This window comes from Rhinolophus hipposideros, assembly GCF_964194185.1.
Source record: "Rhinolophus hipposideros genome assembly, chromosome: 9".
NCBI classification, from domain to species: Eukaryota; Metazoa; Chordata; class Mammalia; order Chiroptera; family Rhinolophidae; genus Rhinolophus; species Rhinolophus hipposideros.
The window spans coordinates 9,592,661-9,714,329 of NC_138055.1; the positions used below are offsets into that span (position 1 = coordinate 9,592,661).

The 121,669-nt window shown below is 51.4% G+C and overlaps 5 protein-coding genes and 1 long non-coding RNA gene across 15 annotated transcripts; 4 read left to right on the forward strand and 2 right to left on the reverse strand.

The window, feature by feature from the left end:
• Nucleotides 1–1,206: 1,206 nt before the first annotated feature.
• TMPRSS6 (transmembrane serine protease 6) lies at nucleotides 1,207–38,615 on the forward strand. Of its 3 annotated transcripts, XM_081059941.1 has the most exons (19): nucleotides 1,249–1,460; nucleotides 6,923–7,119; nucleotides 8,477–8,561; nucleotides 11,485–11,618; nucleotides 12,838–12,905; nucleotides 13,489–13,673; nucleotides 13,931–13,972; nucleotides 17,999–18,203; nucleotides 20,807–20,943; nucleotides 22,399–22,511; nucleotides 22,818–22,927; nucleotides 30,903–31,048; nucleotides 31,452–31,550; nucleotides 31,951–32,064; nucleotides 33,360–33,476; nucleotides 33,810–33,978; nucleotides 35,095–35,366; nucleotides 37,163–37,299; nucleotides 37,828–38,615. In XM_081059941.1, exons 4-19 carry the CDS (start codon nucleotides 11,616–11,618, stop codon nucleotides 37,984–37,986), a joined length of 2,076 nt encoding a protein of 691 aa, XP_080916067.1. In that variant the 5' UTR covers nucleotides 1,249–1,460; nucleotides 6,923–7,119; nucleotides 8,477–8,561; nucleotides 11,485–11,615; the 3' UTR covers nucleotides 37,987–38,615. The 3 variants fall into 3 exon arrangements, with proteins under 3 accessions (XP_080916065.1, XP_080916067.1, XP_080916066.1); XM_081059939.1 differs by lacking the exon at nucleotides 8,477–8,561 and having other exon boundaries at nucleotides 1,207–1,460; XM_081059940.1 differs by lacking the exons at nucleotides 1,249–1,460; nucleotides 8,477–8,561 and adding an exon at nucleotides 1,484–1,612.
• A 2,787-nt stretch (nucleotides 38,616–41,402) lies between these two features.
• On the reverse strand, nucleotides 41,403–51,926 carry KCTD17 (potassium channel tetramerization domain containing 17). 6 transcript variants are annotated; one of them, XM_081060133.1, is made up of 9 exons: nucleotides 51,676–51,912; nucleotides 50,394–50,502; nucleotides 48,102–48,193; nucleotides 47,016–47,111; nucleotides 45,142–45,267; nucleotides 43,786–43,879; nucleotides 43,536–43,610; nucleotides 43,093–43,182; nucleotides 41,403–42,179 (listed from the first exon to the last, which is right to left on the reverse strand). In XM_081060133.1, exons 1-8 carry the CDS (start codon nucleotides 51,883–51,885, stop codon nucleotides 43,139–43,141), a joined length of 846 nt encoding a protein of 281 aa, XP_080916259.1. In that variant the 5' UTR covers nucleotides 51,886–51,912; the 3' UTR covers nucleotides 41,403–42,179; nucleotides 43,093–43,138. The 6 variants fall into 6 exon arrangements, with proteins under 6 accessions (XP_080916259.1, XP_080916261.1, XP_080916258.1 ...); XM_081060135.1 differs by lacking the exon at nucleotides 43,536–43,610 and having other exon boundaries at nucleotides 51,676–51,911; XM_081060132.1 differs by lacking the exons at nucleotides 43,093–43,182; nucleotides 43,536–43,610 and having other exon boundaries at nucleotides 51,676–51,911.
• A 28-nt stretch (nucleotides 51,927–51,954) lies between these two features.
• LOC308502377 lies at nucleotides 51,955–61,723 on the forward strand. The gene is made up of 3 exons (XR_013994028.1): nucleotides 51,955–52,132; nucleotides 58,623–58,725; nucleotides 59,985–61,723. It is a non-coding gene; the product is annotated as an uncharacterized lncRNA (long non-coding RNA).
• MPST (mercaptopyruvate sulfurtransferase) lies at nucleotides 57,606–68,785 on the reverse strand. 2 transcript variants are annotated; one of them, XM_081060137.1, is made up of 3 exons: nucleotides 68,356–68,467; nucleotides 64,357–64,981; nucleotides 57,606–61,251 (listed from the first exon to the last, which is right to left on the reverse strand). In XM_081060137.1, exons 1-3 carry the CDS (start codon nucleotides 68,389–68,391, stop codon nucleotides 60,953–60,955), a joined length of 960 nt encoding a protein of 319 aa, XP_080916263.1. In that variant the 5' UTR covers nucleotides 68,392–68,467; the 3' UTR covers nucleotides 57,606–60,952. The 2 variants fall into 2 exon arrangements, with proteins under 2 accessions (XP_080916263.1, XP_080916264.1); XM_081060138.1 differs by having other exon boundaries at nucleotides 59,041–61,251; nucleotides 68,454–68,785.
• On the forward strand, nucleotides 68,610–76,282 carry TST (thiosulfate sulfurtransferase). Of its 2 annotated transcripts, none has more exons than XM_081060139.1 (3): nucleotides 68,610–68,828; nucleotides 69,503–70,118; nucleotides 75,830–76,282. In XM_081060139.1, the coding sequence occupies exons 2-3, from the start codon at nucleotides 69,524–69,526 to the stop codon at nucleotides 76,126–76,128; spliced, it is 894 nt and encodes a 297-aa protein (XP_080916265.1). In that variant the 5' UTR covers nucleotides 68,610–68,828; nucleotides 69,503–69,523; the 3' UTR covers nucleotides 76,129–76,282. The 2 variants fall into 2 exon arrangements, with proteins under 2 accessions (XP_080916265.1, XP_080916266.1); XM_081060140.1 differs by having other exon boundaries at nucleotides 68,800–68,915.
• Nucleotides 76,283–85,660: 9,378 nt separating this feature from the next.
• CIMIP4 (ciliary microtubule inner protein 4) lies at nucleotides 85,661–95,471 on the forward strand (the record flags this gene model as incomplete). The annotated part of the gene is given in 6 exon segments (XM_081059552.1): nucleotides 85,661–85,701; nucleotides 85,703–85,828; nucleotides 85,830–86,277; nucleotides 87,864–88,008; nucleotides 94,996–95,106; nucleotides 95,309–95,471. Coding segments are annotated over 6 exon segments (966 nt in total). The 3' UTR covers nucleotides 95,404–95,471.
• Nucleotides 95,472–121,669: the final 26,198 nt, after the last annotated feature.

Genomic DNA, 121,669 nt, shown 5'->3' on the forward strand with positions numbered 1-121,669 from the left:
CTCAGAATCCCTAACCAGCCCACAGGGCTCCCTCCTGCCCTGACCCAGCCCTTTTCAGGTCTGGAGATGGCGCACACTGTACGTACAGAGCTCGTACCCAGCGCCTCTGTGCATGGACTCTTATTCCTGATGGACACCCCTCAGGACACGTGTGGACCCCACATGCCCCCAACACTTGCATACAGCAGGCCCCCGTACAAAGCATACACGGGAGTATGCACATGCGTGTGTGTGACACACGTGAGGTGATGTCACACAGGCAGCCTTCCTTACCTTCACTGGGAACTCCGTACACATGCTGACCTAGCGCAGTCACATGGCACACGCATACACCTCACACTCCACACGCACACGCACACACACATGTCACAGCACTCAGAGTCTCAGATGTGAAACTTCGGGCCTAATTGCGACAAACACCAATCAGCCTGTGCACAACCAGAAAACCCTGGTGCCTGCCCAACGCGTGCTTTGGAGCCTGAGGGGGTCAGACCCACCGTCTCCACCGCAGCTCTGCTCACTAGCACCGCAATTCACATTTGTGAATTTCCATGTTCTACTTGTTGCCACACTTGTGATTTCCAGGTTCTAGTAGTCACATGAAAGAATATGAAACCAAGCAGGTGAAATGAATTTTAGCAGTATATTTTCTTTGACGCAATCTAGCCAATATGTTACCATTTTAACATGTCACCGATGTAAAAACGTTCTTGCTAAGGTATTTGACATTCTTTGTTGGTGTCACCTGGTGTGTGTCTCAGCCACGCAGTGAGACGTCTCAATTCAGACAGACCCCGCCCCAGAGGCTCCACAAACACGTGGGGCCAGTGGCCATCAAAACGGGCTGCATAGCTCTATCAAATCACGTGGAAATCCAAATAATTTCCAGCTAAACAGAAAATAGCACTCTGCACTCCACTCTCTTCTCTCCTGTCCCCAGAGCACATAGCCCAGTCTCCTTTTCTCTCTCGGGCCCCTGGCTGCCCGGGTCTCACCTGTCCAGGTAAGGAGACCCGTGTGAGACCCTGCAGGTACCACACAGGCCCCTCGGCACAGCCCCCAGTCCTTGGCCCCCCACCTCATGCTCTGGAGGACCAGGGGCTGTAACTAGGCAGGAATGTCACCAGGCAACGGGCCTCGGGGGACAGCTCAGGTCTCCTGCACCTGCCCGCCAGCCTCCAGGGTGCCCACGGGGCAGGGTGGGGCGGGGCGGGCACTGCGCGTCTCTTGCCTCCAGACTGTTTACCTGAGCACAGTCACAGTGCTGTCCTGAAGTGAGCAGCAGGCCCATGGAGCCTGGGGCCACAGGCCACAGAGGACAAGGGCCAGACACTCTGGCCATGGCTCTGGGCCATTGATCCAACCCAGCTGGCCGGGTGGAGGTGGGGAGACCTTGTCCTGGACAAACAGAGGCCGTGAGGTCTGCGTGCAGGCCCGGCACCCACTTGCCACTCCCAAAGGTAAGTGGGGGCCTCCTGGACAGGGGAGCAGGGTCTATGAGTGACCTGGTAACAGTGTCCTCTGAGAGCTGGGCCTGGCTCCTTGGAACTTGAGCCGTGTGCCCTGCTCGGAGGCCAGGTCGGCAGGGCCGCCTCGGCCAGAAAGTAACCAGGTGAGCAGAAGGAGGGCCCATGGAGCTGGGGCTGGGGCAGGACAGGGCGGAGTGAGGCCAGGTGTATGGGTAGGTACGGGGCAGTGGAGGAGCTGTGGCTTCTGGGTGCTGGGAGGCCTGGGTTTAGGTGGGGCCTGTGGACTCTGGGGCAGGGACAAGGCAGGAGACAAGCCTGATTTGCTGGCCGAGTACCTCCCAGCACTCTGCAGGACTGGACGTGCTGCCCCCTCCGTACCCAGGACATGAGCTGGGTGGTGTGGTCTGCGAGACAGACCCAGAGCCCCACACTGCACGAAACAGGGGACCTTTAGCTCCCGGGTTCGGAGTTGAAAGCAGCTGGCAGTGTGTGCGTGGTGTGTATGTGCACAAGTGTTTCTGAAGGGGGAGTGTGGATCTATGAATCTGTGTCACAGATAGGTGTGTGTACCTCTGTAGGTTTTCATCTGTGTACGTCTGTGTGTGGGTTTGTGAGTGTGTTTGTGTGTGTAGAAGGGATGCTCACCCCTCCCCCACACCTGGGAACACACAGTCACAGTAGCTCATAGCAAGGATTCGCTGCAGGCCCGAAGGGCCTCACTGGAAGCTCCTAGAGCAGAGTTCCAGCTCTGCCTGCTCTGCCCTGCCCCGGCTGGGTGACCTTGAGTGAGCCATTTCATCTCCCTAGACCTCAGTTTCTCCAATCATTAGGTAGAGACAGCAAGGCAAACATCCCAGACTGATGGAGGCTGAGATGGAATGAGGTTTCCAGCGTTGCCCAGCACAGGGCTAGCATGGAGGAGGAGTTATAGCCTGGCCCCAGCGAGCTCAGCCTCCAGTGGGCAGATTGAGTCCCCTCCATTGGTCAGAAGAGCAGGAGGGAGTGAGGAACAGGTGCCAGGGTGGGGTCTAAGTGCTCAGATCAGAGGAGAAGCCTCAGGCCCCTATGGCAATGGGGGTAGACCCACTCCCTCCTTGCAGGGGACAGAGAAAATGCCCCCAAGGTGAACTACGCATCTATGGGCGTGGTCCAGGAGACTGCAGGGGGCAGTCGCCCCTCCTGGGGCTCTCTGAGAGCTTCCAGGAGGAGGTGAGAGCTGAGCTGAGGTGTGAGTGGGCCATCTAAAAGCTGGCCAGGTCAGGAGATGGACAGCCTAGGAAGAAAGAAGGGCGCGGTGGGAAAGCTAAGTGGTAAGCAAGAACTTTCAAGAACCAATCTGCGGGATGATCTTCACCCAGAGCTGGCAAAGAGCCCTTGATCCGTAACAGTTTTCTACCATCTCCATTATTAGACTTGCTAACTGCTAAGTCCAATGTCACTGGGGTACAACAGGAAGAAGAGGGCATGGGGAGAAAGGAGGCAGGAGAAGTTGGCCCCGCCACACATGCACACAGCTCCTTGGAGCTATGTGGGAAGGAGCTAGGATCCTAGCATTCATTCATTCAACAGTGAGGGAGTACCAGGTCTGCTCTCGGAGCAGGGTACACAGTGGTGAACAGAATAAAGCTCCTGCTCCTGAGCAGCTTACAACCAGTGAGGAGGTTGGACATGTAAGCATCTCATGCAATTGAGGTCTCAAGAAGTGCTGTGAAAAAAATGGAGAGAAAAAGGGGGTGGTCAGGGAAGGCCTTGCTGCAGAGGTGACATTCAAGCAAAGACTGGGAGGCAGTAAAGGAGCAGACCATGAAGCAAACTGAAGGAAAAGCAATTTGGGGAAGGGAACAGCAAATGCAAAAGACTATACTTGATATGTTGATAGTCTGGCAAGGAGCTGAGTGGGGGCTGCAGCAGAGAGAGGGAGAGGACAGAAAGATGCGAAAGGACCAAATTACCTAGGCCTTTGTGGACTGTGAGAAGGACTTTGGGCCCTGTTCTAGGTGGATGGGGGCCAGGCGAGGCTTGTGAGCAGGGCACATGGTGAAAAGACTACTCTGACGGTCGTGTAGGAAGGAATTCGGTACTGAGGGTGGCCAGATGACTGGCTCTTGCAGGGGTCAAGTTCGCAAATGACATTGACTTAGTTTAGATGATGGTGGGAGCCATGGTGGTACCAAGAAAGACTTGGGTTCTGGGGGCATTCGGAAAGTAGAGCCACAGACTTTTCTGATGGACGGGGCCCTAGAAACAATGGGGACACCCTTGTATAACAGTAAAAGACAGAGCAGTATGGTCATCTTCACACCTGTCAATTGTCACAGTTGTCCATCTCCTGCTGGGCTGTCCACCCCAAGAGGATGGGAATGGGGTCTCTTCTATTTGCCAATGTGCCCCCTGTGCCCAGCACACAGCCTGGCACAAAGCAGGTGTTCAACACAAATACGGTGGCCGGGTAACTGAATCTAAGATCCATGGCTCAAGCCTCACATGTCCTGCTTCCCAGAGGCAGCAAGACGCAGGAGAGAGCACTGCACTGAGAGTCTGGAGACCTAGGGTTCTATGCATTCATTCCTTCATCAGGCATTCATTCATGTGGCAAGCCCTGTGGTGGGTCCTACGGGAACCAGGGGTGATAAAGATACAGGCCTATTTTCTTGTGAGGAAGAGAAATGGAGGCCAAACCAGGAATATTGTTGGTCTGACCAAGGGCTGCCCAGGAGAGGAGGTGACTTACTACTTAGGGCCTGGGGACCCGTCACCAGGCAGGTGGTCTTGGAGCCCCCTTTAAGGGTCCCTGCAGTTAATCAAGCAGAGGGTGTGGCTGCACAAAGGTGGAGTCTTGTGGGCCTGCAGGGTGCTACGCATGATGGAAGTGAGGGCTACAGAAGGGGTGGGTAGCAGCCAGGTCAGGGAGGGTCTTGGTGCCATGGTGAGGAGTCAGAGGCGGTTGGTAGCCATTAGCGGATTCTGAGCGGTGAATGGGTGGAAGTGGGCAGGGGGGATGCACTGGGGATAATGTGGAGCTTGTGCCGAAGCAGGAGATGGGAACCCAGGTGGGAGGCAATGGGGACCCCAGGTGAACAGCACTCCCCATTTGGGCTGTGTCTAACTTGGGTTTCTACACAGTGGGTTTTCTGAAAATGGGCTCCTCTGTGATGCTCAAAGTCCTCACAGATGGATGTGAGGGACATTTATGAGGGAGGTGAAATCCACGGGGTGCAGGCCTAGTTGGGGGGAGGGAGAAAGGAGGGGAGAGGCCTTTTGAGTGGCCTGCCCTGGACTGCTCTTCTCGATGCCTCCTCTAATGGACTTATGACCTTCTCTGAGCCTCGGTTTCCCCCTTAGTACCCTGCTGATGTGAGAGGCAGTAGAGCATAGGAGTCAGGGCATTACTCTGCAGACAAACTGCTTGGGTTTGCAGCCTGGATCTGCTGCTAATCAACTGTGTGACTTTGGCTACGCTGCTCAACCTCTCTGTGCCTCAACTTTTTCACCTGTAAAATGGGGATGATAAATAAGAGAGCTTCCCTCCACAGGGTCTGTATAAGCTAACATGAGACAGTGCATATGCAAAGCACTGGAAATAGTTGAAATAAATGTCAACTATCGTCATTTCCAGTGCCCTTGAGTCCCCATGACTGTATGAGTCATCTCAAAATAGATCCTTGGTGAGCCAGGTTTAAGAGTAAAACAAGGGTGTGGCCACCTCTGGAGGAGGGAGGGGACTTGGGGCTGAGAGAGGGTGAGGGGCTGGGCCGTCACTGGGCTTTCCCCAATCTAGCCACCAGCTCAACTTTGAGAGGACAGCCAGTTTCTCACCAGGGGTGCTGTGGGCACTTTGGGCAGTGGGAGGGCTGTACCACCCCTTGAAGCGTATTTCCCGTCCTTGGCCTGATCCCACATGTCTGGATGTCCTCTGGATAGGGGCGTAGGGGAGTTCCATACCCAGTTGAAAATCACCAGCGGCCCCTCCCTTCCTTGCATCAGGTGGGGGCCACTCCAGATGGTTACCAAGGCCGGAAGCCAGAGCCCCTTGCCTGGGAACAATACCAAATGGAGTGGCAGGAAGTGAGGAAGCAGGAGGAAGGCAGGGAGCCCCTTGAATCCAGCTGAGATGACTTTGCACGTCACTGAAGGGCCCCATTTTGGGAAAATCCACTCTGTGAAAACCCAAGACACAGCCCAAAGGACCTCCCCACCCCCACACATCTGGGGATGCATTTCAAAGCCACAGTGGCATTTATGCACTTGGTAAGAGGAGACTACCTTCTCAGTGTTCTGGGATCCTTGCTCTGCTACTGGGTAGGTGGATGGAGGGCCTTCTCTGTACGGTGGAAAAACCTGCCTGAGAAGCCAGGTAACATTAAAAAGTTGGTTTGGAGGGGTCTGATGCTCGAGCTGCAGATCTGGGGCACTGAGAGATGGGTCAATCAGCTATTATGAAATCATGATTCGTTCATTAACAGCTCATTTCCAGGAAGCAGCCCAGAGGAATGGAAGTAGCCGAGTCAGACACTTGAACAAAACTCCCATGTATCTGCCGTGTGACCTCCAGCGAGTGGCTTAGCCTCTCAGGGCTTTTGTTTTTCTCATCTGTTACATGGGGCTGGTAGTGAGTGCCAGATATTCAAATCATACTGGAAAAATAAAGCTAGGAAAACCGTGGAGTGAGTTGTTGCTAAAACACCCTGGGCCTCAGTTTCCTCATCTGTACAATGGGTAAAGAACCTTGAAATGTGGTTGGAGATTTTAGAAGATAATATATGTAAAGTGTCCACACCTAGTGGGCCTGAGGAAGAATAACACACAGGGGCAATGGTCCCCACATCCCTGGGTGACCAGAGGACTAAATGAATGAGGCGTTAGCTTGTGTAGACACTAAATGAATATTAGTTTTTGCCTCATTCCTCTGCCCCTGCGAGACTTTTGGGCAGAAGGGGAGACGAGAAACAGCAGCCCTTGAAGGGCAGGCCCTGGTCTAGCACAGCACTGGCTCAGGGGCTTCTGGGGGAGGGCAGAGCGAATTGACTGCATCCGTATTTCCGGAAACTCTGCTATTGGGCACCAGGAGGAACAGAGAGCGTCCCTCAAATGAAGGGAAGCTGAAAGCAAGAGGAGCTGGTTTACAGAGATTGACACCCCCTGTTTTCGATTTCCATCTGTGGATACAGTCTCTGCGGTGGGGTTCGGGCACTGAAACCTCCATCTGTCCTCTGACCACAGACAGGCTGGTATGAGTGCCAAGGTAAGCGTTCCAGAGCCACACCAGCCCAGGTGTGCCGCTTGCCCTCCGTGAGCCAGCTCAGGGCCCACTTTCAATCACTGCTTACCACCTGGTGGTATGATACTCTTCTTCCAGAAGGCAGGCTGTCTTACTTCTGTGCACCGTTGGCATTCAGCAAAGGCTCCCTTGCAAATGCCAGGTTGTCTCCAACCCTGGTCTGTTTCCCTTCCAGGATGCCTGTGGCTGAGGCCCCGCAGGACGCTGGAGGGCCGGGTGACGGAGGTGATGGCGAGGAGGCCGAACCGGAGGGGATGTTCAAGGCCCCTAGGGACTCCAAGAGAAAAGTCCGAGGCTACCTGCGCCTGGCGCCCCTGTGGCTGGCCCTAGTCGTGCTGGCTTCAGGGGGCGTCCTGCTCTGGTATTTCCTAGGTAAACATGGGGTCCTGCCAGGGAGAGCCACCTAGGAAGGACTTGGGGTGATTGTGGGGGGCCACAGCAGGACAGACCAGGATTGCAGGCTCAGCAATGCCTAGCAACTCACCATGCGACCTTAGGCAAACACTTCCTTTCTCTCAGTCTCCCTTCCTGTCCTGTGAGAGGGGAGTGCTGCTGCACCTATCTTCTAGGTCCTGGGGCTCAGGCCAAGTGCTCCCCGCTGGGGAAGCAGTGTTCTTCCAGCACCCATATAAACAAACAAGCCAAAGGAGTATAAACATTGCTTCCGCTTGCCTGCAGCCCTCCAGGGGGATTGGAGCCAGCTGGCTCTGCAGGAGAAGGCCGACTAGTGCTGGTGGTTCTGGCACAATCAGTGCCTCTGCTCACTTTAGCCCCATCTGGGAGCTCTTCTAGGATGGAGACCACAGCTCCATCACCTCTGGGTTTCCAGGGTCCAGCATGAATGGGGATGAAGAGGAGGTAGGACACAGGACTCAGGCATCCAGGGGTATCCACGCACACAGAGGGCATTCATACCCCAGCCCGGAATTCAACACACAGTGAAAAGGGGCCTGGGGTTTCCAGAGCAGCTCAGGGCTTCTGTCTCTGGTCTCACAGCCCTTGATCAGTCCCCGCGAGCCCCAGAAGCAACTGACCCACGTTCGGGGTCCATTTGTCCATCGTTCTGGGCATTCATTCATTCATTCATTCAATAAACACGCTGGAGCACCTACTATGTCTTTCTCTAAACTCCATGCACATTGTAGAAGACTCATTCATTCACGACCGAGCACCTCCTCTACGCCACCTCTGTGTCAGGCTCTGCAGGTAGTCCTGCTTCACCATAAAGCATGGCACGTGCCAAGACAGAGAAAGCTGAGGGGTGGGGGAGCCTTAGCAGGAACAAGTGATCAGAAACTTTCCACGAAACATCTGCAAAAGTGAGATAGTCTTCTTGCTGGCTAAATCTCATGGTAGAATTTCAGGCCCATTGAAAGGAACCGGGGACCTACTTTGGAGCCGTCAGCAGGAGATCAGGCTCGGCTCAGCTCCAGAGGGGGCCGAGGTCGGGTAGTCTGGAACCAGCCTCCAGACAGATGCTGTTAGGAAGCCCATGTCTGACGCAGGTCCGCTGCCATGACTCAGAGTGGATGCTGACTCCGCTCAGAACTGAGCAGCCCTGGGGGTATGGAAGCTGTGTGCATTTCACCCCCAGCAGGAAGCTAGCGCCCCAGCTAGCATGGGGCCACCACGGCCTCCTTCAGCTGTGGGATAATTAGTCTTCAGGGTAAACCACAGAGCGTCAGCCTGGAGAGCCAGGAACTCACCTGCAAATTGTCTTTCTTTGCAGATGAGTCTAATTTCTCCTGGTTACGCTCCGGGAGTAAATCACCCCCCCAGGGTGTGAGTGCTCCATGGGGCTGAGGACCCAGAGGGTGAGTGCCCCCAAGCCTCAGCTGGGGGAAGCCAATCCCCGCCCCACGAAGGGATTAGGGTAGAGGAGGCACTTCAGATGTTTGAACCATTCCTCCCACCTGGCCAGGCTGTGCTCTAGGTACCAGGTACTGGGGGAGGAGATGAATCCGAGATGTGCCCTGCCCGGTCCGAAAGGGGAAATGGACAAGGCTCCGATGATGCTGGAGTCAGGATAAGTCCAAAGTGAGTGGCAGCATGACCCAGAAAGCGGCCCTGGAGAGGAGAGGGCGGTGACTGGCTTCCCGAGGCAAATGGGCCCTGGGCACAGGGGTCTATTCTTATAGTGGAGTCCTGATGCTGCCCAACTGCATTTCTCTGGCCCTTTCCCTCTCCTGCTTTCCTGGGTGACACTGTTATGCTTTCTTCTCAAACCTATTGCACCCCACCCATTTTGCCACCTGTTTCAATGAGAAAGTGGTACTACTCGGAAGAGAAGCCCCACAGACGGTGGCACCACACCCTCCCAGCTGCACCCATGAGCTCTGCCTTCCCAGCCTCCCCAAGGTGAACCATTGCTGCCTCATCTAAAGCCAGCTCTCCTGGGTCCCACAGGGTGGCCGGGCTCCAGCCACGCTCCTTCTCTCTTCCAGCGCCATTGTCTGTCAGGTGCGTTCTCAGTGCCCCCGCACCCAGTCCCTCTGGGGCCCCCATTTCTCTGCTCCCCTTTGCAGCAAACTCCTTGAAAGGGCTGTCTCGACATGCTGCTGCCCCCACTTGTGCACCTCTTGTGTCTCTGAAACCCTTTCCAAGCTGGATCCCTGCCCCTGCCCCTGCCCCAGCTCCAGGAGCGTTTGTCAAGGTCACCAGTCCTCACTCAGTGGCCACTTCTCATCCTCATGGCATTTGACCCATAAGCAGCTCTTGACCAGGTGCTGCACCCACTCTTCCTTGAAACCTTTTCCTCACTTGGCTTCCAGGCGCCCCCACTTCACAATGGCATCTCCTCTGTGTCCTTTGCTGGAGGAAGACCTCTCCTCTCTCCCTCGGCCCACTCCTCTCAGGGTCTCAGCCAGTACCCTTGGCTTTAAATGCCCTTTACAGCCTGATGACTCCCACTTTTGTACTTTTAACCTTGAGCTCCACTTGGTCACGGAGCCTTCGCCCACCCCTCCCAGGATGTCTAAGGGTCACCTCAGACCCCCCTGGTTCAACAAGCAATGCTCCATCATTCCCTCCAAACCTGAGCCCCGGCAGCCCAGCGGGACCATTTCATGCTTCCAATGGCTCCCCCTCATTCCTCTCTTTCTTTTACACCCCAGCCCCAATTTGCCAGCACACCTGGTCATCTCTAACTCCAGAATGTAGCCTGACTCCAACCTCTTCTCACCCTCTCCATCGCACAGCCTGGTCCCGGCTCCAACGCCTCTCGCCTGGACCATAGCAGGGGCCTCCCACAGATTTCCTTCCTTCTGCCCTTGCCTCCTTAGAACCTGTTTTCAATATAGCAGCAAACAAAATCATTTAACTTCTCTGCTTAAAACCCCCACTGCTCCCATCTCACTCAGGTAACACTAAAGTTCTCCCAGGGTCGTGAGGCCCTCCAGGACCTTATCCTTCGTCTCATCTCCTGCTTTCCCCTCACTCACTCTTTGCTGTTCCTCAGACACACCAGACAAGCTCCTGCCTCCGGTCAGGGCCTTTGCACCTGCTAGTCCCACTGCCTGGAGGGCTTTTGCTACAGATTCGTATCCACATGGCTCATGCCATCACCTTCTCTGGCCTCCAGGTTGTAGCCCACTCTCAGCCCTGATTTCCACAGCACTTACACCTCTGACACGTTGTGTAGAATGTTTGTTATTTATTGTCTGTCTTCCTTGCTAGACCATAAGAACTTAAGGGCAGAGTTATTCTTTTCCCTCATTGTTTTTATTCTTTATTGTTCATTGTTATACTGGTATATTTCCAAGTGCTCTAGGTCAATCCCTACACATAGTAGGTTCTCAATAAATATTTTTGAATGAATGAATAAAAGAATGAATAGGGGTACGAACTCAGGGCTATGACTCTAGTGCCTTCACATCAGTCAAAACAGTCTTTGCCAAACGGAAATCTGATGACATCATCCTCGATTTTAAACCTTTCATGGTTTCCTTTGTTCATCGGGGAAAGACCAAAATCCTGTCCTGCTGATGTTCCAGCCTCTTGCTGCCCCTCTTCCTATCTGATTGCTCCTGCCAAGCAGACTTTTAGCCCTGGTCCTCACCACAATCTCTCTGCCTCAGGGCCTTGTGCCCTTCCTTCTGCCCTTCAGGTATTTTCCTCCCTCTCCTCTTCCCAATGTATTCTCTAGTTGCTTATCTCAGCTGGAGGGCCACCTGGCCTGGGCCTGTTTCCTTTGTCTTGTCTCCTCAATAGGCCTGGTGCCTGTCCTGGAAAGCCCTCCTCATAGATGGGTCCTACTTTTTTAATGGTTACTGGAATAATACCTGTCTGACCCACCACTGTCAGTTCCTCATGGGGAGGCACATCTGCCTTGGTTTACTAGTGTACCCCACATAGTAGGTACTACCTGGACAGCCTGGTGAGCGGAAGGATGCCCACAGGTGCTTACCCATGAACTTGACCTTCTGGGCCACGTGGGTGTGCTGGCCTTCATGCCCTCCATGTCCTGGACCGATGACTATGTCAGCTTCTGATTGGAAGCCTCTGGGACACCATCCATCTGGGGGCCTCTCTCCTCCCTGGCACCTTGGGGCCAGTTTGTCACTAAAGACTTTGGATGATGAGGATGATAATGATTAAGATGAGGATGACGATGGCGTCTTGAAGGCCCACGATGCCCGGAAGCTGAGCGAAGGGTTTGGGTGGAGGAGAAGGTGTGGGGAGGACAGGAGCCTTCGCCGTCTGCTCCCTCGGTTAACCTGCTGGTTTCTTCCTGGCCAGGGTACAAGGTAGAGGTGACGGTCAGCCAGGTGTACTCAGGCAGTCTCCGTGTGCTCAATCGCCACTTCTCCCAGGACCTTGCCCACCGGGAGTCCAGTGCCTTCCGCAGTGAAACTGCCAAAGCCCAGAAGATGGTAGGGAAGGATTGCGGGGATGGGAGGGAAGGAACGTGGGATGAGAAGGGAGAGGGAGGGGCCCGATAATGTCAAGGCTGGTGGACAGTCCATCTGGAGGACAAAGTGGGGGCAGAGGCCTGCCCTAGGTACGATGGACGTGGCGTGGTATAGGGTGGGGGGGAAGTTAGTGGACTCTAGCATTCTATGCACTTGGGTTAAATCCTGGTTGTGCCACTTACTAGGAGCCTGCCCTGGGAAAGTTAGGGCAGTGCAAGGATCTGTCAGGGCCCCCCCCCCACATCCCCTTTCCTCCAGGGGAATGCTCACTACACTAGAACGGTCTCCCACGCCAGCACCTCTACCCTCAGGCCACAGGACCGCACCATATCCCGCAGAGCAGGCTGGAAGTGCTGGGGAGTTATCCCCAGGAGCACTGCTCAGCCACGAGAAACAGAGTGGGTGGATAAACACCCACAGACCCTTGGGGGGGGCAATTCTGAGGGTGTCCCCATCGGCTCCCAGAGCTGCCTGCCGGGCTGTGCCTCAGTGGCCCACAGCTCTACCCTGCTCCTTCACAGCCGTGTTGGCTGCCCTCCTCCAGTCTGCCTTTCTACTCCCTCCCCACCCCCACCCTGGTTCCCCGGAATCACTTCCACATAAACCATTTGCTCCCCATCCTTGACTCAGGGTCTGCTTCAGGGGGACCCACCCAAGGCTCTCCTCCCTCCTCTGTAAAGTGGGGTGATGATAACAGTGCCTGTCCATAGGGTTGTTGTGGGGTTGGAATGAGACAGTGTGGACATTATGTTGTTCCAAATGCTTTACGAAATACAACCCCGAGGTTCCATCCTGCCATCAGCACAATGGTTAACCATGTGCAACCAGCCTGCTGAGCTCCATGGCTGGTGGCTATGGGTCAGGTGGGGACTCAGGAGCCGAGTGGGGCTTCTCAGAGTTGAGGAGTGACTTTTGATGAGGAGGACAGAGGTCATGGGTGGTCTGATGGAGGCCAGAGCTGGTGGATGAGGTGGGGTTGGGGGACAGTGCCTGAGTGTAGGGGGAGGGGAAAAAGTGGACGGAATATGAGGCTTGTTTCCTGGTGAGGCCACTACCTCCAATGTGACTTTGGGCAAGACTCTACCCCGTAGGCTCCTCTGCCTGGAGAGGCAAAAGGCCTCTCAAGGTAGGAGGGGCTTGTGCAGAGTGTCACTGGGGGCTATCATTTCTGCACTTTTAGATCAAGGCACTCATCGCCAGCACCAGCCTGGGCACTTACTACAACTCCAGCTCTGTCTACTCCTTTGGGTGAGTCACCTGGCCCCCACAACCCACCCCTGCTAGAACCTCAGACTCAGGGAAGGGCGTGGGACACTGTCAGCTTCTGATGCCATGCCCACGTTTCTTTTTCTTAATGAGGAAACTGAGGCATGGAGAGGCAACTTGGCTTCCTGCGTGCGATCTCTCTTCACTGTGCCTTGTTTCCTCCTCTGTAGAGTGGGCACGGACGTGTGTTAGGGATTACCTAGACAGTGGCTGTGACGTGCTGATCGAGGGCCTGGCAGGGGTTAGGTGAAGACACAGAGGGGTGTTAGTGGAGGGTGGCCCAGCTGTCCCACTCAGGTCTGCTTCTGCCCCTTTTGACGTTGTCTGTGGCATACAATTAAACCTCTTGTGTCTCAGTTTCCTCACCTGTAAAATGGGCATGATGAGAGCACCCGCCTCAGAGGTAGTTAGGAGGCTTTCCTGTGAAGGTGGACAGCAATGCCTGGGAGGTAGTAAGCACTCAATATGCATGAGCCACAGTGGTTCTCCCACCACAGGAGCAGGGGGCTGGGTAGGGGAGACTGCAGGCTCCGTCCCCAGCCCCTCTCTCTTCTGCCTGCCTTAGGGAAGGCCCTCTCACCTGCTTCTTCTGGTTCATCCTCCAAATCCCTGAGCACCGCCAGCCAATGCTGAGCCCCGAGGTGGTGCGGGCATTGCTGGTGGAGGAGCTGCTGTCCACAGCCAACAGCTCGGCGCCTGTTCCCTACAGGGCCGAGTATGAGCTGGACCCTGAGGGCCTGGTCATCCTGGGTCAGTACTGGGAAGGGGCAATGTGGGATGGTCTGGCGAGGCCTGGAAATGCTGCCCACCAGGGCTGGGATGCTCTCAGGGTGGGCCCCCAGGGACCCAGGAGCCAAGACTGGGGGTGGCCCGGGGTGGCGGTGGTGTCAGCATTCAGGGTAAATATCAGACAGGCTGGCTCTGATAGTCTCTTCTATTTTTATTTTCCTTTCATTTCATTTTATGTATTTATTTTTTGTCTTCATTTGTTCATTTCCTTTTAACAGAAGCCAGCGTGAAAGACATAGTTGCACTGAATTCCACGCTGGGTACGCTACTTTTGTTTTTTCCTCTCTACTTTTGAGTTGGTGTTTTTCTTGGACTGGTCAAGTGTCAGGGAGCCACATGGATTCTCTGGTGGGTGCAGGGAGCACTTGCCTAGAGCCACCCAGGGGGTGCCATGGTGGGCTCCACAAGGGGTCCCAAGCCTTGTTGGGACCTGTGGGGGGAGGGGAGGAGGTGTTGTACATATGTGAACATGTGTATGTGTGTCTTGTGCATAAGTGTGGGTGTGTTGCCTGTATGGGGTGTGAGAGTATGACTCTAATTTTCTATCATTGGATTCAATTTGCCCACAAGCTACTGTTTGCACTGATGGTGGGAAATAATCTTGCCAGTTTGAGGTGTATCAGTTACTTTGAATTTAAAACATGGTCTTTGGGAGATATTTCTGTCACATTCAGGGGTACCCCGTCCACCTTTTCCTTCCCTTTCTCAGCCAGCCAGGCTAATCTGCCCTCTGCCCCCCACCCCATCCCTGTGCCATATTACTAGAATCACCTTGCTTTTTCCCAAGAGGCTCACATCTGCCTGCTAAGCCCTGGGAAGCAAGGCAGCATCAGGACCACTGTGCTGCAGAACGCCAGGGGTGCTTTCCACATCACCTGTGTGACTGGCAGCTCGGAGTTGTGCAGTGCACTACTTGTGCTACTGTACCCTGTGGTCCTGATCAGAAGCCCCTACATTCTCAGATTCTTCTTATACTACCGAGAGTTTCTACCCAGTGCTGAGGCTGGGCTGAGGACCTCAGCCTCCTCTCAGTGTGCGAGGCAGTTTAAATGCTGGTTATACCTTCGCTGACCTTCCTCTCCTCCCACCTGGCTGGTCAAATGCTTACTTCCTTGGTGGATGGATGTCATGGGGTCAAAGCACAATTTTCAAAGAGTTAAAATCATGATTCTCATACACAGACATAGTGAGCACATGTCAGAGATTTATTTAACTCTAATGAGAGAACCAGTAAGATAGTAAAGCTGGTCCAGAGAGGAACAAAAGAAACTGATTTATTTGTCAGTTATCATATCATATCTATCATCTATCTATCCATCCATCCATCCATCTTACACTGCATTGGTACATGAGTTGCCCTGACCCTTGGTCTGGGATAGGCCTTTCTTTTGCCCTTGCCTGTGCCTGATGTCCACTTGTCCCCAAGTTTCTGGCAGTTGCTTTGTAATTACCCTTATTTTGTTCCATGAATGTCTGAAAACCTTGCTCTCTAGAGCACAGTTTCTAATAGGGCAGGGGTGACAACTCAAATCCTTTAAATAGGCTTTTTGGGCACTTCCTCCATGCCAAGCCCCACCCTGGGGACATCAGATGACCACGTCCCCATCCCTGCCCTTGGAGGAACTCTGAGTCCCATGAAGGAGACAGACTCGTAAACAGATCTCCCAACACCAAGTACCGGTGCTAGAAAAGAGGACGTGAAGGCTGTGGAGAGAGAATGGTTCTGCCCCGGGACACGGGCTACATCCAAAGCAGAGGAAGGAACATGCCTTTAGAAGGAGGAAGGAGGTCTTCCTGACTTGAGTCCTGGAGGCCTTCACGGAGAAGGGGGCAGCAGACTCAGGCATGGGGGATTGGTAGGAGTCTGTCAGGTTGAAAAGGGGGAAATGCATTCTGGGCAGAAGGAAGGTCATGAGCAAGGCCAGGCGAGGAGAATGCACAGGCAGGTTCATTTACTTTTTCCCTGAGACCAGCGCTACCTGGCTTCCCAAAGTCGTTTCTGATTATCAACAGACACCAGCAATGCCTATCCATTTAATTAGACCCCCCCGTCCTCTGCCAAAAGTAATGATTAAAATGGCAAAAGCAAAGCATCAGCTTGGAGCAAGATTTAAAAAATACAAATACCTAGAAACAGCCAGACACCTTTCCGCAGCTGCTGGCCAAGGCAGATATCACAGGCTCTGTCGCTTCCCCTTGCAGATGTCAGAGGTCTCTTCCTGGGGGAGGTCAGCTCCCCACTGGAGTCAGGATGGCCAGGGGTCAGGAGGAGGGAGCTGAGCAACAAGCAGCAGTAGCAGAACAAAGCATGTTCACCGCCATTCCCTTCTTGGTCCACAGACCCAGCCAGAGAAGGAGGTGGGACAGGGATTATTGGCAGAAGTCAGTGGCTAAGCGACTGGCCCAGAATCCCACAGCTGCCGAGAGATGGTGCTGAGGCTAGACAGTAGAGTGTGGACTCCCCACACACCAGGCCGCCTACCTCATCGGAGCCTCACTCTCGCTTCCCTTCTGCTTCCTGGCAGAACACCCATCCTGCCTGCTTCCTTCTCTTATGATGAGGTTTAGATGAGATATTTAGTTCTATGGGAGAGATTTGTTTGTTCACTTCTGGTCCTTGGTTTTTAAATCAAACACATAGTAGGTGCCCAAGAACTATATTGAATGAGTGAATGAATGAATGAATGAATGAATGAATGAATGAATGGTGTAGGTGGTATTGCTGTGTAAGCTCTAGCCCTGCCCACAAAGCTTATGGATTGCATCTAGGAGAGGAGGCAAAGCCTCTGCCGTGAGGTTGCAGGTGGGTATGGTTGTGTGATAGAGGAGGTGTGAAGTAAGGGCAGCCAATGAGATGGGTACATCTGAGCCTCAAGTGGGGCCAGCTGAAGGGTGACAAGTCACAGGACTTTCACCCCAGCTTCATCTTTTCGTCTCTCCCACACCCACCTAAAGAAAAACAGCCATTACATATTGTGTTTCCCCCAAAATAAGACCTAGCCAATCAACTCTAATATGTCTTTTGGAGCAAAAATTAACATAAGATCAGTATTATATTATATGTTATATTATATCATATTATATTATATTATATTATATTATATTATATTATATTATATTATATTATATTATACATGGTCTTATATTATATAAAATATAATATTTTATATTTTAATGTTTGCTCCAAAAGACGCATTAGAGCTGATTGTCTGACTAGGTCTTATTTTCAGGGAAACAGTGTATATTGAGCACCTATTGTATGCAAGGCACTATGCTGAGCACTCAAACATGCATCATCCCTAAGCTTTGTGACAACCCTGCAAGGGTGGTTTCATTGTCCCGATTCTACAGAGGAGAAAACCAAGGCCCAGAAAAGAGTAGGTGAACTGTCTGTCCCAGGTCTGTAAAATGGGGACAACAATAGAAACTATCTCATGGAAGCATTAAATGAGATACTGAGTGTACAGCCTTGAGCTCAATTCCAGCATGTCTCAAACACTTGCTAAGTGCAGTTGGTTTCATTCTCCTTGTTGTATTATTAGCTAGAGCTCCCTTTTTCTACTTAGGGCTGTCCCCCAGTCCCCAGGAATGCATTCCCTTCTCTCCCCCTGAAATGAACCCTTCACTCTGCTCCGGGTGTGGCTCAGCTGGCTCACTGGTCTCCAGCGACCTCAGGGTTGTTCCCAGCAGCCAGAGGAATGTGACCCAAGCCTGCTCCTGCCCCTGCCCCAGGCCTGCCTAACCTCCCATGGTTCCACGGTCCCCATGGCCACAGGAGAAGGCAGGTCCCCTCCTGGGTGTGATCTCAGCTCTGCCTCCCTTCTGCAGGTTGCCCTCCTGCCTCTATGTCCCCTGCCCGCCTTGGCCTCCAGTGTGACCCACACTGTGACCCACTCCCCACCCCCGCTGGCACTTCTCTGCCCCACAGACCAGGCTTGGAGCCTTCACATCCTGAGCTATTACTGAGGGGCTTTGTATCTGTCCATACTGTTCTCAGCACTCCCAGGCAGTGGCTGGACTTTTCTCTGGCACTCGCTTGGCATGGAGAACTCAGTGAGTGCTAAGTGAACAAATGAATGAACCAATGAATGAATGCATGCATGAGGAGATGAGATGAAAAGCACAAGGAAACAGACAGATGGGACAAAGCACATCTGGGCTGACCCTCATCCAGCTGCTTTCCGTTCCCCACCCCTGCCTGGGTGAGGACCTGATGGGGCTGGCTCCCTCAGATCTATCCCCACAACTAATAGAGATCAGGGGGCATGTCCCTCTCCCCCCTCCAGGCTGCTACCGCTACAGCTATGTGGGCCAGGGCCAGGTGCTCCAGCTGAAGGGGCCCGACTACCTGGCCTCCAGCTGCCTGTGGCACCTGCAGGGCCCAAAGGATCTCATGCTCAAACTCCGCCTCGAGTGGATGCTGGCTGACTGCCGGGACCGGCTGGCCATGTACGACGTGGCCGGGCCCCTGGAGAGGAGACTCATCACCTCGTGAGTCCCTGGGAAAGTTGGGGGTGGAGGTGGGGGCTTTGGGAAAGGAATGGTGGCGTGGGGTCAAAGGTCACACAGCACTCTGAGACCAGGGGCTGTGTGAGGGGCCTGATGTCTGGGAGAGAGTGAGGTTAGCTGGAGGGAAACCGGGGGAGGGAAAGCTGGAAATGACTGTGGACTACGGGCAGTTCTGTCTCTTCCCTGAGCCTCAGTTTCCCCATTTGTAACAAAACAGTTGTATTAGATGACCCCTAAGGTCAGCTCTGGGAGGTACATGGCTTGTTAGAAGAATGCTTCAGAGTCAACTTCTAACCCTCACTCTGTTGCTTTCTAGCTGTGTGCCCTAAGGCAAGTCACTTTGCCTCTCACCACCTCAATTTCCTCACCTATAAAATGGGTACACAATCATGCTAACCTTGCAGGGTTATTGTGAGGATTTAAAACAGGCCCCTCTGTGCCGAGATCCTCACACACAGCAATGCCATTCAGTTGAGGCTGGGTCACAAAGGGCATTGAGTTCCTGAGCAGAGGAATAGGGCTTTAGGGCAAGGGATATGATGTGGAATGCAGAAGTGACCAAATCAGAGGGTAGGTAGTAGGGCATGGGGAGACCATGCAGGCGTTAGAAATGGCCTTGGTCTTCAGGTCCACAGGGTAGGGAAGGGGTATTGGGCCTACCAGACTCTGTGGGGGGTGGAGAAAGACACTGGGGACACCAGCCTGCTGCCCTCTCTGTTGTGCTTGGGCTGAGCCAGCTTCCAGGCAGGGATGGGGGTGGGGCCTTCATGTTCAGATCAAGGGCAGTCCTTGAGAGTGAGCTGGGGGAAGCTTCTCCCCAACCCCCTCCCCCAGGGCCTCTCTGAGTCTCCAGGTTCTGATGCTGCATGCCCTTTGCACACACCCCTGCTGCCGTGTCATGTGGTGACCTTAACCTGGGTGTGTGTGGGCTGGGTTCCTGGAGGGCTCTGGGAAGTGTAGAGAAGCCAGACACTATCTGATTACCGGGCCAAGGAGGGTGGAGACACTTATGGGCTTCCCCTGGGGCTTCTCTGAGTGCCCTCCCACCACACACCTCACTGATATTGGTGGGGGCCTGGCTGCTGGATCCCTACTCACTGTGGCCCCTGGCCAGGCAGCTCGCTCCACCTTGGACCCAAGGAGAAGGCCTCAAGTGACAGACAAGATTGCATTCCAGAGCTTGAGAGGGAGCTTTAGTGGTGGAGGGAAGACAAAGCAGACCCTTGCCCATCTCAATCTAACCTCCTAGGCATGACCTGGGGCCCTTTGGTTTGTTTCCATGTGTTCCTGGGAGACTGGAGACATTTTAGTTCCAACAAAGCTTTGCTGCCAAGTAAATAAAAGCAAAGAAACCCCCACCATTAAAAGCTGAAACCCCCATTAAAGGGGACCTCCAGGTGCCTTTTAACCCTACTATCTTATCTCCCACCTCCTGGGGAGATGGGCAGGTGAGGCTGAGGAGGGTGTGGTGTGGAGGGGGAGGTAAAAGCAGGAGGGAGAGGGATTGGGAAAGCAGTGCCATCTCCCTCCCTGGCCAGAGGCCACGGGAAACACCCCTTTCCAGGACACATCCGCCCCAGCACCCTCCTAGGGAACTGCCTTGGGATTACTCACTCCACTCTGGTTTTTGAGGCTGTGTTTGGATTCCATGTATGCACTTGCCGGGATGTCTGCCGTGCCCCCATCAGCTTCCACTCCCTCTGGTCAAGTCCATGGCCGATACATTGTAGGTCGGCAGTACCCCACTGCTGGCTGGTGGCATGCCCACGGTGGGAGGCAGGGTTATCAGCTTCCCGGGAATTGGTCTACTCATTAGCAAGGGCTCGGGGGATTCTGTCAGAGACAAGGGGCTGTGTGAGTTTTAGTGAGAGGTGAGGGGAGCACCCCTACTTGAGGTGGTTAGACCAGGGGCACCTCCTGGGAAGGGGCACGAGTTGCTGTCTCAGGCAGCGCCCAGGGTACTTCTATCTCTGCTGTGAACCTGTGGTGGAGCCTTGGCATGGTTCTCACCCTCAGTTTCCCCACTTAGAAACCAAGCAGTTGACTTCGACAATCTCCTAAGAGCCTTTGCAGGGCTGGCATTCCAGACCTCTCAGAGCTGAGAAGTCTAAGATACTGCTATTTATTTTGTGGATCCCAGGCACCAAGCTCTGGGTAGAATCCTGGGGTGCCAGACCACACTCCTGCCTTTTGTCTGTCTCTGCCCAGAAAAAGACCCGGAGTCAGTGTGTGTCCAGCCAGTGGTCCCCACAGATGCCAGTCAGGTCTCCCTGTGGGCAAGGCTGGGCACTCAGAGGTCACGGGGATTCTGAGGGAGTAGAGGGGGTTCTATGGGACTGGAGTCAGCTGGCATAGTCGAATTGTGAGTTTTAGAAGTCTTGGCAACCTCCTGAGATGCTGGTTTGACCCTCACAAAGCCTCTAGGCAGGTCCCTGGGCCAGAGAGGGTCAGAAATTTGTCTGTGAACACACAGCAGGCTGGCAGCACACCTGGACGTACAGATTTCCAGTTCATCCTCTTCTGTGCCTCCCAGATGCCCATCCTGGGCCCCCGCCCACCCTTGCGACCTTTCTCTGTCCCCCTAGGGTCTATGGCTGCAGCCGCCAGGAGCCTGTGGTGGAGGTCCTGGCATCAGGCTCCGTCATGGCAGTGGTCTGGAAGAAGGGCCTGTACAGCTACTACGACCCCTTCGTGCTCTCTGTGCAGTCCGTGGCCTTCCAGGGTGAGGGGGTCGGGAGTCCCTAGGGAGAGGAAGAGGGCGGTGGCAGAAACTGAGGGTGCTCCCCTGGGCCTGCCCTTCACCTTCTTGGCTCTAGTTATGGTGGGATGGGGGAGAGGGAAGGTTCTAGAAGCGCCTCTACACTCTACTGCACCACCCTTCCCCCAACACACACACATTCTTCCTTTATTCTCGGTCCATTTCCCTCATCTTCTCCTTCACTCTCCTACATTCCCCATCTCTCCTCTCCCTGGTTTTTCTCTCCCTCAATTCTCACTCTTCTCTCTCTTTCATCTCTCTCCTGCCTTCTTCGATTTTCTTTCCTGAGTTTATTGGTTTTCTTTCCTGAGTGTATCGTTTTATCCCTCCTCTCATTCTCTTCCTGACCGGGCTCTGTGTCTCCTCTCGGGGCCGCTCCCCACCCCTTTTCCCTCTGTATTGACCCGAGGCTGAGCCTGGAGGGTGCGGTCTGTGGTCAGCAGGCCTGAGAACCTGGGATTCACCCCAGACAATCTTCTCAAACTGAACGTGAACCCACAGATCTCTGTGGAGATGGGTAGGGCGCTCAGGGGAGGCTGATTACACAGCATTTCATGGGAAAGGCTCTCCCCAGGGTGTCCACTGACTCTTCCCCAGCCACCACTCTCCTCCTGCTCTAGAACCCTTCCACCACCCGCTCTCTCAGGAAGAGCACACACACCTTCACACCCACTGGTTGTCTTTGGGCCTGCTTCCAGAGCTCTGGGTAGGGAGGGTTGTAAATAGGCTGCTATACCTCTTCCCACTCAGTTTCCTTTCCTTCTCCTGGTGTCAACCCCCAAGGTCTCCTGGCAGTGGCCCAGGTCCACAGGTGAACCTGCTGGGGTACTAGCTGCCCTCTGGGGGGTCCCTGGGGCTAAGAACGTGACAGAGCTGGCTCAGTTCCATGGGAGTCTCTGACAGCTCTAGGGGGAAGGGAACAAGAGCTTTTAGGGACCTTGACTCCATGGGGAGGTGGCAGGGCAGCTGGGGACAGCTCCAAATCACTCGCCCTCTCACTTTGTGATTTCAGCTGAGTCACTCTGCTTCTCTGAACCTCATCTTTGAAAAGGGGACTGATTCTCCTGCCCCCAACCCCCATAACTAAGGCTGTCACAGTAGTGAAAACACCCAGTAAATGGTCCAGTGCTGTACAGCAAGTGTTAATAGCTAACATTTATTGAGCACTTACTACATGTCAGGCTGTTTGAGTTTAAGCTGCTGTTTAATCCACTCAACTTCCTATGAGGTGTGTAATATTATTGTCCCCATTTTACAGATGAGGTAGCTGAGGCCCAAGGTCACACAGTCACACTCAACCACTAGACTTTACTGTTTAGTGGAAGCAGGGTTGGTGGGGTTACACTGCCTCCCCGCTGCTGAGAGGTGCAGTGGGGCGGGGCTGAGGGACCCTATGTAACAGCTCTTCTCTGGGCCCAGCCTGCGAGGTGAACCTGACCCTGGAGAGCCAGCTGGAGCCACAGGGCGTCCTCAGCACACCGTACTTCCCCAGCTACTACTCACCCAGCACCCACTGCTCCTGGCACTTCACGGTGAGCCCTGCACCCTACCCGCCCACCTGCTCTCAGCCCAGAGCACCCTGTGGACCTCTGGGGACCCTGGCTGGTAGGAGTGCACTGGCCTGCCTCTGCTGAAGCACCCACAAGGCTTAGCCTAGCTTCAGATCCCTCCGGGAGGGGGAAGGTGGGTGTGGCCACAGCAATGCCTGTTTGTTGAGTGACTGACCAACTTCAGCCCTGTGTTGGCAGACCTCCTTCTCCCTTTGTTATCCTGGGAGGTGGGGTCCCCAGACCAGCCACAGCCCGCGGGCTACCTGGTGACCAGCTCCTCTGTCACAGGTGCCCTCCCTAGACTATGGTTTGGCCCTCTGGTTTGACGCCTATGCACTGCGGAGGCAGAAATACGACCTGCCGTGCACCCAGGGCCAGTGGACAATCCAGAACCGGAGGTACCCACCCTGGAACCCCTTCCTCTCCCCACAGGTACGCCCCCTGGAAGTCCAAGGCCTGGGCCTCAGAGGAGCAGCACGGGACGAGGGCAGAGGCAGAGCTGCTCATGGCCCCGCCCTTTGATCGTGTCCCTGTCAGCCTCCCATCCTGGCCCCAGCCTCCTTTCCTGCCCCCATGGGTTCAGACACTCATTTGCCATCAGACACTTTGGATGTTGATCCTAGTTAGAGTGAAATGGTTTCATTTCCTTGGGTGCTGTCACCCCATCTGGTCCCTAATTCTTACACGAGGTGATGCGGGAGCCACAGGACCCGGCAGTGCCTTTCCCTAAACCACCCAAGTAGAACTGGAGGCCCCGCTTCCTTTATCCTGCTCTCTGCTCTTGGTTAAAATCAGGTGGCCTCCTGGCTGGAAAACTGCACACAGCCAGGGCCGATGATGCTTCTGTTACCCGAATGCTTTTCTTGCCCTTAACCCCACCGGAGACAACGTTTCTGAGGAAGAAGTGAGTCCCTTGGGGAGGTGGACAGAACACAGTGGGGCCGTGGCTGCAGTTTGATCAGTAGGTCAATGCCCACTGGGGCGGGCAACCTGGGGCTGCTGGTGGTCCCGACAACTGCAAAGGAGTGGGCTGGGCAGGGAGGCAGGGCGATGGAGATGGTGTGGATGTGCTGTCCCTTGCCTGGGGAGAGGATACTTACAAAGGGGGGCAGTGCTCCATGTCTAAGTGCTGAGCAGGAACTCTGGTAGAGAAAGAGAGAAGATGGTGGAGATTCAGGCACAGATGGGTGGAGATTCAGGTTGGAGGGGAGGGTCGAGAGGGGTGGGGGTGGCATGGAGGAGGAGCCCCCCAAGGCTCCACTGTTGGGGGCAGCAGCTTGGGGAGAGGAGAGGGATTTTGAAGTAGCCTTGCCAAGCCAGAGAGACCCCACCCCACCTGGGGTCCAAGGATGGAGAAGAGAAGATTCTATATCTAATAACAGATTGGGTCTCTGCCCTCCCTTCCAATGCTGGGGTCTAAGAGGCTGGGATTCTAATATGCAAGGTCTGACTTCTTGGCTTCACACATTTGAGTATCCAAAATTCCAGTAAACTAGAGCTGGAAGATTCTAGAACTCTGGAATGCTTGGATTCTGGAGTTGGTGTTCACATTCACTGACCCTTGTAGGTTGATCCTATTTGAAAACATCAGACAGACAAAGGTGACAGGGATTGACAACGCTCATTGACCCATCATCATCCTGTCTAGGTTTTTTGCAATTTATCAGGGACTGTGATTCAAATGAAAAAGAAGAAATGCCAGTGGCCCAACATGCTATTGCAGGGTGTGGTGGGGTGGTAACATCAGATGCTGGCCCTGTGCTGTTTGAGGAGCAGATGTCATTTTGTCCCACCAGCCCCAGCATGCTTGTGGGTGGCATTTTGGGCATGTCTGCCTTGATCCTTTATGGAGTTCCCTTGGGGATCCCTCTCCCCCTGCCTGGGGCCTGACCAGACTGAGGAAAGTTGGGCTCAGCTTCAGGAGCCCCCCAAGTGATCCTGAGAGTGGCCCATGATTCACAGCTCTTTGAGTGATGATCACGTGTTTTCCTACCATCCTTTCCACCGCAGAGCTGAATCTGATATCTGGGAAAGGGGCTAGGGAGGAGTGAGAAGGGCCCTGGGTCTGCTGTTCCTGCCCTTACCCCTGGCCCCCCACCCCACGCATGGCTTTTCCACCAGCCAGGAGCCGGGCCCTGGCACCAGACACACGCACAGCGGCACCCAGCCTGGTGCTCAGCACTGGCATTCACTTCATTGGCCCAATGGCCTGTGACATCCACAGTGTCATTATTCCATTTCCCAGAGAAGGGGCCTGAGGCTCCGTGGGATTCGGGGTGTCTGACGGGTCCACAGTCAGGGCCTCTCTCATACCCACCACCAGGAACAGTAGGACACATGACCGCCCACGCTGTGCTCCCTACTGAGAGCCTTCTTCTCCCCTCCCTTATGCAGCCAGGAGGGGCGGGCAAGGGGATGGGAACTGGGTGCTAGGGACTTCTCGAGGACCACAGATGGGGCAGTCTTAATCCAAAGGAATGACACTGCGATGGTGGAATTTCAGGCACTATGACAGATTCTAATGAGGTTGGCAGGTGGGTGGGTGGGTTACCCCTCCCAATGTCTCAAAGCATCACTGAGCTATAGAAAGTGTGAGCTGAACTGGCCCTCGAGCCCAACCCTCACCCATTGTACAGGTGGGGAGACTGAGGCCTAGAGAGGATTAAGGACTTGGCCTCTTGTCCTTGTCTTTTTGCCTGAAATGGCAGCCAGGTGGTGGGTGGGTAGGGGAGGGTAAGGCCTGATGGCCCCAGCACCCTCACCCCTCTCTTCTCTCCTCCCTCGCCTCCTCCAGCCTCATGGGGGTGAAGACTTGCCAGGGAGTCTGGCCATCTGGCTTCTGCATATAACTTTGAGGACACCATCTTCCTCATCTGTAAAATAAGGGGCTTAGGCCAGCCCAAGTTCCCAACTTTTAATTATTTACCCATCAGAGAAATGTCACCCTATATATTGTGTTTATTAGTTCCTAGTGAAATGTCATTGTGGAAAGAGCTTAGGTGTGGAAACCAGACAGAACAGTGTTCAAATCCTGGCTCCTCTTCTTCCCACTTGGCAAGGACTCACCTCTCCCAGCCTCAGATAACTCATCTGGAAAATGGGCATGAAATAGACCCAGGGAAGACTAAATGAGATAATGGATGGAGGACACTGCCTTCTGCAGGCCTGGAGAAAGTGCAGCTCCAGAAGGCGGCAACTATGGATGAATAACTGGCTCTCGATACTTGGTGCCAGGCAGGCACCAAGCTAAGGGGTTTGAGGTGCCATTTCCTTCATCCTCAACAAGCTAGTGAGGAAGCAGGCCCCCGTACTGCCTTCATGGACCACTGAGGAACCTGAGGCACAGAGAGGAGGAGTCATTTGCAGGAAGTCACCCAACGCGTAACTGGAGGAGCCAGAGTTGAGTAAGGCATGTGAGTGTAATACGTGTGCCTGCGTGCATACATCCATGCACGTATGTGTGCACACGTAAGTGCTCACACTCGTGAAGATTCTTCCCATAGAACCTCTGAGCAGCTGTGCCAGCTGTTCACTCTCTTGGCCAAGGCATTCCCGACCAATCTATTGGCACTCTGGTTAGAGGACTGACAGTTTGCTGTGTCTCTCATCAGCTCAGAGCCCAGTCTGGAAAGTCCCTTTCTATCTTCTGAATCTTTTATTAAGGGTCCAGGGTCTCTAGATGGAGACTCCTGTCCCTCTGCCCGTAGGCTCCTGCCCGAGTCTGAGTGTGCAGGGGAAGGCAGAGGCGTACCTCCAAACTAGAAGCACTGGACAGACTGTTTCCTCTAGTTACGATCTTTTTTGATAATGATCATTTTATGTAGATGCCGGGAAATTCTTTGAATGAGCATTTGTTGGAAAATCTGCTTGTGTGGGTGGCAAAGACATGAGAGGCCTGGGGAAGGGTGTAGATTTCCAGGCACAGGGTTTGTACGGAGGGGGAGTCACAGTCTCTGGGCCCAGAGTGACAAGGAGCAACAGAAGGTGGGTCAGGGACAGGGTGTCTTACCCCTTAGGTGCCAGCCTAGTGAGGAGAAGAGGCTGGTCTGGGCTCCCTTCACTGGCTGGGCAACCTTGGGCACGCCACCTCACTCCTCTGAGCCCTTTCTGCCTCCCCCCACCTCCCTGCTTTCTACCCAGCTTCTCCCGGTGCCCACTTGACCCTGGCTGAGGCCTTATGCCCTTTGAGTTGCCAGGAGGCAGGGGAGAGACTTGGCTTTGTGAGATTCAGCACCAGCTGCTTGGTTTCGCAGAACCCACTCTGGCTGGGCGTCACCGCAGCAAGGCTTCCCCCTTTCTGGGAACCTGCCTCTCGCCAGCTTCCTCTCCTGTGATGTCACGTTTCTTGTGATCTACCCAACTATTTCCACCTACCTCTCGCCAATGGGGACAGAACCACTGGCTTTTTCGGCCTGCTGGAGCACCCTTTGGCCTGGCCTGGCCCGGCTGCGGGGTGGCCCTTCTGCTCCCCTGAGCCCCGGAATGGCCAGCGCTGCTTGCACCTACCAAGGCTCACTAGGCATTGCTGAGTGTCTGACCCTGATAACGTCAGCAGCTTGCTTTCAAAGAAGTCATTTTCTCATATATTCCTTAAAACATTCTACAAGGGGGGTAACATCACCCCTATTTTACAGATGTGAAACCCGAAGTTTACTAAGGTTGAGCCACATGCCCAGGATCACACAGCTGCTTCATGTGGCAAAGCTGGGCCTCAAGTTCAGCTCTGCAGCTCCAGGTCCAGCTTCTGGCCACCATGTCAGATGCTTCTGTCCTCCCTTCTTTAGTGTTTGCCTTCTCTGACCCTTCTTCCCATTTAACCTGTCCTTAGGGAAGGGAATGCATGCATGCATGTATCCATCCATCCATCTGCCGGCCTTCCTTCCTTCCTTTCATCCACCACCTTTGCATGTATTCGTCTGTCATCCATCCACCTATGCTTTCATCCATCCATCCATCCATCCATCCATCCATCCATCCATCCATCCATCCATCCATCCATGCGTTCTTCCTTCTATCCATCCATCCATCCATCCACCCACTCTTCCTTTCTTCCATCTGCCCATCCGTCCATCCACCCACCGACCCTTCTTCTATCCATCCACCCCGCCAGCCACCCATCCAGTCTCTCTTGAATTTCTCCCTGTGTGGTGCTGCTGATATGCAAGGTTGACAGGTCCATCGGAGGCAAGAAGGAAAAATCTCTAAATCTAGAGAGGTGAGAAAGCTAGGCAGACCACAGTGCAAAAATGTGCCTTCAGCACTTGGTAGCTGAGATGAGATGGGCTCCACAGCCTTCAGACTTCTGGTGCTTCTTGGAGAGGGCTTGTGGGGGGAGGAGGTGGAGAGCTAGAGGATGTGTACCCTCTCCCAGAGGCTCTGCAGCAGGAACCAGGAACACAGATGTACAAAGCAGCCAGGCTTGTGTGTAGTTCCATGAGGCAAGCTGCTTGGGAGACAGTGGGACAGGCAGAGACCTGGTTTAGCAGGGCCACATGTGCCTTGCCTAATTCAGGTGGCCTCAAATACCAGCCAATGTTTCGGGGGCTTATTTTTCAGGAGAAGCAAGAATCTAAATGATTATGTGAAATTAGCTGGCCACTAAATTTGAAAAAATATTTAACACTTCATAGACTAAACAGACCATCTTTCAGTTGAGTCACAACCTGCCTCACTAGATTGCAGCTTCTGCCTTGAATTCTTGTCTGGCTCCTACTAACCAAGAAACATGTCCCAGAAATTCTGCTACCCCACCCCTGGCCCAAGCCTCCAAGGTGAGAACCAAATGCTGCCCAGACTGGGCAGGTTCCTGGGATACTGGGCTGAGCCATAGGCTGATTCTGGAATTCTCTCTCGGACGCCAGTAACGAAGACATCCTGTCCTCGTTAGGCGCTGGTGCCTTTCAGCCCCTGGCCAAGGCTTTGGGTGACCATGTAGGTCTCAAATTCTTCTAGATTGAAATGTTCCACTCCCCTCCAACCCGGCTCTGGTTCCTTCCCGTTTTTTTATAATTTTCAGGGACTGTGTGGAGATAGCACCCCTTTTCCCTGAACCTTAAGATGTTTAGAGATGCACTTGACACTTCATTTCCCCCTGCCAGTATTTTCCAGCCCCTAGCTGCCCCCAACACAGTTCTCTGGGGATAATAATCCATGAAACATTTGTTTATTCACTTTAAAACCGAACAAATGACAAAACTCCCTTGTTTTCTCAGTTTTAAAAGGACCAGGCTTGCTCGGGAGTGCCCCCTGGTGGTGTCTCTGGCAGCCTGGGCTGTGGGAGTTGGTGGAGAGTAGCGGTTCTCAAAATTTTCCACCTCAGGACTCCTTGACATTTTGTAAAATTATTGAGCACCCAACAGAGTTTTTATATAGGTTATATAATCTATATTTAAGTATTAGAAATGAAAGCTGAGAAAACTTAAAAATATTTATCAATGTGTTTAAAATAATAAGCCCATAACGTTTTAACATAAACAACACATTTTATTTAAAAATTACATTTTCCAAAACCAAAAACATGTAGTGAGACAAATGTTATAATTTAAATTTTTTTGCAACTTTCTTTAGTAGCTGGATTAATAGACCATAACTGGATACCCACATTTGCTTCTGCATTCATTTGGTTACTGTTTCATATATCATGTAGTTTCTGGAAAATTCCACTGCATCCTTGTGAGAGAGTGAGAGTTAAAAAGGCAAATGATAGCTGAGTATTATTATGAGCATAATTTTTACTTTGGACCCCCAGGGATCCCAGACTGCACTTTGGAAACTATTTGTTGATATGGGGGCAAGAATACGGTCACTGCAGCCAGACAGTGCAGCCAGAAATAAGGAGGCTATTTAGGCCAGGTTTGTGGGGGGACGTGGGGAACATGAGGGCTCAGCCCCCCTGAAGCTCATGTTGCAGTGAGAGTCAACGTTGCCCACCTCCCCCTGAGCAGGCGGAGTGGTCTTCCTGGATCCTCAGCAGAATGGATTCCGGCCCTGGGTGGACTTGCTTCAAGAACCTTGAAATCCTTGTACAAAGAGGCCTTTCCAAGCTGCTGCCAATGAAGGAGGGTTGGCTGAGAAGGTCCAACTGAGCCCAGCCCCCAGCCCCACACCTTGAGGTGTTGACATAGCCCCAAAGCTCATCCTCAGTTTTCACTGATTAACTCACTGATTAATTAATGGAACTAAGTGCTTAACATGTTTTAAAATTTCTGAGGAAGTACCTGGCCCCTGGGAATCAGGCGACCTGCTCTGTGGGATATTCCCAGCATGGAGCATTCCCACCTGCTCTCTTCACTTCCTCCAACCCTATCTGCTGGGCATTTTTGCCTCTCTCTCTGGAGATCTTTCAAACCATATTCTGTAAAGGTGCTCGTGTTTGCTCTGTGAGCGTACGCCCTTCCCTGTGGGGGCAACGTGTGAGCTTGGGGGGCTGACCCATTTGTTCGGTGAGGGTGTCCCACCTGGGAGGGCAGGGAACCCCATACTGCTCTTTGTGGAGGGTCCTGCCGCTCTGGGGTTGTGGCTGCGCCTGCTCCATGAAAGCTTGCCCATTTGCTCTGTGAGGCAAGATCCACCCAGATTCCCTGTGGGACGAGTGCCCTGTGCCCCCCACCCTGGAGATGGGAGGATGCCTACCTGTTTTCTGGGGAGAATTCTGTCTCTCTGCGGAGGTCCCACCACCTACTCTGTGGGGAAAAAAAGCATCTTCTTGGGAGGGAGGGGGTCCAGCAAGGTTTTAGGGGTGTTACCAAGGCTGGGGGGTGGTCTCACCACATGTGTCCATGCATGGAGAAAGAGCTGCCCATCAGCACTACGCTACACGTCCTGGAGCAGAACTGGTGCCCCCTTCATGCCCACAGGTCATAGGGAGACCACCAAGGCTGTAGAGGGAGGGACTGAGTGGGGGCACTGCTGCCTTCTCACTGGACACAAAGAGGACGTCCTCGCCCGTCTACAGAGAGCAGACAAGTCTTCTGCCTCTGCTGATACATGGAAGCCTTTTTGTCAGATCTCAGGTCAACAGAAATCAAATGTCCCTTATTTCATAGTGGAGGAAAGTAGGCTTGGAGAAGGGCACTGACTTGCTAGGTGAGGGGCCTAGAATCCAGACTGAATTTTATCCTTCAGGCAGTGGGGAGCCATTGAACGTTTGTCAGCAGGGCAGTGACATGGCCAGGCTGCTTTCTAGAAGATGACCTGGGGGTGAGCGGTCACCCAAGGGCGACCACAAGACAGAGGAGGAGGGGGTGGAGATGCGGGGGGTGGCTTCCCCTTCCTCCCCGGCTGACCTGTCCTTGCCCTGTCTGCACGGGGCCCAGGCAGTCCTTCCCTCGGACAGGCCCAGGTGGCCCTGAGTCTGTCTCTGGTCACCCCCAGGCTGTGTGGCCTGCGCACCCTGCAGCCCTATGCCGAGAGGATTCCCGTCGTGGCCACCGCCGGCATCACCATCAACTTCACCTCCCAGACCTCTCTCACTGGGCCCGGCGTGCAGGTGCACTACAGCTTGTACAACCAGTCAGACCGTGAGTATGGGCTGGCTGGCAGCAAGGCGGGCACCCCCGCCCCACAGCTTCCCCGGACTCTTTGCCATCCCTGGAAGCACCAAGAGGCTGGACAAAGGGTGTGTGTGTGTGTGTGTGTGTGTGTGTGTGTGTGTGTGTATGCCCACGTGAACACGTATGAGCATGCGCACAAATGTATGCAGCTTTGTGTGTCTATATGTGCAAGGCAGTCACGTGTTCACTAAGTGCACACACTCACACGTATCCGCATGTATGCTGCGTGCATGTGCCTAGACACGGATGTCCACAGGTACCATGTGCACAAGTGTGTGTTCATGTGGGTACGTACATGTGTGGCACACAGGTGCTGCATCTACAGGTGTTTTCGTGATGACACGTCCTAATGGTGCCCTCCCTCCCCCAGCCTGCCCTGGAGAATTTCTCTGCTCTGTGAATGGACTCTGTGTGCCGAACTGTGATGGGGTCAGGGATTGCCCCAACGGCCTGGATGAGAGAAACTGTGGTGAGCAGCCTGCCCGTCCCAGGCCTCCTCTCTCCTCACCTTCTCTGTGCTGAGCTGAGCCTGCCCTTTTGAGTAGAGACCCCCACCACGTGCAATTTCCAGCTGTCAGCATTCAGGAAGTGAGGATGTCTCTCAGTGCTGAGGTGGCGAGATGGAAGCACTGAGTGGGAAGTGGCTTTAAGTTCTGGCTGAGCCAACTGACTTTGGACAAGTCACTTCATTTCTGTTTCCACTAATGAAATAGGGTATCTCCCTGGGCTGCTGGGAAGCTCAGGTGTAAAGTAGCTGAGAAAGAGATTTGTGATTTTGACATGCAATACACGTTCTACAGGCATCTCGAAGTCCCAGCCGGGTTCCTCTGACTCCCTCCCACCTGCCCCTTTTCTGTGTCCCCACACAGTTTGCAGAGCCACATTCCAGTGCCAAGAGGACAGCACATGCATCTCACTGTCCAGGGTCTGTGATGGGCAGCCTGACTGTGTCAACGGAAGTGACGAAGAGCAGTGCCAGGAAGGTAGGCTGGGGCGTGACCAGGGAAACCAGAGGGAAACCAAAGAATGGGTCTCAGCCACACAGCTTGGCCCTTCTGTATGCTTCTTTGGCAAAGGTTTCTGCCCACTTGTCCAAATACTTACCAATTCATCTGTGCGTATGTCTGTATGTCCATGTGTCTGTCCAGCCAGCAAGCCATCTCCTGGCGTCTCCAACCAGAACTTGATTGTTTCATCGCTCATTCATCCATCCATTGGCCTGGCTAACCATCTATCTCCCTATCCACTAAGCTGTCAATCTACCCATTTATTGGATTACCCAACTACTTTTCTGTGTGTCCATTGTTCCATCCCCCATCCATCCATGAATGCTCGTATGCATGCATCATCCATTGATCTCTCTAACTACCTTTTTATCCATGATCTTTACATCCACTCAGTTATCCATCCTTCTAGTTGTTTGTCAGTCTCCCTACTGGACCATCAACCCACCCATTTGTCAGTCTTCTCAATCTCCTGTGTCCATTTTTTAACAATCCATCCATTCATCCATCCATCCATCCATCCATCCATCCATCCAACTGACCAACCAACCAACACTTGCAGACTACCGAGTGATAGGCAAGGCAGAGGGAGGAGGTGGGAGTAAAAGACACCAGAAATGTGGTCCCAGCCCTTCGGCAATGATCTGTTAGTAGGAAGACATGAGGGTGACTCTGTCTGCCCAATGCCTTCTGGACATTATGTTCAGTAGCACGTGAAGACTGGAGAGGGGGGAGGAGATTAGGCAAGGAAAGCTTCCTAAAGGAGGCAGGCTTGGAACTGGGCCTTGAAGAGAGGTAACATTCAAATAGGCAGGAAGAAAGCAGACCAGGCGAAGACCAGGTGTTGGATGAGAAAGTTCTTCACAGTGAAGACAATGAGGAGCAGGTGGGTGGCTTGGTATGGCCAGGACCTGAAGGACTGCCCGGCTACGAGGGGAGCCTTAGTCTGCTGAAGAGGCAGAGCTCTGCTCTTGTGAGCCTCGCCTGAAAGTGGAGGCAGGACCCTACGGTCAGGAGCCCCTGTCTGAGAGGGGAGACATAGCCTTGCTCTCAACAGAATAGCCTGAGGTGGGTGGGGGAGTGGGTCGAAGAGACCCCCTGCCTTTAGGAGACACTGAAGGAGCCTCAGGGCACCCTTCATTATGATCAAGAGACCCTTTACCAGTTTCCTCCTGGCCTCTTCCAGGCGCCATCTTCCCTGGGCCTTGCTTTGGAGGCTCCCTCGGGCTCAGGGACCCACCCTCTGTGCCCTGCCCCCACCCCCTCTATCCCAGGGGTGCCCTGTGGGACATTCACCTTCCAGTGTGAGGATCGCAGCTGTGTAAAGAAGCCCAACCCGCAGTGCGACGGGCAGCCTGACTGTAGGGATGGCTCCGACGAGCAGCACTGTGGTGAGCCTGCCCTGCCCGGCTGCGGGGGTCTCCCCCAGGGTGGGGTGGGCAGAAGACGCTGTCCACGCACGGGGCCCTAGCACGCGGGAGGGAAGGAGGTGGTGTGCACCCGGGGAGCTGGAGGGAAAGCTCACCGTTTGTTCACGTGTCTATCCTACCTTTGCTCCCTCCTCTCGGTCCTACCTACCTACCTACCTCTTTCCCTCCCTCTGTCCTCGTTCTTTCCCTCCACGTCTTTCCTTTTCTCTCCCCCATCCCTCCCCCGTGTCTCACTGACCTCTCTCCTGCCGCTCTACCTCTGTCCATCTTTGCCCTCGCCCACCCCCACCCCAGACTGTGGCCTCCAGGGCCCCTCCGGCCGCATTGTGGGCGGGGCCATGTCCTCGGAGGGGGAGTGGCCATGGCAGGCCAGCCTCCAGGTTCGAGGCCGGCACATCTGTGGGGGGGCCCTCATCGCTGACCGCTGGGTGATAACAGCTGCCCACTGCTTCCAGGAGGACAGGTGAGGGGGAGGGTGCGGGGACCGAGACCACGAGGGATGGGGTAGGGAAGGCCGTGATAGGGCGGGATGGTGCCTGAGCTCTCAGCAGACAGAGGGAAGGGTGGTGAAGAGCCCCCTAAACTGGTTGTTCCCACACTGGGGTTGTCCTGACTTTACCATGAACAACAGACTCTGTGGCCCTGGACAGGTTGTTCAGCCTCTCTGTGCTCTGCGTTTGGTATCTTGTTTTAAGTTGGGTCAGTGATTCATTCACTCATTCATCCATCCAGCAATATCCGTTGTGCTCCTGCTTTGTGCCAGGGGCTGTGCTAGACATGGGTACAGCAGAGAGCAGACTGCCTGGATTGGTCACAGGCCATGACCCCCTCCTCCCGGTGTGCCTCCAAGAGGGGACATCCCACCCAGCCTACGACATCTTCCCCATCTGCACGGTGGTGGGCTTACAATGCCCCTCTCCACCCCTAGACTCTTCTCCCCACACCCCGTCCTCTGCCCTGGGTCTCTATAGTCCCCAGCCAAGGGCCTGGAGCCACCAGGGCACTCTGTCCTTATCACATCCAGAACCAGACATCACGTCCTCTCAGTGCTGGAGACGAATCCTCAACCATCACCCCTCGGTCACCCTGCCTGCCCAGAGCCAAGCTCCCTTTTGCATTCTCTGCCCAGATAGCCGGGGCTATTTCTGAGTGTGGTCTGACCACCTCGCTCTCTTTCACTCCACCCCGGCTCTCCTCTGCCCACAAGGTAAAGAAAGACCTGAAGGCTGACCTGATATCCAGGGGTCTTCGAGGTCTATTCTCTGGCGATTCCTCCACATTCAACTCCCACCCCCTCCTGGTGAGGACTAACGAGTCTCAGCGAGTTCACAGCAGCCTAGTCAATAAAGTGTGCAGATAAAAAGGAGAAAAATACCTGCCATTGCCTGGCACTGTGCTCCTTTTTTACAGTCTTACTGAATTAAGAACACGGGAGTAGCAGATGCCATTCCCATTTCACAGATAAGGAGACTGAGGCTCAGAGAGGCACACACATATCTAGGAATGCTTGTAGCTGGCTACCCTAAGGGTCTGGAATGGGCGAGGCTGCCGCTGCATAGCACACCCTCCTCATCCCCAGCATGGCCTCCCCGGCGCTGTGGACCGTGTTTCTGGGCAAGGTGTGGCAGAGCTCGCGCTGGCCGGGCGAGGTGTCTTTCAAGGTGAGCCGCCTGTTCCTGCACCCATACCACGAGGACGACAGCCATGACTATGACGTGGCCCTGCTGCAGCTGGACCACCCGGTCCTGCGCTCGCCCGCCATTCGCCCCGTCTGCCTGCCTGCGCGCTCCCACCTCTTTGAGCCGGGCCTGCACTGCTGGATTACAGGCTGGGGCGCCCTGCGTGAGGGTGGTGAGCAGGCCTGCGGGGAGGGCAGATGGGGGCGGTGGGCCTCCCCCAACATCTAGTCTGGAGGGGACAGGGCAAGGGGCTCCAGGGCTCCACTCCTGAGGCCTGCTGGTCCTGGGATAAAGTTGGGTTGAATTTCACAGAAGGAAACAATCTTTTACCACCCGTGGGCCCCTGTCCTCCTAGCTCTTCCCTTCCCCTCCTATGGGCATTTAAGGAGAACTGAAGTCATGGAAAGTTATCTTGGGGGATACGTGTGGGGTAAAGGGGCAGGTCAGGGACCCCACAGCCCACAGGCAAGCTCCAACCCTCTGCTCCTTGGATGTAGGGGGCAGGGGGATAGAGATATGTGTGTGTGTGGTGGGGTTGGCAGGAGACACTCTTGATTAAGGTTGGATTTTAGAGGGACATGATTTCACTTAATCTACCTAATAACCTTAGGGGTGGCCATTATGGTCCCATTTTATGGATTGGGAAATGGAGGTTGAGACATTTAGCCGTTGCTCAAAGTTACATAGCCAGAGGGAGTTGGAGCAGAGACTAGAACCCAGGATTGCCTGACCTGAGCCCTTGCTGTTCTTGCTACTGCCTCTCAGAAATGGGGATTCTCCCCTTCCTACCTAAACTGACCAGAGCTGGCCATACCTAGAGGCTACCTCTCAGTTCTGTGAATACAGGCCTGGGTTGGCAGAACTACGGCCATGCCCTGCACCCTTTGTGGTGGTGGTGGCTTTAAAAATGCATACAGTGATTTACAATCTGGAAGCAGGCAGGACTGTAGAGCTCATTTAAAGGTGGGGAAACTGAGGCTCAGATGAAGTGATTGACTTGTCCAAGAGGATGACGGAAAAGAGTGGGAAAGCAAAGATTGGTTCACTCACTCATTCATTCATTCGTTCAATGACACATGTTGAGCACCTACTATGTTCCAGCCATCGAGTTGGGCTAAGGGGATACAAAGACGAAAAGAGATTCTTCTTCAGGGAGACAGACAGTGCTAAGAACTGCTAAGACCTGGAAGGACAGGTGCAGGCAGCCTAGAGGAGACGCCTACCTAGGCGGGGTCAGGGAGGCTTCCAGGGGAGGGGCAGGCTAAGCTGAGGCTTGGAGGATGAGTGGGCAGTGTCCTGAAGAAAGAAGAAAGGCGTCCCCCATAAGGGTCAAGTGGCCACCCAGGGAGCTCTGAGAACACCCAGCATCAGAGGAAAGCCCAGGGCAGATGGATCTGGGTGATGATTGGCAGGAAAGATAGGCAGGGCCTCTTGGGCCACTGTTAGGATCGTACGTGAGCCAGGGGTTCACCTCTGACCTGTGCTTTAGAACCACCTGGGTTGGTTCTTTAAGAAAAATACCAATGCCCAGGCAAACAGACCATCTTCAGGTGGGACCAGGCACAGTGTATACTGAAGCTCCCAAGGGGTTCTACACTCATCCCTTGTGGGGAAACACTGGGCTGGACAGTGGGGAGATGCTGATGAGTTTTACGGGGAGAGTGAGGGGTCAGAGGTAGCCCTGGAAAATTCCCCTGGGGCAGTCACAGAGCAAAGGGAAAGCAGCCAAGAGGCCTCAAGCAGGAGGAAGGAGGGGAGGAGACTCTAGTACAGATATGCTTTGGGTGGCGCTGTGTCCCATGGACTGCTCAGACGAGTTGCCAGAACAGTGACCATGAAGTGGAGCGGCAGGGGCTGGGCAGGGTAGGAGAGATGAAGGGTCTCCTGAGAAGCGAGGGAATAATAGAAGAGCGGGGGCTCCTGCGTACCTCAGATCTTTTCACCTCTGCCCTTGACCCTACGTGGCAGGTCCCACCAGCAATGGTCTGCAGAAGGTGGACGTGCAGCTGATCCCGCAGGACCTGTGCAGTGAGGCCTATCACTACCAGGTGACACCCCGTATGCTGTGTGCCGGCTACCACAAGGGCAAGAAGGATGCCTGCCAGGTGACTTCCGTGGGGCTGGGCGAGAGGGAGAGGGTGACACTGATATCCCCCAGGGCCTGGCCTTTCGCTCACATTAGCTTGCTGCAGCCCCACAGGCTCCCACAAGGTGGGGGTGGCTGTGCCCACTTTACAGATGATGCAACTGAGGCTCGAGGTGGTTGAGAGACTTGCCCCCAGTTGCAGGCCACCAATCAGAAGAGACCCATGGCGGTCTGAGGCTCAAACCCAGTTCTTTTCCTTGTTCCTTGCCCACCGCGAAGCGCTTTGCTCGGGGTGACACAGTAGAAAGGACTAGAAGAAGCCCGCAGAACGAGGCAGAGGTGGATGGAGCATGGGGACACACATCCTCAGTCCCAGGACAGCCAGGACCCGCTGGAGGCCCGGCCAAGCTGCAGGGGAAGCAGAGGCTTCCAAAGGCGATGTGACTTGCTTGCTGTCACTCAGAAAGCCCCCAACAGTCAGAAGCCTCGCCTGGAGGGGGAGTCCCCTTACCCTGATGCGGCCTTGTCCCTCCTCTCCCCTTTTCAGGGTGACTCCGGCGGTCCACTGGTGTGCAGGGAGCCCAGTGGCCGCTGGTTCCTGGCGGGCCTGGTCAGCTGGGGCCTGGGCTGCGGCCGGCCCAACTACTTTGGCGTCTACACCCGCATCACCGGTGTGATTGGCTGGATCCAGCAGGTGCTGACCTGAGGCGTTCCCACCAGCGGAGTAGGGCCCACCTCCCAGACTCAGTGCTCAGGGCAGCCACCAGGGGAAGAAGGATTCTGGGGCGGGAGGGCCCTTTGGAAGCAGGAGGTGGCGTCCCCTCCCCCAGCCTGCTCCCTGACACCGCCCGGAGAGGCACAAGGCGGGAGTAGGGCCCTTAGCTGGTGGTCCAGACTTCCCTGGAGGACCCGGATGGTCACCAGGCCCAGCTGGTGGGTTCATACCCAGCCTGTCACCTCCTCATTCCCTCTCCTCTTTCCCTTTCCTCCACTGCTGACTTTGGGGGGAAATGGTTCAGCAGCAAAAATGCACTTCCAGGTCCCAGCAGGAGTGTCTGAGTCCCTCACGCCCACCCCTAATGCAGTATGGGCTGTCCGGGCAGCACCCTCTCCAGAGGTCCGATTCCAGCCTGTGAAGCCCCCAGCCTAACTTGAAGGGGGTGGGGGTGGGGTGCTCAGAACACTGGAGATAGCCAAGTGGGCCAGCTGCCACCATGAGCCAAAGGGTGGGGTGCTCGGGGGTCCAGGGTCCTCACCTCACCCCTACCTGCCCCCCAGGCTTCTCTCCCCTGGAGGTGAGTTCAGCTACCCTGTGGAATAAAGCCGTCTGATCCAAGACCCTGCTCTGGGGATTGAATGGGGCCCTGGGCACCAACCCTAGTCCCAGGAGCAACCCCAGGAAGGCGGTAGTTTGGTGACCCTCAGGTCAGAGTGAGGGAGGGGACAAGTGATGGGCTCCTTCTGGAACCCTGAGAGGAAACGGGGGCTCAGAAAGGCTCACAAACACCCCCATGAACACAGCAGGGGTTCGGACAGGAGCCTCATGCAGAAGTCCTGTCTCCTGGCTCCAGTGACCACTTCCCCCACCAGCGTGACACTCACCCCCTTTGCCCTCTTGGAGTCATTCATTTGGCAAGCATCTCCCAGGTTCCTTCTGTGTGCCAGGTACTGTGCTGAGGCCACAGACACGCACAGAATTTGGTTCCTGATCTCAGGGGTTAGGGATGACAATCCAGTGTGAAGAGGCTTTGGGATAGCCTCTAACTTGGGAAGTCAGAGGAGGCTGCCTGGAGGAGGTGCGACTTGAGTTGGGCTTCCAAGGTAGCCAAGGTCATTCCAACTAGGGGCACAGCATGTGCCAAGGTATAGAGTTCCAAAAGAACGTGGCATATTAGGGAACAGTAAGCTGTTTTTAGTTAAAGAGAGGTTGAGTGGGGGAGGATTAAAGAGGAATTGGAGAAGGACAAACTGAGCTCAGATGACAAAGAGCTTGGAGTTGAGCTAAGGACTTGACCTCGGTGCCCTGGGGAGCCATGGAAGGCTCTATAGCAGGGGAGTGACACACAAGGAGATGCACATTCTTTTCTTTTGTTAAAGATTTTATTGGGGAAGGGAACAGGACTTTATTGGGGAACGGTGTGTACTTCCAGGACTTTTTTTGCAAGTCAAGTTGTCCTTTCAGTCTTAGTTGTGGAGGGTGCTGTTCAGCTTCAAGTTGTTGTCCTTTCAGTCTTAGTTGTGGAGGGCGCAGCTCAGTTCCAAGTCCAGTTGCCGTTGCTAGTTGCAGGGGGCACAGCCCACCATCCCTTGCGGGAGTCGAACCGGCAACCTTGTGTTGAGAGGATGCGCTCCAACCAACTGAGCCATCAGGGAGCTCAGCGGCAGCTCAGCTCAAGGTGCCATGTTCAATTTTAGTTTCAGGGGGCACAGCCCACCATCCCTTGTGGGACTGAAGGAGTTGAACTGGCAACCTTGTGGTTGAGAGCCCACGGGCCCATGTGGGAATTGAACCTGCAGCCTTTGGAGTTAGGAGCACGGAGCTCCAACCACCTGAGCCACCAGGCCTGCCCTAGATGCACATTTTCAAACCACCACCGGCACCAGTGTGGAGGGACTGGGAAGCAGAGGCTGGTGAGGAGGTCACTGCCCAACTCCAGGCAGGAGCATGGGGCCTGCACTGAGAAGAGCAGTGGGGATGGACGTGGGATGGAAGGACCCTCATTATCCACCAAGTGCCTCAGTGGATGGGGTAGGGTGAGGGAGGAGTCACCCAGGACCACTCCCAGGGGTCTGGCCTGAGCAGCTGGCCAGTGGAGGACCTACTGCCTGAGCTGGAGCACCTCGGGAGGGAAAGGCTGTGGGAAGATGTCGTGAACTTGGGGTGCCTGTCATGAACTTGGAGGGAGGTGTCCAGGAGGCAGGTGGCGCTTGAGAGGATTGGAGGGGTTTCAGAGCCACCACCTATGGAAGGCGACAGAGGAGACTGAGGAGGTTGGGGAGACAGACACCGCAGAGGGGCCCAGAGTAGGAGGCTGGAGGGGAGGGGAACTGACAGGGGTGGAGTCTTAGCACCCAAAGCCTGAGTCGGGAGCCATGGGGCCAGGCCCCGGGTCACTGGTGCAGTGGTGGAGGTGACAAAGAGGGAAGTCAAGTGTGGACAAGCCTTTCCTGAAGCCTAACTGAGAGGGAAGGAAAGGGAAGCCTCAGAGACCTAGACTTGAGGGAGTTTTAAAGATGGAGCTGCTACATGTGGCAGCGGGACACAAAAAGTGAGGTCAGCTTCAGCAAGCAGAGTAACCCAAGGGGAAGTAGTGAGGCCCCCAGACTGCTGAGTGGGTGGGGGAGCCTCGCCTGGCCCTGGGGAGGGCCTCTGCCTAGGGGACCACTGCTTTGCAGGGGGTGTCCCCCAGCAGTGCTAAACTAAGCAAGGTGGACAGTCAGCAGGACTAGGGAGGGGAAGGAACTGGCCAGGTGGGGTGGGGACAGAGTCCTGGCTGGGTAGGAAAGAGAAGCCCGGGTCCAGGACACTCTGACAGAAGGCGGCGTGGGTACCTGGGTGTTCTTATTTCCTGGGACCTGGGGCAGAGGGTGGAGAAACAGGGAGGGGTGGAGGTGACCAAAGGTGTCACGGCAGGAAGCAGAGATGTCCTGGGGGTTAGGATGGAACAGTAGGGGCCTCGGGCAGCACACGATGAAGCCAGCAAGCAGAGAACAGTCTGAACAGTGGGCTGAGTCTGGGAAGCGGGATGGCAGAGAGCCGGGCTTGGGAGGCCCCGGCTGCCCGGAGGCAGGAAGAGACTTGCATGACTCTAAGAGCTGGGCCTTGGACGTCAACCGGTCCAACCCCTCACTTTATAGACGACACTGAGGCCCAGAGAGGGGTAGGCACTTGCCCAAATTCCCCCAGCAAGGCAAAACTGGTTATCTTCAGTGTCTGGCCACTGGGCAGAGGATCCAGCCATCACGCCTGCCCCCTACACACTTAGGAGAGTGACAACAGGGCAGAGTCCCCGGGCTTTAGGAAAAGGCCCCGTTACCTTTGGGTCGTCTACCCTACCTTGAGTTTAGCCCCTATCCTCAAAAGTGACCCAGAGAAAGAGAGGGAGACGGCCAGCCTGGCTGTTTCTTCAGGTTTTATTACACGGTGGGGTCATGGGGTCGGACACAGCTGAGAAGTCCAGCCAGGAAGTCATAAACGCAGGAGGTCCCCTGGGCAGAGGAGGTGTCCCCCTCTCCCTCATCACCAGTTCCTGAGTAGTCCCACTGTCCCTGCTGGGCCCCTGCCTGCCTCCTTCTGGCCAGGGCACTCTGCCCCAGCAGTCCAGGTGAAGGCCCAGTACCCCCCCTCCTTCCGACAGAGCCAACCCCACCCCCTTCACCCCCCACCCATACCCGAATCTCATCTGGAGCTAAGCAGGTCCCTCCCCCTTGAGGGAAGGGTGAAGGGGGGTGTGCCCAGGGTGTGGCGCTTACACTCCTCGAGGGAGGGCTTTCTGAGACCCTGCTCCTCTAAGATGGAGCCTCACAACAACCCTGTGAGGTAGGTGAGGGAGACTAAGGCTCAAGGAGGTGATGTGACGGGGTCAGGAGGGATTGTATCCGCCATGCAGCTAGGGGTCTTGGGGGAGGGGACATAGGGGCCGGGAAGACACAGCTGGACAGAGCCACACTTTGGCCACAGGCAGGTGGCTCTGCCCAGGGGTCCCAGGGCCCACCCCGGAGGCAGAGGCAGGTCACAGCCCCGCAGGTGTAGACAGAGGTGGCAGCGGGAAGAGAGCTTCCTCCACCTTGAGGTGGGGGCCCACCCCGTGGTACAAAAATAAAGGACTTCAGATCGGAACCCCAAGTCCCTGGAGGTGATCTGGGGCCTCACATCCGGGTGCCTCTGGCTTGTAACAGCTAGAAAACAAGAGGGGAAGGGGCAGGGGGACGGGGTGGGGTGGTCAAAACACCGGGAGGGGGATGAGGGGGTCGGGGCCAGTGAGGAGGGGGTGATGTGGGGCCAGGAGAGGGTAGAGAGGAGATTGAAATGGAGGAAGGGAAGGGTGGGGGAGACAGGGAGAGAGAAAGAGGTAGGTGAGTCACAGGGTCCCTTCTGGGAGGAGGGAGAGGGGCTGAGGCCCAGAGAAGGTGGACTCAGAACCCAGGAGGAAGGGGAGCAGGAAGGAGACCCAGCTTGCCTGTCACAGAGCCCATTGCCCCATCCTGGGTTGGGTGGTGGCTGCCTAGTAGGCCAGATTCTGTCAAGACTCTGGCCTGGAGATAGGGGTGGGGGTCAAGGCCAAGAGAGGCAGGTCAGAGACAGCAGCTATCTGTTCCCATTTTAGAGGCAACTAACATTTTAGAAAGGGACAGTGACTTGCCCAAGGTCACACAGCAGGCAGACAAGATGGAGTGGGTTGTAGGCACTCAGCCAGGGCTTTTCCTGCACCACCCCCATCCTTAGCCGGCTCCGGCCCACTGTTATAGACCAAGGGAATCCAAGTATGGCCTGTCCTTTCCACCCCACAGAAACAGGGAACCCAGTGCCATGAGGCTGTGATGCAGGAACTCCTATGTGTCGGGGTGAGGCCAAGGTATCTGGCTCATCTCCCTCCCCTCCTTCCCAGCCCAGCTCTGGTGCTGACGGGCAGGTAGGAGTTTCCGCCCCCCAACTTTCTTCTCCTCTCAGAGCCTCACACCCAAGGCCAAGATAGGCTGAGAAACTGGTGAGGGGAGAAAATCGGCCGAAACTTTGGTCCAAGTCCAAGGAACAAGAGATGAGTACCCTCCTGGCTTCCGCCCCTCCCTCCAGCTCTGCCAAGCTACAAACCAGGGATGGCAGCTCTGGGGGCGAGCGAGGGGCCGAGGAGAGGCCCTCATTGTAAGCGCAGCCTCAGGTCTGAGGGGTGCAGACAGGAACCTGCAAGGAGGAAACGTGAGGAGGAGGCGAGGAGGTGAGGTGCCGGGGTGGGGTGGCCCAGCCTCAGAGGTGCCCGGCGGGGCCGGTGGGCCCCGAGGAGGTGCAGGGACACCCCGCCTCCCCAGGCCGGGAGGCAGGAGCTGCCAGAAGGGGTGCAGGAGGCGGCAGGCAGGATGCTCTGAGATGCAGGGCCGGGGCGCCCGGGTGGAGGGCACGGGGGACTGGGAGCAGGGTGGCCCCGGGATGGAGGTGTGAGCAGGCAGAGAGAAAGCCCGGACAGGGGCAGAGAGGGAAGAGGCAGGGTGCAGATGAGATCCAGGAGGAAGAAGAGGTGCATGAAGATGAGGCAGGACCTCCAGCGGGAAGCGGAGGAGGAGCAGGCGGTGGTGGGAGGGAGAAAAGGTTAGCGGGATCCTGAGATGACTGGGCTGCAAAGAGAAAGTGAGAGAAGGGATGGTTATGCAGGTGAGGCGCCAGGCAGGCGGCGGAGCTGACCCTGGCGGCCCGCCCCCCAGCAGCCCCCGGCCCCCCGGGGTCTGCGGCTGGCTCCAGCAGGGGCTCCGGCTTGCATGAGCAATCATTCTCCTTGGGGGTTGGCTGCACCTTTCTCCTGTGTATCTGCCTCCACCTGCACCTGTTCCACCTCCACCTCCTCCTGCTCCTGCTGCTGCTCCTCCTCCAGCTGCTCCTCCGTGCTCTGTGAACCAGCGGCGGACCCAGGGAAGAAAGAGTGGAGAACTAACGAGGGGGCCTGCGGGCGGCTGTCCCCACGGGCCCCAGCTCCGGGCGGGCGGGCGGCCTAGATGAAGAGGGGCCTAGCAGAGGGAAGGGCTACCGCCAGTGTCCCTTGGCAAGCCTGGGATGGGCCTGGAGAAACCAGCAGGGTGGGCCCTGCTGGGATGTTCACAGGGCAGGCTGGGTGAGGGGGGGAAGGGGACCGGGCTGGGTATGCGGCTGGGTCCCTGGAGGGGTACCTGGGAAGGCCTCAGTTTAGGAGGGCTGATGAGAGTCGGAATGAGGTCAGGGGAGATGCCACTCCTGAGGCTTTGGCCCACAGAGGCAGAAGCAGCAGGTTTACTCTCCACCCTTCCAAGGCAGTGCCAGGCACTGGCCCCGATGGGGGTGGGTGGGCAGGGGAAGTCACAGGACGTAGAGACAGACAGACAGGAAGCCAGAGATTATATGTTTCCAATGCACAGGGATAGGCCCCAGAAGAAATGGTCTCCCTTCTTCCCAGCCTGGCTTGCTGCCTGTTCCACTGGCCCTAGAGAAGGCCCTTGAGGTTTCCAAACAGCTCTGGGTCCAGGGTGGACCTCTGCTCAGGCCCCTCCCCACTGCCAGCTGAAGCTGCCTCACAGGCCAGGGTGGAAACCCAGGGCTGGACCCCACAGGGCTCCTGACCCCTCTCCTGTGGAGTGCCGGAGAAGGGGGCCTGGGAAAGGCGCGGGATTACCACATCTGACTTCCCCGCCCCAGCCCAGGCCCACTAGGGACATTTGCCCGCCCCTGGGAATAAAATGGCAATTTGGATCCCAGAAGTTCCAAGTCCGACGGCACCAGAGAGGACATGGTACATCCTGCTCACTTCTCAGAGAACACAAGAGGGGACGGGACTTGTCCAGGGTCACACAGAGCAGGCACGCCATGCCCAGACTCCTACTCCAGAGCACCCCCTCGTACCACGCTGCTCCGTGGCCACCATGTGACTACCATTCAAGTGGCATCTAAGTCACTGTTGCTGCTCTCTCGGGATGGTCCTATCTCACTGCTCCCCCAGCCTGGGCCTGAGTAACTGGCATGAGCAGACAGGACCTTGGGTGGCATGGGATGGATGGCATTGGCTGTGACCAGGAGTTATGCGTGTGCAGCAGGAGGGAGAGAGAAGCAGGGATGGCTAGGCGGATGGCAGGGAGGAAAGGGAGGAAAAGGGAGGAGGCTGAGTGAGGTTGGGGGGCTCACCTTGGTTTTGCGGCTCGAGTCGGAGCTCAGCCCGTGTGGGGAGCTGTGGAGCTCCTTAGACACCACACACAGGAACTCCGCCTGGTCCTCGCTGCCGTAGTTGTAGGAGGAGCCAATATTCACCAGCTGGAGGGAAGGTGCACGGGGAGAAAGATGATAGGTCGGGGTTGGGGGACAGTGGGGAGGGAAGAGGTAGACATCAGTACTTGTCAAGATACCAGCTTGTGTCCTGATCTGGCTCATCGCTGGGTTTCTAGAGGATACCACTCGGGGGCTGAAAGTCAGTCTCCTCCCCTTCCCCTACCGACACCTCTGGGGTTATTTCCAGAGCAGCTTCCACACCTGCCTTGGCTGGGCCTGTTCCCTGGAAGGCGGCAGTATCACTACTGCTCTTCTTAACCCTCATCCCCACCCCAGCCCAGATCTAGCAGGCCACTTCCTAAAAGCAGGAGGCCTGTAATGGGCAGGCTGTCACCTTCTGTCCCAGAGGTGCTTGAAGCAACCCTAGAACCAGGTTGGCATGGTGGAGCCCCAGAGAATATTCTGTTCATTCTTAAAAGCAGAAGTAGAACAGGTCACCCACTTCTCAGGTCAGAGGGCAAATGACCAGTGGCCCCTGACCTACTGGCTCGGCTTCAGAGAATCCATGCAATTGCCAGACTCTCGGGTAGGCTCTCAAAGGTGGCCCCACCTACGTTCTGAGGTCCCTAGAATAACCACACCCACAAGAGGCCCCCTGTGGTTGATAAAGGCCCTGCACAAGACGAATTTCACTCAGCCCTCAGGGACCCTCATTCAGCAGCAGAGAGAAAAACATCAGCCACTTTGGCAGAGGAGGCTTGGAGAGGTGGTAACCTGTTGGAAGTTCCACAGCCAGGAAGAATGGGATAGGAGTTAGAATCTGGGATCCCGAGGTGTCCCTGGGGTCTCACAGACTTAAATACTTCTAATTATTTGCATGATGTCAGCTCATTCCAATGTCTAGAGTCCTGCCCTGGGCTAGAGACTTTATCAGTGATCCTTCTAGTCCCACAAAACATAAGGAAACTGAGGCCCAGAGCAGAGTCCTGACTTGCTCAGGATCACATGGCAGGTCACTGTGAGGCCTAGATGTGAATTGGGCCTCTGACTCCTGGACAGGGGCCCCTTCCTCCACATTGCCCAGCCTCCTCCCTTCTTCAACCTCCATGTGCAAGGGAACGTGGGTGGGTGTGGATAGAGGCCTAGCCAAACCCTTCTCCTCCTCTAAGGGCAAATTTGACCTCAGGTTAACTCGCTGGCTCTGTTCCTCTGGAAACCTGAGACAGGTGAGACATCAGCTGTATTACTAAGGCAACAGCGCTTACACTAAAAACTCCTCCTGAGGGGTAACCTGCATCTGGATTGGGAGGAACTAGAGGGCACTACAAGGGAAGTCGCTACTCTGGGCTTCCCTGAATGTGGCAATGTCTGTACCTCGACATGTGCCTTGCGAGGACCCTGGAAGCTGTGCCTGTGGAATTGTTCCAGGAGCTGTTGACCCAAGGTGGACTCCACTCACCTGTGTGGATCTTGACTCCTTGTACCTGAGTGGTCACTTGGGGGCCAAAGAGTCACTCATACTACCGTCTAGACCGCCACCCGGGTACTGTGAGGACGCCCACGAGGAGGACGTCCAGAGCTGCCCTGCGGCGAAAGGGGCTTCTATCCTCCCTCCATCTTGGTCAGTCTGCCGCCAAGCGTGGCCTTGTCCAACCCTGTTCAGTTTGACTTAAGAAGACCCCCTGGGTGGGGGCGGCAGTGGGGAACCTAAGGCTGGGGCTGCAGGAAGGGAGGGGCCTGCTTTGCCCGGAGACTGGGAGGTCCCAGGTGTGGCCCCCAGGAGCCCCGCCCACCTGCTCAAAGCGCCAGCCGTCAGACATGGTGGAGACCATCTGCGTGAGCTCTTCCTCCTGACACTGCAGCACACGGTACACATGCTTGGGCGGGACCTGCGGGCAGAGGGGAGGTGTGGGAGCCACGGGCACCCCAGCAGGGAGACGAGCACCTGCCTTCCCCCCAGCTTCTTTTGTCCCCCCCATGCCACATACCCCTAGACGGAGAGAAGGAGGGGAGCGGGCAGGGTGGGAAGACAGGAGTCATGTTCTGAGACAGGAGCTACGTGCGGAGCACTTGACAGTCACGATCTCACTCTCCCCACTCTATGAGTTATGTGATTTTCACGGAGGCTCAGAGGGGGTTAGGTACTTGCCCAAGGTCACCCAGCCTAAGAGTGGCAGAACCAGAACTGAAACACAGGTGATACAAGAGGGAAGGGAGCGGCTTGGGGGACATGCTGGGTCACTAATTGAGGCAGGCCCTCCAGGAGACATGGAGCCTCCCCCCTTCAATGTGGGGCTAGGAGATGGTGCCTCACTACCTGTCCCTTACCCACCACCTCTCCCCAGTGGTAAGCTGAGAATCATTCCAGCTCTTCCTACAGACTGGTCACGGAGGCCCAGGGTCCAAGCTCAGGAATGCCAGCTCCAGTAACTTGTGCTGTGCCCACCAGGGGACTGCCTGATCTCACAAAATAGACAATTCACTAACCCTGCACTGACCCTGGCAGGCCCCTCTATACCCACCCATGGACCCCGTTTTGCCTGTGAGGAAGGGAAGGGTGGGCCATTCTCAGCACCCCTGTATTCCACAAGGAGAAATCAAGATCAAGAGAGCAACGTGCTTGGCCCAAGTTCACACAGTGAACAGATCCAAGGCAGGGATAGAACCAGTGTCCATCTCCCAGGCTGGGCTTTGCTGGGCGGTCTGGGGGCTGGACAACCACCCCTCCCCTTATAGGATAGCTCAGCCTCCCCAAGGAAAACACTGTTCCTCTTCTGCCAACCTTTCTCCCACCTCCAGCGCTCTCTGCCCACCTCCCTCTTGCCACCACCCCCTGCTCTGGCCACAGATGCTGCCCTGCTGCTCCCCTGCTCCCTGACCTGCGTGACGGTGTAGTCCTTCTCCTCCATCCGGTCTTTGATGATGCGGATCAGCGGGCCGATGTTGTAGAACTCCGCTTCTTCCAGGACCCCTGGCATACAGAGCCGCCCCCAGGTCACGCCCACTGTCCCCAGGCCTTGTTCTCCCCTTATCCCCTCCACCTCCAAACCCGCCTTCCTGCTCCAGTCACACAAGGTGACTCTGAGCTCAGGGGTCAAGCAAAGGGGATATTTCTTTCCTTGGATCCCACACTCCTTGTGGAAGGGGCGAGATGCCGCCATTCAGGGGTCCAACATTCTGCTGTATAGAGCATGGTGACCAAGGGGCGCCTGCCTCTCCCCTAATTGGGGGCTGCCTTAAGGCTCGTTGGGACTGGGCCCTAGGACGCCACAATGAGAAGGGCTCTGGTTGACCCCCTATTTCATGTTCCCATTTGTGAAGCACATGCCAAGTGCCAGGCACTGTGCTAGGCATTTTCCATTCTTTATTGCAGTGAATTCTCAGAAATAGAAGTAGGTGCTTCGTCGCCCCCATTGAACAAATGGGGAAACTGAGGGCCAGAAAGAGAAGCAGCTTGTCCAAGACCCCACAGCCAACAAGCAGTAGAGCCTGGGATTCAAACTCAAGGTCCTGACTTCACAGCCCGCTAGAAATGCATAATCCTTGTGCATGAGTGCAAAACCCCTCCTGTGCTCAGCACAAGCCCCGAGGACATGGGGCAAGCAGGCATTATCATCCCCATACAGTTAAGGGAACTGAGTCTTAGAGACTAAGCGAGCTACCTCTCCAGTGAAGTGGCGTGACCCAGACCTGTGGACTCCCCAAAGCTCCTTCAGGGCAAGGACCCTTCTGAGCATTTCCAGAATTGGCCTCTGGGCTCCCTGGGGACAGGGCCCATGTCTGATCTACCCTGTTATCCCTGGTGCCCATACAAAGCAGGGAGTCAGTACTGCTGCTGCCTGAGTGTCCCTTGTGGAGCCCTGCAGATGACAAACAACTAACATTGCGTCACTGGTCCTCGATGCCAGCTACTGCACTACGTGACGCTTGTGTATTAGCTCCTTTATCCACACAGCAGCTCAGAAAGGTGGGTGCTGGTGGAACCCCATTTCACAGATGTGGGCCTAAAGGCACAGAGGGATAAGTTACCAGTTCCCGGTATCACACAGCTGTATAGTAAGTCTCCTCCCAGGTCCCCCAAACCCCCTGAACGGGGGCCCTAGCCCTGTCTGAAGGTGCTAGGAGTGGCAGGCATGGAGAAACCCAGAACCTGTAGACAGTTATTGTCTGTGATGCAACTGAAGTGTTTACCTTCCCTTACCAAGGGACCTGCTTGAGGTACCTGTGCCCCCGGAGGGGCTGCCGCAGAAGCTGTGGGCCCTGCTGAACCGGTACCTATAGTGGGCTCTGATTGTGAAGTCCTGGCCCACTGGGGAGCCACTCGGGAGACTTTAGGACTCAGTGAGGAGGGATGGGCTATGCTAGACACCCACAGGGCACAAGCGTTGGGACTTAAGACATGTGTTGTCGCAAAATATGCTTTCCCCAGTCTACGTCACCATTCCCATTTTACATACATGAGGAGACACAGAAAGGAAAAGTGCTATATTCAAGCTGGCCTGGCCAGGTCAGCTGACCCAGGCCCAGGCTCACACCCTGTGCCACAAGGAAGAGTTGATTTGGCACTAACTGAAGTCCTTGCCCTGGCTGGTGCTCTGCCAAGAGGCCACTCCCTCAGGCATGGCTTCCCCACCATCTGCTGGGCCCAGAAGTGGGCATCTACAGAACCTCAGCCACCCAGGCCTGGGAGAAGGAAACCCTCTCTGGGGAGCAGGCTCCCTCCTTGCCCACCTCCACCCACAACCAGTACTGTACCGCAGAGACTGCTGGATTTCTGGAAGACCTACCTGTTCCACCCACCTAGCTGACTGCATCTGAGATGCTGGATAACCCTGCCCAGCTCCACTCCATTCACACCTGACTTCCCAGGAGGCCAGGAGAAAGGGCATCACTGCCCACAATGGAGGCTGCCGGTCTCCCTGGCTCCCTCTAACCTCTGCCTGTGGATTTCTGTCACCTTCCCAATAGCACCCAGTGAAAGCTTGGGCCAGTCAGCTTGGCAGAGTCCCTAGGCTCAATCTGGGCAGAGGCTTTGGGATTCAGCCCTACCAGGGATGAGAACAGGCCCCTCCTGGCTGGGAGAAATGGCTGTAGACCTGCGCAGAAAGTCTGGCACGCTGCAGAAGGCAGGGCTACAACGTGGGCCCGGCCAGCCCCCTGGACCAGCTCACCCTCCTCAGCCATGTCCTTGTCCAGCACCAGCTTGCCATGCCGCAGGAAGTTCAGGATAGGCCCGAAGTAGGTGGGGTCACGGTCAATGAGGTAGGCCCCCGTCTCATCCTGCGGAGGTGAGGGGAACAGGCTATGAGAGGAGAAGAGCGGGGCCTTCTCCTGCCCACCCTTCATTTCAGGCTAGGTAAAGGATTGGAGGGAGGGAGGATTGAGTCTGTTCTTCCCTGGAATGAAGTGGCATGATGGAGCAAAAGGTCTTTGGGGTCGGATACACCTAGGTGCGAATCCCGCCTCTGCCTTTGCCTGACTGTGTAAACGTAGGCCAGTGATTTGGCCCGTCTGAGCCTCACTCCTCTCCCCTATAACTAGGGGGTCACTGTAGCATCCAGAGAGGTCTCAGTGGCACCTGACGCAAAGCAGGGCTCAGTGAGTGCTCCTCTTCGAGGTTGTCCCCCTGAAGCCAGCCCTACTGTCTCCACCAGCTCCCCAGTCACCCTGGGGGTTTTCAAAGGAGCCGCTCTCATTGGACACCCTCAGCCTGCAGGGAGGCAGGGCGGGCAGCTGCACAGCTCTACAGAGAGAAAAGGGAGCATCAAGAGGTGAGGGGACTTGCCCAAGGTCACGGCATCAGATGGTCAGGGAATGCGGGGAAGAGGGCCTTAGGAGTCATCTCCAGACCAGACTCCTCTAGTTACAGGCAGGAGGCTGAGCCTGGGGCAGGGACGAGTCGGACCTAAGGTCATGCAGGCGGATTACAGCAGAGCCGGGTGGGACCCCAGGCCTGGTGCCTGCCGGGCCAGCACTCCTCCCAGATGAAGCCCAGCTCAGAAGGCACCCTGGGCTTTCTCCACCCAGCTCCCTGCACAGCCAGGCCACCTACACCCCACAGGGCAGGGAGAAGCAGCCTCAGCCCCTCCTTCCCCAGTGCAGGAGTCCCGTTTGGGAAGGACCGAAGGTCCTACGTGTCTGTCTGTCCCCACAGCCCCAAAGGAAGTGGGAAGAGTCCGATCTGACCCACCAGCCCCCTGGGGTGGGAGCCCAGGGCAGCACTCCGGAGCTCCAAATGGCTGCGGCCTGGCGTTGTCCCGTTGCCAAGGCAATGGACACATTCCTCACTCTCAGATTCACTTCCTCCTCCCCTCCCGCAGCCAGTTCTTCCCGCCTCCGGTTCTTTGGAAATCAAACCAGCTGGGCTCCCAGCCCGGAGCGCGGGCCAGGCCGAGCAGCCCCGATCCCAGAGAACTGAAGACCCCCCCGGGCCGCCCACCCCGCGGGCCTCACCCGGTCCGACTGCAGCTCTTCCCCCTGGCACAGGCGGCTGAGGAAGGACTTCTGCTCCCGGCACAGCGTCTGCCGGGTGGTCAGGAACACCGTGCCCCCCACGTTGAGCCGCACCCACTTGCCCCAGCCGCCCGCAGCGCGGCCGCCCGCCCCCGCCGGCGGCGCTCCCTCACCGGCCTCCATCCTCATAGCTGGCCCGGGCGTTTGCATCCCCGGGGATCCCGGCGGCTGGAGGCGGGCAGGTACTGTGCGCGGGGCACGCCGGGAGTTGTAGTCCGCGCCGCCAGGGGCTGGAAGGGCCGGGAGGGTCCCCGGATGCCAGCGATCCGCTTCCCGCAGCCCCGCCCTTCTTCGCCCTCCCCGGGAGGAGGCGCACAGATCGGGGTGTCTTGAAGAAGCCCGTTGGCCAAGTGACTGTGTGTTTGGGGAAGGTCAAGTTCCGGTCACGGGGAAAATAGTGAGTGATAACCCCAATCAGCAATCCTCTTTATTTGTTCTCCACATTATTACTTCTCCTTTGTCCAGGCTAGCTTATCAAACAGCTGCCAAATATGAAAAGAAACGGTTCCCTTCCAGAATTCCGTGGCGTTTAGCTGTATCTGTTTCCTAATATTTCATTCTGCGCTTTGTGTCGGGGAGGGTTGAAGGGAGAGGAGCTGGGTTCTTGCCCCACATCAGTTCTTTGAGGGCAACCGTGGTTGGGCTTCAAGTGCCCGGAGCACGCACTGTGTTCCTGATGCTTCGTGTACCTGTGTTACTCACTGACGCTCCCAGCAGCTCTATGAGGCTACTGTTTCTGTACTTCTGTGCAGATAAGCATTCAAATGCAGTGACCTTCCTGACTCACGCTGGTGAGTAGGGGCTGGCACACACCCAGGGGGTGTCCAAGTGCCTTTCTACCTCCAAGGCCCCTTTCCTGCGCCCCTATGGGTTGTCAGTGCTCCTTGGGAAATATTTCCAGGGAGGAATAGTGGAGAGGGCACTAGATTAAAGTTAGGAGAACTGGGTTTTCATTCTGATTTTTGTAGGATGAGGTGTGGGGAGAGGTCTCAGTTTTCCCATCTGTAACTTGGGAGGAGGAGGAGGGATTGGTTGTGTGGGTTCCCTTCTGAGCCAGATAACTTGGAGGTGGGACTGACATAGTGCATACTGCAGGATGGGGGAAAAGGGGCAGCTCCTGTCGTCTGGGACCAGGGAGGGACTCGGGCTGAAGGGGAAGCTGTCCTCCTTAACTTCCTCTCCTTTTCAATGTTTCAGTCCTGGTCCTGGATTAAAAGGGAGGGGGTCTGAGGCTCCCCTCATTGATCCCAGCGTCACACACACTGGGCAGCCTGACCCTGTGCTGGGGAAGGTTCTTGGCTCGGTTACCACCCAGGGCTCTGTTTTCGCTGTAAAACCTTTCCTCTTGGCAAGGATTAGGTCACAGCGGCTAGAGTCTTGTTCCCAAGAACTCACCAGTACGTTCTTGAGTAGCTTCCTCTCTGAGTCTCAGTTTTCTCTTTTGGAAAATGGGAATTACAGTAGTCTTAGAACACTGCTGTGAAGATTAAATTATATAATATGTGTAAAACACTTGGCATAGTCCCTGGCTTTTAGTATATTGATTGAATGAAGTGGAGTACGAACTAGTGTTGAAAGACCAGCAGCATTCCTGGCACTCGGTGAGTTCTCCACCATTGTTAGCCAGAACAAAAGTAGAGCAGGAAATATTTCTTTATTCACTTACTGGTTGTAGGCAGGGCATGATGTGGTCAGATTTACAATTTAGATCGCTCTGGGGGCCAAGCCCAGGGCCAGGGCTCATTGCCACTATCACAGAAGCTGCCCTGTGGGCTGGGGCCTGGAGGTGTCAGTGGAGGCTGGGCCTGCACCTTTGGTTTCAAAGTGGAGGGGAGGCTTTGATTGAGCCAGGTTCACCCTGCTCCTTCCTCAGAGCCCCCCCACCTCCCCTGGACACCTGTGTCCTCTTAGCAAGCGCCTAAAATGTGCTCACCTGAAGCAACAAGCTCATTGATGAGGGCCACAACTAAGAACTATATGGCAGGGCCCAAGGCGCTTAAATGGAGCTGACAGACGCCACCACATCCTCATCTGTGTCTGGGCTTTGTCTGGAGGAGGCCATGTGTAGGTGACAGAGCATGAGGGGGAGGGGCACACCCACTGCTGGAAAAGGACTCCCGACCCCTCTCTCCCACCAGCCATCAGTCAGTGCTATCACTGTTTCTTGAGCACCAACAGACACAGAGAGGAATACGTCAGGGGTGGTCCCTGGCCTAGAGGGGGCTTCCGTTTGGGGAAGTGGGTGCAAGAGGCTTTGACAAAGCATGGAATCCCAGACAGTCCTGTTTGCAAACACAGACTGGCACTCTTCATGGTTTTTTTGCCAACTTCCCCATTTGGAAAGTAAAACCAAACATTCTTTAGATTCTTTCTGGGACGATGGTTACCCTGGAAGAGGGCCAGACTTCAAATGCCTGCCCATTACATTGCCCCTTGCTTTTTAATATGGCCCTGAATTTGACTCAATAGTGAACAGGACAGAGGTAGTTAAGGGGTACAGGCTTCCAGACAAGGATGCCAGCCTTTGCAGCTTGCTAGCTGGGTGACCTTGGCAAAGTCACTTAACCTCTCTGAACCTCAGCTGCTCAATTTCTAAGTTGGGAATGATAATAGTCCCTAGGCTTATGCAGTTGTTATGAGGATTCAGTGAGCTGACACGTGCAGTCATGTGAATAGCACTCAGCACACTGCCTGAGCAAAGCCTCCGTGAAGACTAGCTTCCTGAAACCAGTCCTGCCGCCCTCTTTATTGCTGGTTGGATCCAAGATCAATGCCTGAGCCAAAGGCTGCCCTTTAAGATCCACTCCCATGGGCCAGCGATGAACCACCTGACCATATCCTTCCTGCTGGGGTTGGAGGGAGAGGCAGAGAGAAAGACCACAAACGACCCAGTCTCCAGAGCAGACGGATTGCCATTTCCTCACCCTAAACCCCCAGGACCTAAAGGGACCCGGGAGTCTTTCTCCTACTAGACAGAGCTAAAGGAACATAAAATATATCCCCGAGTTCACACCTGAGCCCGTTAACCATTCTGACCCTCTTGTCTTCTCAGCAGCAGCTTCCATATCGAGCAGTTCCGTTCACATCTGCTGTCCATTTCATGACTAAGATGTCATTTCATCCCTGCGGGGTGTTTTGGATTCAGTCCTCTTTCTCCCCAAGTTCGGAATGTCAGAACATTCTAAACAGATGTTGACTTTTTTTTTTGATTGTTGTTTTTTTATATCAAATCCAATCCTATCACTGCCTTAGTCATCAGTTCTGCCTCTTACCTCGTAGAGGGGGTGGTTGGTTCTAGAGCAAGACCTTTTCAGGTCACCCGTGGAGGGAAATAGACATATCCGGTCAAAGAGTGTGTTCCGACCAGCCAGAAATATTCCAGAGGCCTGTGGTGCAATGTTTGGATCTCTGCTGCACGGCTCCCTGGCTGTGAGACATCTGGCTAGTTACATAACCTCTGTAGTTGGGGTGGCAGTGACGCTGCCGCAGCCCGGGTCTCTGCTGGTCCACCTCAGCCTGGCCCCTGTTCTATTTAACCAGGGGGTCGGGGCTCTGGATTCCCAGGCCACTCCTGACCCTACAGGAGTGTAACCAGCGCTTCGGCCCCACCAGCAGGGGAAGCACTAGCCTGCAGGGTGCCTTGGGGAGCCTCCCGCGTGCACCCTGGCCCAGGTGGTCCATCTGCTCCTGTTGGTTCCCCTTTCAGAAGCTGAACTCCGGGGGACTGATGTCCTGACAGTCAGCTCTTACGAGCCTCCTCCAGGTATCCCACTCTTCCAGGCAAACGTCCCTCTGGCTCCTGTGGATGTCATTCCATAGCCTAAATTAGGGATCCAGGATTAAGCTTCAACCAAAAATCTACTGCCAGACCCCTGGCGCACCTTGGACCCCTGCCCTTGCTGCCAGAGATTTACGAGCACTTCCCTGGGCCTGGCTCTGCGCCAAGCACTTCCATGGGTTACTTCTTTTAATCCTAACCCAACAGAGAGAGGCGACTGTAACCCTCATTTTACAGAGGAGGAACCCTGGGGGTGGTCTGTGGGCTTTCCCGGCCCCCAGATTTCCCTCCTGCGCCTCCACACTCCAGCACCTAGGTTGCTCCATGGCCAGTGGGGGATGAGGGTGGGAAAAGAAAGGATTTTCTTTGCCTGGTGCTCATGTCGTTTGGTGTAGCTTTGCTCTGGCCAGAGCAATGATCCAGGCTGGCTTGTCTTTTCCCCTGGTGGATGGCTTTGAGGGTTCTTTGGAGCCCCCCGTTGCTTGGAGTGGCTCACACTGCAGTTTCCTTCCTGGCCGAGGCCCCTTCTGGTTGGCTGCCTGGGACATGCCCTCAATGACCACCTCTTTTGGGTCTCACTGCCCACCCTCCTCCCTCCCCACCCCACAGTCCTCATGCATTAATCTCTTCTGGACAGCTCCAAGTCATTTCTCTTCACCCAGGTCCTCAGCTGGTCCCCCGGAAGCCACATGCTCCCCACTGACAGGTTCACCTGGCACAGCCCAGCCACATCTGCTGATGCCACTAACATAAAATTTACATTGAAGTGGTCCAGAATACACCACTGTGGCATAAAAAAATATTTTGAGCTGAAGGCATATGAGAATAGATTTTCCCCCCTGAACTCCTTTGTCAGCCTAAAAGCAGACGCCTAGAAGAATTCAAAAGAACTTTATTGTCATAAGTCTCTCCAGGAGCCACCAGGAGAGACTGATTCTTATCATTGGGGCCTGGAAGTCTGAACCACATCTAAAGAAATATTGTCACAAAATTATCATATCTCCCATCTAGTCTCCTAAGGACCCATTTATTTTTCCTAAAAGTATTATAACTTGTTTTCCCATAAGTGCCCTTTCCCTCTTCCCCTATTAGGAAGTCATTTGCTTTCCTCTAAGTGCTCTTCTCCCCTCCCTGTCCCTTACTGAAATGGTATATAAGCCCAAATTCCCTCCTTGAGGCACATTTCTTTGTGGACTCCCATATGTATGTATGTATATGTATATGAATGTATGTTTGTATTAGGTTGGTGCAAAAGTCATTGTGGGTCTTGTGGTGTTTGCAATTATTTTAATCTTTTAAACTGCAATGACTTTTGCACCAACTTTGTGTTGTGTGTATATATATACACACACACACACACGAAATGTCAAACTTGGCTTTTCTCTTGCTAATTTCTTTTGTCAGTTTAGTTTGCAGGCCCCCAAGCATGAACCTGAGAGGACAAGATTATTTTTCTTGACACCATCTTAACCATTTGAAGTGTATAGTGCAGTGGCATTACGTACCTATACTCTGTTGTGATACCATCACCCCCGTCCCTTTTCAGCTTGAAAAACTGAAACCTGTATCCGTTACATAATAATTTCCGACTCCCCCCCCTCCTGGCTCCTGTATCCTTTCGACACGTCCCCATCCCTCTTGGAGCACTTCCTTAGTTTCTGGCACAGCAAAAAGATCCAGGTTCCCATTATACTTTCCCTGCCCAGCAGCTCCAATTCCTTTTGATGGATAATGGTATGTAGAAGCAAGATCTGAACACTAGGGAGTTTCAGTGCACTAGGGGACATGGCTTCTAGGGCCTCTCAGGAAACAGAGCTAGAGCTAAGAGACATGAATGCCTGCATGTGTACACACACACACACACACACACACACTCACTGTATTTATTTCTATATCTATCTTAGAAATCCTGAGCTCACACTGGTACCTCCCATTCCAACCCATCACCACAGATTTCTTTCTAGCTTTCTCCCTTTCCATCTTTATTTTTCCTCTCTCCCATAGGGAGAATGTCGGTTTCCTATCTGCAATATATTTTAAGTCCTAGTTTTGTCATTAGCAACCCATAACACTGAAAACCAAACTAATAACAAGAGTTCAGTATTTATTTCCAGGGCTTTTGTTGTTCTATTTTGTCTTTTGACTGAGGATATATAGTCAAAATAGCCCAAATTTCATGTACAAGAGTTACTTGGGTAGGTGGGAGAAGTTATCCCATTCGTTCTCCCCTGTTCAGTGTGGTTATGTACTGGAAAGACACATCAATTGGGGCCATTTAGTTCAGGGGCAAACAGCCTCTGAAGGTATCACTGTGTAAAAAGTGGTGAAACAAAGCCATTGAGATTTCAGGTACCGTGTTCCACCCCCTAATAGGTTAATATGTTAAAAATTTGGGTGCTTAAAATTTTAAAGCTTCAGTTAACCTGAAAACTTCATTTCCTCCCAGATGACTCATTCGCCATGAGTTAAGGATAATAGAGCTCCATTCTGCTTACATAGTTGGGGTAATTCCAGTAGGAGTGACACCTTACTTATGTTGTTTTGAGCTTTACCTTATGTGACATCATTCCCCCCCCTGTGCATGGCAGAGCTGAGTTTGCTCCCCTTTTCAGAGGAGATAATTGAGGCCCCAACTGGAAGTCAGGACGGCAGACTTCTGGGGCCTGATGTAGATATGGTCCCATGGTGTTTGGGGTGGTGGCTTCCTCTGGGCCGTGTTCCCTCGAGGGAATGATCCAGGGAATGGCCACCTTTCAGTGCAGCTGGCTAAAGTTGGGAAACTTCCAACTGTCCCTGACACAGATGGGATGCTCAGCAAATATTTGCCGAGTGGACAAAAATTTCATCATCCTTGTGTCTGGTGTTGCAAGTTCCTGCCTGGAACACAAGGGGTAGGTGAGGTGGGTGGGTGAGTGGGACGAGCTCTGGCAGAGGCTGGGCCCCTGTAGTGAGTGGTTAATTATTCTGGGAATTCAGGTTTGCAGAAAGCAAGGCGGAGCTCAGGGAGGCCCTGGCTTATTCCCAGCCAGCTCCTGCAAAGTTAAACCCAAGTTCTGAGAATCCTAGAAAGGCAGGAGCCTAACCAAACCCCCCTGCTTAAATCCCACAGCTCCAGGTGTCTCCTCATGGTTACTTCCGCGTCGCATGTGTTTCCAAATCCTGAGTTACACTCCATTCTCCCCTTGATCCTTGAATTTGGAAAACCACTGCAGGTGAGACCCATTGGAGAGGCTCCTACCCTGAGAATTGTAATTCGTTAGGCTCTTTTCTTGAACTAGCTGTGTGCCCTTAGGCAAATCACTCAACCTCTCTGGACTTGTTTTTCTCATTTGTGAAATGTAGATCCTTTCATACTACTACCTTCTCTCTGGAAATAGGATCCGATGGGTCTGTTTTTCCTCCCTGGTTGGGAAGCTTTTCCAGTGCAGGAACACAATTTTCATATTCGTTGCTCTCTCTCCCCCAGTGTTGGAAGTACAGGAGGCACTCAGCAGGCTAAATAAATAAAATCCTTTAAAAAATAACAGTAACACTTGACATTTACTCCATGCTGGGCACCAAGCTAAACAGTTTCTATGGATTCTCATTTAATCCCCATATTGCTCAAGGAAGGTACAATTATTCCCATTTTAAACATGAAGAAACCGAGGCTCAGAGAGGCTCAGCAGTGCATCCAAAGCCAGGCAGCCTTGCATGGGGTAGCTGAGACAGAAGCCAGATCAGAACCTTACATTATTTGTAAACAAACTCCTCTCCTTGAAGAGGCAAGGGCATTCCTGGGAGAGAAAAGGAAGTTTGTCTGAGACCAGCGTGAAAGGCAAGTTTCTCAGCTGCTAAATTTAGTCTCCAAGGGAAGGGCTTCCTCCACGTTGGGACCCCTGTCTACACGGTTCCTGATGGCTCTGGTCAACTGTGTTATTTGCTCCTGCAGCAGTAGCTCTCAACTGGGGGTGATTTTTGCCCTGCAGGGGAAATTTGGTCACATCTGGAGATGTTTTTGGTTGTCACACCTGAGCAGGTCCACTGGCACCTGGTGGGTAGTGGCCAGGAATGCTGCTAAACATCCCACAGTGCACAGGACAGTCCCAGAACCAGGGATTATCTGGCCCAAATGTGCTGAGGTTGAGAAACCCTGAGCTAAAAAGATGGGATCTTGGTTGGTCCTTGTCTGAAATGCCTTCTTCCGAAGTACGTATTATTCCCCTTTTGCAGATGAGAAAGCTGAGGCTCAGCGAGATTGGGACTTACTTTAGAGCTCTTATTCAGAAAGCCGGGATTCTGTCCTGTTGGCTCCTCCCACCCCTGTGGACTTGGGAGACGACTCAGCATCATCAGAGGAAATGTGGTGCGGTTATAGGTGAAAAAAGAGTAAATTCAGAGCCAGGAAATCTGGGTCTGGTCCTGACTCTCGTAAATCCATCGAGTGACCTTGAGAAAGTCACTGTACTGTTCCTATTTTTTTTCCTTTTAGGATCCCCCCCAATACTGGCTGACACTGGCTCTTTGCTACTGAGAGGGGCCTTGAAGATGTGGAGGGGTAACCCAAGAATGTGGGGCCTTCTCACATACTTCTGTCCACCTCTGCACAGAGGACAAAGCCAGAGGGAGGAGAAGAGAGCCCCTACCCTCAGGAAGCCTGGGGGAAGAGATTCTCCTTGAACAGAAAAGATGGACCCCCTGGGTCTGCCCACCCCCTGGCAGTTCCAGAGTCCAGCCTCCCAATGTAGACTCCTAGAGTCTAAAATTAGATTGTCCTCCAATTTGGCTAAACTTAGCCCTTTTCCAGTACATCCTGATGTGCTGGGACAGGCCTCGTCAGACTCCTATTCAGTGTTGAACCCTTTTCTGTCTGGAAATGAGATGTACTGCTTACCCACTGGGGACTTTGGATGAGACTCCAGACGTAGCATGGCAAGATTCACCTTAAATAGCTTGGAAGCCAGAAGGGAAACCACCAGCATTACAGGGTGGAAGACGGTTTGCTGGGGGCATTCTGGTTACAGCAATGAAAGGGCTCTGGGGCCCCAGCACTTCTCAGAGGCAGGGACAGGATCCCCAAGACCCTCAGGTTCCACGGAGCTCTCTTTGCTGGGCCTGCTAGAAACACTGGCTCCTTAGGAAACTGAGGCAGCCCCACAGTTAGAAGCATTTAGCACTTGGCTGTTTTATTTTCTCAACAGTAAAACAGAAGGGAGGTGGGGCCCAGCTCAGCATCATGTGGGCAGCTCCCCTTCCCCCTGTGCCCACCACCACCTTCTCTCCTGCCTCCACTGGGAGCCCATGAGTCAACGGAACTCCTGGCCTCTGGGATTTTGTCCTACGTGCCACCTGGGTTGGAGGAAGAAACGCTCTCCCGGTCAAAGCAGCATCAGAACAAACAGGCTAGGCATGGCTGGTGGCCAGGCGTTGGCTGAGCTTCCTGTCATGTTCTGCTCAGCTTCAGCGGGTCTTCCCCCGGCCCTCGGAGATGACTTCCTCAGGCTCGGCACGCATGTACCACTCCACCCAGGCTCCGTCAAAGATGGCAACGTCGGGCTTGCCGCAGAGGTAGGCCCCCAGTGCCACATGGCAGGCTGTGACGCCGGAGCCACACGTGGCCACCAGTGGCTGGGATAAGTCCACTTTCTTGTCCTGGAACAGGCGGCGGATCTCCTCGGGACTCTTCTCCAAGCCCTCCTCCGTCAGGAAGTCCATGAAGGGGATGTTCACAGTGCCGGGGATATGGCCAGGTTCGATGCCTGCAGCAGGAGAGGAGGGAACAAATACAAGGGCCATGTGAATGGCCGCTGTGGTACTGACAGCCTCTCACGCAGCCATGGAGCTACACCCCTGATAAGCACCATCTCATGTGGTCCTCACAACTGGAAACCCACGCACGATTTACAGGTGGCCCCATTTTACAGACGGAGGAGCTGAAGTTTAGTACTGCCCAAGGTCATGCATCTAGCAAATTGCTGGCTGGAATGTGAACCCCAAGACTCAGAGCACACTCTGCCCCCGGTTTCCTGATGACAGACTCTGTGCCCTGGAGCAACAAAGATAAATAAGACCTGGGGATGTGTCTTGCAGTCAAGGAGTTTGGATTTGGCAGGGCAGACTGACAATAACTGAATAATTACAAGTATGATGGGTTACCAAAAGGCCCTACTGTGTGGCGCACAGCATAGATGATAATAGCTGGCATGATTAAGTGCCGATTTTGTACCTGGCACTGTTCTGAGCTCTTCATTTTCTCTTTTAATCTTCCTCAAAACTCCACGGGACCGAAATTACTACCCTCCCTTTTGTACAAATGAGGAGACTGAGACTAACTTGTCCAAGGTAGTAGGGGTAGAGAAGCCCCAGGACCTCACTGCCTAGGTGGGGAGAGGTCAGGAAAGCTCTGACCAGGCCCTGAAAGGTGAGTAGGATTTGGCCAGGTAGAGGGGTCTGGGCCACGGAGGCTGGGAGCATCCCAGGCAGAGGGGCGAATAAATAGCATGGTGCTTAGAGGGATTAAAGGTCATCGTGGCAAAAGCCTACGCAGTGGGGAGACCAAGGCCCAAGGGGAAACCCAGGGGATGGGCACACGTTAGCAGGCCTGGATAAGACTTAGAGCTCTGACATGACAAGGGGAAATCAGTCTTCCATTTTCCAAAGAACCTGGGCAAGGCTGGAGAACCACTCATTGAGAGGGTCATCCCTTTACCTACATCTCCACTAACTTCCCCAGGGCTCCCAACACCTGTTTTGTTTTCACCCCTGAAATATGGCCACAAAATACACCCTCACAGGCAACGACTCAAATCTCAGCCACTGGGACTCTAGGGTGGCTTCTGCCTCAGTTTCCCCCCACAGTGGGGTGACACTCTTACGGGACGTTGTGTATAGACAGCACTCCGAGGCCATGGTGAGGTGGGACTGCATCACACAATTCCCACTTAACAGTCGCAGAAACTGGGCTCAGTCAGAGACATTATGCAGAGACCATCCCAGAGCAAGGGAGCAGAGCCAGCTCTCAACCCAGGTTGGTTACTGTACAGCAGGGCTGTCCCCGTGCCTTGAACCCCGCTGAGCAAACCAGGTTTCCTCTCCCTGCCAGAGCGATGTGGCAAATTTACAGGCGCACTGGGCCAGGCCTGAGGCTGGGGAGTGGGAATGACGAGAACAGTGACATTCTGCGCCGGTTTAGCTGCAGCCTTTACGTGTACGTAGATCGGCTCGGTCCACCCGGACACCGGGCCTGCTACGTGTAGCTCCTATCTCACACTGCACGGCGAGCACAGCACCTCTGTAAAGACCTATAACCAGAGACGGACATGTTAATTATATCACTTCCCATTTCCTGAGTGTATCCTGTGTGCGCCCACACGGAACTAAGTGCTTTGCACACGTGCTGCCACTTGCCATTTGACCCTCACCACGTCCTTTAAGTTCTGTGTTCCGTTCCCACTTGACACAAGCAGGAGCTCCAGTGCACAGATTAGATGACATGCCAGGTGTCTCACAGCCAGCGCCACCTGGGGCAGGGCTCTGAACCCAGGTCTGGCTCCAGCTTGCTGCCCTGTGTTGCTCCACTCCCTGTCCGCACCCCTCTACTCCCCAGGGGCTACGCTAAAGGACCCCATAGGCTTAAGGTGGCATCCTTTTTAGGCTGAACTGCATGAAATTGCCACCTATGTAGGTTAAAAAATGGCTGGGTATCAGCAGTTTCATATGGTTTGACCTAATGTTAACATTGCTCTGCAGGGTTCCATGTGCCAGGGACCTTCTGCGTTTACCAAACCTCTTTGAGGCGTCAACTCTGTGCCAGCTACTGGGTTAGCTTCAGAATGCACTGTAAGCCAGGGTGTCCTTGCCCTCAGGCCATTCAAAACAGTGCCAGGACAGGGTGAGTCCTAGCAGCTCTGCTACCACAGAAAAGCTCCAAACCAGATTTGGGGGCATGGAAGTGCCATTCAGGGAGAGCTTCCTAGAGGAAGTGGCAAGTTCCTTATAGCCTCCCTGAAGCAGGCACAAAAGAAGTGGCTGGGGAATTTCTGGCTGCTCACTGACATTAAATGTACAGGCTCTTGTCTGGGCGGCTTCCTGACATCTAGGGCAAGGTTGCCATTCTAAGGCTCCATTGTCTCATCTTTATGGTGATGGCAGCCACCTTGAGGGATCATTAAAAAGCTCACATCAAGTGACTCAACTCACCTGTGACTCAACTCATCAAGTGACGGACTCACCTGCTTTGTGGGGACCAATCAATGCCTCATACAGGGCTACCCTGTAGGCCCCTTGCCTGGGGAATCCAGCCCTAGGCAGAAGGCCCTGTCCCAACCCAGGCCAGCAACCACCCTCCATTCAGTTTCTGCCCCGCTCTGGGGAAGCAACCTCTATGTAGAGCCCCCTCTCTCCTGCCCTCTGCCAGCTTTGGAGGGACTCCCCTTCACTTGGCTGCCTCAGTGTCCTCTCCCAGACTCCATTGCCCTCAGGGATGGAGTAGACCTGCTCAGGCCTCCCCTCTCTGGTGCTTCTCCCAAACTGGGCCTGCCTACCACCCCTCCTATTCTGCAGTGACCCTTACACCCAGAGTATTGGGGTGAGGCTGCTTGGTTCTCAAACTTATACACGAAACCCTGGGTTCCCGACAAATTTAGGTTAGTCACTGCCCCAAGCACAGGTAATGCTTGCTCCCACATTAGGAATAAAGCCAGTGGGGCTCAGAGAGTGAGGCGACTAGAAACCACATCTCCAACCCCGACCCCATACAGTGTCCCTTAAAGGCAAGGGCAGTGCCCAGGGTGCTCCTGACCCCGAGCACGGAGGAGGGGAAGGGAGTGGGGGGTCCTCCCAGCCCCTTTGCCCGGCGCAGTTACCGTCTCGAGGCTCAGGCTCGGTGCCCCGGAACCGGCCGGCGGCCCGGGCGTCCACCACCTGGAAGCGCCGGGATTCGAGGTTCTCCTTGATGTCCTCGTACGTCTTGACGAAGGCGGGGTCCAGCGCCGCGCGGAACTCGGTGGGTACCAGGCGGCTCTTTTCCGAGCTCAGCGGGAGGCCCTGGCGCAGCCAGTTGCGGAGGCCGCCTTCGAGCAGCGACACGGCGCGGTGGCCGAAGGCGCGGAACATCCACCAGACTCGTGGCGCCGAGTAGAGGCCCTGATCGCTGGCGTCGTAGACTACGACGTGGGTGGCGGCGCCCACGCCCAGGTGGCCCACGTACTCGGCGAAGTGCGCCGCGCTGGGCAGCATGTGGTCGTAGGGCGACGTGCGGTCGCTGCACTGGTCGATGTCGAAGAAGGCGGCGCCCGGGATGTGGCGCTCGTCGAACTCGCGGCGCGCGTCGCGGCCCAACTTGGGCAGGTACCAGGAGGCGTCCAGCAGCTGCAGTGGCTGCCCCGCGCGCGGAACCCGCAGCGCCTCGGCCACCCAACTCGCCGACACCAGCGCGCGGAAGAGCTGCTGCGGGGCCATGGCGGCGGCGGGGATACTGGGGCTGCAGTCCTGTAGGACAAGGAGTCTGTCAGGAGGGAAACGAGCAAGAGGCTGGCCGGGGGCGGGAAATGCCCGCACCGTGGCTGGGACTGCGACAGGGGCAGGGGCAGGGCCGGGGGCGGGGGTGGGGTGGGGGGAGGGGCGGTGGAGCCCAGGTAGGGCAGAGTCCAGAGAACGCAGAAAACCGGCGGTGAAGCCAGGTGCAGACTTCGGTCACGCGGGACTCCCTTTCCCTTCCCTCCCCCACCAGAACAGAAGCCCAGCACAGAGTGACCAAATGACCATGACCCCTGCAGAGGGCCAGGCGGGCCCTTCACCAGGGCTTACTGGTGATGGGGCCCAGGTAGGAAGAGGGCTGGAGCAGGGGAAAGGCCCTGAAGGGGCAAAAGACTGAGCCTCTTGGTAAGAGGCACCCAGCTCCACTTGCAGACCAAGGATGGTCCCTGGTGAAACTCACTCATTCATCATTTACATAAGCAGCCTAATAGGAAGAGTAGCTGGAATCTCCCGGGTCCTTGCTGTGCACCATTTAAAGCTCACGATACCTTAGAACAGGCAGGCTCTCCAGTATTTGTTGACTGAGTGCCCTAAGAGGTTGGGTATTATTGTCACTGTTTTGGACTGGGCCACGGAGCCTCATGGACGTGCACTAACGTGACAAGGGTCAACAGCTGAGAAGTGGTAGCACCAGGCTGCACACTAGACAGCCTGACTCCAGAATCCAGACTTCTCCCTGACATGCCCTGTGCAGGCTCTGGGAATCCGCCAGTCAGATTTTGCCACCTGAGTCTAACCTTTCTCTCTGGACCTTCTTGTGGCAGCAACAGTGACTTAGTGCCTCACTCTCTTCCCTCCATGCCTCTGTGGGCCAGCAGCTGAGGGTGTACCAGCCCACTGTGACACGTCAGCCCATAACCTTCCAGGGCTGAAACACTCCCAATGCGCTGAGCCCCTGTGCAAGCAGCCCCTGGTCCATTAGGTGGCTTTGTGCAGGTTGGAGAAGGGCGCCCCTTCTGCCAGGCAAAGGCAGAGTTCCCATCAGGGCACATGGCAGGTCAGCCCCCCATACCTCCTCAGCTGTGTGTCCCCAGTGCAGGGCACAACCATTACATCCACGCCAGCCACGGAGGGGGAGGGGTAAGTAGAGAACAAGCATTGGGGGGAGAGCCCTGTGGGCCAGGCCACCAGCTAAGTATCACAGCCTTCAGTAGTGGGTCACAGAGGTGGTCAGGGGAAGCCTCTGGATATGAAGCCAGATTTGAACTCCTGAGGCTGGACGTCCCCCCCAGCTCCAGGTCAGTGATGACCAGGGACTAAGGAGTCCTATGCTACCTTGTACCAGCCCCCTCCCACACTCTCGTGTGTGGCTGGCATTTAGGAACCACTTTGTTCACACGGTTAGGCCTTGTGCTGGATACTGAGAACCTCTTGACTTTGCCAGGCCCTAGACAAAGACAGGCCACAGGCCTACTTGAGAAACAGTGTAATTGAGCAGTCTGGAGTTCACTGTGAACAGAGGGGGCCACTGGCTCAGATGGGGGTGGGAGCAGAAGGGGTGGGAAGTCTTCCTAGAGGAGAGGGAAATCCAAACTGATCTGACTTTTTCCGGAGCCCTGGAAACCCCAGTTTGACCTTCGGGATGAGGAGGCTGCCAGGGGGGGCTTTGGCTAAGGGGCAATGTCAGTATCTGTGGGTTACACCAGAGCTAGATAATGAGGGATGCATGCAGCTGGCCCCCTCGTGAAGAACCTATTTGTGAATCACGATAGCCCCTGCCCTCTACCATTCTTGGGGCTCCCTCACTCCATTTAGAGTGAAACAACCATGGTTTGGGAGTCAGACCCTGCCCCCCACCCCACCAGTGCAAAGCCCACTCTGCACCTTAACAAGTTACCTGAGGGTGGGCATGTTAGGCTCCCCGGCCCGTTTCCATTTCATATAATGGAGCTTCCAAGCCTCACCTCTTTTAGAGAATATTAAATGAATGTAGAAGGCCATCATGATGCACTGTATATGGCTAGTTTTAATAATCATTAAAAACAGCTTGATAAAAATCCCATTATTTCTTCAAAGTTACACTCATAGATGGTCTTGGAACCAACATCAGCATGTCTAGGATCTAAGAATTTCAGGATTGGGTGGGACTTCAGAGGTCTGAGGTCATCCTGCTCCTCCCTCTCTCCTGGATTGGCAGTTCTCACAAAGGGCTGGGAGGTTGAGGAGGGCCTAGGACTGAAGGGCGGGGCCTAGGACTGAAGCGCGGGGCCTAGGTCCCTGTGTGCTTGGCAGGCCTGGACCAGTGTAGCTGGGGGTGCTCTGGGAGTGAAGGGCTCCAGGACAGACAGGCACCCCCAGGCCCATCTCAGGAAAGTACATACTGCACTAGGAGAAGTGTGAGCCCTAAGCTGCCATCTGGGGTGGGGTGGGCCCTGGAAGAGCAGGGCTCCAGTCAGACTTCCCCCAGCTCCATCCTTCCTGGCACCCTCTCTGTGTCCCCACTGCAAAGCACAAAGCACGGAAGATTCCATGGGTAAATGCTTATCAAAGTATGACTTCTTGCAACTTTCTGTGAGAATATAATTATTTTAGAATAAATCGAAGTTTTAAAGGGGGATGAGAAAAGCGTTCCAGGCATGTTTAGTAATAGCATATGCAAAAGCTGAGTAGGGCAGCGCTATCCCACCAGCTTGCAGGAACCAGGTGTTAGTCTTTTAAGAATTATGCCAACTGGTTGTTAAACACCGCCGTTGTTAAAAATTAAATGATGTAAACTAACAAATTAAAAACAAGGGCAATTATTTTTTAAAGTATGAGGCTTCTGGAGAAGATTGGCAAGGTAAACAAAGGCAGCCGGGCCACGTGGGCTTCAGATCAAACACAGCCTGGCCTTAACAACACCGGCCTCTCTCTCTCTGGTCTTTATATAAATTTCTGGCCTGCTCCGTAGGCTTGTTGTGGGAACGAAGTAACACCCCCAGGAGCAAGTGCTTCACCAAGCAGGCCCTGACAAATGTTAGTTTCATTTCACTACAGCAAGTTCTTTGCCAGTTTCTCCTCCCAGCATCTCGAGGTCAGTCGGCCTCTTCCTGGCTTCTCTGTCAGGCTTTATTAGTTCTCCTCTCTCCCTTCCACCGTCTTTAGTGGCACCAGGCGGCCCCCCAGACCCCACCCACGGCTCCCCAACAGCCACTCACCCCGACCCCACCCTGCATGGCGCCCCATGCTGCTGCAGGCAGCCATCCTTAGAGCAAATTCCAGAATGCTCCTTTCCTCCCAGATTGCAGCCCCCTCCTCCGCTCAGGCCCTTCGGGGGAGCCCAGCGCCGCGCACCCCAATTATTGACCTCCCCCAAAAGAAATCAAGCGCGACGCCGCAGCAGTTACCCTGGTCTTGGGCTCCCGGCTTCCGGCCTCGGCCATGGCCCCCGCCACAAGGTGCCCCCTCCCTGCGCCCGCAGCTGTCCCCTCCTCCCGCCACCAACCTGCGGACAGCCAAAGGGAGGAGACTCGGGCACAGCCCACCGCCACGGCCACTCGGAGCCGCCGCTGCCCGCGCTCTCCACTGGCGGAGCCTGGGGGCCTCCTGCGCCGCCAAGTCCCGCCCCACGCTGCCCTCGTGCCGCCAGGTGTCCCCAGCGGGTCCTCGAGGGTTTGAGAGGAGCTGTGCGCTGGGTGATGACCGGGGGCTGCCGCGGCTGGGCGGCAGGCTGTGAGGGGCCGAGACCCGCGGTGTGCGGTCCCCCCGCGGCCGGCAGCGTGATGGTTCAGACCGACCAGGGTGTTGCGGGCTCCGGGTTTAAACCGCCAAGTTCTCCAGCAGGCAGGGGCGGGCGCCACCTGGGCGGCGGCGAGGGCGAGTAAGTGTGGCCGGGTGGGGGCGGCGGCCAGCGCCCGGGCCGCTCGGGACTTGGGCCGCCCGCCGGTCGGGCCATCTGCGACTCAGGGTAGGGTCCCCGCGGCGAGGGCGAGCGCGATGCCCTGAAAAGCCCCGATTCAGCTGGGGCAGAGAGTACCGAGCTGGGGCTGGACTCGGTCATCCAGGGGACTGGCGAGCCCCGGCTGCCGAGAAACCACAGGAGGGTTTGCTAGACAAGAAGAGCGGGCCGGGGCGTGTGCAGGGCCCCAGCGAACCCTCCCCCACGCACTCACTCCCCTGCCCTCCCAGGAAAGGGGACCCTAAGCCCAAGACGCCATCTCCCCTTTCCCGAGTATATTTTCGCTGCTATTTTCTAACAGGATTTAGAGGGCGAGTTTTGCAACTTCTAGAGCCAACTCCCCCCCTGGAGTCCTCAGAAGAGGCTCAGAAGCTCAGAAGCTCTCGTGCGTGGGAGCCAGGAGGTGGGCGGGGCGGAGCAGGCTTTTCTTAGGGAATCTGCAGGCCTATCCCACCGCACGCCCCAGCCCGTCTGGTTTGCTATAAACACGCCAATCCGAGGTGTTCCGTGGGGGAAAGCTCCTCCTCCCCAAGCCCCATCGCGTCGCACACTCGGTCCTCACACTTGGCTTTTTCCTGGTTCCTTATCCGCGCCAGGTGACGCTTAGAGTTGAAACCATGGTTCATCAGGTGCTGTACCGGGCGTTGGTCTCCACTAAGTGGCTGGCGGAGTCTGTCCGAAGTGGAAAGCTAGGGCCTGGCCTGCGGGTTCTGGACGCCTCCTGGTACTCACCGGGCACCCGGGAGGCCCGCAAGGAGTATCTAGAGCGCCATGTGCCAGGAGCCTCCTTCTTTGATATAGAGGAGTGCAAGGATAAGTCGTCACCCTACGAAATGATGTTGCCCAGCGAGGCGGTCTTCGCAGACTACGTGGGCCGCCTGGGCGTCAGCAACGACACGCACGTGGTGGTGTATGATGGGGACCAACTGGGCAGCTTCTACGCGCCGCGAGTCTGGTGGATGTTCCGTGTGTTTGGCCACCGCACAGTGTCCGTGCTCAATGGCGGCTTCCGGAACTGGCTGAAAGAGGGCCACCCGGTGACATCTGAGCCATCGCGCCCAGAGCCTGCAGTCTTCAAAGCCACCCTTGACCGCTCCCTACTCAAAACCTACGAGCAAGTGCTGGAGAACCTCCAATCGAAGAGGTACCAGCTGGTGGATTCAAGGTCCCAAGGGCGGTACCTGGGCACGGAGCCGGAGCCAGATGCCGTAGGTAGGTGTCCCAGTGGGTGGATGGTCCCTGGGGAGTAATGCCCACTGGAAGGACGGGGAGTAAGGATGTATTGGATCCTCTTCAGGTTTTGCCCTCATTCCCCCGGTATGTAGGCCTCAGCCTTCCATCTGGAAAACGAGAGGATAGAGCCAAACCTAAAGGCTCTGACGTGTGAGGACCTCCATGTGTCTTCCCATAGCTACGTGCCATGTCATAGGCAACCTAGCTTCCATATGGGATGGCATCAACACAGGTGACTGGTGACATGTCCACCCCACACCCATGCCCAGGCACTAGCTTCCGCACATGCATAACTGTACAAAAGCCTCTCAAGGAGACAGCTTCTCAGGGCCTCTGTTCACCAGCAAACTTTATAGACATTAACAGTGCCCTTCCCCCAGCACCCCTGTCCCTCCAGCTCTCCCAGGCCTCCTGACCTTTCCAAACAGCTGCAGCCTGTCTGCAGAGCTATAACAGCAGCTGCCATTGCACGCTAAGCCCTTGACATTGCATGTTCTCATCCAACAAGGCTTAATATCCCCATTTTAGAGGGGAGGAAACTGAGCTGCCAGGATATTAAGTTACTCGCTCAGTTAAGTGGCAGGGTCAGGATTTGAACCCAGCACTGCCTAGTATCAAACCAGTGCTCCAAACCAGCATGCACTGCCTTTTTGCCCACCTCCACCTTGCAGGGCCAGGAGAGAGCCACCTCCACTAGGTATTAGCAGGGAGATGGCGTGTGAGTCCTTCTCCTGTGGATGACGGGGTGGCCTGGAGGATTCCATGCTGCTGGGGGTGGGGGTAGTCTCAGGAGAGGAAATGCCAAGTTCTAGAACCTCCTAACAGACCAGAGGTCTCATCATTACTCCTGCTGGGCGCCCTCCATCCTTTGCCTGGATGCCTCTGGTGGCCGGGACCTCACTGCTTGGGGCCTCTTGACGACCAGGCTGTCCTGAGACCTCACCAACAGTAGCTGGTGTGTCCTGGGCAGTGGCTCTGTCCTTAGTCAGGGCGCCTCTGTAGAACCTAACTCTTGTGCAACATTTTGCCTAACTTGTTGAAAAATATTTATTTCTTCCTGTCTGTGCCTCTGGAGAGAAAACTCTTTGAAAGCTGTTTTCTCCTTTCACAGAGACCTGTCAGCTGGAGGTCCTGACAGGTCACCTCATCGGACAGAAGGGACATTGAGGTACACAGAGGAAGGGGTGGGTCAAGGCCACAGGGCTAGATAATAGGCAACCTAGCTTCCATATGGGATGGCATCAACACAGGTGACTGGTGACATGTCCACCCCACACCCATGCCCAAGCACTAGCTTCCGCACATGCCCAAGTCCACACATGGATAACTGTACAAAAGCCTCTCAAGGACACAGCTTCTCAGGGCCTCTGTTCACCAGCAAACTTTATAGACATTAGAGCCAGGAAAACGCAGTGCTCTGCCCTCCCCATCATGGTTTTTTCCAGGCCCCACGTTTCCGTTGTGCAGCTAGCTCTCCGAAGGTCTGGAGTTGAAGATTCAAGTTTGTTTGGCACCTTCCAGAGATTCCTGACACAGAACTCCCACAGCCCCCTTTTGGCCTTGGTTCAAGACGCCTTTTCTCCTTGGGACCTAAGCCACCACTGGGGAGGAACATGGAGTTGTTCCCCTCACTGTTTTCCAGCTTTGCCCTGATGCAACGTGAGAATAAGTGAAGGGAAAGTTTGCAGATGCCAGACCTAGTCTCCTCACTCCCATTTTAGAGATGAGGACACTGAGGCTTAGAGAGGGGAAAGGGCCTACTGCTGGCAATACTTCTGGGGGCCCTGAATTCTCAAATCCCTCCTCCTTTCTGTGACTCTACTCCCTCCTCCTCCAGATCCCATCTGGAGCCCAGCGAGCTTGACCCTAGTGAAGGTCAGCCCTTTTCTTTGTGGTGGGACCTCAATCCAATTGCTCCTTTATAAAACGAGAATCATGTCAGCCCTACCCATCTGGGGGTGTATTCATTTAAATGCAGCATTACCTGGGTGGGTATTTAGAGAAAGGTGAGGAACTGTGCAAAGGTCAGGGCCATCCAGGAAGCTGGAGGACGTGGCACTTCCCTCCCTCAGTTTCTGAGAGGCTGTTTGATGGCCTCACATACAAGACGTTTTGGAGACACAAAGGCCCATGACTCTGCTGAGTTCATGGTCGTCAGCTTGGGGTGGGATCAGGGAGGCAGCCGGTGGGCTCTGCCGTCCAGATATAAAGCCCAGGGAATTGTGGGTGGCAGGCTCTGGACTCCCTAGAAGGAGTGAACCCCCCCTCCCCCCTCCCCCCTCCCGGAAGGGGGAAGCAGGGCGTTAGAAACCTGAGAGCCACTTCCTGCAGACCTTAGGCAGGCAGCTTCCCCTTTGGCCTCAGTTGTGTGCTCCCAGTACCTTTGGTCCTGTGTGTTAAAGGGCACAAGGTGAGAGTCAGGCACCTGAGTTTATATCCTGGGATGGCACCTAGGTGTGGCTTTGAGCAAGTCCCTTCATCTCTGAACCTTTCTCCTTAATGAAAACACTGCTCACCTCATAGGAGCTTGGGGGAAGGGAGACAACAGAGGTGGGAATTGATCTGTATTGGTCTTTATCAACCTTATTCTCTTTTCCTCTTCCCTGGTGGGGTTAGGGGGTGGGGTGGGTAAGTCGAGGGTGAAGAAGGAGGCCATTGGCTCTTAATAAGCCCTTTTATTTGTAAATGTCTACTCTTTATATATTCTTCTCGACACCTACAGCAGCCCTGCACAGGGAGGCAGGCGGAATTTGGAGGTGGGGAAAGGGAGCAGAGACTTCTTTAACGAGGCAGAGGGGCCAAGACTTGACCTCAGTGGGCAGGCATCAAAGTGAGGCTGTTTCCCAACAGTGTTTCCCAAAGTGGGGCTGTTTCCTTACACTGCGTGTAAGCAAACATGGGGACCCAGAAGATAGGTCCCCGCTCTGCGGTGTTCTGGTGGCCCCTCTGCCTGTGTCTCCCTCACAGGGCTGTGGGCTGGGGTAGGAGGAGGCAGAGGGTGCTGAGTGGTCAGTGTTGGGGGCTACCCACTGGGGCTGCCTGCACTGCATTCCTTAGTGTCTTTAGGAAGAAATCAAGAAAGAGCCAAACAGGTTTTCCTGGCCTTGAAAACACACACTTATCAGTCGTCTCACCAACTTGACTTCTTGGTCAAATACTTGACTTCTTGACTTGATCTTCTTGGCCAAAGCTGGAACACAGAGTCCCAGACCTCTGAGCCGTTGAGGAATATGAGAGGTTGTCCCATCCATCCCCCTGCCTCAGCCCCCTGTTCCAGGAAGGTTCAGAGTGGTTAAAGAATACAAGCTCTGGGCTTGGGCAGACCTGACTTCACTTCTCACCATGTGTGCTGTGTGTCCTGGAGCAAGTCACCTCACCTGTGAGCCTGGTCTCCCCATAAGTGCCAGGAGGATAATCTCCCCGGCTTTGTGAGGGTTAAGGAAAATAAAGCTCTTGAGATAACTCACTGTTTGGGGGCCTAATACCAGAGGTTATGAGCATGGTGGCATGCGTACTGGGGGGAGGGAAAGCCGAGCTCACAGCTGGAGCTGGACTTCGGAGAAGAACAACAGAAGCTTCTGCACACCCCCCTCCCCCCCAGCTTTTCCTCCAGTTGGCTGTTCTCTGGGGTTCTCAGTGTCAGGTTCATCCTGCCCTCCCCCCACACAGGCAGTCAGTTCCTGCTCATTTAAATTCCTCCGACAGGCCCTGAGCCCTCACTGGCTGGCAGAGCTATAAAGCAGCACCCCACCTCTCAAGGCTGGCCTAGTGTGGGAGGCCAGGGTCTGCAGAACACCCCCTGACTTCACTCCTAAGAGGTGCCTTTTATATAATCAGGAGAAAACAATGAAGCTGTTTCATGGGGTGGAGGGAGAAAAACAGCTTTCAGAACGCAACAAATGCTTGTGCTTTTAAATGCACTAAATCCAGCCCACTGCATGGATCCTGAACATTTTAAAGCTGGGTTTCTTGGCAAAGAACAACACCCTTGAAGCCAACAGATGACTCGTTCCTCATTGGGAGGGTCAGCACACATCCGACCTCAGACTAAAGTTTCCAGAAAAAAAGGTGAAACCTCCACAGGAAGAAATCGCTATAATTTTATAAGTTGGGGAATCTATTCAATTAAAGGAAGTCTTGACTTGTGCCAGCGGATTTCGGAATCCTCTTTGACCTTGGGTGAGGGGAATGTGATGTTGCCGGCATGATCGCACACCTACTGTGTGCGCAGGGTCATTAGGGGCTTTTAACTACAGCAGCTAACGTCGCCACAAGCCTGTGAGGTAGGTGGGATTATCTCCTCGTGTCACTAGGTGCAGGGCCTGGTTGGCTGCATGCTGCCCCACTGTGTGCCCTGGTTACTGCACTCACATCCCCTCTCTGTGCTGCCCACCGTGGTCCTCCCCTGCCCCACAGTCCAGGTTTAATGGGGCAGTGGGGAATTTGGAGGAAGGGGAGCACAAAGTGATGCCTAAACCTATCTTGGGCTCCATTCTTAGTGCCCAGTCTGCCAGGGTATGGGGTGCTTGAGGAATGAAGGAATGACCTAGGCACGCTGGGTGCTAGACCAGGTCTTGGCCCTGCGGGTGACACGAGCTCTGGCTCTGGCCCAGTCCATTTTGCCCAACTTGTTGGCTTTTCTGAAGCCAGAATTGGCAGAGGGCATGCAGTGGGTACACAGTTTTGGAATGAACCCTAAAGACAGCCTAGACCCCCATTCTGCTTCCATCCAAGCCTCTTGGGGTTGCTAGGAAGGGCCTGAAGAGATGGACCACACTGCCCCCAGTCTCACCTACCTCCAGGCGTGCATGGGAAGTGGTGGGAGTGACAGCACCTGAGGGGTGGGCCAGCCTCAGCAGTCAGGGCCTTACTCCTGACAACAGCCCTGACACCTGTGACTACTCTCTTTCCCATTTACTAATGGGGAAACAGGCTCAGAGACGTGATGTGACTTGCTTAAGGTCACCTGTTGGTAAGTGGCAGCGCTGGGATTTGAACTTATGTCAACACCAAATCACATGCTGTTTCCACAGCTGTGTGATTAACAGAAAACCCGGTGACTCCGTGTAATCCTGGGTCTGCTTTTACCTCCCTGTGTGGCCTTAGGGGGGGCATTTCATTTTGCAAACTGCGGTGTATTTATCTGTAAAATAGATTGACCTATTAATGAATCATGTGGTTTTCTGTTTAACGTCTATCTTCCATCTAGACCATACTCTCCCAGACAGCCAGGGCCGTGTTCTCAGTAGTTGGCACAGCACGTAGCAATCACATTAATCGTCTCATTTGCTGTCTGAACAATCCTATGAGATGGGTCTGCACCACTCAGCCCATTTTACAGGTGAGAAAACTGAGGTTCAGAGAAATGAAGCCATTTGACCAAGGTAAAGGTTAGTAAATGGTAGAGCTGAAACTCATATCCACATTCTCTCTAGCACATATGATTTTGGACATTCCTACTTCAAGGCATGTTTTGGGGAGGGGACATTTTGTCTTAAGTCATGAGCATTGACCGTAGATAGTTCCAGGAATAAATCAAGATCTGAGAAGAGCAAAGATATTATTTTTGTTTGCGAAACCCCCTGTCCTTACAGCCATGGCTGGTTGCGGCCTCCAGGCCCCACTTACCGCGCTCCCCACCCCATGCCTTCCTAACCCTGTCCTTCCCTTTGTCATCTGCCCCTGCCCAGGACTGGAGCCGGGCCACATCCGAGGCTCGACCAACATGCCCTTCATGGATTTCCTGACAGAGGACGGCTTGGAGAAGAGCCCAGAGATGCTCCGTGCCATGTTCGAGGACAAGAAGGTAGACCTCGCAAAGCCCCTCATCGCCACATGCCGGAAGGGTGTCACCGCCTGCCACATTGCCCTGGCCGCCTACCTCTGCGGCAAGCCTGATGTGGCCATCTATGATGGCTCCTGGTCCGAGTGGTTCCGCCGGGCCCCCCCGGAGACCCGTGTGTCCCAGTGGAATGACAGGAAGGCCTGAGCAGTGGGCCTTTCCTCCACTCGCCCATTTAGTGGTCGGCATGACCTGTAGTTGGCTCACACTGCTTCAGCAAAGAAGAGCTACAAGTTTTAGAATTGCTGTGTAAAGCGCTCGTTTCCCCCAACAACACTGGAATAAATGTGGCCTTTTCTGATTCTCTGTGTCTGGCCATTCTTGACGCCCACACTTGCATCTCCTTCAGATTCCTGAGAACCCCTCAAGGATAGACTCTTCCGTAGCTGGTGGAGTCAGTCACACTAAGGACACCACTTTGTTATTTTGCCAAAGGAAGCCACCCATTGTCCCATGTCAGGTGGAGCATGCTGGGACCACCTGGAAGGGGTACCAGGAAACCAAAGAGATGTCAAAGCATAGCTAGCCAGGCATCCACCCTCCGCTGTAGGCCCAGCTCTCTGGGTGGGGGGAAGAGGATTGGGGCCACTGTTCTTCCAAATGAGTGTTCAAAGAGCTGTCACACAACACAGGCCATGGGGCATCAGTAGAGGGACATTAGAAGCAAGCTGAAGGGGTGTAGTGCCACCTTGGGTGACCTTCCTGGCTCAGAAAAAGACCCTCTAGGGAGTGCTGGGGCAGGGGAAGGAGAAGCAGCTTCAATCCCTGGGACAAGGTCTTAGAGCTCTGGCAGTGTGAACTGGAAGCTGCAGTAGAAGAAAGTCACCTAGGGGACTGGACCTATATGGCGAGATTTCCAGTTTTCCAGAGACAGGCTCTCTAAACCCTCCTGTGGGGCAATAGCATGATTCCCAAACTCACCTACTGGGGGTTCCCTGCTCCCTGCTGTCCAATTTTGAAAGAAGTTCTACGGAGGGTAAAATGCTATCAAATGCTATCAAATAGCATCGCATACTACAGAGAAATCATTCGTGAAATGGTTCGTGAAAGGAAGTCAATTGATGCAACAAACGTCCTTGTCTCATATTAAGAAATTGCCACAGCCACCCAACCTTCAGCAGCCACCACCCTGATCCGTCAGCAGCCATCAACAGCGAGGCAAGACCCTCCACCAGCAAAAAGATTATGACTCAGATGATGGTTACTATTTTTTTTTAATAATAACGTATTCTTAATTAAAGATGTGTGCATTGTTGTGGGTTTTTTTTTAAAGACAGATTGCTATTGTGCAATTAATAGAGTACAGTATAGTGGACACATAACTAGGAAACCAAAAACTTCATGTGACTGGCTTTATTACGATGATCATTTTATTACAGTGGCCTGGAACCGAACCTGCAGGATCCCCAAAGTTTGTCTGTACTGTGTTATGTGCCAATAGGTAATTAACCCAGGGGACAAGAGCAAAAACAGGAGACCAGTGAAGGGTCAAGTGTTTTAATCCAGGCAAGAGGTGGTGGTGGTTAGGTTTGGGGGCCAGGGGGACATGTGGAGATGGTCAAGGGGTCCGAGTCTGGTGTACTTTGAAGGATTTGCTGATGGACCACTTATGGGGTTAGCTTAGAGTTATAGGGGACAGCTCTCTGTGCCAGGCAATGTTCTAGACATTCACAAAAATGCCTTCATTCAGTCCTCACGCTTACCCTTGGAGGTGGGTTGTACTGTTTCACATAGGAAAGTTTAGCTGAAGGACTTGGCCAGCATCACTCTTTGAATAAGTGGCAGGCCCAGACTCTGAGGACCCCAAATTTAACCACAATGCTGTCTACCTCCTGAGGAGATCCTGAAAAGCTGGGCATGCAGGAGGCATTCCCTATATCCCACCCCTGCTGAGCAACAGCCAAAAAAGGCTGAGCTGCTGCTGGCACCAACCACGGACTCACTTAAGTTTATTTAATCTTCTGTAGCCCTGATGTTTCAAGAGGAGGAGAGTAGACCCTCACTGTCCCACCTCTGCTCTAATTTTACTCCTTGGTCAACCTGTCCGTTGACGTCCAGCTCAGATAGCTCCAGGTGAATCTTTCCCTCCCCGCCCCACTCCCTTTGACCTATATGCTCACAAACACATCCATGCTTTTAATATTTGAGTCCTTTCTAAACTGTTGAACTCCTACACATCCTTCAAAATCCAGATCAAATGGCCCTTCTCTGAGCCCTGCCTTCCTCTTTCCTAGACAGAACTAATCACTCTCTCTGCTTAATCCTTTGTAATCCCAAGAACTTCCTTCCCACTCAGTGGCATCTGAGCCCTTTGTGTCTGGCACACAACCTGGCAGAGGGTGGGTGCTCAGGGGACATTTTGCCCTCTCAGTGCTGGCTTCCCATGGCCTCTGTTCCCTAGAGTGGGCCTATCAGCCCTCTGAGGTAACAAAGCCCTGTGTATAGTGTCACCATGGCAACTCCAATGAGTAGCAAGAAAGGGTTGCTCCCTAGCAACCATCCACTGGCCTCCACCAGCAGTTGTGCAGTGCAGATTTACACTCCTGGGCTTCAGCACACACCAGAGAGGTTCACGTGTTTTCTGACATTATGAAAGAGAGTGGCAAGGTCAGGCAGAGGCTTGCAGGGTGGGCCGGGAGTCTCTCATAACACAGATTTCATCTTCTTTCTCCCCATTCAGAGTTGCCTGTGAGTGAAGAGTGCCCCGACTGCACCTGGACCTCCTTTTCCTCCCTTCTTGACCAACATCTCTCGGGCCCCTCTCTCCAGGTCAGAAACTGGCAGTGAATCCACACTTCTGCCCAAGCCCATCCAGGCTGCTCCAGACTGGGGGTGCCACTGAGGCAGATGGGGGGGCTGCCGTGGGTACTTTAGGTGGGTGGCTAGGGATGGGGAGTGGGGATAGGAGCTGAAAACTCACTTGAAGGAGATAAAAGATGTGGGGGTTGGTTTCAGCACCATTTGGGAGAGGTCCTATTTCTTTCCTGAGCCTCAGTTTCTCCATCTGTAAAGAGAGTGAGTTAATACTGTCTGAACAGCTCACTGAGTCTTTGTGAAGATAGGCTAATCTACTAGACTGCGTAACAAATCACCCCAACACGTAGTGGCTGAAAAGAACAGCATTTATTATCTCAGTGCCTGTGGGTCAGGAACACACATGCAGCTTCAATGGATGCTCGTCTCAGGTTCTCTCACAGACTGTGCTCAAGTTGTTGTCTAGGCTTCAGCCTCATCTCAGGGCTTGGTTAGAGAAGGCTGTCTTTCCAAGGCCATTCACAGGGTAGGAACATTGAACTGAAGGCCTCAGTTCCTCACAAGTTGTTGCCCACCGTTTGTTTCTTGCCCTGTGGGACTCTCCAGATGATTCCATCAGAGTGACTGAGCCACAGAGAGTGTGAACAAGACCCAGTCACAGTCTTTTATAATCTCCTCTTGGAAATGGCATCCCTTCATTTTTGCCATATTCTCTTGGTTAGAAGCAAGTCAATAAATCCAGCCCACACTTGGGCGGGGGGTTCACGGGAAGGTGCAGTGGAATTACTCAAGTGGGTGAACGCAAGGAACAGGGGTCACAGAAGCCATGTCAATAGCCCATCTCTAGCCCCAGATGGCCTTCCACATGCAAATTACATTCACCCCTTCCCAAGATCTCCAAAAGTCTCATCCCATTATAGCATCACCTTAAAAGCTAGAATCTGGTCCTATAAATCAGGCCCAGGTGTGGATGAGATTCCTTGGGCGTCGTTTCTTTCTTGAGTTCAGTCCTTCTCCATCAGTAGACCTGTGAAAATAAGCTGCCTGCCCTGACCACGCCTGGCATACAACAGTGTGGCAGGCATAGGATAAGAGGGGCACACATTCCTGTTCAAAAACGAGGAAAATGGAGAACGCAAAAGTCAGGAGTCACTGGTCCGTAGCAATTCTGAAATCCTTATTAGGTTTCAAACTGTGCAAATAATTCTCTGTGGCTCTCAGCTCTGCCCTATGAATCTTTGCTTCTGCTCTCTGGTCCTTGCTTCTGCCCCCTGCACCCCCTTTTAAATACAGTGCATGTTTGCAGCAGAGTAATTTTCTCAGACTACTATCTGCCAGTAGAATTTGGGAGTCCACCATTTTCATTTTGTAGTATATGTGTCCCTTTCACTCCAACCTGGTAGTTTTTTTGCCAATACAGTTTTCTCAAACACTGTGACACTCCAGAGATAAGTCTCCTCCGCTGGCACTCCAGCTAAGAGATGGCACTTTTAAACTTCTGAAGAGGCCCTATTATTCCATTAAGAGAATCTGTGAAGTATATTTTTCATCTCTTTTAAGGACCCAATGTGTGACTGGATAATATTCTGATCCTTTCAAGGTTTTAACAAAAGGTTGTACAGTCCCACCCTTGGCTACAGTTTCCGGATATCATGCTCTGAAGCCATCTCTTAATTTTAGCATCTTTTGGCATCTGAAGAGGATGAGAATTTCTAAAACGACTAAGTCCTGCCTCCTGTTTCTTTAACAGTCCTTCCTTCCGTTTCTCTCTCTCCTCTTACACTTCACTACAAGCAGCACGAAGAAACCAGGAGGCACCTTCAGTACTTTGCTTGGACCTCTCCTTAGCTAGAGCACCCAGTTAGTCACATGCTCCGTGTTCCACAAAACTGGCAGTGACAGCGATGCTAAGTTTCTGTCACTCCATAACAAGGACATTTTTCCAGGTTCTAATAACATTTCTCTCACTTCCTTTGTTGCCTCCAGGGGCAGCGCCCTCCAACTCCATATTCCTACTAATAGTCTGTTTAAGGCAATATAGGCTTTTTCTGTCATGTTTCTTAAAATCCTTCCCGGTTCCATCCACTGCTTGGTTCCAAAGCCACTCCCACATTTTTAGGTATTTGTTACGCAGCACCCCATCCTTGGTACCAAAATATATATTAGTTAGCTATTGCTGCATAACAAATTACCACAAAGCTTAACAGTGTAAAACTATGCTTCAAAAAGGGACACATTTATGATTTCACAGTTTCTAAGTGTCAGGATCCTGGGTGTGGCTTGGCTGGGTCTTCCGGCTCATGGTCTCCCACAGGCTGTAATTAATATGTCCACTGAGCTGTGTTCTTATACGAAGGCTCAGCCCCCAAGCTCATTCAGGTGGCAGGATTCTTTTAGTTCTTTGATGCCTGTTGGACTAAGAGTCTTTGTTGTTTATGAGCTGTTAGCCAGAGACTTGCTCGGTTCTTTATCACCTGAGCCCCTCCATAGGGCAGCTTAAAACATGGCAGCTGCTTCCATCAGAGCCGGGAAGCCAAGGAAAGCCAGAGAAAGAGTGTGAACAAGACCGAAGTCACTCATCTAATCTTGCAAGTGCCATCCTCTTACTTTTGTCATACTCTTCTGATCAGAAGCAAGTTGCTCAGGCCAGTCCATACTCAAGAGGGTGTTTTGTGCAGTATGTGAATACCAGGGCGTCCGGATCCCTGGCAGCCATAGCAGAAGCTACACAATCACCAAACAGTTATTAAGTGTCAACATTAACTGGGTGTTTTGCTTGGTGACTTTTCAGGAGAACACATTAATCCAGTTCTTAAACTGACGTGAGCTTACCAGCTTAACAACTTGCTGCTGACCTAAGACAAATCAGTCTGCCTCTCTGGAACTCAGTTTTTTTTATCAACAAAATGAAGGGGTTGGATTAGCTCATCTCAAAGCTCCCTTCCAGCTCTGACTGGCTGCTTTTATGCTTCCCTTTTTACAAAGGTACTTACCACTGAGGTCTAGGGACTAAACATCATTATACAATAAATTGTGTGATCTTATTTATAATATATTCCAAAATCCACAAAAACCTTAAAAAAACACCTGTGATAAGAGATGACGAATAAGAAAAAGATCACCTAGGAAAAAGGAACACAAATCTGAAAGGTGCAGATGCTTTTCAAGATGCCAGAATTGTCCCAAAGGCCTGTCTGGGGAGAGAAGACTGAGGTTACACCAAAGTGGGTTCCTGTTCTCGGCTCCCCTCCACGTTGGCCAAGGACCAGCTGGTAAAATGGACCAAAATCCTATTTTCCAGGAAGCAAATAGTCACCAGGCTGCGGGGCTCGGGGCTCTGTACCCACAGCAGGGGAGTGTTGAGTGGTACAGAAGGGGAGGAAGAAGATGAACCCAGATCCCCGGGCTGCTTGAGAAAGGCCTTTGAGCCACTGGTGTGTGTGTGTGGTGGTGGTGAGGGGTGGTGATCAGGGATTTCCAGAAAGGGGTGAGCCTACAGGGCTCCAGGAGGCAGGCCCAGTGCCAGGGGTGGTGGGTGGATGGAACAGGGGGCACCTTGAATGCCAGAGCGCACTGGAGGCCGCATGGAAAGACCTCTGGTCAGGGGCTGGGCAGATGTCCGCAGGGCTCCCTGTTCTGCTCTTGGCTAATCCCCATTTAGAAGCCTCCGTGTCATCTGAGACGACGCAGTGTTTCCTTGTTTACAGAACTAAGCTTGGAGCAAGAGTCCATGGATCTGGGCCATCGAGCAAGTAGGAGGGGCTGACCAGAGACATGCTGGCCGGGGACACTCAGTGCACACCCAGGGCTTCTGGAGACTCTCCCTGGGGCAGCAGGAACAACACTTTCTGTGTCTCTCAATCTTGCTCCCGCTTCCAGACCCTCTGTGTGGCACTGACCTCCTCTGGGCATTCTGTTTGAAGACGGGAATGCAAAAGGGAGGGAAAGGAATACTGCCAAGCCCCTCACATCTGCCCGGCCTGGGAATTATGACTGCCACATTGCCCCTCGTCAGGGCTCAGAGGGGACATGTCAGCCCGTTGTATGCACCGGGTCCATGTAAAAAACATCTAAACTTGTAGAGAATTTTTGTAAGAGTTATGTGAACCAGACTGATGACTTATGCTGGGGAGCAAGAACTGCAATGCTCTGGAGATTAACAGTTTTGCAGTTTCTTATATGCATTTGAGAGTAAGGAAGGCAGTAAGGAAAATGATGGGGGTATGAACATGGGAGAAAGTAAGACGATAGTAGAGTACAGGGTAGTTAAGATCATTGGCTCTCTTGAGGGTGGTTATGCCTGAGAAGGAGGGGTCTGAAAGGGGGCATTTCAAAGGTGTGTGAACTTAGATGCTCAGAAACAATGGACAGGCTGCTTAAGGCAAAAGTAAGCCCTTTACTAAAGAAGTCATATGCCTGGGGCATGACCAGTTAGAAATTTAAGATCAGATCACCCTGTAAGGTTACTTCCCATTGAACCCCTTTCTTCATCCACAGCCAGAAGGGCCGGCTGTGAGAGAACACAGTGGAGTGAGGGATGGGGAGGCCAGGCTCTGTGGGTGAGAGGTACACGTTGGTCATGAGTGAGCCAAGCCCAGAGAGTGGTGTGGCCCAAGTGTTACGGGATTCTCAGTTCTTCTTTCAGTGAAGAATCAAAGGTCAGCAAGCTGATTAATATGCAAGCAGGGTTTATTAGTGATATGTTCTCAGGGAAGAGAACGGGCCTAGCCTAAGTGGGGGAGAGAAGCCTAGTTAAGAAGCCTTAACTCACCATGTGTCCTCAGTGCCTGGCACAGCACCTGCCACACACCTGAATTGGTGAATACCGTGTTTCCCTGAAAATAAGACCTAGCCAGACAATCAGCTCTAATGTGTTTTTTTGGAAGCAAAAATTAATATAAGACCCGGTCTTATTTTACTATAATATAAGACCGGGTCTTATAATATAATATAATATAATATAATATAATATAATATAATATAATATAATATAATATAATATAATATAATACTGGGTCTTATATTAATTTTTGCTCCAAAATATGCATTAGGGTTGATTGTCTGGCTAGGTCTTATTTTGGGGGAAACACAGTATATTGGTTCTCTGAGTCGGGGGGATACAAATACGGTCCTGGCCATTAAAACACTCATAACCCCAAAGGACTGGCCGAGGGCAAGCAGGCAATTCCACAGAATGTACTGAGAGGAGTCAGCAGGAGTGCAGCCTGGAAGAAAGAGGGAGCACTGCCCTGGAACTGAGCCCTGAATGCTGGGGGACCCCAGGAGGAGCCCATCCCTGCTTTAGGCCTAGTCTTTCATGAGCAGGAGGAGGGGCCTTGGTTGAGCAAGTGAGTGCTGGGTTCTCTTCAAGCTCTCTGCCTCCACTCTTTTGAGAAGTCCCCATCCTAGAAGCCTTCGTTTCCCCCAGAGGCACCCCTTTGCCTACCTACCTAGCTGCCAGCTTCTTGGGGCAGAACCCAGACCCAGGGAGGGAGTCTGTCTGGTCTCATCCTAGACTCGATGAGGTGCCGCGTGACTCTGGGTCTCACACCTCTGCAACCACCTTCTCATTCCTGTTGACATAAGAAAGGTCCAAACCTGTAGAGGGATTTTTAGGAGTTTATTTGAGGCAAAACTGATGACATCTGCTGGGAAGCAAGATCTCAAATACTCTGGAGAATAATAGTTTTGCAGCTTCTTTTATGCGTTCGAAATTAAGGAGGGAACATAGGAAGATTACATGGAGGTGGGAAAAAGCAAGGCGAGGATTGGATTACAGGATAGTTAACAAGATTATGTGCTCTCTTGAGGGTTAATATCCCCTGTGAGGGGTATTCTGGTATTAGAAAGGTGTGTTAACCTAGATACATGAGAACCATGGACAGGGCTGGCATAAAACCTTTTACTAAAGAAGTTATAGGCCCACCACGACCTTTCCAGTTAGGAATTCCTATCAGATCACCCTATGAGGTGACATTCCCTCACTCACCGATGGGCTTCACCTATATCTTGGAGGCACAGGGCTCTCTAGGGGGGTGCTGTGGGAGGCCCTGGACTGACTTCCCCATGGACCCCACCTCAATGGCCCCCATCTAGGAGGGGGGAAACAAGATGGTTTGTAGCTCACAATGACGGAGAAAGTGAAAACTCTGGGTCATGAGACATACGTAGAGCATATTGGGGGCTGAATTGTAAAGTTGAGAAGAGGGAGGTGGCCCCGCAGCTTGGGGTGGGTGTCATGGAGGACTTCCGGGTGGGGCTGCACTGAAGGGAATGGTACAATTTTGATTTAGGGAAAAGGAGGGGGTGACCTTCTAGATAGCAGAGCCAGCCGGGGCAAATGCTGGGAGGTGGGACATCCCAGGGCGCAGGAGGGAAGAAGCAGCAGTTTCTTTGGCTGGAGGCAGGGATGGGAGTGAGGATGAGAAGGAGACCGGGAGGGAGCAGGAAACCCCCTCAGACTGGGAGTCAGGGGCAGCAATGCAGGTGGAAGTGGTGCCGTGAGAGAGCAGCGGATATGGATGGGATGACACTCCCCGATGAGCCCAGAGAATAGAGGAAGGAAGTGAAGGTTAGGGGAGCAGCTCTAAATAGGGAACAAAGACAAAGCCCCAGATCCAGCCCTGGTCCTTTCTAGGCTTGTGACTGGACCAAGCCAAGTAATGCCTTGTGCCAGCTTCCAGGACTGCTGGCTTCTTCACTGGATTCCTGGGGGAGGAGGGGGTTTAGGTGGGAAAGAGAACTAACCAAATGGAGTCAGAGACAGTAAAGCACAGAGGAGTCACATTCCTTGCTTAAGGTCACACAGCTAGGCCTCAAGGATGGGCAGGCATGGGCTATCAAAAACCATGTGGATGGCTGTGTCCTGTGGGAGGCTTAGCAGCTGAACTTTCTCTCTCTTTGTTTCCCTCCCAATTTCTCACCCATGCGCCTGGCTCCCGTGACTTCTCTATTCCCACCCCTTTTTCTGCTCTGGATCTCTGGAGCTCTGTGTCCGTCCCCCCTCCCCACCCCCACGGCTGTCTCCCTTCCTGCCTTCCACTCTCTGCATTTGTCTGTCTCCTTCTCTCCCTCCATCTCTCTTCCTCCTGTTCAGGTACAACTGCTGTGACCAGGGTCCATCTGGACAAGGGAGGCCAGCAGGACATGGACCCCCGGAGAACTGCCCACAGCCCCTCGGATGCCTCCAAGTTCAAGTACCAGGCCCCAGGCTCCCCACAGCCGTCCCTGCACCGGGGAGGCAGCCCCAGGGGCAGCCCCATGGGGCACGCCCTCCTGGACGGGGGCCGGTGTCCACCCCCGACGGCTGGCAGCAGGGACTCCCTTGGGATGGCTCCACGGCCTGGGTCCCTGAAGAACGGGGACTGCAGACCCTCCTCAACAGAGAGCAGGGCCACCTTCCGAGAGGAGGCTCAGCCGTGCCAGGGACTGAAGGAAAGCCCCACCGGGGGGGCCCAGGGCCAGAGGGACAGCATCATTCCTGAGAACATTCGCCACAAGTTTGGGAGCAACGTGGTGGACCAGCTGGTCTCTGAGGAGCAGGTGTCAGCACAGAAGGCGAAGGGCGGCAGGAGGGTTATGCACGGAGACTTATCCTGAGGACCCCATAGGACCCTGCTCTTGAGAGTACAGTCCCTGTAATAATATCACCCCCTTGCCATGTGCTAGGCTCTGTGCACTGTGTAACTCTTTACATATACCAACTGACTTCGTCTTCCCAATGAGGAAGGTGCTAGTACCCTCGTCTTACGCATAAGGAGCCCAACGTTTAGGAAGACTTAAGCGCAATTTTGTGTAAAACGAGGATGCAAACAGATGAGGGCCAGCAGATTCTGGAGCCCTGGACTTTAATGACTTGGCAGTTATAAGTCTTGTGTTTGAATCAGATGCTTTTAACCCCCACACATCGAAAGACAGCATTGAATAGATGCACAGTATTGACTGGGAATCAGAAGACTTGGGTTTGAATCCTGGCTCTGCCCTGAATGCTGGGTGACTTTGAATAAGTTACTTCCCCTCTCTGGACTTCATCTCTCCAAAGTGAGGCAGTTGGACTAGATCAGGCTGGCAAGTGCATGGCATGTGTACCATAACTCTCCTAGCCTCCACCATGGCAGACATCACTAATCAAAGCCGGCACTTTTCCCCACCTGATAATTCTAGGCAGTCATTACTGATCAACTGAAAGTTGAGATAAAACTCATCTGCCGTTTCTGGCCCAATAGTAAGGATTCTTCCTGCTCTGGCTGACTGAGACACATTTTCAAAACCACCTTCTCAACCCTTATAGCAACTGCATTGTGCAGTAGACTGGGCAGGAGTTATTGCTTCCCTTTTAACCGATGGTAACACCAAGGCTCAAAGAAGTGAGATAATCTGCTCAGGTCACACTGAACACGTGCAGGAGCCAGGATCACAAGGTTGTGGGCCGGGTCCCCTGCTACGCTGTCCCCTTAAGGAGCAGTGAGCCCACCCACCGGCTGGTCTGGGAGACCACAGTCCTGAATGTCCCGCTGCACGAGCAGCATCTGATCCCAGTTTGAACTTGGCTGTGTGGTCGCTCGCTCTCCCAGCCCCTCTCGGCCTTGGCAAGGGATCATTTCTCTCTTCTAAGAGGCCCAGAGAGAACAAAGCCAGGTCTCCTGGCTCCCAGGCCTGGGCTCAATAATTCTGGGCCCTCAGTGTCCCCATTGGTACAAGGACGGAATTTGCCTCGATGCAATCGAAGGAGCCACCTAGAACTGACTAGTGTGATTCCTCGGTTCTAGTAGGCAAGCCAGGCTTTGTGGCTCACCAGCTGTGTGAACAGAGGAGCCCTGCTCTGAGCCCCAGGCCCCTCGTCTGTAAAACACCTTAGAAAGACCTCTCCCAATGAGGTACACAGTAGGTGCTCAATACAGGAGGAGGTTTATAACGACTATTATCGCTGATGCCCCTAGCCCAGGTGGGACACGGAGCGGGGTGAGAGAGAGGAGGAGCCTTCAGCCATTCCAGCTCCTCAGCCATGGGGTTGGTTGAAAGGCTAAGGGTAGTGAGAGCACGGTCAGAGGGCGGGGAGTGAAAGCGGAGATATGCGGCTTGATCCTGTTTTTCTATCCCCTGTCTCTTCTCTGCCCATTCCCACTCAGGCTCGAAAGGCCATTGGTGAAGTCTTCGAGGGTCAGAAGAGGGCAAGCTCGTGGCCCAGCAGGACACAGAGTTCTGTGGAAATCACCTCCACCTTCTCAGACTACTACAATCTGGGCTACAACATGCGGTCAAACTTGTTTCAAGGTCAAGTCAAAGGACAAGGGTGGGGGCTGTGAATACCCATGGTCCCCAAGGCACTGGGCCTATGGGGTGTCCACTCCTTCCTAAACCTCTATGGATAAGACCCTAGGATACATCTCTTGGGACACTCATCTCATGTCCATCAAAGGTCTTTTCTTTGCCAGGCCCTGTGCCGAGTGCTGGAAAAGCCCAGTTCCCTGGCAAGTCTGTCCTCATTGTGCAGATGACCCATCCCAGTTGGCAGTCAGCCCCTATCTTTCCTGAACACCTCTGGTGTCCTACTCTGCCAGGAGGAGACCCAGGCACGCCTGGCCTGGGCATCTTTGGTCTCAGTGACGTTAGGTTTCTGGTTCAAAGCCCAGCTCAGCCATTCACTGGGTGTGGCCTCAGGCAGGATCCTTAACTTCTCTGAGCCTCAGTCACCTTTTTCATACAATGGGGACAATATGGTAAGATGGCCCTTGCTGGGTTGTTGGCAGGACTCTCTGAAACACCGCATGAAAACGCTTGGCCTGTAGCATGCAGTGAGGGCTCAGTAGCGGGCAAGGGGGTATTTTTCATTCCTAGAGCCTGGTGATGGCACCACCTGGGGAAAAGGGTGGGTTGGAGACTCCAACATGGACAGTGTCCTGTGGGTCAGACCTGTTTGTCATGGGGGTAAGGAGGGAACATTAGCTCCATTTCACAGACGGGTCGAAAACAATTTGCCCAGGACTTTATGGTAGTAGAAGGTAGATCTGAAGCTCAGATCCAGGTTTTTCTTCTGCCTCTAAACTGCCTGCGTTTTTCTTTGAGCTTGGAGAGAAGGGGTGGTGCTGGGGGAGGGAAGAGAGAATACAGCTCAGCTTGTCCTCTGTTCTGGGCCTCAGGAATTGGCCTTCTACTTGTCATTTCAATGTTTATCATGCAATAGTTCTTACAACTTTATATGGATGTCTACATAAATGTAAAAGCAGACTATAAAAAAAAATCTATGTACCTGTCATCTAGCCTGTTAAACACAACTGTGTGTCGTACCAGCTCATAAGAGTCGATGGTTACATTTTTCTGGATTGATTGATTGGTATCACAGTGCTGTCTTACAATTGGCCATAGTAGTAATTACACTCCAGAAATTGACAAGCACTGGGAATTAAGACATTGTTGTCGGTGTGCCTCACCTGTGCCTACTCTCCATTTCCACCCATCCAGGTTAGCCTCTGCACTCGACGTTCCCGGGTGGTGAGGCTCCTGTGGTTGGGCAGAAGGGAGAGAGAGAAATCAGACAAGAAACAGGCTAGATGGAGAAGGCCATGCAAGTTCTCTAAGTGAGGTGGGAAGCACAGGGAGGGTCTTTAAGCAGGACGGCATTGTCTGACTTAGGTTAAAGAATTGCTCCAGTTGCTGTGTTGAGAATAGATGTGGCGGAACTGGGACAGAAACAGGGAAAATAGTGAGGAGGTGACTGCAAAAATCCAGGTGGGACAGATGGTGGTGGCTTGGTCTAGGGAGCAGGGCGAGTGCATTGCACAACTCTTGAGGGCACCATCATGCAATATGGTAGCCCAGGGAGGTAATGGTGAAGGTGGCCTGATGTAGTAGGATTCTGGGTATTTGTGTGAAGCAGGGCCTACAGAATAGGCTAATAAATGGATTTGGGGGATGTGAGAGAAAGGAATTAAAGTTGATGTCAAGGTTTTTAACCTGAACAAATGGAAGAATGGAATTGCTATTTACTGAGATAGAGTTCCAGGAAGAGTGGGTTGAAGAAATCCTATGCCATGCTGAGTCATACAGATAATCTTTTCTATATAATCTTCTAAAATATTTAGTTTTGCTTTTCACATTTAAGCCTTTAATCCACCTGGAGTTGATTTCTGTTTTTCGAGTGAAACGGTCATTTTCAATTCCTCCTTGTGGATTACTAATTGTCTCAGTCTCTTTCATTGAATAGTCCCAGGTTTTCCCCCAATGTCCTGCAGTGGTACCACTGGTATCCACCAAGTTTCGTATGAACACAGATCAGTTTCCAGGCTCTCTATTCTGCCCATTGGTCTAATATTACACCTTTAATTATCAAGCTATTATAAGTAGTCTGATACCTACTTAAGTAACCCCCATCCCCCAACCCCAGCAGCAAATGTCTTGGCTATTCTAGGTCCTTTACTCTTCATATAAATTCTAGATTCAGCTTCTCAGTTTCCATGAAAAACCCTCTTGGGATTTTGATTGGCAGTACATTGAAGCTACAGTTCACCTTAGGGACAGTGGTCAGTTTTACGATAATGAATTTTCCAACCCACGAATATGGTATTCAGCTTCATTCATTTAAATCTTCAATATCTGTCAATAACATTTTGAAATCTTTTCTATAAAGATTATGCAGCTTTTTGTTATATTTGTTTAGAAGAATCTCTTTTTCTGCTGCTCATTGCCAAGTGGTATCTCTTTAAAAATTACATTTTCTAACTTTGCTGCTTGTACATACAGAGACAATTTTAATTTTTGTACATTAATGCTATATTCAGGAGCCTTACTTAGCTCACTGATTCATTTCAATAATTTGTCTGTAGAATCTTTGGAGCTTCTTTTTAATAATAATGGCTATACTTATACATAGCATGTAACATGTGCCAGGCACTGCCCTACTTTATAAATATTTTAATTTTCACAAGAAACTTATGCAGTAAGTGCTACAATTCCCATTTATTTTAGGTAGAGAAAAATTAAGGCATGGAAAGGTTAAATAACTTACTTAAGGCCACACAGCTAAGAATGATCAGAGTTGGAATTTGAACCCTTGCAGCTTGGGGCCTGAGTTCACATTATTAACCACGAGCTCTTCCCACCTTTGTGCCATCTGTCCTAGCTGACTTGTCCCGGACAATGAGGCGTGTGAGCAGGGAAAGCAGATATCCTTCGTGAGTCGAACATTATACCATTAAATATAATACGTATAATGGAAACAGTTTGGAAGATCTCTTTTATCAGATTAAGGAGGGTCCTTTTTATTCTTAGTGTGCACATTAATGTTTTAAAAATTATGAATGGGTTTTGAGTTGTAGTGACCATTTATTTATACAGCAGTTATTTAGATGATCACATGATTTTTTTCCTTTGATCTGTTGACGTGGTAAATAATATTAACTGATGTCCTAATATGAAACCAAACTTGTATCCCTGTATTTAAACCAGTGTAGAAGCATTCTCTTTTTTAATTGTGAAAACTACCACCCATGTAGAAGAATGTATAAAGCCTCTGCGTGCAGTTTAAAGAACAGTAATAAGTCAGTGTGTGTCACCTCCCAGATTCAGGTAAGGCTTTACAGGAAACTGGGAAGCTGCCCCTTCCTTCTCCCAGCTGCTTCACCTGACTTTTGTCAACAACCCCTTTTCTTTTCTTTATAGTGTTAGCCCCGTTGTTAAATAGACTGGTCAGGGTAGACCTCGCAGAGCAGGTGACATCTGAATAAAGACCTACCGGAGGGGGAACAGGTCATGCTGTGGATTTCTGGGGGAAGAGCAGTTGGAGGAGAACCATGTGAGGGTGCTGGCTCGTCCTGGCCTTTTTACTGGGAGTCATTGTACGATTCTGTACAGACGAATGATGTAATGTTTCAAAGGATCCATCTGGTGGTTGAGCTGAGACAGAGCACAGCGGAGACAGTAGAAGCAGGGACATGGGTGAGGAGCATCAGATCAGCGGTAGGATTTAAAATAGCTCCAAGGCCGGTCCTCTCTCCACTATCACACACCTGGTCCACAGAAACAGTCGGCCACCCCTGTACTTGTAGAAATACGTATGGCTGGCCTGTGTACTCTCTTTGCCCTGCCATTCCAATCCAATGCCTTTTGCTTCAAACCTTGGTGTCCCCCAAGCTCTTGGGCTATATATCGAGCTCCTCAAGTGGCCTTCCTGAAGTCTCTTTAATTAGATTTAATGTGAGAGGCAGGCACCACCTTCGCGACTCAGCTCATAAAAATACAAGAAATCCGCTTAAAACATCCTGGCCAGTTTTCCCCAACCTGACCGTTATATACAGGTAAGTGTTTGGGTGGATTTTTAGATGCCTACTTTACATTTCCATCTGGAGAAGTCTGCTTCACACCTCGCTTGGATATCTGATACCATGTTTAGGGCTTCAGTCCAAATTTCTAACTTAACATTATGTTATGTAAGTATGTAAACGCATACATGCCAAACACACTAAAAACTGCCTTAAAAATGGGGATTTATAGCTTGATGGCATCCTCATTAGAGAACATAGCTTGCAATGATTTCAGTCCTTTGAAATTGTAAAGACTTGCTTTGTAGACCAAGAGATGGTCCATTTTTGTAGATGATCAATGTGTTTGAAAATAATCTCTTGGGCTCAGGATTCTGTGTTTGTCTAACAGAGCAGGCTTGCTAATTATTTCTATATAAATCTTCTAATTCCTTGTTAATATTCTTTGCTTGATTTATTAATTATTAAATGATGTACTTTTCAATCTTTTCCACTAATAGCAGATGTGTCAATTTCTCCTTGCAACTCTGTCAATTTTGCTGTGCCTATTTTGAGATTATTCTAATGCAGCAAGTTTAAATTTATTACATCACCTGAATGATTTGTAGTCATTTTTATTTCTCATAGTGCCTTTGCCTTACAGTCTCTTTTGTCTGATAATTTAATACAAGACCAGATTGCTTTTGGTTAATATTTGCTTACTGTATCTTTTTCTGTATTGCCATGTTTGTCCTCCCTGTGTGTCTTTTTGTTTTAACTATGATTTAAATAATATATATCTGGAAATTTATTCTATAGTCTAATCATCTGTTTTTTAACCAATGGGCTTAGTCCATGTATATTTATTCTAATTATTGGTATATTTGGATTCATTTCTATGACCTTATTTTGTGTTTTCTATTTGTGCCGCCTTTTCTATTTTGCTTTTTTTCTCCTTCCTTTACTTATTTTGGATTCAAGTGAGCTTTCTTTTTGCCTCAGTGTAATTTTTGTCCTTTTTTTATTCTTTTAGTGGTTACCTTTGATGTTTTTACATGCATAGTTAACAAACTCTAAAGTTAATCAAGATATTTAAGTTTTCCTGACTAATATAAGGACATTGGAAGGCGTCCACTTTATTCTCCCCACCACTGTCTCAGCTTACATGTTATTAGTTTAATTCTACATAAACGAAATAGTCTAAACCATGGATTCTGGAGACACAGGGTCTGGGTTTGAGTCCTACGTCTTTCACGTACCAACTGTGTGACTTTAGACAAGTGGCTTACTAACCTTTCTGTGTTTCAGTGACTTCAACAGTAAGATGGCAATGATAATCATACCTACTTCTTAGTGTTGTTGAGAAAATTCAATGAGTAAGTTCTGTAAAGCTCTGAGAACTGTGTGCTTAGCACATGGTAAACCTTTAAAAATGGTTAGCTATCATTGTCATCGTCATTTTACCCTGTAAATTAGACATTGATACTGTTTTTATAATTGATGTATATTTAGGTTCACTCAAGGTTTCCACTTCCTTTGCCCACTATTTCTGGTATCTCAGATCTTTCTAATAGGATCACATTTTTCCTTTCTGAAGTATGTTGTTTAGAAGATTTTGGGGGGTTAGATTCTGTTGTTGGTAAATTTTAGGCTCAGAAAAATCTTGATTTCATTCTCATTCTTGGAAGACAGTTATTTTAAATAGTCTTAGATTGTTGATTATTTACTGTCAACATTTTGATTATATTAATTTATTTTCTTCGGCTTTGATGGTTAATCAAACTCATTGTTATTCTTCGAACGTAATCTGTTCTTTCTCTATGACTACTTCTAAGATAGATTTCTTTGTCTCCAGTATTCTAAATTTTACTTGGATACACCTAGGTAAGAAATTCTTTTGACTTATGCTGATTAGGGAATTATGATTCTTGAATCTAATGATTCATATCCTTAGATATTCGTCAATTCTGGAAAAAAATTCCTGCCATTATTTTTTCAAATATCACCTTTTCCCATTTTCCTCAGTTTTCCCTTCAGAACTCCAATTAGACATATGTTAGGTCTTCTCATTCAGCCTTTGTTTAACAGCTTTTTTATATTTTCTACATCTTTTCCCCTCCTCTGTGCTGAATCCTAGTTAATTTCTTCAGATATATCTTCCAGTTGACTATTTTTCTTAGCTGTATCTAATCTGCTGTTTTACCTGTTCATTGCATTTGTTTTTAAATGTTATATTGTCAATTTTCAAACTTAGAGAAAAGTAGAGAGAATAGTTTAATGAATAGGTGTTTCACTCTTCACTCAGCTTCAACAATTATTGATTTATGGCCAATCTTGTTTTATCTTTTCTCCCACTCACCTATCCACCCCACCCCAATTATTTCAAAGCAAATAACAGACCTCTTATTATTCATTGAATTTTCAATTATTCTATGTTTCATTTTTTGAAATTTCATTTGCTTCTTTTACTGATCTGTTCTTTCTGGGCACTTTCTTATTCTTTGCTTATACTTTTATTCTCTTTCATGACTCCAAACATTAAATATATTATACTTCTTTTATATTCTGTAATGGATTATCCAAATTCTTGCTATCTTTTTGGATTTGGTCCTCTGTTTGATGTTTCAGCTGACTCTTGATCATGGTAACTTATTTCCTTGTGTGTATTTTAACTTTACACATAGAGATAAATTTTCTGAAAATAGAGGTATTAATTGTCACATGCCTTATGCTTCAATGAATTTCCAATAATGTAATCTTCCCCATGCAAGGTCATTTTATTCCTTTGGATAGATGAAGAGACCAAAGTTCTGAGAAGTTAAAACTTGTCTGAGGCCACACTGTCCACAAAAGATGGAGCTGGGGTTTAAGCCCAGGCATACTTTCCTCTGCCTTACCCTCCCCAGTCCCCTAACCTCCCACAATCCATCATCCATAGGGGAAACTGACATCCAGGTATGAACTCTAGAGCACCTGACTTGCATTGACTTGGGACTTTGGGGGATTTCTTCGTGGGGTTCCACAGGGGCCCCCAGGGAGACGAAGAGCCTCATGAAGGCCTCTTACACCCCAGAGGTGATTGAGAAATCAGTGAGGGACATGGAGCACTGGCATGGCAGGAAGACGGATGATCTCGGTATGTGGGGAGCTGGGGGTATGGGAGGGAGTCACTCCCCTAATTGGGCAGGATGTGTAGGCTTCAAGATCCAGAGAGAAACCAGAAGAGCAGAGAGAGCCCTGGGGTGGTCCTGGAAGAGAGATATGGGTCACCCCTGGGGCCTGGGCACTCCAGAGGTCCTCTATGTGATCTGTGCTAGCTTCTGCCCTGCTCTCTGCAGGACGGTGGCACCAGAAAAACGCTATGAACATGAACTTGCAGAAAGCACTGCATGAGAAATATGGAGAAAAGAGTAAAAGCAAGAGCTCCAAGTAGTAGATACAACCCAGAAGAGGCGCCATCGACTCAGAGAAAGTGCTAACAATAAAGAAAGGCACAAATCTAAACCCCTCTCCTCCCTGCTTGGTGCTTTTCTTCTTGTTGGGGTGGGGGCTAATGTTCAATGCTGTAGAGACCAACTGAGGGAAATAGAAGCCTTGAGGGCCCCAACTCTTCCCCAGACCTGCCCCCTAGCCATGCACACACACATGCACACACACACACGCACACACACACAATCCTCTCCCATAATTCCAGGAAAGGATGTGAGAGCTGAGTAGGACTTTGTCTCAATCCCAGTGTGCCTGGCTTCTCCCTCCTGCCCTGTGTGGAGGGGTCCTATAGCAGACATTGCTCGATCATACCTTGTATGCCCTCCCTAGCAGGACCCCAATTATTTCTGGCCACCCATTCCTTCCCTATGAGCCCATGGACTTCAGAGGAATCTGGTCACATCCCCTCCAATCCAGGGGTAGTTTTGATTGGTCTCCCAGTACTTCTTGACCCCTCCCCCTACACATACAAAGTGATTGGTTCAGAAATGGGGATGTGGCTCAATGTGGTCAATGAGATGCAAGGAAAGGTGTGTGTGTGTGTTTGTGTGTGTGTGTGTATATGTGTTGTGGTCTCCTGGGAGATTCTGTTTTCTACTAGGAGAGCTGGGAACACTCCTCTTTCCTGTTGTAGTGAGTGAGGAACTACACAGCTCAGTCTACTCTTAGCAGATACACTATGACCAGAAGAAGTACAGGCCTGTGGCATAAGCTGGGTCCTCCATGACCTCGCTGAGCTGCTCCATCCACCTGGCCAGAAGCCACCCACCTCAGCACTTATTATAATGTGAGCCTAGACAACTGTTCAGAGAGCTAAACTTACCATTAACCGATAAGGGTCCCTGGTAACCCCAGGAGAGGGACCTGGGAATTGGGGCCCCAGGGAAGAGTCCCCCAGAGAAGGGGTTCTGGATTAGGTAGTCATGTCTAGCAGCTGATCCTGAGGCTTATTACTTAGTGGGTCTCCAGGCCAGTAGCACATACTACCCCCAGATCACTGCCCTGCTTTCTCAGAACGTGCTTTTCTGGTGGATGGTATTTGCTGAGTTCCAGCCCCAAATCTAGTGGCTTCAAACAACAACTATCGTTTATTTGTTTATGATTGTGCAATTTGGGCAGGGTTAAGGAGGTATGGTCCACTTCTGCTCCATGTGGCATCTGCGGTGAAGATGGCTGTTTCTCCCACATGCTGAGTGCCTCTGTGGGGATGAATTCCACAGCTGGCGCCTGGCTGGTCATGACTTTCTTCTCATAGCTAGCTTGGGCTTCTTCCTGGCGTGGTGACCGGGTTCCAAAAGGAGCCTTCCAAAGGGACATGATTCAACGTGCAAGAGCTTATCACGCCTTGCACTGGCTTGTTACCATCCCTGTGGTGTAGGGACGTGTGGCCACACCCATACTCATAGAGGGAGGAGACTGCACTAAAAGATTCCTCTGGGCAGAACTGGTTCACTAGGGACCACCCCAATAATAGTCTCCCACGGTGATCATGCTTTGGAAAAACCAAAAGGGGATCACTGCCAGGAGGAGGGCTGCCCGTCCTCCCGCAGAAGGGAATGACTTCTTTAAGGTAGGATTGGAGCAGAATGCAGCATGGGGAGGTGAATTTAGCTTGATTTAATATTTACTGAGTACCTACCTGTGTGCAAGGTGCTGAGTTCAGCTCAACTTCCATATCGGGTACCTAATTTCGGCAAGGCACTGTCTTTGTGCTAGAAAAACCAGGCTTCATCTGGATTGTGTAGCTATTATCCGCTCAGCACATGTGGCGACTGAAAACACCCAGAGTATTATAGATAAAGCAGACCACATACTGTTCGGACGTAGACATACGCCATGATATGCGTATAATAATGTGCCAAATGCTTTCCACACACAACCTTATCGCATCCTTACACCAGCCCTTTAAGCTATTAGCACGAAGGCAAGGGAGCGGAGGCTTGGAGAGGCCATGTAAATCGTCCAAGATTATACCAATAGGAAGCTGGGATTGAAAATGCAGGAATTTCCGACCAAAGCCATTTTGTACTCTACGAGGCAATCACACCATCATGTCAACAAATACACACCAAGCGCCGCAGACACTTGGCCCTGTTTGGCCCTGTGGGGGACAGCGATACGAATCCAGTGTAGTCCTTCTCCTCAAGAACTTTACAGTCTGCAGAAGACTGAGGTGGAAGAAGCTGGTTTTGAGGCTCATCCATCCATCTGACAAACAGGTAGGTAGTGCGCACCTACCCTCGGCCCAGCCCGGATCAATGAACTGGGAGTTCAGACATGAATGAGACACGTCATTTTTCTTCTATGAGTCCAGAGTCTGGTGGGGAGATATGTCAGTAAACAGATACTCGGAAGTTTTACACCTGCAGTGAGAAGTTCATACGGGTCAGAGGTGGCACCAAAGAGAACCTGGGGTGGGGTCAGGGCTGGTGGTCACAGCAGGTCTCATAGAGGAGGTAGCTCTTGAGATGAGTCTTGGGGCATGAGTAGGTATGTTCAGGTAGATTGGAAGGGGCACAGCGGTCCAGACAGAGGGCACAGTGTGAACAAAAACCCAGTAGGGTGTATTTGGGGAGCTGTGGGTGGCTTGTTAACCTCGGAGGGTAAGGGCTTCAAAGTGAGGCACGGTGGTCAGGTGGAAAAGGTAGGAAGAGAATGTATGCTTGGATGGGGCTGGGCGTGCCCTGTGAGTGAGGGCCTAAGATGTGAGACCCAGCCCCTCCCTCAGGAGCCGACAGTCTGGCTGGAACATACAGGGTTAATCACTACTGAAGAAGCCATGCTGAAGAGTTGAAAAGATGTTCAATGTCTCCAATAATCAGAGAGATGCAAATTAAAACAATAAATTTATCGGGTTGGCAAACATTCAAATGCAAGTGTGGGTGAAAAGGAGGGAAATGGGAACACTCATATACACACAATGAATTATGAGTGCAGAATGGCAAGGAAGAGGTTAGCAAAACTGAAATTATATCTTATACCTTAGAAATTCCATTTCTGTGGAGCCTAGAGAAACTCTTCAACACACATACCAGGAGCCCTACACAGAGATTCACTGCAGCATTGTTTGTGATTGCAAAACAACGTGTGTGTCTGTGAACAGGAGAATGGATAAATGGGGTCATGTACGGCCATGGAAAGGAATGGACCACGTCTACACACACTGGCACCGAAAGATCTCACAATGTATCATGGTGGAAATGACAGTCTGCAGAATGAGCCCCATGGTATGAAACGTACCATTTGTGTAACCTTCGAAAGGCACACACGCAACCACTCCATTGTTCATGGATACAGTTGTGCGAGTATGGAGGGGCATTGGAAGGATGCGGCAGAGGTTCAGCTTCACATTATGGTGAGTTTAGCCCTTTTTAGACACAGCTTCGCTTTCTATCACTGCAAGAGAGAGCCGCCAAAATGCCCCCCAAGAGCACGCAGATGCTAGAAAGAGTAGCTGAGTAACAGAATGCTGGGGAGCTGAGCAATTTCAATTTTGACATGATACAGGTTTTATGACTTTGCTTCCGTTAAAGATTTCATTTCAGAACATTAAGAAGAATCCTTTTAAATGAAACATGGAATAGTATTTTGGAGAGAGAGAAGTTGTCATCATCGCAAAACAAAACCTGCATAGATTTTAAAAATTTAAGTAAGATCTTTATCGCACTGATACTGTTTCCAATCGTGTTCCTTGTTTTTCATGCTCCTGAGGTCCCTAGATGGTGGAATTCATAGCGATTCTTAAGTTTCAAAGGAGATACAGGGACCAGATCTTAAATAGCATTAATTCACATAGTGGAAAAGTTATTCATCCTTGAATTCATGCAGGGCCTCATTTGCTCATAGCACTTCAGAACCATCTTCATAATTTCTGTTATATACAAGTACCTCCTGAGGGGGAACCTGTAAAAGCAATCCTGGCGTGCTGTGACCTAGTCACTGTTGACCAGCCCCACGTGGCTATATTCCCAGTCTAGCTCGCCTTCTGGTGGCAGTGTCTCTAAATTGCAGGCTGAGTACTTAGGTCTCATAAATCTCGGATGTACACACTAAGGAGGAACCTAATCAACATTCAGTTACGTCTTTATACCCACGCCTTTCTGTCTCCACCCATAGCTCCATTTTATAGATGAGGAAACTGAGATCCAGTTGAGGGGATGTATGTCTGATTTGGAAGTAAACAGTCCACACTGGTCAGCTTTCCCAATCCAAACTGTCAGTGATGATGCTGGGTGGCAGGCAGAGTTTTTCCCCATTTTCCCTCTGGGAATCATGGTCTCTGGTAAACAGGAGGAAGCAGGAGCTGCAGCAAATGCAGAGGAAAATCCAAATGCAGGTTCGTGGTCAAGAGGCAACAAGAGACTTTGCAGCCCAAGGTGACTCTCTAGCTGGGCTCCAGTCTTTGGGAAGACCATCTCACTTGTCAGAGCTGGTCCTCATTCATGGCAGGGGCGTTAACACCTCTCTTAGAGGTCATTGTAAAGATTGCCTGAGAAAATGCACGTCCAGGACCTGGCACAGGGCATAGCCCTCTTACTGGTGTGTAATAAATGCTTCTTCTTTTTATTCCGTCAGGTCCAGATCTCCCAACTATGTGTTTCAAAGAACCCTGGGACATATTAATAAGCTCCGTCAAGGTAAGAATGTCCGAACCTGTAAGGAGTTTTTATAAGATTTTATTTGAGCCAAATTGACGACAATTGGTGGGAAGCAAGATCTCAAATGCTCTAGAAAATGACCATTTTTTTGCAGTTTCTTTTATACTTTTAAAATTCATGAGGGACTGTAAGGAAGACTACGTGAAAATGGCAGAAAGCAAGGCGCAGGATAGTAAATAAGATTATGTGCTGCCTTGAGGGTGGTTACGCCTTCGAGGGGTCTGGAAAGGAGAATTACCCCTGACACATCAAGGGTGTGTTAACCTAGAAGCACAAGAACAATGGACAGGTAAGCCTTTTTAAAGACCTTACATGCCTGGGGCGTGACTACTCACCATGACCTGCCTAGTTAAGAATTTATGATCAGATCACCCTGTCAGGTTACTCTCGGTCACTGGATTTGTTGGTTTTATTAAAGAACCCTATTTCGTCCATAATGCTATGTGAAAAATTGTCCCATTGTCAGATGAATTTGGCTTATTCTGGTTTAAATAGCACTACAGAGAATTATTTTGTGCAAGACTTAGAATCTGGAACATGCTAAAATCACTGTCACTCCAAATTACTGCGTGTAATGTTCACAGTTCCCCACTGTGCCGGGTTCAGACAGAACAAGCCACTAGTAGCTGTGACAATTCTAATGATCGTAATAGAACTGCAGGTTCAGAAGCCTGGGAAGTCAGTCCAGAAAGAGTAGACCTGTTTTGGGGGATGGTAAATGAACCGATGTGTAAACCAGGGTGCTCCTTATCAGGACTCACGGAACACGCTGTGTGCCACCGGGCCTGGCCACGTCCTCCCTCTGGCCAGCCCCACAGGTATCCCTTCGGGTGCCTGCAGATAAGTAATCAGAGAAGGCATGAGCCTGTCCTCAAACAAGGGGTGGGGCCAGTTTCATGGCTGGTACTGTACAAATCAGGCTAAGTGAGGGCTATTCCAGCCCCCCCGCTCACCTCCCTATGCTGCTTGCTTCCCTGGTTTAGAAGCAAAAGGGTGACCTGCCCCAGGCAATGGCCAGTGGTAATCTCTTTCCAGTGGGCCAATATTTACTGAGCACTTACTATGTGCTGGGTGTTTGGCATCATGGGGGAGACATGGATGTAATCCTTCTGCTCAGAGAACTCCTAGGCTAGGGTGTGATAATGGGGGACATAGACAAGCACAATACAAGGGAGTGAGAGGGGAAGAGAGGATGAAGCAAGGGTGGGGGTAGGGTCTGGGGCCTCCAGAGCAGGACTTTAAGAGCTGTGAAGCACTGCCCCAGGCCACAGGCAATTTGGGGTGGACTGCTGGAATCCTGGAGCAGGTCAGGGTTCTGGTGTAGACTGGTGGGGTATAGAACATTCCAGACCCGAGGAAGGACATTTGTGACTCTTAGCTTTTTGGAGGTCAGAAGTGACGAATTCCATAGCTGCTACTTGCTCCCCAGCTGCCTCCCACAGCACTTCCGCTTAGGTTGTCTCTAAGGCCTCCAGCCATCATGATTGTAGGTTCTTCATTCGATTTCACTCTTAAGAAATTTCCCCTAGGTCTTGTTTTGCTTTCGGCTAGGTCTATTTATCCCCTTTGGCCAGGGTAATCCCCCACTGCCCAGCCTCCTTGCAAATGTTTATCACAGAAAAGTTAAATCACTGTGGAGACAATGTATTTCCTCAGATCTAAGAGACTCGAAACCTAGGGTGACTCCATTAAGAATAATAGCAAGCACTGAAACAGAGCTTTAGATGCATTGACTCAATCACAACACCTCTACCACGTAGGTACCTTTAGTGTCCCCATTTTACAGATTCAGAAATTGAGGCACAGAGCGGTCCAGTGACTTGCCCAAGGTCACACAGTAAGTGCTGGAGCTGGAATTTGAATTCCGTGGTCTAACTCTGAAGTCCATGTCCTTCATCAGTAGGTTACATTGCTTTGAGGGAGTGCAAATGATGTTTTCTTTTTTTTTTTTCTTCAGGAATTAGTGTGGGCAGGAGCAAGACTTCTGGAATGTTTGCATAGAGAGTATAAAGGAGAAATAAAACAACACTGGAACAACTGAAAAAACCAAAAAGAGTGCAGAGGAGGAAGTTCACACAGTGATGTTTATATTTGCTGCTACGCCTTCAATTCTTCCTGGTAATGAAATGCCAGCAATCTTTTAAAGCTGGTGAAGGAGGAGGACAAGTTGCAGAGCATCTGGTGTAAAGAGCTAGGCAACATTTGGAAGGAAAATGAACAGAGGAAAATGAACAATGCATGCAGGGCTCTGGGACTATAGACCTGAGGTCCTTAGCCCACATGCTCCCTCCCTAAAGAGGAGCGCTAGGGCAAAGGCTGGGAGGTCTTTACAGACCTCCTGTACTCGCTTATTAACAAATGGGGAAACTGAGGCACATAGTGGCGAGGGAGGTGAAGTGGTGCCCTCTCAGCGACCTCGTTACCCTCGCCAACTCAGCTTGCAGTGGGCAGAGTTGGGACTTGGGTCTCAGGGTTCTCCCTGCAGTGCAGTTCAACCGCCACACAGATGTGAGATCCAGGTGAGTTCCGGATGCCTGCTCTGAGCCTGGAGCTCCTGTAATGGGACAGTCTGAGGACCTAGCTCATAGGGTGGCTGCGAGGTTAACCCCGAGTGTCCCTACGTGTCATGAAGGCAGCCGTGCCTGGCACAGAGTCATGCTGTGCAGTCGTATTATTTTCTATGCACTCTTGCTCCCCGGAAATCATTCAAAAAGAAAGAAGCAAAGAATGGAAAACAGGAAGAAACCCTTGTAATTGGGAAGCTGAAAAGCTGAGAGGGGAGATGGAAGACATCCACAGGGTCAGAAATCAGACCCTGGGGTGTCCCCTTCTCCGGAGTCTGAGAAAGGCTTTGCCTGCAGGAGGAAGATAAACACATTACCCATTACCCAGCTGCCTTCTCCGTGGTCGGCTGGCTGAGCCAAGACATTTAAAAACCATAGCTCAAGACAGTCCCTGGGGGTAGAGCCCTGATGATTGGGTCCAAGCCTTGGAGGGCAGCCTCAGAGTTTGGGTTCCCTAGAAGCAGACCTTGGACAAGGATTTACTTGGAAGCCGTTAGTGGGAGGTGACAGATGGAGAAGTGGAGAAGTGAGAGAGAAGGGAGGAAGGCAAAAAAAAAAAAAAAAGTGCATTGTTAAGTAAATTACTGCTCAGACAACTGGAAGGAACTTAATTTCCGCAAGGAACTCTGGGAAGTGCTGTGGACCCTCAGCCTGACAGTTATCCCACACGAGGGGTGTGAGGTGAGGGCTGCTCCTGGGGCACCCACTCCCTGGCACTTGTCTTTGTAGGCACTTGCCTACACTTGCCTGTGTAGGCACTGTTGGGTGGAAACCAGGTCCAGTTCCTTGGAATCACAAAGGTGGCAGGGGTGTGGTGTCAAAGGCAAACACAGCCAGCCGTGAGTTTAACGGTTGCAAACAGATTTTATTCAGTAACTTCTGGCAGCGGGGCAAAGAGCTGGGTCAGGTCTGTGTAGAGGGCACTGGGTGTTTTAAAGGGCGAATGAGGGTGTAAGGAGGGGGAGAAAGCAGGGCTCAAGTGAAAACTTCCCCAGGGTTAGTCAGTGTCGATGTGGTGAGGCCAGCGGTGTCTGCTGCCTGGAAGTGATGAAAGCTGGGATTCTGTCCCCGCACAGAGACTGGGAGACAGAGGCCCGTCCTTCCTGACTGCATTTCAAAGAAATGGCTTTCATTCAGGTCCTTGAGAAAGACCCTCCTGGGTAGGAGCTGCACAGACATCTCTAATAGACAGAGGAAGGATTCACAATGGTAAGCGCTTTGTAGTGAGTGCTCTAAGAAAGGGAGGGCAGGGACGTGTGGCATGTGTTGGCTGGAACAAACAGTAAATTCTGCTGGCAGCTCAGGCTGGCATTTCAGTGGGGAGCCTGGGGTCATCCTAGGGACACAACCTTACGCTGCTAGAAGCCCTGCCAGAGTTTGGTTACGTCTGTTAGTGGGGTTTTGGACAGAGTCCTTATGTGCGGAGAGTTTGGTGGGCGGGGCCTGACGGTTACAGGTCACATGGGGGAAGCCAATCCATTGGCCATTCTGCTTGGGGCCCGAGTCAGAGACCTGGAACACAGAAACCTGCGCTCTCTCTCTCCCTCTCTCTCTCTCTCTCTCTGTCTCTCTCTCTCTCTCTCTCTCTCTCTCTCTCTCTCTCTCTCTCTTTCTTTCTCTCTCTCTCTCTCTCACACACACACACACACACACAAATATACTATAGATGGACACACGCATATCCCCCAAGCAAATATATTCATTCATGCAGGCACAGACCTCCTCGCATCAACACCATACATACACACAAACGTACTTTTTGTACACATACACAACTATGCAAGGCATACAAAAGCATCTCTTAACATACACACATCCAAATACAAATATGCAGGCAGGGACAGCTTCATGGATGTGTAACCTATACAGTTCCACAAGGCCCCAAGCTCAGAAGGGTCCCATGCTTGGTTTAATGCGCTACTGTCGTGGTTTTGAAATGCTTAATAATTTTTGAACAGATGCGCGCACACACACAGTGGTTCTCTATCTCATTATGTCTTATTCTTTCCCCTTGTCTTGTCTTCACACTGGAAGTTCCCAGGAAGCTCCACTCTCCACCCTGAAACCAATGGCTGAAGATGAAAACTGAAACATCCCTCCAGATAGGGATGATGTAATGTTCGCTGTCGACCCGTAGGTGGCAGCACCAAGCCGAGCCAAACAGCAGAGCAGGAGGACGGGAAGATGGGGGGCGGGGCGTGGAGGAAATGGGTGTCACTCCTGGAATCTACCCTTTTGCAGAAAGCATGGAGATTTCCCAAAACAACAGTCTCCAGAAGATTTATCTAGTCTGTTTTTCTGTGCCTTTATTTTCACCCAATTCATTTTTTCCGCTATTTTTAGTATTTTTCTTTTTTTTTGTTTCTTAAATTTTTCTGACTACAAAAGCAACACATTTTATTAAAGAAAATAAGACCCACAAAAAAGTAAAAAGCATCCGTAACCTGATACCCTTTGGTTATTTTCTTTTTAAGGCTGTAAAAGGAAGTGGCAGTATCTCATTTATTCTAACGACTTGGCACATACCCTGCCGGACAGTTTTCTCTGCGTAAGCACCTAGGTATATTTCTTATGTACACGTATAAACACACATGTGTTTTGTTTTCTCCCAAATAGACATATTCTACACACATTCTTCAGCTTACTTTTTCCCTTTATATGATCCAATCATGTTTTCACGTTGGTGTGTCTAAATCTGCCCCAACTTTTAAACATTCGGAATCTAATATTTCGAAGTCTGGCTTTTAGCATAACTTGGACACTCTGCACTCAGTGGGTGCAAACACAAGGCAGTTTTATACCCTCCCATTGTGGGATCCTCACCGGCCTGTGTGGACTCTCCCTTTCACATCCCTTAATGACATCTTGGGCAAGTTCCTCAGCTTTCTGACCACTGTCAGTATGTTAGAATGCACCCCATTCAGTCTCATTCTCTCTCCTCCCAAGGTTTGACCCTGGCTGAGAGAGAGAGAGAGAGAGAGAGAGAGAGAGAGAGAGAGAGAGAGAGAGAGAGAGAGAGAGAGAGAGAGAGAAAGAGTCATTTGGTCCTTCTCACCCCTTTCTGATGATGGGTTAGGGCTGAGGGCTGGAGAAGGGTGTACCTACCTCTTTTCGTGTGCCTCTGCAATCAGCATTTGTTATGGTGGCTGCTTCTCTGGGGGAAGGGGTGCATGCTGCGTGGGGACATCTCCATCGCACAGTGTCCCGATGAGGGAGTTGCAAGAGGCTCATCTGCTCCTATCCTGCTCTGCCCTCCTCTGTGGAACACCTCCATAGTCTCTGCCTGCTGGGGAGTTCTCACCCAGTGGCCTGCCCTCTTGGCTCTGGGTGGCCATTCAAGCCTTGTTACCTTCCTCAGGGCCCACTTGAATGTTGGGAAGCTCCCTCATGCTCGTGCCATCAGATGGGAAGAGTATAGGCAGCCCCACTTCCCCCACCACTCCACCCATCATCTCTTTCTAGTTTTCTTCCCTTCCTGTACAGAGGTTCAGAAGACAGAACAGCAAGTCCCCTGCAGGCACAGTCACCTAACTGGGGAATAAAATGTCAGTCTCCCTTCCCTGCAGGTATCCCTGGCCTAGAGAGTCGCATCCTCACGTGGCCTGGGTGGTAAGGAGCACCCACCCCCTTCCCTATCAAGAGGGCAGAGAACAGCACGGCTTTTCCTACCTGACCAAGCACTCAGCTCTCTGACAGTCTTCCCTCCTTTCTACCCAGGCTCCTGGAATAGGGGGTGGGGGGAAGGCCAGAGTGTGTTGCAGGTGACTTGGGGTCACAGAACTCAGAAAGCGCATCTGACCTCATTGCTTGTGATTCTTTTCAGATGTGGTGTCCTTAATGCCTCTGTCTACATTTGGAAGAAAGAAATTGGATCCTTTTTTATACCACGTACAAAAATTAACTTGAAATGGATCAAAGACTTAAGTGTAAGACATGAAATTATACAATACCTAGAAGAAAACATAGGGGAAAAATCTCCTTGACATTTGTCTTGGCAATGATTTCTTGGAAATAGCACCAGAAGCACAAGAAACAAAAGCAAAAGTAAACAAGTGGGACTACATCAGACTAAAGAGCTTCTGCACAGCAAAGAAAACAATAAAATAACAAGGCAGCCTACAAATGGGAGAAAATATTTGCAAATCATATATATTATAAGGGTTAATATCTAAAAACTATAAGGAACTCTTACAATTCATAGCAAAAAAACAAAAAAAACCAAAAACCCAAATAGCCTGATTAAAAGTGGGCAAAGGACCCGAATAGATATTTTCCCAAAGAAAACATACAGAAGGCCAACAGGTACCTGAAGAGGTACTTCACATCATTAGTCATCAGGGAAATGCAAATCAAAACCAAAGTGAGATGTCACCTCACACCTGTTAGATTGGCTGCTGTTAAAGACATAAGAGCTAACAAGTGTTGGTGTTATATACAAGCTAGGTATATAATGGAATATTATTCAGCCATAAAAAAGAAGAAAATCAAGTTGCCATTTGTGACAACATGAATGAAACTACAGGGCGTTATGCGAAGTGAAATAAGTCAGACACAGAAAGACAAATACTGTATGATCTCACTTATATGTAGAATTTAAAAATTCAGACTCATAGAAACAGAGACTAGAATGATGGTTGCTATGAGCCAGGGTGGGGTGGGGAGGAGGGGAAGAAATGGGGAGATTCTCGTCAAAGGTGCAAACTTTTGGTTATAAATGGAATAAGTTCTGGGGATCTAATGGACAGCCCGATGACTAAAATTCTATTGTATACTTGAAATTTGCTAAGAGAATAGATCTCAAATGCTGTCACCACATGCACAAAAGAGGGTAACTATGTAAGGTGATGGGTGTGTTAATGACCTTGGGGGTGGTGATCATTTCACGATGTATACATATATTAAATCATTATGCTGCATACCTTAAAAACCACCTTATACAACCTAAATATGTACAATTTTTATTTGTCAATCACACCTCAAGAAAGCTGGGGGGAAAATAGAAAGAATTTGGTGTGATGAGACATCGTGAGGCCTATGGAGCATGGAGAAGCCTGGTTTCCATCAGTCATCTGGGGACGTGAAGCCTCACTGCAGTAGCAGATATGCAGCTGCACGAGACAAAAATATTACCTAATGAGCACGCAGAGCGTCTGCTTCGAGTGACGTTAGCCCAAGTTCATAAAAGGACATGATTTGTGATGGTGTGCAAGCACTTGGTGACTGATAAAACCTGCTGGATCTTTCAGGTGTGATCTCGCCACCCCTGCAACCTCTGTAGAAACACTAAGAGAGGGCGTGGTTTACTGCTGGAAGAAAGGAGAAATAAAACGTTTGACTGAGGGACCATTAACATCACCTTATTCTCTCTGGTCTATTTCTATCCTTGCCTTTGGAAATGTGATGATTCCTGCTTCAGTGGTGAGAGGAAAACCAGCCTCCTTGAAAGGCGCTGTAGTGCTTTTTCTTTGCAGACCAGGGATGATTGACAGCGGGAGATGCTGCCTTTGACATGGGCTCCCAGAATTCAGTGGGGCCTGATGGGAACCAGGTGTAGTGGAGGTCAAGAGAGAACATCAAAGGTGGATGTGGTTAGCGTAATGGGAAGCAGAGAGGAAGCAGTCACCGTATAGTATGACCTGACAGGTCTTTAGCAGCAGTTGATTGGTCTGATGTCATTGGGCAGCTTATTAAAGTTTTAATCTGGACACGTGAAGAATCTCTTAGTGAATGGAGATGTGACTTGCATCACCTTAGTAAGGATTTATGCCTCCTTGTTCAATTCCTAGGACTGAGCCAGCTCCCTTCATGGAAGGGAAGAGTGGATTCACTCGAGGAAGGATCCTGCTACACACACACATATGTGTGTGTATGTGTGTGCGTGTATATGCTAACTGAAATAAGTGACATATATATGTATATATATACATATATATATATACACATATATATATATATATACATATATATATAGTAAATGTTTCTTCTTAACTTTTCCAAAGGGTCTGTGCATGGGGAAAGGGAACTACCCTGACTTTTTGAAGATTATTGCTCCAGGAACAAGGCTAGAGCTGGGACTGATCTTTTTTTTTCCCCCCTTTCTTTCGACCCCCGCCCCCTGCCACCAGTTCAAGCCGTTGTTTCTCAGCCTAGTTGTGTAGGACACAGCTCCCTGGCCCAGGCTGGTGTTATGAGCCTTGTGCTCCTCGGGTTGACTTGGTTGCCGGTCGTTGGTTAGCCGTTCACAGCAGCTCACAGCAGCCCACGGCAGCTCTCACCACTCACGATGGCTGCCGGCCACTCACGTTGGCCACTGGCCATTCATGGCGGCACATGGTAGCCCATGGCAGCACACAGCAGCCCACGGGGACTGGCCTTTCTTAATGGCTCACTAGCAAAATTTTGTTCCATTCTACCTCTAGTTCTCTTGAGCCACCTAAAATCAGTGACAGTGGCCCTTCTCCCTGCACGCTTTCTTCAAATCTGTCAGTAGTTTCCCTTAGAGTTTTGGGGTTTCATTCCTTCAGTAGCATTTACACATCTACAACACACCAGATGCAGTTTCTAGCTCGGGGACTATAAAAATAATGATGAAACCAGACAGACTCCCTTCTCTCCTGACTGGTTAGTACTCTGGTCATGTTTAGAAGGACAGTCCCATGTAAAGATCATAAAAACAGTTGTCTGCAATTTGTTTCCTAGTACTTTCATGGTATTCTATTGCTTTATTTTTAGATTTTTTAGCCAATTTGTAAATTACTTTTGTGAATGGTAGGAACCCTAATTTGGTATCATGAAATGAGAGCTAATTATTGCAACAATTTGTGTGCGTGTGCAATCCATCCTTTGACCATGATTTGAAATGACATCCTTATCTTACGGTAAATTCCCACAGATCTGGTTTTATTTTAGACTCCCATGATAGTGACCCTCTAAAATGGTTCCCAGTGATTCCTGCCTCTTGGTATCCATGCCCTTTTGTAATGCCCTGCATGGCAGAGTGGGTTGGACCTAGTGACTTGCTAACCAACAGAATACTGCAAAAGTGAAGTGATGTCACTTCGAGATTAGGTTATAAAAGGATGTGACTTTCTCCTACTGATGCTCTCTGTTCCCTCTCACTTGCTAACTTTGGTGAAACCAGCTGCTATGTTGCAAACTGCCTGATGGAATGGCTTTATGTGTCCAGAAACGGAGGGTGACTGGGGTCTGGCCAGTAGTCAGGAAGGAACTACGGCTCTCAGTCCAAAAGTCCACGAGGAACTGTATGCCACCAACAATCACCGAGTGAGCTTGGAAGCGAATACTGGCTCAGTTGAACCTTGAGAGGACTGTGGCCCCAGCTGGCACTTTGGCTCTGGCCTTGCCAGAGACCCTGAATTAGAGGATCCAGCTGAGCTACATCTGGTCTGACCCAGAGACCATGAGATGATAAACAGTGTTGTTTTAAGCCAGGCACAGCCTGTCACTGTTGCCAATCCTCTGCCTGAAGGGCAGTCTTAGAGTCCGGCTTTATACCAGTTCTCTTTCAGACATGGCAACACCAGTGGGATTTGCCCCTAACCTAAGACACCCCCTGTAACAACCAGATGGAGAAGATACCATGGTCCATGTGACATCCAATCACAAGTTCCTTTTATCTCCCTTGGGATAATAATGCAATCACTTTAATTTTTCAGAGAAGCATGTATGCATATAAACAAGCAAGCAAGTGGAATTCCAACCACAGGAGTTATTTTAAAACACACAGACACACACACACACACACACACACACACACACACACACTCATAATTTTAAGAAGGCAAATTTGAACAAAGAACTTGCAGACATGTGTAATTCCTTAGAAATAAGCAGGCTTTCCTTGGAAGGGACATGAAGCCCTCGGCATCACCTGCTTAAGAAAAATAGACAGCAGTTAATGATAGAAAGAAAGAAAGAAAGAAAGAAAGAAAGAAAGAAAGAAAGAAAGAAAGAAAGAAAGAAAGAAAGAAAGAAAGAAAGAAAGAAAGAAAGGAAAAGAAATATTCTCCTCTCTCACTAGAATGAAGTCCTGATGATTTGGTATCATGAAATCTTAGGCTCCATGCAGAGAGTTTTCCCAAGGGAACCTGATAATGGTCCACCAAGGTGGAATGTTAGTTAATATGATGAATTTACAACTAGGACTCTTTCTGCTTCCAGATTAGGAAACATTTTGCATTGAGGGTATTAATGATCTTATCTATTCCATGTAGATTATGTCAACAATTTCATCCTTAGTGTTTTAGAAGTCTCTGTCTACATCAAAGTTTAAAAAGAGAAAACAAAAGCATGTGATGTACAAATGAGAAGAGTAGATATTGTCATAGACATAGAGAAAATTAATGGATTAAAAGAAATATTATATGCAAGTTTTTGCCAATAATTTGGAAACTCTAGATGAAATGCACAACATTATGTAACATATAATGTACCAACACCAACTGAAAAAGTAAAAATGCTAATGTAAAAGGACAAAGATGTGAATCTTTCTGATGTTTATTTTAATCTGAGGCTCAATTTAATAATGTGCCACATAAGAAGCATATAAAATCAATAATGTGCCACAGAAGACAGGCTCAGCTCCCAGGAGGGTCTTTTGCTTTGGGCGCAGACCCTTGAGAGGTGAATGCTAGCTGTCATGCAGAAAAAGAGTATTTCTCAGAAACCAGGTCTCATTTTAAGTGGTAAAATACAAAACAAAAACAAAAACAAAACAAAAACAAAAAACCCCAGAATAATCATAGAAAACAATGGAAAAAACATATTTAATAATTACCACTTATAAATGCGTCAAGCCCAGACAGTTTAACAGGCAAGTTCTTCTAAGCTTATTTAAGTTTTTAAGTTCTTTTAAGGCAAATTACTTTTAAGCAACAGATAATCACTGTGTTATTTGAATGCTCCCAAAAGAAAGGTAAAGATGGAAGGAAAGCTTTCCAATTAGTTCAGTGCAGTTCTCACATTCCTTAAATGTGGCAGAAAGCACATAAACCCTTCTTTATAAAGAAAACTGAAGATCCGGAAGATGAGGTCCTTTTTAGATTGGAAGTAGGCTAGTAGCTAATCTGAAATGGGCTTGCAGGCTGGAGTATAAAACTAAGGAAAAAGGCTCAAAACAAATGTATTTTTGCTTTACTTGAACTCAAACTGCTGTCTTCCAGAAAAACTGAGTTCCTCTGATGCAAAGAAACATGTTCTTTTACTCTTTATTATTCCTATTAAGACTCTTAGAATAATTCAGTTGTTTTACATGCTTGTGCAGCGTTGCTTAGGCTAAATTATGTAATTCATGAAAACTGATGATGGCTCAAAAATTATGTCTGTATATGTAAATGATTCAATAGCAAGCTTAGCAAATCTCAGAAAGTACGAAGCCTCAGTGGATGATTGCAGCATTAAGAGACACCCTTCTCTTCCCTTTTTACTGTAAGAGAATTTTTAAATACATGCTATGTGACAGCTTTTTTAATCCTTAAAACCAATACTTTTTTGTTATTATATTTTTACCTTTTTCTTCTATGTTCCCCAAATCTGATAAGGTTAGCCTAAAAAGAGATCTACAAATTAACCTTACTTATAAATGCAGACATATATCACGCTGGATATATTATTCGTAGCTAAAATATTGGCAAATCAAAACACAGCAGTGTTTTAAAGGAATATCTGTCTGAGCAGAATTTATTCCAACCATGCCGTGACAGTGCAAACTTAGGAAATCAATCAGCACAATAAATTAAAAGGAGAGACCCTAAAGTCAACTCATGACATTAGAAGTCTCCCTATAACCCTGGTGGGTTTGGGGTTCCAAAAGAGTGTCCCACCACTGTGGCTTCCATGTCACAAAGCTAAGAATTGCCAAAGCAGAAATTGTACCAGTCAAAGTTAAATAGAAAGGAAGACTTTATTCAAGGCTATTGCAATAAAGGAGAGAGACTAGAACCAAGTCTGAACTCAACTCCCCTGAAACACAAGTGTGGGAGGGCTTATACGTGGTGGTGTGAGAGAGAGATCCTGGGCCATCTGTGTTTGCTAATTGACTTTACCCAAAGCAAAAGTAAACTTTGTCCTGTCTTATTATAGGAGGAAACTTTACAAACCACTGAGGTTAGGCTCCTTCCCATCCACAGAGACTGGGAGATAGAGACACTATCTTCTTGATGATAACACTTCAAAGGGATGGCTCCAAGGTCCTTGAGAAAGACAGTTCTGGGTCATAAAACTGGAAAGAGGCTTTCAAAAAAGATTTTTATATATTTCAAAGGGGCAGAGAAGGAACTTACAAGTTTTCTAAAGAAAATGGTCTAAGAAAAGGGAGGGCAAAAAAAAAAAAAAAAGAAAAGGGAGGGCAGAGCCTAGAGTCAAGAAAAAGCTAGTCTAAGGTTTAGTCATGCTGAGAGGAATATAAGGTTGTCTTGGTCACAGCTTCCTGTCACCTGCCTGGTGTCCACCTACAGGAACCCTCTGGTGTGATCTCAATCTGATGCCCATTTTATTAAAACACCTCACATGGCTGCTTGGAGGTGGGGGCAGCAACATGTTCTTGGACACATAGCTGCTGAGAGGTGAGTGCCTCTATCATGTGTAAAATACTTTTAGTAGGGCCTCCTTCACAAACAGAACAAAGAGTATTCTTCAGAAATCAAGGTAGCCTATTGTGGAATGGTGAAGCGTGAGTCATCCCTGTGTAATCCCACTGATGATGGGCATATACACTACCTGTGTTATTCATCATTGTTTGGAACTTTCTAGTTAATGCAACTGGACAGGAACCATAGGCAAAATAGTATTAAAAATGAGATATAAACTATTGTCATTTGGAGAAGCTATGATTATATTTCTAGAAAATCTGTAAGATTTCAAAAGGAATTATTCAACACATAAGACTCAAGAAGGGGCTGCGTATTATCTCATACAAGTATCAATGGTTTTCCTTTATACTAATAATAACCAATTGGAATATAAGAGGTTGGGAGATATTAGCCACAAAATAGAAAAAGAAGGAAGGAAGGCCAACCCTGAAATATCCTAAAAACCTGGAGATGAATCTAACAAGAACCAAGGAAGAAAACTTTTAGAATTTGCTGAACTAAAATTCCCCAAAAAATGGAGATCCATAGACCCATAGGATGGAAAGATCTCGTATTACAAAATTGTCAAAGCTGTCAGTCCTTTCTAAATTAAGAATTAAATTTGATGTAATTCTAATAAAAATTCTGAGACGATTTTTTAAAAGACTTGATAATTGATTCTAAATCTGGAAGAATAATGGCATGATAATATTCAATAATATCTTTTTTTGTTGAAAAAAAGGAATATGAGTGAGGTTACCAAATATCAAAGCACACCATCAAGTTACGGCAATTGTAAAGTAGAATGTAACCATGGGAACAGAGCAATATTTCTGCAGGACAAAAAAAATTGTCTTCGTTTTCTATTGCTACACATGGATCCTAAGACCTCTTGATACCAAAGCATTGATTAGGACTTTCTTCTTCTGGTGAAAAGAGGGAGATTATTATTATTTTTCTTTCTTTCCTTCCTTCTTTCCTTCTTCCCTCTCTTCCTCTCCTCCACCCTCCCTCCCTCTCTCCCTTTCCTCCCTTCTCTTCCTTCCTTCCTCCCTCCCTCCTTCTCTCTCTCTCTCTCTCTCTCTCTCTCTCTCTCTCTCTCTCTCTCTCTCTCTCTCTCTCTCTCTCTTTCATTAACTGTGGTGTGTTTTACTTAAGAAGGTTATGCCGCAGTCTTCATGTCCTTTCAAGGGAAGCTTGCTTATTTATACTAAGAAGCAATTACATATGTCTGCAAGTTCTTTGTTTAAAGTTGCCTTCTCAAAATTATGTTTTTAAAAAAAACAATCCTCTGTGGTTGGAATTTTGCTTACTTGCTGTTTATATATGTAAATGCTTTTCTTAAAAATGACAGAGATTGCATCATTATCTCAAGTGAGATAAAAGGAACTTGTGATTGAATGTCACATGGGCCCTGGTAACCTCTCCATCTGGCCGTTACAGTGGGTCTCAGGCTGGGACAAATCCCACTGGTGTTAACACATCCACAGGAGAACTGGTATAAAGAAAAACTCTAAATCACCCATAGGTGGAGGAACCCCACCTTCAAGCAGAGGACTGGCAACAGTGGGTTGTGCCTGGCAATGCAACCAATAGGAAACAAAGAGTGACATTCTTTAAGAAAACAAACAAACAAACAAAAAAATATATATATATATTCCCCCCCTTTTCCTCGCCTCCCCCCTCCCCACTCTGGTTCAAGCCTTGTTTCTCAGTCTAGTTGTGTAGGACACAGCTCCCTGGCCCATGCTGGTGTTATGAGCCTTGCGCTCCCCCCACCCCTCTGGCTGAGGCAATTGGTCGGCCGCTCACGGCAGCTCACGCTGGCTGCCGGCCACTCACGCTGGCCACCGGCTGCTCGTGGCAGCACATGGTAGACCACGGCAGCCCACGGAAGGGACATTCTTTGACTCCTCCCTGTCTCTTGGTGTGGCGTGACTGCTGCCATTTCACGGGGATCAAAAGGAATCAAAATCTAGAGAGGACAGGGGTTCCCCCCATGGCTGGCCCCGTGGCACCCAGGACAGCAGAGGCTGTCCACCTTGTTCCCCAGCCCTCTCTGCTCTCGTCCTACTGCTATCAAGTGGCTGCCCAGCAAGATTTCCCGTGGGATGGGGGTGTGCTGGTGGGCCAGCTCGGCACTCTGTCCAGCTCCCCTGTAGAATGGCTCATGATAAATGATCATGTTTCTGTGAGTTTTGTAAATTGGAGCTAGGGTCCAGTCAGCTTGGAGACCCTGGAAATGGATGTTCTGGGCCTGGGAGGCCAGAAGCCAGAGGGGGATCATGCCTGTGAAGTCACCCAGACAAACGCCGTCCTGTAAGACCTCTTGGGAATAACACCAAGAGTTTCCGTTTGTCACTCTGGAGAGAGTGGCTATGTATCTCTCGGCCATACTTGTCAGGCCAACAGACAGAACACCGTGGCCAAGATAGGTCCCCCAAATCACTGTGGAGACCAGGATTGGTCCAGGATAAAGTTTTCACGGTCCTTTGGTGGAACAAGAAACCACAGAAAATGAGGGAAATGTAAGGGACTGCCTGCCTTCTATTAAAAGGGACCATGCTGTCATCTGGGATTCGAATTCTTTCTACTTCCTTTTTTTTAACATGTCCTTTTAAAAAAATATAAAAGGATGTAGATAGTAAATGATAGTTTCTTTTAAATTGTTCTTGATTTACAAATAAAAAGTTGGTACTCTTCCTGTTTTGTTTTGTTTGTTTGTTTTGTTTTTTAATTTTACTCATCAATATCAATGAGAAGGAAGTCTGGAAACCACATATGCAGAGGTTGGAGGCTGAGAGGCAATGAGCAGCAATAGAGGGAAAGGATGTCCCCACTTGTTAATCCGGGGCTTTGAGAGGAGGCTTCCAGTAGGAAGGGTTCCCACCTCTAGGACACAGGAAGCTGGGGAGGGCAGAAAATAGCAGGTCTCTTTCTGGAGTCTTACAGAAGAGAGACTCCAGCATGGGGAAGAAGGCGGGAATTTGGGCACAAGAGGCTGGCACACGGTGGCCCCAGCTCTCAGGAATAAGACTGAACCAAGGGATGAGAGCAGAGGCTCACAGGAGTTGGGAGCCACTCCAGCCCTGTGTCTCCCTCCGGCCTAAGCCCAGGGCTGATCACAGGGCTGAGGATGGATCTCGGCCTCCAGCTAGGCAGTGGGCAGGGGCACAGGGACCGTCAAGGGGTGAGGAAGATCCAGGAGCAGGAGGCAGGCAGGTCACCTGTGAGCACAAGGGAGGCCTGGATGGATCCTGTGAGATGGCTCAAGGCGCGGAGCTGCCTCTGGTCGAAGGGCAGCGGGCAGAGTTGCCAATGCAGCAGCCCAAAGAGGTGGGTATGGAGGCTTGGGCTTAGAGAGGGCAGGCAGGGCTGGGGCCCTGCACAACCACGGGGAGCCTGGGCTGTTGGCTGTGGTCGGGGAAGCTGGCAGACAGGTGGAAGGAAGCTTGAGGCCAGTGAGGGCTCCTTCCCTGTCCTGAGAATCACCCCAATCACCACCACTGCTCAGGACGGTCCAGGTCTCACGGGACGCCCAGCCTCTGCAGCCCAAGTTCTCAGCGTCAAACACACAGACCTTGAGGGCCAGCGTGAGAACCTAGCTTTCCCCGGACTGTGGTCAGTCCAGACCTATCAATTGCTCCCTCTCCATAGTATAATTTCATTCTTTTGAATTAATAGTGTTCAATGAGGCAGAGGAAGTGGTAAGCATGCGCTTTGAGAGAGTAAGATGGGGGTTGCTTAGATATAGGGCTGACTTACACCAGAAGGGTCCCAAGAAAATAAGCGGCTAGGGTTTGGATATTGGGGTGGTCGAGTAGATCCAGGCTGCAGGGGACCATCAGGTCCTGGGGTCCCATGCTGACAGCACTGCCCCACCACCACAATCAAAGTAATGAGCATACCCATCACCCCTACTATTTCTTTCTTGATGGAAAAGCCCAATGTAGCTTCCCCCTGCCAGGTCTCCTCAAGTTCCTTCAAGGAAGAAGGGGCTCCAGGATGCAGCTGGCATCCTGGACCCTCAGTCATGGTAAAAGCTGGTCTGATTCTGGGACCACGTCCCTGGGGGATCAACTTTGCCTCAATGCCACAGACCACATCACTTTTTTTCTCCGTCTGGTCCTCTATTGAATGATGATAAATCTGAAAAGAGGATAAAATCATGAGGATATAAAATGAACACATGTTAAAAATGTCATTTAATTCATTATTAATGAGGAAACCAAGAAAATGCTACCCCCAGTTCAAAGGAAAGTCCGAAGAATAGACACATTTCTATTTACAGGCTAGGAATATTGAAATGACTTGCATGTGTGTGTCCCTCCACTGAACAGAATTGATTTGCATGACTTTTGACAAAGATTATTTAGCATTTCTATCCGTTACGTACAATTTACCGAATTGTGAAATAGCTCAAAGGCAATAAAAGGTTAGAATGGGATCTTCCCTCCCCACATCGCGAGTGTGCTCTAAGCAGAGTGTAATTTTCCTTTGGGGACATCCAGAAATCTTTTCTGCGTATCCCAAACTTCCTTAAGATACAAAGAGGAATTTTATTTAAAGTTTCTGGTTAAAGCTGATGTAGAGTTTCTGGTAAGCCAGGGGCAAGAAATAAATTGTGCTACGCCCATTATTCACAAGCCAGATGTGTCACTGTGCCATCGCTTAGCTTTCACTTCATCTCATGGGCTGTCATCCTTTTTTACATTACTCAGAAAGATGAGGAACTTGTTCAGGGTCACATGGCTTAGTGACAGAGCAGTTTCCAAAACCCACGTGACCGCGAAGCCAGAACTCCTTTCACAGCTCCAGGCTGCGAATCTAGTCCTGAATTTCTTGGTTAAGAGTTGCCATTGTGGGATTTTCATAAGCGTAGGCCATCATTGCAGAAGGAAGGCTGCCATGCTTCTCAGCCCCGGGCTCTTCCCTTTGTTCTCACATGGTTGCAGCTTCTTATATTCTTTGGGTAGAACACATGTTGATGAGGTTTTATCTTCTTATGACCACAGTTTAGTTCAGGGTATCTTCTTTGTCTCTTAGACCCACCCTTGATAAAAGGCATGTCGCATGGGAGGAGGGAACCGAGGGCTCTCTAGTTCCCATTTTGGCTAAGGCCACCCTAGCCCATGAGGAAACAGGTGTCTGTCGGCATTTCTCTGGCCTTAGCAGAACCTGTGGCCCAGCGCAGGGCCACTTATAAAAGGAGAGGTCTCGGGGGCTGAGGGATCGTGATTAGGCATGTTGAATTTGAGGTGTTTCTGGAACATCTAAGGGGAGGTGTCCTGCATGTAGTTGGATTTGTAGCTCTCAGGCTTAGAGGAGAGAACTGGCCTAAAGCAACACACAGGGAGAAACCTGAGAGAGCCCGAGAACTTGAAGGCAGAGCCCAAAGCAGACGGGTCATTCATGTGGAGTCGCATGAGAAATGGAGCACTAAACCTGGTGGGGGGGGGGGCGGTGCTGAAGGAAGAGACAGAGAAGGGAGAGTCAGAGAGGAAGGTGGGAAACGGAGACCGTGGTGGAAGGCATAAAAAGGGAGAGGTGTTTCAGGCACTAGGAGTGGCAACAGTGTTGACGACGGTGGTAAGATGGAGGAGAGTCCATCGGAGAAGGCGATCAGAAGCTCCTAGGGGTCACCGGTGAGACAGTTCTGGGGCAGGGTGGGGGTGGAAGCCAGCTTGTAGCGAATAGGAAGAGGGAAATGAAGACAGCTCTTTGGAAAAGCTTAGCTGGCAAGGGAGGAAAGAGGTGGCATGGAAACAGCATCGATACTTGGTGGGGGTGGGGGGGTAAGGCATGTTTTTAAAGATGAAAGAGAGTTGGTTATGTTTTCAGGTCTGAGGCATGTACCAACAATGTATGAGCCACAAGACAAGAAGGAGATCAATTAATGTGCCGAGGGACACAGGAGGGTGGACTCCAGCTCATACCTGGGACAGCAGAGGGAAGAGGGAGCCGGGGACTGGGAAATAAGGGTGCTCTGAAGTTGGGCCTGGAAAGGCCAAATGGCCAAATGTCTGCCTTTGGAGAGATCTCTGGCTTTGCGCCTATGTGACCAACCGTGTGACCCCAGAGGTTACAACGAGTCTATCCAGCAAGCCAAAGTCTGTCTGGAAAACAAACAAAACAATCTCTCGCTGTGTAAGAAACCACCCCAAACTTGGTGGCTGAAAACAGAAAGCACTTCTCAGTTGTCGCCATTTTGTAGGTTGGCTGGGCTCAGCTGGGTGGTTGTCCTGCTCCTGGAAGTAGGAGGGCTCACCCACGGGGCAGTATTTAGCTGGGAGCTTGGCTAGAGCTGGAGCGGGAGGGATGGGCTCACGGGCTGTCAACTGGAACATCTCACTCCCCTCCTCATGTCCTCCCATCTCTCTAAAAGGGCTCTACACGGGGAGAGCCTGGGCTATTTTACACACTGGCTGACTTCTGAAGAAAAAAAAGGAACAGAAAAGCCTCAAAAGTCCCAGAGGTTATACAGCTTCACTCTCACTGCATTCCACTGGCTGACGTAAGTCCCCAGCTAGTTCAGCTCCAAGGGGAGGAGAAAAGGATCCCACCTGTTAGCAGGAGAAGCCGCAAAGTCACAGCACAGATGGGCGTGCCGGGTTGGAGGCACTGTCTGCCCTCTGAAAATAAATGACTGCAGCATGTCACACGAGTCAGTGTGGTAACTGCACATTTGTTTTCAAACATAGGCAAGCATGTGAGATATAATTTTTGGTGAAAATATCTCATGTGTCTTTTTAGCTGTTCAGCGAATGCAAATTAATTGAAAGAAAATCATATTAAATGAACGTTATATTTTATTATTCTTTTATTATATAAATGTTCATTTAGTGTGGTAAAATGACAAAATAATTTTCACTAAAAGAGAAAATGGAAGTTGCCCGAAATCTCATTCCCTAAGGAAAATGCACAGGAGATGTATAGTCTTGTAGATGTTTGGTCTGACAATTCAACCTGTAATACCTTCAGCCAGAAACCCCTTTTCTGACAATTCTTAAAAGATATATTACCTTCCTTCAATAATCATTGAAAATCATTAAGTGGAACCTGAGATATTGGAACAGAGAGGGACGTTAAGTTTAAACCTAATTTATTGGGTGTCTACTATATGTTTGTGGCTATGCTAGGCTTCTACTCTCAAGCTGCTTACAGAGGAATAAGAGAGACAGGCAAATGAAAAATAAGACTGGGTCTTATATTAATTTTTGCTCTTTTAGGGCTTATTTTCAGGGGATATCTTATTTTTTCATGTACAACAATCTACATTTATTCAAATACAGTCAAGTCATCTTCTTCTGGAACATAGTCATAACGTACTAAATGCGTTCATCTGACTGAGCTCTTAATTGGAGCTTATCTTCAGGGTAGGGCTTATTTTTGGGGAAACATGGTATGAAGTTCACTATTCATTACAGAACATTGCTTCTCTTGATACCACCTCCCCAGAATTGTGTGGCAGGAAATGATTGCCCCAAATTTACCCTTATGTTTGATTCTCATAGCCAGGCACAATACTTCCCACAAGGCTCCCTTATCATTGTTTAATTGTTAGATATTTCATTATGTCAAATTGTAATGTTTATTAAAAAGATAATATTTTAAAATTTGTAGTTATCACAGTGTCTATAAGAAGTTTTGCTTTGACAGTGTCTTCTGTTCCATTTTCCATTTACTGCTTCATTGCAGCGTGGCTAGGGGACTCAGCTCTTGTCTTTTCAGGGAGCCAGGAGGCTGAAATGGACCTTCACCCATCTGGGCAGGCACCAGCAGTGTGAGTCTCTTGGCACTTTCCTGGTGGGTGATGGGGGTAGCGTGGAGCTTCCTGAGCAAGTAGGCAGCAGACACCCCCAGCAGACTTTGTGCCTGTATCAGTCTTCCCAACCCGGAGGTTTCAGTTGTGGCAGTGAGTAGACAACATGGAGGAACAGCCATCCTTTGAGGCTCATCTTTCTACCTCTGCTCTACCTACCTCCAGACTGAGCTACACACCTGAGCTCCTCTGGAACAAGCCTGAGTCTGGTGCTTTCCTGTGTCCTCAACTCAACAAGGGGGTCCTGAGCAGCTGAGTGGGAGCAAGCAGGAGAGGAAGAAGGCTGGGGACAGGATTCAGCTTAGACCCATCTTGTCTGGCGCTGGACCCCTGAATGTTCTCTCCATGCAGGACAGTTATCACACACATGCAGGAGTGCCAGAGAAAATGCAGGACCCCAAGGGGGGCTTCACTCAGTGTGCCCCCACCAAAGGCTGATCCCCAGTCCTGTCCTTGGGCGAGGACTTTCCCCACCAAGGAAAGAAGTATTGTACACTCTTCCTGGCCAGGTGTGCCCTTACTGGCAAGAAGTAATCAAAGAACCATCAGGAGAGAATGCCACGTTACCCACTCTTTT

Coding starts and splice junctions, on each gene's coding strand:
- MPST (XM_081060137.1), bottom strand. CDS start 68,391: ATGGCCGAGGCCGGAAGCCGGGAGCCCAAGACCAGG. Junction 64,982..68,355: donor GCCGGGAGCCCAAGACCAGG/GTAACTGCTGCG, acceptor CTTGTCCTACAG/GACTGCAGCCCCAGTATCCC. Junction 61,252..64,356: donor CGAGCCTGAGCCTCGAGACG/GTAACTGCGCCG, acceptor CTCCTGCTGCAG/GCATCGAACCTGGCCATATC.
- TMPRSS6 (XM_081059939.1), top strand. CDS start 6,924: ATGCCTGTGGCTGAGGCCCCGCAGGACGCTGGAGGGCCGGGTGACGGA. Junction 33,979..35,094: donor CACTGCTTCCAGGAGGACAG/GTGAGGGGGAGG, acceptor CCTCATCCCCAG/CATGGCCTCCCCGGCGCTGT. Junction 35,367..37,162: donor GGGCGCCCTGCGTGAGGGTG/GTGAGCAGGCCT, acceptor CCTACGTGGCAG/GTCCCACCAGCAATGGTCTG.
- TST (XM_081060139.1), top strand. CDS start 69,524: ATGGTTCATCAGGTGCTGTACCGGGCGTTGGTCTCCACTAAGTGGCTG. Junction 70,119..75,829: donor GCCGGAGCCAGATGCCGTAG/GTAGGTGTCCCA, acceptor GCCCCTGCCCAG/GACTGGAGCCGGGCCACATC.
- KCTD17 (XM_081060131.1), bottom strand. CDS start 51,885: ATGCAAACGCCCGGGCCAGCTATGAGGATGGAGGCCGGTGAGGGAGCG. Junction 50,503..51,675: donor AAGAGCTGCAGTCGGACCGG/GTGAGGCCCGCG, acceptor TCACCTCCGCAG/GATGAGACGGGGGCCTACCT. Junction 43,611..43,785: donor GGCAGATACACAGGAGAAAG/GTGCAGCCAACC, acceptor TTCTCTTTGCAG/CCCAGTCATCTCAGGATCCC.